At 49.4% G+C, this 128,390-nt stretch overlaps 5 protein-coding genes and 1 non-coding gene across 11 annotated transcripts; all 6 read left to right on the top strand.

The window, feature by feature from the left end:
- The first annotated feature begins 14,979 nt into the window (after positions 1-14,979).
- SLAMF9 (SLAM family member 9) lies at positions 14,980-17,624 on the top strand. Its single transcript, NM_001302660.1, has 4 exons — positions 14,980-15,025; positions 15,463-15,804; positions 16,574-16,846; positions 17,245-17,624. The coding sequence occupies exons 1-4, from the start codon at positions 14,980-14,982 to the stop codon at positions 17,448-17,450; spliced, it is 867 nt and encodes a 288-aa protein (NP_001289589.1). The 3' UTR covers positions 17,451-17,624.
- Positions 17,625-24,150: 6,526 nt separating this feature from the next.
- On the top strand, positions 24,151-42,984 carry IGSF9 (immunoglobulin superfamily member 9). Its single transcript, XM_007976546.3, has 21 exons — positions 24,151-24,486; positions 26,439-26,670; positions 26,916-27,104; positions 32,171-32,323; positions 33,082-33,254; positions 33,492-33,609; positions 35,178-35,319; positions 35,426-35,571; positions 35,666-35,808; positions 37,354-37,494; positions 38,083-38,199; positions 38,408-38,558; positions 38,750-38,873; positions 39,143-39,318; positions 39,570-39,820; positions 40,029-40,113; positions 40,206-40,382; positions 40,646-40,688; positions 41,022-41,882; positions 42,145-42,272; positions 42,507-42,984. The coding sequence occupies exons 2-21, from the start codon at positions 26,613-26,615 to the stop codon at positions 42,686-42,688; spliced, it is 3,558 nt and encodes a 1,185-aa protein (XP_007974737.3). The 5' UTR covers positions 24,151-24,486; positions 26,439-26,612; the 3' UTR covers positions 42,689-42,984.
- Positions 42,985-44,471: 1,487 nt separating this feature from the next.
- TAGLN2 (transgelin 2) lies at positions 44,472-51,894 on the top strand. 3 transcript variants are annotated; one of them, XM_073008232.1, is made up of 6 exons: positions 45,445-45,565; positions 48,683-48,788; positions 49,480-49,688; positions 50,185-50,359; positions 50,644-50,746; positions 51,079-51,894. In XM_073008232.1, exons 3-6 carry the CDS (start codon positions 49,509-49,511, stop codon positions 51,218-51,220), a joined length of 600 nt encoding a protein of 199 aa, XP_072864333.1. In that variant the 5' UTR covers positions 45,445-45,565; positions 48,683-48,788; positions 49,480-49,508; the 3' UTR covers positions 51,221-51,894. The 3 variants fall into 3 exon arrangements, with proteins under 3 accessions (XP_007974741.3, XP_072864333.1, XP_007974742.3); XM_007976550.3 differs by lacking the exons at positions 45,445-45,565; positions 48,683-48,788 and adding an exon at positions 44,472-44,587; XM_007976551.3 differs by lacking the exons at positions 45,445-45,565; positions 48,683-48,788 and adding an exon at positions 46,795-46,879.
- Positions 51,895-69,111: 17,217 nt separating this feature from the next.
- On the top strand, positions 69,112-98,331 carry CFAP45 (cilia and flagella associated protein 45). Of its 4 annotated transcripts, none has more exons than XM_007976552.3 (12): positions 69,112-69,330; positions 76,753-76,878; positions 79,440-79,582; positions 81,538-81,682; positions 82,019-82,189; positions 83,343-83,521; positions 85,478-85,607; positions 89,663-89,809; positions 92,879-92,992; positions 93,593-93,786; positions 97,525-97,749; positions 98,129-98,331. In XM_007976552.3, exons 3-12 carry the CDS (start codon positions 79,566-79,568, stop codon positions 98,205-98,207), a joined length of 1,401 nt encoding a protein of 466 aa, XP_007974743.3. In that variant the 5' UTR covers positions 69,112-69,330; positions 76,753-76,878; positions 79,440-79,565; the 3' UTR covers positions 98,208-98,331. The 4 variants fall into 4 exon arrangements, with proteins under 4 accessions (XP_007974743.3, XP_007974745.3, XP_072864334.1 ...); XM_007976554.3 differs by lacking the exon at positions 69,112-69,330 and adding an exon at positions 70,059-70,130; XM_037997705.2 differs by lacking the exons at positions 69,112-69,330; positions 76,753-76,878; positions 79,440-79,582 and adding an exon at positions 79,953-80,025.
- A 12,716-nt stretch (positions 98,332-111,047) lies between these two features.
- VSIG8 (V-set and immunoglobulin domain containing 8) lies at positions 111,048-116,934 on the top strand. Its single transcript, XM_007981120.3, has 7 exons — positions 111,048-111,084; positions 111,791-111,969; positions 112,415-112,616; positions 112,740-112,961; positions 114,046-114,165; positions 114,607-114,805; positions 115,700-116,934. The coding sequence occupies exons 1-7, from the start codon at positions 111,048-111,050 to the stop codon at positions 115,971-115,973; spliced, it is 1,233 nt and encodes a 410-aa protein (XP_007979311.2). The 3' UTR covers positions 115,974-116,934.
- Positions 116,935-119,285: 2,351 nt separating this feature from the next.
- On the top strand, positions 119,286-119,352 carry LOC119624632 (small nucleolar RNA SNORD64). The gene has a single exon (XR_005240785.1). It is a non-coding gene; the product is annotated as a small nucleolar RNA SNORD64 (small nucleolar RNA).
- The last annotated feature ends 9,038 nt before the right edge of the window (positions 119,353-128,390 follow it).

Genomic DNA, 128,390 nt, shown 5'->3' on the forward strand with positions numbered 1-128,390 from the left:
TTTCCTCTTCTAGTAGTTTGAGGGGGAATCCCCAAGCCCTTCCCTACCTCTTCTTCTTCTTTCTCTTTTTTTTTTTTTTTTTTTTTTTTTTTTTTTGAGATGGAGTCTCACTTTGTCACTCAGGCTGGAGTCCAGTGGTGCGATCTCAGCTCACTGCAACCTCTACCTCCTGGGTTCAAGCGATTCTCCTGCCTCAGCCTCCCGAGTACAGGTGCCTACCACCACATCCGGCTGATTTTTGTTTTTTTTAGTAGAAATGAGGTTTCACCATGTTGGCCAGGCTGGTCTCAAACTCCTGGCCTCGGCCTCCCAAAGTATTGAGATTACAGACGTGAGCCACCGTGCCCGGCCCTTCCTTACTTCTTAACCATTTCCATAGACTAGAAGAAAATGTCTCCATTGTTGGTGTGCTGCTACCAGGCTTCTTTCCTCTCAGACATAGGAAATCCTGCCTCATAATCCAATGACTCAAACTCTGAGCCACCTTCAATGTTCCAAGGTCAGAATCCCAGACAGTCCGTCTCTGCCCTACAAAGAAGGATTTGACCAAGAGAGAAGAGTACCATGGGTGCCACAAAACCATTGTAAGTGGCAAGGTATTTGGGGAACTTGACAGGGAAGAGAGAAGATTTTGCATGTGATAATGGAAAATATTTAATGGGAAGGAGAGGAGTGAGTAACCCTGAGAAAAGAGAAAATGAGATTGCCTTCTGAGTCTCAAAGTGCTAAGTAAACACTTAGTACATCAGAGATGAGGCATACATATTATCCCTAAAGAATTACAAAAATGAGATGGGGTGGTGTGAACAGCTCTCAAAAGAGTAAGTATAAGAGAATGTACCTCAACACAATAAAATCCATCTATGAGAAGCCCACAGCTAATATTATACTCAATGGAGAAAAGCTGAAAGCTTTTCTTCAAATATCAGAAACACAACAAGGATGCCCACTTTCACTACTCCTTTTCAATGTAGTTCTCGAAGTCCTAGCCAGAGCAATTATTCAAGAGAAAGAAATAAAAGCCACCTTAATAGGAAAGGAAGAAGTGAAATTGTCTTCATATGCTGATGAAATGATCATATATATATATATATTATATATATAACCCTAAAAAATTAAAAACCCTTAGAACTGATTTAAAAAATTCCATAAAGTTGCAGGATACAAAATCAACATACACAAATTAGTAGCATTTCTGTATGCTAATAACAAGCTATCAAAAAAGAAAATTAAGAATGATCCCATTTACAATAGCAACACAAGATAAAATAGTGAGATGTAAATTTAACTAAGGAGGTGAAAGACTTGTATACTGAAAACTATAAAACACTAATGCAAGAAATGGATGAAAACACACATAAATGGCAAAATATTCCATGTTCATGGATTGGAAAAGTTAATACTGTTATAATGTCCATATTAACCCCAAACAATCTACAGATTCAATGCAAGCTCTCTCAAAATTCCAATGTCACTCTAAACAGAAATAGAAAAAAAAAAATCCTTAAATTCGTAGGGAATGACAAAAACCACAAATGGCCAAAAGAATTTTGAACAAAAATAATAAAGCTGGAGACATCACACGACCTGACTGTAAAGTATATTGTAAGGCAGTTGTAATCAAAACAACATAGTAGTGGCATAAAAACAGATCCACCAACCAATGGAACAGAAATAAACCAATGCATTTATAGTTGATTGATTTTTGACAAAGGTTCCAAAAGCCTACAATGAGGAAAGGACAATCTAGTCAATAAATGGTGCAGGGAAACTGGTTATCCACATGCAGAAGAATGAAATCAGATCTTTATCTTACAGCATGCATAAAAATCAACTCAAGGGAGGGATAGCATTAGGAGAAATAACTAATGTAAATGACGAGTTGGTGGGTGCAGCACACCAACATGGCACATGTCTACCTATGTAACCAACCTGCACATTGTGCACATGTACCCTAGAACTTAAAGTATAATAATAATAAAAAAAAAAACCCTCAAAATGGGAAAGACTTTAATGTAAGACTTGGCACTGTAAAACTACTAGAAGAAAGCATAAGGGGAAACCCTCGTTACATTGGTCTGGACAAGAATTTTTTGGATTTGACTCTGACAGCTCAGGTAACAAAAGCAAAAATAAACAAATGAGATTGCATAAAACTAAACAGTTTATGCATAGCAAAACAAAAACAACAAAATGAAGAGACCCACAGAATGGGAAAAAATATTTTCAAACTGTACATCTAATAAGGAGTTAAAATCCAAAATATATAAGGAATCCAAACAACTCATTAGCAAGAAAACAAGTAACTTGATTAAAAAATGGGCAAATGACTTGAACAGATATTTCTCAAAGGAAGACATACAAATGGCTAACAGGTTCATTAAAAAATGCTCAGCATCACTAATCACTAAGTAAATGCAAATTAAAACCACAATGAGGTATCACCTCACACCTGTTAGACTGGCTTTTATCACAATGATAAAAGATAACATGTGTTGTTAAAGACACAGAAAAAAGGGAACACTTGTACACTGTTAGTAAGAATGTAAATTAGTACGGCTGTTATGGAAAACAGTATGGAGGTTCCTCAAAAAACTAAAAATGTAACTTCCATATGATCCAACTATCCCACTTCTGAGAATATATCCAAAGGAATTGAAATGACTGTGTTGAGGGGTATCCCTTTAACATGAACTCCCATGTTTATTGTAGCATTATGTACAATAGCTAAGATGTGGACTCAATCTAAATGTCCATCAGTGGATAAACAGATAAAGAAAATGAGGTGTATACACAGAATGGAATACTAATCAGCCTTTAAAAAGAATGAAATTCTGTCATTTTGGACAACACAAATGACTCTAGAGGATACTATGCTAAGTGAAATAAGCCAGGCACAGAAAGATAAATACTACATGATCTCATTTAGATGTGGAATATAAAAAAAGTTGAATTCCTAGAAGAATAATGGTTCCCAGAGGCAGTGGGCAGAGGAGGTGTGAAGGAATGGGGAATTGCTGGTCTGAGGGTACAAAGTTTCAGCTAAATAAGAAGAATAAGTTTTGAGATCTACTGCACAGCACGATGACTGTAATCAATAATAATATGTTGTATATTTCAAAATAACTAAGAGAGTAATTTCAAATATATCACCACAAAAATGTCAAGGAAGTGAAGTGATGGATATGTTAATTAGCTTGATTTAATCACTGAATTGTAGACATACATCAAAACATCACATTGTACTACATAAATGTAATATAACTATGATTTGTTAATTAAGCATAATTTATATCTTTTTAAAAAGAAACAGTGTAATGTGGGGGCAAGGAAAGTGAATAGCTCTGGAAAAGGAGGAAATGAGATTGCCTTCTGAGTTCCAAAATATTAGGACAATACTTAGTGGATCAAAGATGAGGTATGCAAATTATCCTGAATGAAATAAATAATCAAACGAAGGTATGTACCTTATTAGAAAAATGAGATGGGTGGTGTGGACACATTGCAAAAGGAGAGTCATAGAAGTACACACCCTGACAGTGCCTATTCAAGTTCTGTCTAGGGACCCTGTCAGCCAGACGCAGTATCCAGGCAACCTCACAGAAGGAGCCTCACTGGAGATGGACACCAAATATGGTCATCAGAGTGTTGAATCTTAGCTCATCTCCTTTCCTCTAGCACCATGTTCCCTAGGCAGCCTTCTGTTGACAACTCCCCATACTGACTGTACGGGGAGGGAATGTCAGGGTGATGGAACAACAACTGGCCTATTTGATCAGAACACTCTGACCAAAGAAGGCTGCTTGTCCCCATCCCTTGGTGTTCCTTTATCCTCCCTTGTTTTTCCTCACAGTACTTTATTGCCTGATGTTACAGATCTGTTTGTTGCGTATTGCTTACCCTCCCCCAACCTTGACTCTGACGATAATGTAAGCTTCAAGTTTTCCTGTTCACTGCTGTGTCCCACACCTAGAACACTGCCTGGCATTTAATTGAAGCTTGATAAATAATTGTAGGATGAATGGCTAATTTTATATGTCAGTTTGATGACATCTCTGACAAAATGAGGCAGCATTCCAGATTCTGATCAACTCTGGGACATCGATGAGTTAGAGTTTGAGCCTGTATTGTGAAAAGTGCTGAACTGACTAAGAAAAATGGCATCATGGGCAGACTTGTCTGGGTGGCCCATGGCTTCCCTCAAGCCACTCCCCTCTGTTCCCTTTGTGCTTTCTTCGTGTGCCTCCAGTCTCAAATACAAATTAATAACAGCAAAGGAATACAAATACAAATCACTGACGACATCAGCAATAATAATAACACTGAGGGCTTTCTATATGCCAGGCATAGTTTTGTTACTTCTCAAATTAGTTTAATCAAGTAAAATCCTGCCAACAAGACACCAGGAGACCAACAAGACGCCAGGAGTTTTGGCCCCAGGTTTGCCGTTAAACTGTGACCTTGAGGAAGTCTCTCCACCACTCCGAACCTCTGGTTTTTGTTTGTTGTTTGTTTGCTTTTTAGTTTTTAATTTGTGAAATAAAGGGTTGGACAAGATCCATAGATTCTAAACTTTTTTCTTTTAGCAACAGCACCCTGTTTTCAAACAGGTTCTTCATCAGAACTCCCTATGTGAAAAGATAAAAGCACACTGTCTGTGGTTGAAGCTCCCTGGCTTTGCACCTGCTTCCCTGCGGCAATCCTTGAGACAGCTCCTCAGAAAGCCCAGGAGAACAGATTAAAAGCTCCCGGAGCCCCTCTCATGTTCTCCAAAGGCCAGACCAAGAATGAAGCAGAGTGTTATTTCATAGCTCTACTCAGGGGGAAAGAAACCCTTTGTGATTGGAAACAAAAGATATCACTGGCTGGGGAACTTCCTCTCTGCTCCAACAGAACAGAAGAGTAGGTGAAGTGTAAGGATTCCCAAACTTTAACTTAGAGTAGCATCACCCGGGGACCTTGATAAGCAGGTGGATTCACAGGCCACACTCTGCTTTCCCCCATCGTGACTCAGTGTGTCCGAATCAGCGTTTTTGTTTGTTTTTTGAGACAGAATCTTGCACCGTCACCCAGGCTGGAGTGCAGTGGTGCGATCTCTGCTCACTGCAACCTCTGCCTCCTGGGTTTGAGTGATTCTCCTGCCTCTCCTGCCTCGTGAGTAGCTGGGATTACGGGCACTTGCCACCATGCCCGGCTAATTTTTTGTATATTTAGTAGAGACGGGGTTTCACTATGTTGGCCAGGTTGGTCTTGAACTCCTGACCTCGTGATCTGCCCTCCTTGGCCTCCCAAAGTGCTGGGATTACAGGCGTGAGCCACCACGCCTGGCCTGAGTAAGCGTTTTAACTAGCTCTCAGCTTGATTGTGATGCAGGTGGTATGAAACCTACATTTTGAGAGCAATAAGCATCAGGGAGTCGCAGGACATGCAATTGAGAAGAACATGAGCCTAGTCCATTTTAGGAAAGAAGGGCAGACATATTGTACTTAAGAGGTAAGTTGAGGGAAGGGTATGTGTGTGCATGAACCAATCTGAGATATGTGAAGCCTGAGAGACAAGGAATGGGTCGCCCTTGCAGTGTGGTTAAGGGGATCAGCCTGGCGTGTTCCATTTCTGCATATGTAACAGGCTGATCTGGGGAAAGGGCAGCTGGCATGGAAAACACCAAGCTGGGTTGTACCTCCCAACAGCAATGCTTGCAGTCTCTTTAGACTATGGGCTGATTGGTGCTGCCAGCTAACATTCTTGAATAAAACCTATTCACGTGTCTTATGTTAGAGACTTCCTGTGTATTCTCTTCAATAATCACAGACCCTGGCCAATTACCAAGGGGCCCCAGGTCTTCCTAATGCCAAAGCCCACTGTCTTTATGCTTAACCAACCTTCAGTAATAACCATGACTCACATTCATTGAGCCCTTACCATGAGCCAACTCCACACCGAATGCTTTCTGCCATTAGTTCATCTGATTTTCACAACCACCCTATAAAGCGGGTATTGTGAATATCCCATCCTGCAGACAAAGGAACCCAAGTAGTTTGGTTCCAGAGGCATGCTCTTCCACACTGCCCACCCACCATCTCCTTCTAAATCTTTAGGGCAATTTGTTGACTGAAAAAGGTAAGGGCAACCTTGAACTCTTAAAGTTTAGCTGTTTCGGTATGATTCCTTTAGTAAGATTTTGCTTCTGCTCTAGGGTAACCATAACTTATCCTCCAAACTAGAGCACTTTCTGAGAGTGAAAGGGGGCACTATTAATAATTAGGGCAGGATAACAGGCTTACATGAGGACCTTCTTAAGAAACCTTAACACACAGTTACGTCACCTGCTTCAAACTGTGTCCATTCTCTTGAAATGCCTGCCTTTCACGTAAACCTTCAGTTTTAGCAGATAACTTTGACTCCATTTCAGAGAAAATCAAAACGATTGTGCAGGCCTTCCCTTAACTGCTTGTCACATACGAACCTATCTGCATCTCTGCCCATTTTCTTCTCATTATAGCCGAGGCCCATCTTGTAATCCAAGGTCAGTTCCTTTCCCTTGGCTCTGAATCTCAGCTCCCTCCTGTCTTCTGGGTGTGTGTGGGGTGGTGTGGGGTCAGGGAGAGGCCTTGCTCCATTATCATCACCTTTTCCCCAAATCTTCAACCCCTCCCCCTACTGGTTCTGCTCGTCAGCATTTAAATATGTTCAAATCTCCACCGCCTGCCTCGGCCTTCCAAAGTACTGGGATTATAGGCGTGAGTCACTGCGCCCAGCCAAAGGTAAACTTCTTGAGTGCATAACTTATAAACTCAGCAGGTCTATACACCCCCGGTGAGCTGCCTGCAGTCCATCTTTGTAGCCTCATCTCCATGCTTAAAACGAAATCATTGGCAATAAAACTATCCCTGTACCCCATGTTTTCCCTTTGCCTCCCATCCTCTATTTCCCCTTGCCGTCAAAGGTAAATTTTCTTTTTTTTTGAGATGGAGACTTGCTCTGTCACCCAGTCTGGGGTACAGTGACGCTATCTTGGCTCACTGCAACCTCTACCTCCTGGGTTCAAGCAATTCTCCTGCCTCAGCCTCCCAAGTACCTGGGATTACAGGCATGCGCCACCACGCTGGGCTAATTTTTGTATTCTTAGTAGAGACAGGGGTTTCACCATGTTGGCTGGGCTGGTCTTGAACTCTTGACCTCGTGATCTGTCCACCTCGGCCTCCCAAAGTGCTGGGATTATAGGCGTGAGCCACCGCGCCCGGCCAAAGTAAACTTCTTGAGTGCATAACTTATAAACTGAGCAGGTCTATACACCCCCAGTGAGCTGCCTGCAGTCCATCTTTGTAGCCTCATCTCCACTCTTCTCTGCTTCTCTTCTCCGCTCCACCTGTGTGGGCTTCTCTCTGTGCTTCAGTGTGCCCAGCTGTCTCCCCCACCCCAAGGATCCTGCACAGGCTGCTCCCTCCGCGAGGAACACTCTTTTCTCCTCTGTTTCACAATGACTCCTTTGGGTGCACTTCAACAATTTGCAGACTCTTACAATTCTCTCCATCCACCTTCATGGTTCAATTGAATAATCACCTTTTTAACACTGACACTTAAAAAAGAAAAAGAAAAGAAAGGAAAAAGAAACCATATATCAAGTGCACAGGCCAGCCTCAGAATAGAAGGATAGAAGACACATGCAGATCTCAACACGTGTTGCCTCGGGCGGGAGGTGATTTATTTGGAACTTACTTGTTCATGGCTCCTCCAGTACCATGGCTCTGCCCTGTGGGTCCCCAGCTTTCCAGATCCAAAGAGAAGCTGAGGAGAAAGTTTGAGCAAAGGTTTGGCCTTTTATTATGTTTTCTCCATTCTCTCCACCACAGCAGGACCAGCTTTTCACTGCAACCTCTTTCCCAAGGCTGTCACATCAGAATTGGGGTGAGTGTCTGATTTTTCATGGGCTTAATTGCTCCCAAAGATCCAGGAAGAAGAGAGAGTCTAAACATTGCTGGTGCAACTACTTTATTATATGTAATAATGTCATAGTTTGGTCTCTCTCCAAAGCACACCCTTAGATAAAAACTTGGGTGGAGGAAGTCTTTCTGGGAGATAATCCAAGAAGAAAGAATGAGGAAAATGCGACAAGGAAGGGAGGAAAGCCAAAAAAAAAAAAAAAAAAAAAAAGGTGTGTTAATAGTTGATTACTGTTGTGGACAACTGGGACCCAATCCCTCTGAGGAACCAGGGAGAACATGCCTCAGAATTGCTCGTGGAATAGGGCAGGGAGGCTGGAACATTTATCCACATTTACCCACCAACGTGGCACTCCCTTAGCTGGACCCACCAAACCTGCATACTTCCCAGTTGCTGGGTTGGGTGGCCTTCTACTGTCATATGGAAAGCCTGGAAGCAGCCAGGGGCGGTGACTCATGTCTGTAATCCCAGCACTTTGGGAGGCTGAGGCGAGTGGATCACGAGGTCAGGAGTTCAAGACCAGCCTGGCCAACATGGTGAAACTCCATCTCTACAAAAATATAAAAATTGGCCAGGTGTAGTGGCACGCGCCTGTAATCCCAGCTACTCAGGAGGCTGAGGTGGAAGAATCGCTTGAACCCGGCAGGTGGAGGTTGCAGTGAACCCAGATGGTGCCACCGCACTGAAGCCTTGGCAATAGATCGAGACTCTGTCTCAAAAAAAAAAAAAAAAAAAAAAAAAAAAGATAATCAGAGAAAGCCTGGAAGCAGAAAAACGGACTGCCCAGATGCAAACTTCATGGGGCACTCCATCATGAAACTGTCCACACAGCAGTGTAGAAGTTAGGTGGGTAAACAGGTTGTGCTACAGGGAACCCTAAGTGTCTGCTACAAGCAAGATGTTAGAATGGATCTCTTCCTGCCTTAGTTATGCTGACAGTGTGATGGGTATCAGGAGATCAAAGGCAATGTGAGGGAGATCTGCCCTTGAGGAATATACAATGGGAGTCGAGAATTGGTGTCGGCCTTTGGAACTCCCTCATGTATGGATGGAGGGCTGAGAAAGGGAGATAGAGAAAGAGACTTCTTTGGAAAGAACTTTACTGTGAGTCCACACCTCTGCCCCAAGGTATACTGTGATGTTACCTCTGACCACAAGCCAAGTAAAGGAGACTTCAAGGGGAGGGCTTAGGGAGCTTTGGAATGCGGCCCTGCAGGTGAGAGTCAGAGGCCACAGGCACCTATGACAGGTCTGGGAGAGTTAAAACTGGTAATGCGCTCCCACGAGGGAGCCAGGAGTATGGTGCCATGCTGTAGATCCTAGGATCTGTCGGGCCAAGGAATGTTTGTGATGGGCAGCTAAGGGCCACCCATGAGACACAGCCTAATTGATTGTCCTGGGTGCTATACGATACGGGCATTTGGACAGGCCTCTGGGGAGGAGGAGATGAGATGTGTGGCCAGATGTCCAGGGGCTGAGGAAGGAGTTGCAAAGGACCACCCAGAATAGAGAGGCATTCACCCTGGTCAGGGGTAAGAGAGAGGGGACCAGCAAAAGTTAACCAGCAAAACTGCCCTTAACAGAAAATAGTTCATCTTTGAGGCCCACAGAGTGCAAAGCCACTCAACGAGGTAAGAAGAGTTTTAACACCTCCTCACCCTCCCCATCCTCTTGGAGTGGGGAAACTTGAGTGGGAGGAGGATAGTTGAGGGAGAGCACTGGTGAGGAGAACAGACTGGGAGAGGCAAGCTGAGCATAGTAGAGAGCAGAGACTGCTCCCTCCCCAGCTGCTGGCCTCTAGCCTGGAAGACCTAAGCCAGGATAAGGGAGATTATTTGATAATAAGGTAAGTTTGGAATTTTGCATATTACATGGGACAGGAAGTACTCATTTCTAAACCGAGACCAGTACTCATTTCTGGACTGAGACCTCAGCCAGCGTTCTCATCTGAGGCAGAGAAGACTACCCCACCGAATAAGATTAAAAGAGCAATGAGAGAAAAAAAATTGAAGTTCTATTTGAATCACAATCCATGAGCAAGAATGAAAATTACACTTGGCCAGGCACTGTGGCTCACACCTATAATCGCAGCACTTTGGGTAGCTGAGGGATCCATCTCTTGAGGCCAGGAGACCAGCCCGGGCAACATAGCCACATCCCATCTCTAAAAAAAATATATATATATATAAAAAAAATTAAAAAACTTAGCTGGGTATGGTGGTTACCTGTAGTCCCAGCTAGCTGGGAGGCTGAGATGGGAAGATCACTTGAGCCCAGGAGGTTGAGGCTGCAGTGAGCCATGATTGCACCACTGCACTCCAGCCTGCGTGACAGAGTAAGACCCTGTCACTTAAAAAAAAAAAAGGTAAAGAAATGAAAATTAGACTTGACAATCATGCTCTCAGAAGTGACTTTCTCTGCACTGGACTTGGAGAGCTCAGTGGGGTGGAAATTATTTTCCTCTCCTCAGTAGGCATCATGGACTGTTTATGCCTACTTATGATGACAGGTTTAATAAATCTGAACAGTTACCTTCTGGCTATCAGCACACTCACTGTAGCAGCCTCGGCTCCCCCTTCAAGAGTAAATACAGTTTTGGCTGCAAGAAGTGCAGTTAACTGACAGGCTCTAGCTGCAGCACCTCTGGGATCTATGCTCTTCCTGGCAGCCCCAACCCTTGGCTGTGTACAGCAAGGGTCCTGGCACCAGGACATTCTTGCACAGCTAGAGTCCCAGTGCCTGGACATGCCTGCCCACCATGAGCCTTCTCTAACGGGCAGTCGGTGCCAGAGCTCCCTGCTAAGTCAGCTGAGGCTGTGAGACATGCATCAACGTCTGAAGCCCTTCTGGCTCCACTCTGCTTACTTCTCCATTTATCTTTTCCAGGCCTTTCCCCACATTAAAACTCTTTTGCTCCAACGGGCGCGGTGGCTCACGCCTGTAATCCCAGCACTTTGGGAGGCTGAGGCGGGTGGACCATGAGGTCAGGAGATAGAGACCCTCCTGGCTAACACAGTGAAGCCCCGTCTCTACTAAAAATGCAAATAATTAGCCGGGCGTGGTGCTGGGCGCCTGTGGTCCCAGCTACTTGGGAGGCTGAGGCAGGAGAATGGCCTGAACCTGGGAAGCAGAGCTTGCAGTGAGCTGAGATGGTGCCACTGCACTCTAGCCTGGGCGACAGAGCGAGACATGAGATCACTTGGACTCGGGAAGGGGAACATCACACACCGGGGCCTATCATGGGGAGGGGGGAGGGGGGAGGGATTGCATTGGGAGTTATACCTGATGTAAATGACGAGTTGATGGGTGCAGCACACCAACATGGCACAAGTATACATATGTAACAAACCTGCATGTTGTGCACATGTACCCTACAACTTAAAGTATAATAATAATAAATAAATTAAAAAAAAAAACAGAACTACAAAAAAAAAGTAATCACTGATTTTAAGAAATTAAAAAACAAACAAACAAACAAACAAAACAAACAAACAAAAACCTCTTTTGCTCCGAACTCCAGCTTCTGCTTCGCAGAGAATCTAACTGATATTCTCATCCTTTAAGCTTTGAGCATTATACTCATGACCCTGTTTTCTTTTATTTCCTTGCTTTTATCTTTGTTTCTATTTTTTAATTCACAAAAATTTATACCTATTTATGGTGTACAACATGTTGTTTTAAAATATGAATACATTGTGAAATGGCTAAATCGAGCTAATTAACGTAAGTGTTGTCTTACACCACTATCTTTTTTTGTGGTGAGAACACTGAAAATCTACTGTCTTAGCAATTTTTTTTTTAGACGGAGTCTCTCTCTGTCACCAGGCTGGAGTGCAGTGGTGCGATCTCGGCTCATTGCACCCTCCACCTCCCGGGTTCAAGTAATTATCCTGCCTCAGCTTCCCCAGTAGCTGGGACTACAGGTGCATGCCACCACACCCAGCTAATTTTGGTATTTTTAGTAGGAGCAGGGTTTCATCATGTTGGCCAGGATGGTCTCGATCTCTTGACCTCGTGATCTGCCTGCCCTGGCCTCCCAAAGTGCTGGGATTACAGGTGTGAGCCACCGCACCTGGCCTGTCTTAGCAGTTTTTAAGAATACGATACATTGCTATTAACTATAGTCACCATATGGTATAATAGATCTCTTGAACTTATTCCTCTTATCTGACTGACTTTTGAAATCTTTCGACCAACATTTCTCCAATCCCCGCCCCACCACAGCTTCTAATGGTAACCACCATTCTACTTTCTACTTGTAGTCCAACTTTTTTATAGATTCCACATGTAAGTGAACTTATGTGGTATTTGTCTTTCTGTGTCTGGCTTATTTCACTGAACATAATGTCCTCCAGTTTCATCCATGCTGTTGTAAATGGTAGCATTTCCTTCTTTTGGTTGTTGTTTTGTTTGTTTGGGTTTTGTTTTGCTCCCTCTCAACTCACCACCCCCTACTCAGGTTTCCTCACTCCAGGAGGATGGGGAGGTGTCAAAACTCTTCTTACCTAGCTGAGTGGCTTTGCATTCTGTGGGCCTGGAGGATGGCTAGGATGCACTAAGGGCAGTTTTGCTGGTCAAGTTTTGCTGGTTCCCTCTCTCTTATCCCTGGCTGGGAATGGATGCATCTCTATTCTGGGTGGTCTCTGCTGGAGTACAGTGGCATGATCATAACTCACTGCACCCTCAAACTCCCGGGCTCAACAATCCTCCCACCTCAGCCTCAAAAATAGCAAGGACTGCAGGCATGCATCACTATGCCCTGATAATGTTTAAAAAAATTTTTGTAGACATGGAATCTTTCTGTGTTGCCTAGGCTGGTCTAAAATTCCTGGCCTCAAGGGACCTTCCTGCCCTCGCCTCCCAAAACACTAGGATTATAGGCATGAGCCCCCTTGCCCAGCCTCCTCCTTTGTTTAAGGATGGATAGTATTCCATTGTGTATATATCTACAATTTCTTTACACATTCATCCATTGATAGACACTTAGGTTGATTCCATATGTTGGCTGTAGTGAACAGTGCTGCAATAAGTGTGGAGTGCAGATACCTCATTAACATACTGATTTCATTTCTTTTGAATATAAACCCAATAGTGGGATTGCTGGATCTAATTTTATTTGTTAAACAGATGTGTTACATAAAAAGTTTTGTACTCAGACTGAAATCTGGTTCACCTTTAAGAAAAAATTATAATCCTTCAGATTTTATACTCATAAATTGAACTTTATGAACTACTCACTTCATTATCTTCTTCACTAAGCAGATTCTACCAATCTTTGAAAAACTGAGGTCTCATCTTAAATATCTCTCCTCGATAGCTTTTCCCCAGCCCTCCTGACTCCAACTTTGCCAAATCTCCTTGTTATAGACTCCTTCAATTATTCATTTGATAAGACTCATCAAACTTGTAGTTACTTGTCCAATGTCAATTGTTAGCATATGAGCTCCACGAAGTCACAATCTGAAATTGTTGGTCACTGTTAATTTCCCAGCACTTAAGACAGTGTATGGACCATAGAAGCTACTCAATAGACATTTAACAGACTTCTGACTTTGCTAACCTAAAATTATGAAATGTTGGCACAAGACCAAAACTGAATACATCTTCCTCTATTGATCCCTTGGTCTTGAGACACCACTCTTACTTCCTCATCACAGCACGGACTCATAAAATTGATTATTAGAAGAAACTTAAAGATTATCCAGCCTGAGATGCCAGAGATGTTGCAGATAATCCAAGCAGGTGATTGTCCTCTTAGCTTGAATACTAGGGTAGAAGCTGCTTTCTAAGGCAACCCATTGCATTCAGAACAGCTTTGACTGTCAGGAAGCTGTTTAGTAACCTGATCCTCTGCAGTCTCTTCCTGAATCTGATTTCATGTAGGTTTGATCAACATCGTATTCTCACAAAATAATTTAAAGTCTTTTCATAATATAAACAACATAGATGAACTCTCTGTCCAAACTACTTGTTTTTTTCTTTTCCTTTTTTTTTGTTTTTGAGACAGAGTCTTGCTCTGTCGCCCAGGCTGGAGTGCAGTGGCACAATCTCAGCTCACTGCAACCTCTGCCTCCTGGGTTCAAATGATTCTTTTGCTTCAGCCTCCAGAGTAGCTGGAATACAGGTGCACACCACCATGCCCAGCTAATTTTTGTATTTTTAGTAGAGATGGGGTTTCATCAAGTTGGCCAGGCTGGTCTCAAACTCCTGACCTCAGGCGATCTGCCTGCCTCAGCCTCCCAAAGTGCTAGGATTACAAATGTGAGCCACTGTGCCCAGCCAAACTGCTTTCTTAAAGAGGATCGAATCAAATGTTTTTCCACTGCTAATAGCCTCTCGGGTGGGAACATAACGAGCTTTAAATAAAAAGGCTTCATCAGTCATCCATTGTAAAGCTATCAATTGAGTGTAGACACATATCTAATATGGGGCCAGCAATAGTGGAAATATTATGTGGAAATATTGTAGTGGAAATATTCCATTACAAATAGTGGAAGTATCTAATATGGGGCCAGCAATAGTGGAAATAGAGGAAATGAAAGATGAAATCTGTCTGGGGAGATATAGATGTTTATAAGACCAAATGATCACAGCAACATAGGAACTACCCAGAGAGAGCTAGGGCAGAGTATTCTGGGAGCCAAATAACAGGATAGGGAATGTTCTAAGAGTTCGGGGCATGCAGTGAGTTCAGGGTATGCAGTGTGTGTGGAGACCCGCGGCGTGTAGGAAGTCTTGAAAGACTTCATTTAGGAAGTGGGAGTTGGGCTGAGTTTGGTGGATGGCATCATGAGTCAGTGAGTAAACTGTCTTGACAATCAGGATCTGAGAGAGAACTAAGAGAGCCACGATAGGTAGGGAGGGGCTTAGTGAGGACAGAGGAAGTCAGAGGGCTGTAGTCAGGGGAAAAATCATTTCCCTTTTCTCAGGACCATCAGTCAGGCTCTCTGTCTCTAGGAGCCTCCTAATGAGTCTTCTGCACAGTCCTGGGGACTGACCGACTGAGTCACACCTCTGGGGCTGGGGGCTGCTGACATGTGTGCCTTTACTTGGCTGCTCCTTCTCTTGCTGCTCCAGGAGGGTGAGTGAGGCTGCCAGCTCCTGCCCAGGAATGTCCCCTTCCACCTCTGTTCTCCTGCCCCTCTGGGTCTAGGCCAGCAAGACCCTTCCTTAGGGGTTGAATGTGTCGGCTCTTCCTTAGTTATAAGGAACAGGGTGTGTGGCTTCAGGGCAGGACCGAGAGACACCTGGGGATATGGAAGAAAGAGCAATCTCAAGATGGCAAAGGAGAAGGTAAAACTTGGAGGGTGAAGGGACAGATGGAAGCAAACTCCTGTTAGGTGCTTAACTCAGGGACAAAGCGAATCTAGAGCCAGAAGCAGCAGCTGGAGAACAGGATTTCGTGTGAGAGTCATAGAAGCTGCCCAGCTGAGATTACGCTACAGCTCCACTGCCAGGTTCAGCAGCCCAGAGACACCAGCTGGGCCATTTGCTTCTCTTTTCTTCCTGTATATGCAGCCAAAGGAGACTCTGGAGATGGTGTGGATCCCGAGGAAGTGGTTGCGGTCCTTCACGAGTCCATCAGCCTCCCCCTGGAAATACCGCCGAAGGAAGAGGTTGAGAATATCATCTGGTCCTCCCACAAAAGTCTTGCCACTGTGGTGCCAGGGAAAGAGGGACATCCAGCTACCATCATGGTGATCAATCCACACTACCAGGGCCGAGTGAGCTTCCTGGACCCCAGCTATTCCCTGCATATCAGCAATCTGAGCTGGGAGGATTCAGGGCTTTACCAAGCTCAAGTCAACCTGAGAACATCCCAGACCTCTACCATGCAGCAGTACAATCTACGTGTCTACCGTGAGTTTAGGCTGGGAACCATAAAGCTGCTTTTTAGGGGGCTCTTCTGAGCTTCTCACACCATGGAGTCTCAGGACTCGGGGTTATAGTTTGAGGCTAGAACTAGAGGCAGACTTTCCTCAATCTAGATACTGGGTTTGAGTGTGCCCAATCCACCTGTTGTATCTGAACCGCAGCAACAGGTGGAGTGACCTGAAGCAAGGAGGCTGTCCGATGCAGTGGCAGGGATCAGGGGCTTCATGTACAGACCCTGTAGAGGGCTTTTCTCTTCCAGTGAAATTGTATCCTGGGGATGAACACCACCTACATTCTTGAGCCTTTTATTTCCCTGTGTGATGAGGGCTACTAATGAGTATCTTCTCTCTGCTTGAACCCAAATTTCTTCTTAGTGCCTGTCACACTGCATCTACCTTGAAGCTTGAAGAGACACTGATTAAAATGTAAATACCCCTGAGAGGGGTGATAATATTTTATGTGATCAAGGAGACAGAATGGGGTTTGGAGGAAGATAGAGTACAAAAGTAAGAGAGAGAAGACATAAAGGGGAGGTGGAAGATGCCAAAGGCAGCTCTGTCTACCTTGACAGTTGCCTTGGGGACCTTGGAACCACAGGTTTTTACAGTGGTTGGGTTTGTTTGTTGTTGCCTATTTGTTGTTTAGGTGAAGGGGCTGTCAAGGGGTCGTATTAGTACCCCTGGTTTGAGGAGCTTAGGAAAACACACCCAACCCCTGATTGTTTAGAGGGTCTTTGTGTTTCCCCTTCATCTAGGACGGCTGTCAGAGCCCCAAATCACTGTGAACTTTGAGATCTCTGGGGAAGGTGCCTGCAATATGTCCCTGGTGTGCTCTGTGGAGAAGGCAGGCATGGACGTGACCTACAGCTGGCTCTCCTCGGGGGATAGCGCTTATACATCCCATGAAGGCCCTGTCCTCAGCAGATCCTGGAGGCCAGGGGACAATGCCCTTTCCTACACCTGCAGAGCCAGCAACCCCGTCAGCAATGTCAGTTCTCACCCCATCCCTGCTGGGTCCTTCTGTGCAGGTACCAGAACCCCTGAGACACCCACCGAGCTCATGAAAGACAGTGTCTAGAGGCTCCATCTCCCTCCCCGAGCTCTTCCCAAGAGACCCCAGCGAACCCAGAAGCTAACCCCCTCCCATGGAGGCTTGAGAGTTGGATTGGAGAGGAGACCCTCCCTTTTTCTAGTGCCCCTAACTTCCAAAGGTCTTTTCTTTTCTCTTGCTTGGCTTCAGAATGATTCCTAGATCTCAGTTCCTGAGCTTCTGTGCATAGAATATATTTCCAGAGACACTTGCAAGGGGACATCAACTGACTGTGAACTTGAGACCCCTGCATGAAATTTGGGTAGGAGTCTGCCCCCTAATGTTAACCCCAGCCCTACCTCTGATGGGCCCCTTTCCTTCCTTCTTCCATCCCAGATCCTAACTATGCTTCTGAGAAGCCTTCAACAGCCTTCTGCCTCCTGGCCAAGGGATTGCTCGTCCTCTTGCTCTTGGTAATTCTGGCCACGGTACTCTGGGTCATCCGAGTCCAGAAAAGACGCAAAATGCCAAGGATGAAGAAACTCATGAGAAACAGAATGAAATTGAGGAAGAAGGCAAAGCCTGTCTCCAGCCCTGCCTGACTGCTCCTTGGGAACCCCAGTCCTGAGCTTGGTTTCTTCCCAGCACCCAGAGAATCCTTCCTCAGCTCTCTTCTTTCCAGGGGAAGGAGGTGCTCAGGGGTGGGTATCTAGAGAGCCATACTTCTGAGGGAAGACTGGCTGGCAATAAAGTCAAATTAAGTGACCACAACTCTGCAGGAGCTGTGTTGGGTCCTTCTGTCCTCACTGGGTGGCTCTGGCAAAACCCACTCTGCTGTCTTTCCCCCAACTCCCAGTGCCTTCCCCCAAGTCCACGTGCTTTTTCAGGCCCTCCTTTGTGGAGAGAAGTGGGTCTAAAAGGCCCCTCACAGGGAAGTTTTGGTATGCTGTCACTCACCACCTATCCCATTTTCCACCAACATGCTTGTCATTTATGCATTAAATAAGAAAAGTAAGAGATTTCTTTGAACCTAACTGAACCTGTGACTTGAGAATTTCAGGCATTTTGAATCCTGCATAAAAGCGGCTTTATTCCTGTTAAGATTCTTCTGCTCCCTTACCCCACTCTCATCCTGGCAGACACATTTGCTTAACAACTCCATCTATCCCAGATTGGTCTAGAAGCTGTCCTAAACAGGGAGGTAGGAAGGACCTTGTTCAGACCTACCCAGGGTGTGAGTTGAGCCTGCAACCTCTCCATCATTTCCCTGATGCCAGTTGCTCTGGGCCTCTGGTGCCTACCCCATAGGGATGCTGGAGTATTGGTGAGATCGTGGAACCTTGACTTCTGCTTGTGATTAGTATTACTGTCCTTCCTGTGTCCCTGCCTATAGATCTCCATGTCTTAGGCCTTCTCTTTGGAGTCTTGTCCTGGGTTAATGCCCACCCCCCACTCCCTGGCAAAGGCCCTTAAGTTTATGTTCTTGCTGTTTCCCTAGACCAATGATCAGTCTCCCAGGCCTAATGCGTCCCTGCCCAAGTCTCCATTATTCCCTCCAAATCAGATCTTGTGGATATTACTTATGCAGCTGCCATGGGGCAGGGGGTTAGGGGGGAGCGGGGACTGGGGAGAGAATTAGAAAACACCCAATTGACAGGACAGGTGTACTCAGTGGGTGAATTGCAGGAAGTGGTGAAGGCTGTGATGTATGGCGGGGAGCCTAGGTGACATTTTGGAGCTCTGAGCTTTGATCTGCCACTTGCCTCTGGCCTGTGACCCTGTGTTCAGCAAACTTCCATTGAGCCACAGCCCCTTTCTCCAAGAAGTGCACACTGGAAGAGAGAAGCAGGCAGAGAGGCAGCTTGGAGCTCCCACAGAGACAGAGTTAGGCAAGTGCCTTGGTGCCACAGAGACAGGGTGGGTTGGGGGCCCTGGGGAGTTTCAGAAGAGGCCTCTGAAGGGTGGGGAGAGGACTGCGTGGCAGGAGGCATGCCTGACATTGCTGTGGGTCTCTTCCTCTTTGTTTTTGAGGGGGAGGATGCTGATCTCCAAAGTGTCTTCCAAAAAAGGAACAAGAAGTCTGTGCAGGGGTCAGTGGAATACATTCAACTGGGCAACCAATGAGACCAAGGATACCTTCCTTTTAGGAAAGTAGGACACATGGGCTGGCACAAGACCACCCAGGGGGAGGGCCTTGAGAGCGGCATGGGGCAGGGCCGGAAGCCAAGAGTAGGGGTCTCCCTAGGTATTTGTGCAGGAGATGGAGCCCCTTGGGGCTTGGGAAGGAGGTAGTAAGGTTGGGAAACCAGCCCCAAGAGCTTTTAGTGCTGGTAAACTTGTCCCGTCTACTTTCTGAGGGCCTGAGCCCTTGTCCCTCTGGAAGGCAGTCCCTGCTTGAGGCTGGTTCTCTGGGCATCCCTTAGGCCCTGAGCAGTCTTGCTTCCAAAAAAGGCCGGCAGCCCCCAATCCCTTCGATTCCTTTTATATCTTCCCTAGGAGGCACCGCTGCAGGGCCAGGGACTGACTGGAAAGGCTACCTTGAGTCCATCTTGCACACAAAGGGGCAGCTCATTTCTCATGTTATTGCAGGGTTGAATTAATAGAAAGTAAACAAAAGGATGAATAAATAACGGAATGAATGTATGACAGGCCCAGGGATTTCCCTGGAAGTTGGCAAAGTTCCTTCTTCTCACAGCCAATCTCTGAGCAGAGAAGGGTTGAGGCCTCAAAAGAGGCCGAGCTTCTGGAAGAGGAAGGATGTGATCTTAAAGAAAGTTGAATATAAACTCAGAGAGGCACAGGCTTCTACCTCTGCAATATGCCAGGAACTTGGCAAGAACTGGGGAGGCAGAAGATATACCTCTGCCTTCAAGGACTGTTTTGTGGAGTGTGTATAATAACAAGGTGGGAAAAGGGCTGGGGTGAAGGTGAGGGCATGGTGGGAAGAGTCAGGGAAGGTGTCCTGGAGGGAACAGATCAACAGAAATTTGACCTGTGATCAGCAGTAAGTCTGGGGAAAGGCGAAAAGGGCATTCTAGCCAGACAGAAGCTAAGTGTTAAGACACTGATATGTGAAAGAGCACAGTAGTTCTAAGGCCTGCAAAGCCATGCACACCGCGATAAAGGGATAGGTGAGAAACCAGGCTGGAAAGGTAAGCAGGGCCTTTCTGAAGGGGGTATTCAAAGACAAACAGGACAATAGCCACACCCTTGTGGGGCTTAGTGTTTCACTGGGGCAGAAGACAGGCACACAAAAAGTTAAATGACAATACATGAGAAACCACACTTCTTTATTGATCTGGTAATAAGACTGCTGCTTACAGGCATGTGGTCAACAGAGTCCCTGGAATTGACAACGTTTTCTTTCTTTTTTTTTTTTTTTTTTGGAGACGGAGTCTCGCTCTGTCGCCCAGGCTGGAGTGCAGTGGCGCGATCTCGGCTCACTGCAAGCTCCGCCCCCCGGGTTCACGCCATTCTCCTGCCTCAGCCTCCCGAGTAGCTGGGACTACAGGCGCCGCCACCTTGCCCGGCTAGTTTTTTGTATTTTTTAGTAGAGACGGGGTTTCACCGTGTTAGCCAGGATGGTCTCGATCTCCTGACCTCGTGATCTGCCCATCTCGGCCTCCCAAAGTGCTGGGATTACAGGCTTGCGCCACCGCGCCCGGCCTCTTTTTTAACTCAGACATAATTTAATATATACCTGATTAACAACATCCATATTATTGATTACTCAAGATACCCTTTCTATTCTAGAATATGGGATAGTTACGTGGTGCTTAATTGGTACAAGCAATGTTAACACATCAAATGTGGTTACTACTAAAAGTCCACGTGTTCCACCTTTCAGGGTCCATTTGATATCAAGTAATTCTCTGCTTATCTAAAGTTTCTCTGAGAAACTTGCTGATTGGGAACACCTGTGCTTAATGGTGCCAAGCAGACATCTCTGAGGTCACACCATACCCTTTGCGCAGGGCTGTGGAGCAGCTCAGGTCCTTTCTTCCCAAGGCCTGCTGAAATATCAGGTATACACCAGGAAGACAGAAGCAATAGGAGAGATAGATACAGATATAGAAATATGAGATGGGATTTATTAGGGGAATTGGCTTACATGATGGTGGAGGCCAAGTCCTAGGACATGCACACTGAAGGCCCTGGGATGGCAAAAGTGTGACTCTCAGTCCAAGTCCAAAAGCCTCACAGCCAGGGAGGCCGGTGGTATAAACTCACAGTCCCAAGTCTGGAGAGCCTGGAGTTTTGATGTTCAAAAGCAAGAGGAGGAGAATACTCCAGCTCTGAGAGAGAGAGAGAGAGAGAGACAGAGAGAGCGAGAGAGAGAGAGACGAAGAAGAAAGAAGAACAAGAAGGAGAAGGAGGAGGAGGAGGAGAGAAGAAGAAGAAGGAGGAGGAGGAGGAGAGAAGAAGAAGGAGGAGGAGGAGGAGGAAGAAGGAAGAAGGAGAAGGAGAAGAGGAAGAGGAAGAGGAGGAGGAGGAGGAAGAAGAAGAAGAGTAGGAGGAAGAAGGAGGAGGAGGAGAAGAAGAAGAAGAAGAAGAAGAAGAAGAAGAAGAAGAAGAAGAAGAAGAAGAAGAAGAAGAAGAAGAAGAAGAAGAAGAAGAAGAAGAAGAAGAAGAGGCAGCAGCAGAAGCAGCAGCAGCAGCAGCAGCAGCAGCAGAAGCAGCAGCAGCAGCAGCAGCAGCAGCAGCGGCGGCGGCGGTGGCCGCGGTGGCGTCTGCAGCAGCGGAGGAGGAGGAAGAGGAGGAGGGAAAGAGGAAAGAAGAAAGAAGGAGAAGGAGAAGAAGGAGGAAGAGGAAGAGGAGGAGGAGGAGGAGAGGGAGAGAGATAATATTTTCTGATGTCCTTGTCAGCAATTTGAAAACATGGGGGCTGGCTGGGCACGGTGGCTCACGCCTGTGATCCCAGCACTTTGGGAGGCTGAGGCAGGTGGATCACGAGGTCAGGAGATCGAGACCATCCTGGCTAACACGGTGAAACCCCGTCTCTACTAAAAACACAAAAAAATGCCGGGCGAGGTGGCGGGTGCCTGTAGTCCCAGCTACTCAGGAGGCTGAGGCAGGAGAATGGCATGAACCTGGGAGGCGGAGCTTGCAGTGAGCCAAGATGTGCCACTGCACTCCAGCCTGGGCAATAGAGCAGACTCCGTCTCAAAAAAAAAAAAAAAGAAAAAGAAAATTTGGGGGCTGCCTGACACTTAGGTTAGGTGGAATCCTCGTTGGTTGAATATGCTTTCCCAGAGAGTAATGACTATGAATCAAGGACAACCTAGAGGAGAATCTTTTGTTTTGAACCTTAGGGACTACTTTTTAAATCAGTTTTCACTCCTGGCACAGTGAGGGAACAAGTTATAGGACTAGGTTCCTTTTCTTACCAAAAAATCTCCAATATATATAAAAATCAGAAAAAAAATGGCAATAACAATAAAACTCACAAAATAAGTTTCCAGGAAAGAAAAGGCCATATCATAAACTTTTAAAACTTGAAAACCATTTTAAATGTCATTTAACAAAAAGTTATTTTAAAGTCCAAAGGAGATTAGTTTATCCTCAAGAAACCACTGGAGACAGCAGTTCAGATCAGAGGTGTGGCCAATTCTAATACGGGGGAGGGAGATCCTTCCCAATGATTGGTAAGGATCCAAAGACTAAAAAACACTTGACTTGGCCAGGTGCAGTGGCTCACACCTGTAATCCCAGCACTCTGGGAGGGCTGAGGAGGGTGGATCACGAGGTCAGGTGTTCAATATCAGCCTGGCCAAGATGGTGAAACCCCATCTCTACTAAAAATACAGAAATTAGCCAGGCATGGTGGTGGGTGCCTGTAATCACATCTACTTGGGAGGCTGAAGCAGGAGAATCGCTTGAACCCGGGAGGTGGAGGTTGCAGTGAGCTGAGATCACGCCACTGCACTCCTGAGGTGTGAGTTTTTGAGGCAGAGCGAGACTCTGCCTCAAAAACAAACAAATAAACAAAACCACTTCGCTCTTTGACCATTTCTTCTAGCCTTGCTTCCATGCTGCATTCGTTAACATGTTTCCATTATAGTTTTATGAATAGATCAGTGTATTACATTGAAAAGCATTGTTGAAAAGCTGCTACTTTGGGAGTATTTGTGGGAGGGATGGTGGAAGAGACTGGCCCACTGCTCCTGCCTCTTCCATCTCAGTCACCCAAAAGCACTAAAACCTTTACACCTGGAAGAACTGTCCAGCAGGCAGAGCTTACTAAGGATAGAATGGGTACCACAGTAGTGCTGAGCTTCCTGGACTAGGATATAATCAGATAGGGGCTTAGATGACTACATGGAGAAATGATGTGCCAGGGATTCTGGGGCCAAGCAGTGCTTAGGCCCATCCCGGAGGGTCTCTCATGATGTTACAGCAATGATTCTGTGAGTCTGATGCATGGTGCACCCAGTTTGAGTCTCAGTACTTCAGATTGGGATGAGATCAGCATGTTACTTTCAAGGAAGGCTTCCAAGGGAGCCAATTGAATGGCAAGGACCTGGACAGGCAATGATTGCTTAAACCAACCCTGCATCCCTACAGCATCACCAAGCTGAGGAGGTGGAATCTCTGAGGGGTAAGATATGCAAGATATCTTTGTGTCTGAGGGTGATGTCTCCTAGGGAGTGGGTTTGATGAAGTTTGGGTTGGGTCTCAATCCAGCTCTGCCATGTCTTAGATGGGAAAGCCTGGGCCAAGTTACTTCAGCTCCCTGAGCCTCAGTTTTCTCATTAGTCAACGGGAGCTCTACTTACTTCGCAGGGTTTCTGTGAAGGTTACACAGGAGTTATAAAGCATCTAGTCCAGGATCCGGCACCCTGCAGTGGTCCAGTAAGTGATCTTTTATTTCATTCCTCCCTTTCAATCTCCTGTGTCAGGATATCTGTCGTTTCTCCCCTCTGGGCCTGTTTCTCTGGGTCGTTGGTCCCGGAGCTGCCTCGGGAGCTGACTTGGCAACCCCACGCTCAGAGCAGACTTCCCCAGCTGCACACGGTGGGAGGCGCCTGGGCAAGATTTGGGAGCTCGCCAATGCAGACAGGTATTTCCAGTCCTGCTAGAGAAGCAATGGGTGGAGGTGGAAATGGGGATGCGGGAGGAGATCGGATGAGCCCGGAACCTGGGTGGATCCCCTGGGAGGAGGGCGGGGAGTCATGCTCCCCGCCTGGTGCTCCTGCCCCCAGGCTCAGATTTCAACCCTAGCTGCCGCCTCTGTGGCGCGCCCGTTCAGGGAGCAGAGAGGGTCGCCCGTAGGTTCCGAAAGAAGGACGGCAAGGGGCCAGCTTCCGCAGCCCTGGAGCGCTGGCCGGAGCCGGCGGCCCCTGTTGCTGGCGGCGGGAAGCGACCCACCGGCCTTTCCACGCTTGGCTGTGCAGAGGTCCACGAGGGGGCGACCTGAGCCCACGTGCCGCCGAACACTTCCCTCCTGAAACTACAACTCCCAGGCCGCTCAGGGGTCCCGCCCGCCTCAACGCGCCTCTGGCGGCTCCAATTGGCCGCCGCGGGAGGGGGATTGGCGGTCTCCAGGGCGACGGGAGGCGCTCGGGGCATCCGAGGCGGGGAGGCGGGTCCGCCCCCTATTGTGTAGCGGCGAGAGTGGAGCAGAGCGGTGCGGAGCAGGTGAGGGAGGGGGCGTACTGGGGGTATAGAAGTGGGGGTGCTGGCGGGGGCATGGAGAGTAGTGCGGAGTTATGGGGGACAGGAGAAAGCGGGGAGTTCTAGAGAGAAGTGGAATTCGTTGGGGGAGCAGAACTAGGGGAGTTCTGGGGAGTGAAGTGGAATTCTTGGCGGGTGGGTGGGGGTTCCCGGAGAACTGCAGGAGTTCTGGAGGCAATGTGGGGGAGTTCTTGGTGGGTTCTAAGAGAAAGGAGGAGTTCCAGGGGACCGTAGAATGCGAGGGAGAAAGGAATTGTTGGGGGTGGGGTATCAGAATTGTATTGTGAGCTGAGGCAGGAGAATCCCAGGGAGGAGAATTCTCGGCAGGAGAGGATGGGGAGAAGTGGCTGGGGGGCGGGGAGACTAGAAGGGAGTTCCTTGTAGCGCAGGGGGCCTGCTGCAGTTGGCGATCTGGTGCGAGAAGCTGGAATTGTGGGGGGACTGTGCATAGTAGCGATAACTGGAAAGGGAATAATGGGAGGATGAGGGAGTGGTGTGTGAGGAGACTGGAAGGGTGAGGAAATAGTGGAGGCCGGGGAAGTTGGAAAGATATTAGGAGACTCGGAGGAATTCTAGGGATACCTAGTTACTCGGGGTCTTGGAAAACAGCCAGGAGAGAACTAGGGGGTTCCTATATACTTGGAAAAAGGTTTTTCAGGGAAGTATGGGAGAGCTGCCTGGAGGCAGTGGGAAACAAGGGGCTTTGTTGCTAGTGAATTGCCAGAAGTTAAACGGTACAGGATCATTATGTAGAGGAAAGGATCAGACTCTGTGGAGGATGTCTTATAGTCTATCCTGAACTTTGTGGCCAAGAGTGGGTTGGAGGCCTCAGAGCAGAGTCCACTTGGCTGCGCCGGGCCCTGGCATGGACCCTCTGGCTCTCTGAGACTGCCCTAGGATCTGTGGGGCTGTCAGGAGCTCCTACCCTCCATGCCCCAGGGCTCATTTTGTACACTTCAGGGACTCACAGGCTTTTTTTGGACCATGCCTGGGGTTGGGGAAGAGAGAGCCTGACAAACCCCGCCACCCCGAAGATATTGGAGGGGAGTTAGTGGGAGGGATTTGGGTGAGGTCCTTCAGTGGTGCTGCCTGGCAGTGGGAGGGCTGCTTGGCAGTATCATGAGGAAGCTGTGCCAGCTGCCAGCCCCAGGACCTGTCCAGACCTGGAGGATGCTGCCTGGGCCCCCCATACCGGCAGGTGGGGGAGGCAGCTCCTCCTCTCCCAAGTGCCTCACTCATTGCCAAAGCAGTGTAGGGAGACTGAATGGAGAAAGGCCTTGGGTCCCCAGCTTCCAGAGTTTTTCATAGAAGCCAGGGAAATAGGACAAGGGATTGTATGGGGGTGTCCTGGGGACCACTTTCTGAGGGTTAACGGCCCTGGATTTGCCCTTGACTGGCTCTCTGCCTCTGAACAGAGATCCTCAGGGCCCTTATTTGTCACAGTGAGGTGAAGGTGACAGTACTGGTTCCATCTTGCTGCTATACCTTGTAAGCATCAAGAGTAAGGAAGAAGCAAGAGAAGGCTGGGCCATGAAAGTCTTGATCTACCATACTTCCTTCAAAAATCTTTTTCCAAGTATATAAGGAACCCCAGTTCTCTTCTGGCTTAGTTTTTCAAGACTCTCAGAAAGCAGGCGTCCCCAGAATCCTTCCGCATTTCCTAAGACCTTCCCAGCTCTCCCAGCCTCCCCTATTTCCTCACCTTTCTGGTGTCTGCATTCAGCACTCACCATTCTCCCAGTACTCCTACTCCTGCTCTTACTCCTCAGGGCTTCAAGATTCTCCCGTTCCCCCTACCCTCCACTTACTTATGCTCCTCCCTCCTTTCTCTTCCCAGTGCCTTTCTCTAATGGTGGGGTTTCTTCTGGGCTCCAGTATTGGCCAACTCTGCATGTTGCCTTGCACTTTGCATTTAGATCTGGTGGTTCTCCGGAGAGCAGCTTCCTCGGGTGTTACATGAGCCAAGCCCTCACTGTACAGATGAGTGAGAGCTGAAACCTGTTCCCTGAGCTGATCAGAAGGACATCCCTTGGCCCCTCCATCTGGGCCCCTGTGGATAGGAGGGGCTGGGCGAGCAGGCCAGCTGGGCTATGGTGTGGTGCCTCGGCCTGGCCGTCCTCAGCCTGGTTATCAGCCAGGGGGCTGACGGTAAGCTGGACTCCTGGGCTCAAGAACACCCTGTTAGCCTTGGGGTGGGTATGGGGGTACTCCTCAAGGGTTCCTCTTTGAGCATGTGAGGGCAGGGGAGGAATAGGGCTGGTTCTGGAGAAGCTGAACTGGGGGTTTCTCCAGTCACCCAAAGTCCTAAGGTGCCTACAGAGATACTGATGGCACCTCCCCTCCCAGCACTGACCCTGGCCCCCCGTTGTGCCCTCATGCCACCCATCATGCAGGTCGAGGGAAGCCTGAGGTGGTATCGGTGGTGGGCCGGGCTGGGGAGAGTGTGGTGCTGGGCTGTGACCTGCTGCCCCCGGCCGGCCGGCCCCCCCTGCATGTCATCGAGTGGCTGCGCTTTGGATTCCTGCTTCCCATCTTCATCCAGTTCGGCCTCTACTCTCCCCGAATTGACCCTGATTACGTGGGTAAGAGTTCTCCTCAGGTGGGAGGTAGGCAGGTATCAGCAAGAAAGGTGGACTGGGTAGAGTTGGGCAAGGCCTCTGGTGAACTGCTCTGTCCCTGCCCTGATCTCATTGCCAGCCCTGCTGCCTTAACTCTGCTTAACAAGCATGGTTGTGCTCCCAAGCAGTGTTAATTCATTGAAAGATTCATTCATTTGCACACATACACACACTCACTATTATAGCTGTGCTATTTAGGACTCCACGTGGTCTGTTCCAAAGGAGATCCTGCAGCCCTATTCCAAGTATCCATTCTAATTTTGTAACTGCTTTTTCTAGATCTCATCATGAAACCTCCCAGACTTCATCCTGACCTGTAGTCTCCCCATTTGGCCCTACCTTGGTCCTGGCTCTACTACCTGCTCACTCCTCTGCCCGCTCCCCCTTCCCCATCACCTTAAATGCTAGCTCAGGGATTCAAGTCTTCTAGGGAATGGGCTGATGGGGCAGCAGGATGGGTGCGGCTGTGACCTCTCTGCTTTTCCAGGGGCACGCAGCCTGCTTCTGAGTAGAGAAGCACAGGTGTACGGAGAGGGTGGCTGGGGAGGGCCCCGGTTCCCCACAGGTCAGTGACTGAATGGGGCTGGCCTGGGTTGCTGCTTTAGGTGGCACCTGTTGGGACTTAAAATCGTGTGTAGCCTCCCTGGGCGCCTTCTGCTGCACCCCAGCTGGCTCCCTAGAATGGCTACAATGGCTCTGCTTCCTCCTAATCCCGGATGGAGCCTTAATCTAAGCGGTTTAGTGCCAGGTCTCAGAGGGCAGTGTGCAGGAGGCCCTGAGGACGGGTCTGGGCTAGGGCTGAGAGAGAGTCTTGTTGCCTCCTCTTCAGAGAGGGGAGACCCAGGAAAGGCCACCTGGGAGGATTTTGATGGGGATACCCCCACCTTTTCCCTCTTTAGTTTGAATCTTGAGGGAAACCCTGGGATTGGCTGAGCCTTGCCACCGGGCGGGCTGAGCGGAGAGGGGAGGAGGTGCAGGCAGGTGATGCAGAAGGGAAGTTTATTTTCCAACTGGGGGCAGTTATTGGCAAACAGCCTGGTGGGAGTGTATGTGTCTGCACAAGCCCTGTGGGAATGGATGAAAGCGGGCCCCAATTAGCACCAGTGGAGAAAAAAACGGCTGTACCCACCAGCCCTCCCTCCCTGCCTCCGCCTGCCCGGGCCTGGGAGGGGTCTTGGGCTGCCGGGCTGAGGCTGGACAGATTCAAAATGTTGCCTGACTGAGGGCAAGGCAAGGGGAGGCGGAAGAGAGAGGGGCTTTTCCTGGGACTCCACCAGGGAGACTTGAAGCTCTTCCTTCTCTCCAGCTTGTGTCCTGCCTTGAGGTCCCTCAGGCCTGAAGCCACTGGATGGTTAGCAACTTTGTCTACCTGTGGGTCTTCCTTCTGTCTGTGCTGTTGCTTGAGTTGCAGGGGCTGTGAGCAGTAGCCTCTGGGACTTACTCTCTACTCCTATCCTTTGTTCACACCCCTACCTCAGTCTGGAGCTCTTGGTCGGGCCCTCTGGCCGAGGGAGTTGAGACCTGAGGGAGACCCCTGAGCCCATTAACCCTTTTACTGCCTCACAGTGTGGAAGGGGCCTCTCAGCCTTTGTGTAGGGGACTCGGAACTGCAGTTGCTAAGCAACAGGAGGTAGAGGTTGCTAAGGACAATGCTCTTCTGTCATAAACCCTCTGGGCAGTGAAGGGGAGATGGGCCAGGGACTGTTGTGGGGCGGGTGGTCTAGAATGTGTGCGGAACCCTGACAGAGACTGTTGGAGGATTAGGGACCACACAGAAGGGAAGGCTTCCCATCTTTGAGGACTCTAGAAGCATCTAGCAGAGGGGACTGGATTTATCAACGAGTGCCATGGAGTGAAAGCAATACAAAACAAGCTAGGACTAAAGAGTAGGGTTCAGTTAGCTGCCGTGTGTAAAGTGTCCCAGCCTGTGCCCGCACAGTGCCTATGTGGTGTGAACCCATGACCAGGCCTCCGGAAGGAAGGTTAGGCTTAGTCGACACCAGCTTTCCTAAGGTGGATCTTAGACCAACGCATCAAAATGGCGGGATGGACTTTTGTGCTGTATTTCTTGGGATTTTCAAGATGCCCCACATAGCAGAAGGGACATGCATTTTTTTCTCTGCCCTGAGTTGCCCCTGCTTGCTCTAGTCACCTCCCCTCACCACCTTTTATTCTTAACCCTCTGCCCAGTCACAGCTTCCCAGAAGCCTTCCTTACTCCTCTTGCTTCATAGTGCAATGTCTGGGCGCAGTTAGCACCATTTTTTGAACTTCTTTGTGGATGTGTGGACATGAACTTGCCCATTTAGGTGACTGTGGGTTCCCTGCCTTCCGAGAGCTCAAGAGAGCAGAGACTGTGTCTCCTGTTTTCTTCACACACCCCTGCATACGGGAAGATCTGAAGTCAACAGGCTTTAGCCCTGCAGGTGGAGGGAGGCCTCCAGGAGGTGGGCCCAGGACTCAAGAGGACTCAGGGCTGCCCTGCCGGAGATCTTCCTGTTCTTCTATAACACTACAGGTCTAGCAGTCCAACTGTCAGAAAAGCTAGGACACGCAGTATGCTTCTTTAGATATTCTCAGTAACATTTGCACTGTTACCCATTGGCTACCAGCATCTCCCAAGTGAGAATATACCGATTACGCCCAGTGCCCTGAACAGCACTTTGTCCTAACACCCGTGTCCATGGAAAGCATGCTGCGTCTGGAGAAAGAAGCCTGGCTTTGTCACTTACTAGCCATGTGATTTTGGAAAGAAACTTAACATTTTAATTCCTTAAGCTACAATAGAATTCTTGGGAGGATTAAATACGGTGACAACGCCTAATATGACATGGCCCGTATTCCACACTCAATCTTCCTTCCCTCTTCTTCCTTCTTTGTGGAGCTAGAAGATCACAATAATGAAAAGTGTCATGTGGGACATAGAAGAGGTTGCAGTCTGGGGTCTGCAGGGTTCAGCAGCCAGGCAGATTAGCCTTCTTGAGGAATCCTGACAGTAGGTAGAAGGGTATGATTATGTTAAATATTTACCCAGTAGGCCTAGTCTTATCTCCCGGGTGGGGATTTCAACACCTAGCCCTTTAAGCAGGTCCACCCATCCTAGAGAATCCACACCCTGGAACTCATTCTAAGTACAAAAAGACTCTTGCCTAAGATCACAAAGCCTGCCTCAACTTGATCCTTCTTTTCTCTTCTTTCTGAAATAGATCACTCTAGAGGTAGAATGGAAGCAAATTAGAGGGGCTGAGCACATTCACAGCTTCGGAATTTCTAGTATTAGGAAAAGCTGCGGTGGACACTACGCAAAGGGACTTGGAGCAACATTTGCACACAACATAAGATTAAGAAAATGCAGCCAGGCACAGTGACTCACAGCTTAATCCCAGCACTTTGGGAGGCTGAGGCAGGAGGATCCCTTAAGGCCAAGAGTTTGAAACTAGCCTGGGCAACATAGCAAGACCCCTGTCTTCAAAAGTTAAACAATTAGCCAGGCATGGTGACACTTGCCTGTAAACAAGCTACTTGAGAGGCTGAGGCAAAAGGATCACTTGAGCCCAGGAGTTCGAGGCTGCAGTGAGCTACAATCAAACCACTGCCCTCCAGCCTGGGCAACAGAGTGAGACCCTGTCTCAAAAAAAAAAAAGAAAGTTCCATTTGTTCATAGCGGAGGTCAAGGTGGGGATGAGCAATGTGATGTAGAGGGGAGGAGGCTGGAGGCAGGGAGACCTGCAAGTAGGCTGTTGGAGAAACCCAGGTGAGACATGCCACACGTGTAAAGGTGAGGACAGCAGAGAAGGGGAAATGTTTAGGAGGTAGGATTTGAAAAACCTAATGAGCAAGTAGATATGGGAGGTAATTGAGGAATCTAGGAGATGCCAGGTTCCTGATAAGGTAACTGGGTGTGTGGTGGTGCTGTTCACTGATGCAGGGAGAGAAAAGGAAGATGATGTGTGATCAGTTTAGGGCCACGGCCAGGACTTGAGTGCAGCTTTCTGATTTCAAATCTAGACCTCATTTATTTGTTCAACAACTTTTATTTGAGCATCCAGTGATGCCAGGCACCATGCTACATGCCTTCCCTACATTATTTCTCTCCTCCACCCCACCTCAATTTTGTTTCTCTTCTTTTTACAGATGAGGTAAGAGAGGTTAAGTAACTTGCCCAAAAGAGTACACAGTCGAGCTGGACTCATGCCTAGGTCTATCTGGCTCCCAAGTGTGTGCCTGTATCACGAAGCTACACTGCCAGGGACCCATGAAGCCGTTTGGGGTGCACAATTGCATCCAGGGAGGGTGCTGAGGGCTTGGGTAGGCACCCTCGGTCTGAGCCTGGCAGTGTGGTGTGGATGCTGACTAAGAGCGGGATTGAGGTGTCTGGTTGTGCTGTGGTTGTGTGGCTTTGTGGAACTCTATGTGGTCAGCCAGCTGGGGCCTGAGTGCCCCGGGGCATGGAAAGGATGGGGCGAGGAGGCTGCTGACTTTGCTGCTTGCTGGGCTGGACTCTGGCCACCCTAAGGCGCTTAGGCTGCTGATAATAGCCCTGAGGGATTAGGGGCTTTGGCAGGCGGGGTCTGGGTTCCCCTGCTAGGGCCTCAAACACTGCTGAGGTTTTCAGGGAAACAATCCTCTATCAGCAGTACTCCCAGGAGCTCACACCTTCCCCTACAAATAAAGCCCAGATCCTGTAAGAGTCCAGAGGAGCCTACGTGCTGGCTCTTCACCTCCTTCCCCAACAGTCCTGGACACCAAGTGCAGTTCAGGGGGAAGGTTTTGTCCACCTGCTGTCCCCTTGGTTTCTCTTTGTGTAGACAGGGTCCCAGCTGTTGAACGGCAAGAGCGGTCAGAGGGGCTGAATGGAGGGACCTGTCCTGAATGACCCCAACCCCATCTGCATCTCTGTGGACCTCACACTCTCAGAGTAATTGGGAGAGACTGAGCCTGTTCTTACCTCTAAGAATTACCAGTGTGACCAGGGAACTGGGGCTTCCATGGGGTTCCTTCAGCACCCTTGATTCAGGGCTCCTCCCCCAGGACGAGTCCGGCTGCAGAAGGGGGCCTCTCTCCAGATTGAGGGTCTCCGGGTGGAAGACCAGGGCTGGTACGAGTGCCGCGTGTTCTTCCTGGACCAGCACATCCCTGAAGACGATTTTGCTAACGGCTCCTGGGTGCATCTGACAGTCAATTGTATGAGGCTGCGGGGCAGGTGGTGGAGAAGGACAGGGAGGAGGAGGATGGGGACCTCTGGTTGGTGGGAGAAAGGGGAAGAGGGAGTTCTATTTCTATCCCACAAACAACTCCGATGCCCCACCCTTCCTGAGAGTCCTTGTTTGCTCACTTAGTGGTTGCATCTCACCCCTCCCCCATACGCCTGCCCTTTTCAGTTCTTCAAATATAAATCCAATCAGTCTTCTAGGCTCTGTGTCAGGAACTCCCTCTTTCTCTTCCCTCCTGCTTCCCTGGCCAGGGAAGTGGGTGGGAGAGAGGGGGCTCTTGGGCCCTGAGTGAAACACAGCTTACATACACATAGCACTTTGTGTTTTCAGAATACCTTTTCACCCAGGCCCTTATTATTTCTGTCTCACTCCTAAGTAGGAAGGAGGTCATAATCATTCCCACTGCATAGGTGAGGCTGGGTCATGCCACTGATTAGTGGCAGAGCAGAGTCTAGGACCCAGCCCTCCTCACTCCCAGAACAGTGCTCCTCCGGAGGGGACTTGGCTCTCCCCGCCGGCTCTGGACATCCAGCCTGGGTTCAGCCCCAGGCCAGTGTGGGGGGGTGGGTTGATAGAATCCTCACTTGGCCCGGACTGAGCATTCCTATGAGGCGGGGCTGGTGGGTGGGCAGGGCAGCAGACTGGAGCCCTGAGTCGTCTCCCTGGCCCTCGGACACTGCTCTTTGCACTGACAGCCCCTCTGGGGCCCGATGCCTGTCTCCCTTGCAGCGCCCCCTCAATTCCAGGAGACACCTCCTGCTGTGTTGGAAGTGCAGGAACTGGAGCCTGTGACCCTGCGTTGTGTGGCCCGTGGCAGCCCCCTGCCTCGTGTGACGTGGAAGCTCCGAGGAAAGGACCTTGGCCAGGACCAGGGCCAGGGCCAGGGCCAGGGCCAGGTGCAAGTGAGTCCTGGGGGTGGATAGAATGAGCCATATAGAGTGTGAAGGGAAGGTGGGGGCCTGGCAGTGGGGCCAGAGGACAGAGGAGGCAAAGGCCAGGCTGGAAGATGGGCCAGGAGAGGGGGTTGGCATTGTTTGCCCCGAGCCTGGGGTGCTGCCTCCCTCTGCTGGCCAGCCTCGGAAGTGCAGGATCTGAGGCTGGCAGGGGAAAGGACTCTTCCTCACCCACTCCTTCCCTAGGTGCAGAACGGGACACTGCGGATCCGCCGGGTAGAGCGAGGCAGCTCTGGGGTCTACACCTGCCAAGCCTCCAGCACTGAGGGCAGCGCCACCCACGCCACCCAGCTGCTAGTGCTAGGTGCTCTCTGGCGGGAGGGCTGGGCTCCAGGGTTACCTATGCAAGGGGGCTGTGACCTATGGCTGAATTGGTTCACAGCAAGATAGGAAGATCTGTGCCTGAGCGCAGGGCCCGTGGAAGCTGAGGGGGCCCCCAATGCAGGCTGTCGCTCTGAAACCAGCACCTTAATTTTAAAAGGCTCAGTAAGCAGACAAAGCGATCTTAGTGCCTAGTAGTGTGTTATAGTGGAAAGGACATGGGTGCTTGTGTTAGGCTGTGAACCGGCTAACTCCTTGAGTCCCAGTTTCTTCATCTTTATAAAGAGACTCATGTCTACCTCTCAGGTCTGTTACAAGAATTTACTTAGGTCCAGCTGAGCCCAGTCACAGGCACATGGAATTCCTGGCCAAGATCCTTCCTTTAGAAGGGAAACTGAGAAGTAGAAGGCCTGGACTGTGCCTTCATAGAGCCTATTATCTTTGTGGGGAAGTGGGACTAATTGGGGAAACAGGGAAGTGTTGCTGTCCGTGGTACTGTAAGAAAGGCAGTGCCGGGTAATGGTTAAAGTGTCGTCTGTGGCATAAGGAAGCCTAATGGGAATGTTGCCTCTCCTGCTGTCCTTGGGCAATCACCTCACAATCTGTCTGCCTCTGAGCCTTCATTTCTTCATCCATAAAATGGAGACAATTCCCACCGCCAAGCTTTTGGTCAGGATTAAATGAGGTCGTGCAGGTAAAGTGCTTAGCACTCAGTGTCCCGCATGCAGTCAGTGCTCTGTTGTGTCAGCTAGCATCATGACCTCTTCTTACTGACTGCTCATGCGGTACCGGCCCAGAGAGGGGAAGAAGTAGTGGAACTGTAGTAGCAGAGGTGCTTTTGCAGGAGGTATGTGGTGTGGCCAGGCCCTTGGGAGGGACATTCCAGACCGGGGGTGCAGGGAGCAAAGGCATGGAGATGGGGGACAGTCAGCTGCCCACACTGACCTGAAAGAGTTCATGAGGGCTGACATGGAAAGATGGCTGGCCAGGTAGGGAGGGTTTGGATCGCAGAGGTCCACACGGCTGGGTTTGAGCTTAGTGTAGTAGGAGCCAGGTGCTGTTGCACGTTCCTGAGCAGAAGTGTTCTGTGGCTCAAGGGGCTGTTTCTGTATGAATGGCGATTAGAGTGGCAGCCACAGGGGAGCCTGGAGTCAGGGGCTGCTGCAGCATCTTGAGGTGAGGTATTGGGCACCTGGGTTAGGGTCAGAGACAAAGAAGTAATTCAAGAGGTGACAAGCAGGGATACAAATGGTAAATGAGCAGAGTTAAACTGACTCCCCCAAACACACACACCACTCCTAGGCAGTGGAACCGCACGAATGGGGTTGCTCTTGATGGAACAGAGAGAATTTGGAAAGAGGAATGGGTCTCAGGGAGAGGATGAATTCTTGTTACATACAGGGGGAAGCTTCTGTTTCCGTTCCCCAAAGCCTGGTAACAACAAGCCCTAGGATTCCAGAGGGCAGAGCTGGGAAGGATTGCAGAGGTGACCTCAGGGTTCTGGGAAGACTGTGGGCTGAGGCTACCTTCCTCCCCTTGTGCACCCCACAGGACCCCCAGTCATCGTGGTGCCCCCCAAGAACTGCACAGTCAATGCTTCCCAGGATGTTTCCTTGGCCTGCCACGCTGAGGCATACCCTGCTAATCTCACCTACAGCTGGTTCCAGGACAACACCAATGTCTTCCACATTAGGTGGGGTCACCCTCATTAGGAGGGTGGAGGTGGGGAATTCACAGTCTCTGAAGAGCCACTTGGCTGGGCAAGGCCTGGACCCCTCCTCACACATGCCACATTGCAGCCGCCTGCAGTCCCGGGTGCGGATTCTGGTGGACGGGAGCCTGCGGCTGCAGGCCACCCAGCCTGATGATGCCGGCTGCTACACCTGTGTGCCCAGCAATGGCCTCCTGCATCCACCCTCAGCCTCTGCCTACCTCACTGTGCTCTGTAAGCTCCTGACCCCAGCTTCTCCCACAGCCTGCTCCCTTCCCCTGGGCCAGGCCAAGCCCCTCTCCCCCAACTTGCCACTACTTTCCCCCAGACCCAGCCCAGGTGACAGCTATGCCTCCTGAGACGCCCCTGCCCATAGGCATGCCGGGGGTGATCCGCTGCCCGGTTCGTGCCAACCCCCCACTGCTCTTTGTCAGCTGGACCAAGGATGGAAAGGCCCTGCAGCTGGACAAGGTACAGGCTTGGGGCAGTACAGCTTGGTGTTATCCTGCTCAGGACAGCAGGGTGGAGTTAGCTCAGTTTAATTCAATTCTGTGACTGGGGACACACATCTTTTGTGAATCTAATTTGTGTTATGGGACATGTTGCATAGGAGACTACTTAAAACCCCTGAGGAAAAATTTCCATGGTTTAAGGTGGTGGTTTTGTGTCTTCTTTGGGGAAAGAAGAGAGATGATCTCTGGGGAAAATGATGGCAAAGAGTCAAGAAGCAGAACTGAAGGTTCTTTCGTGTGATGATTGGGGAATTGTGTGTCCCGGGGAACACACACGTCTTACCAGGTGCTGTGTGGGATACTGGGTTGGGGGCAGGGGCAAGGAGGCATCTATCCTTCAAGTGGGCACTGCCTGGGCAGAGGACAGCAACACTGTTTGGAAGGCCACGGATGGAGCTCATGCCTTTCTTTTAGGGTGGTTGAGGATAGACCAGCAACAGATTCTGGGACTCAGGTGATGGGCCTCAAAGAGGAGACAGTCATTCCCTTGCAGAAACCAGGGTCAAGAGGCAGGAAGTAGTATAGTGTGTTTGTGGAATCATGTGTTATGGAATCATGGATCATCCAATTGGGTGGAAGCTGGAGTGCCTGTAGGGACATGAATGGTGCAGAGAAAGCTGGAAAGACAGGTTGGCATCAAAAGGCAGAACTGTGAATGCCAGGTTACCATTGCCTAATTCCAAGGCAATTGGGATCTTTTGTCTGCAGAGACTATAAATTTTTTGAGGCCTATTATTGCCATCTTTTCATCGTAGTGTACCTGGGCCTTCTACAACAATAGTACTCAGTATATCTTTGTTGACTGTTTAAGAAAAAAGTCTGCAGGCAGTTGGAGCTGCTGGAGTTTGTTGAGCATTGGTGTGATAGCATTAGAGCTGTGATCAGGGATTGAGCTTATCCAGTGGAATGTAGCAGGAGATGCTGGACATAGGAAGAGGGGTTCTGAAGCTGCTGAAATGGCCAGGTGAGAGTCGTGGAGTCTGATTTAGAGAGGATGACATGAAGATGAATGGGCTCCTGCCCCGACAAAAGGGACCTCTCAGGATGACTGGCTTAGGATTTCGCTAGGGGGAGTGAGGGAACGTGCGGAGGCAGACTTCAGCAAGGAGGACGGTGGACCCTTTAATAGAGGAATAGGAGCTGGTGTGGGGTGGAAGACGTTGAACTTCGTTGTGGAGTGCTGGGAAGGGAGCCAGGTGAAGTCCCAGCAGGCAGAAAGCCCCATGTAGCCCAACTCCAGGGGTGGCCATTCACAGTGTATTTTCTGTGAGTGGCACCCCCTGGAGTTGTGCAGTCACAGCCTCACACCATTGGGAGGGGTCCCTCTGTAGGCAGGAGAGAAAGGAAGCGCTGGAAGTCGGAGAGGGGTCAGGCCTAGACAAGGAGCTGCTGGAGTCCTCTGCATAGCTGTGGGTTTCTCGTCCTGCCCCCTCTCTTGTACTGCCATCCCGGGCTTGTCTCTGCTGAGCTCCTCTCTCTAGCTGTCATCTCCTCTTCCTTCCAGTTCCCTGGCTGGTCCCAGGGCACAGAAGGCTCATTGATCATTGCCCTGGGGAACGAGGATGCCCTGGGAGAATACTCCTGCACCCCCTACAACAGTCTTGGTACCGCCGGGCCCTCCCCTGTGACCCGCGTGCTACTCAAGGTTAGGCCGGAGGTGGGCGGGGGCCTGTGGTGACAGTGAGTCAGATGGCTGGAGATGGCGCTAAGGCCAGGCTGATGGGGGTGGAGCGGGGCAGACACATGGGGAGGGGTTTCCAAGTCTGTTTCCCATGGTGGCCACGGCAGCAGCTGCCTGATGCCATCCCAGAGGTTTCTGCAGAGGTGGTGCTTGGGAGGTGGGACATCAGTCACACACATCCAAAAGTAAGATATCCTGTCCACCCCAACTCTCACTAACCTTGACTGTGCTGCCTCCCTCTCTGGGGCTCTGGGAGGAAGAATGTTCTGTAGAAGTTCGTACATCACTGAGAGTCCTGCCTAAGCCTGCCAGCCCTTACTATGCCACCATTTCCCTCCAGCCCCTACCCACTGGGGAACAGACACAGAGCCACAGAAGAATTGAGAGATGGAGAGAGAATGAGGTGGAGACAGGCTTGGTGAGTGTTTAGCTAGGGGGAGTGAGAGAGAGTGAGGTGAGACATGGCATGACAGGAACACAGAGAGGGGGAGTAGCCAACCTTAGATGGTGATGTAAGAGAGGGCCCCTCCCAATGCCAGGCCTGGCTTGTAGGCTCCCCCGGCTTTTATAGAGCGGCCCAAGGAAGAATATTTCCAAGAAGTAGGGCGGGAGCTGCTCATCCCCTGCTCCGCCCAAGGGGACCCTCCTCCTGTTGTCTCTTGGGCCAAGGTAAGGCTCCTGAGCCCGCTCTGCCTGTACCCGTGCCCACTTCACCCCTGCCTCTTGTGCCCCAGCCATTTTGTGGGAGGGAGGGTATGGGAAGGAGAGGGCTGTCAGAGGCAGGGTGGGGAGGAACTGGAGGTGCCTGGAGAGATGAGGGGCGCCCTTGGTGAGGGGTGGCTGCGTGTGTCCTCAGGGCTCACCAGTGGTTCTGTAGGTGGGCCGGGGGCTGCAAGGCCAGGCCCAGGTGGACAGCAACAGCAGTCTCATCCTGCGACCATTGACCAAGGAGGCCCACGGGCACTGGGAATGCAGTGCCAGCAATGCTGTGGCCCGAGTGGCTGCCTCCACCAACGTCTACGTGCTGGGTTAGTGGCTGGAGAGATGGCCAGGGGCTGGGAGAAATTACAATGGAATCGTTTTTGGAGGCCGAGAAAGGGGATTATGGGTGTGGGACCCCTGGGATGATGATGGGTGAAGGGCACTGGCCTTGGGGCCCCTGCTACTCTTTACACTCCCTCAGGCCCTGACCACCATTCCTCCATTCCCCCCTGCCCAGGCACTAGCCCTCATGTTGTCACCAATGTATCCGTGGTGCCTTTGCCTAAGGGTGCCAATGTCTCCTGGGAGCCTGGCTTTGATGGTGGCTATCTGCAGAGATTCAGTGTCTGGTACACGCCACTGTGAGTGACCTGCTCCTGCCATTTCTCTGCACCAATCTTGCCTCCTTTCCTCTCCTCTTTGAATCTATCTGGCCTTCTGCCCTGTCTTCTGTCCCTCTATCCTTCACCAGTCCTGGCTCTGCTTCCCTGTTTCCAGATTCTGAGTTCAGGGCCAAGGTCCTGAGACCTTGGATGGTTGAGCAGAGAGGAGTTGGTTAGATGTCTGGACCCCAGATCTTCTGGTCTACCTAGCTAACGAGGTACCCCCCCCATGTCCTCATGTCTCCCAGGGCCAAGCGTCCTGACCGAATGCACCATGACTGGGTGTCCTTGGCAGTGCCTGTGGGGGCTGCTCACCTCCTAGTGCCAGGGCTGCAGCCCCACACCCAGTACCAGTTCAGCGTGCTGGCTCAGAACAAGCTGGGGAGTGGTCCCTTCAGCGAAATCGTCTTGTCTGCTCCTGAAGGTGAGAGGCTTGTAGTCCCAGAACAGCAGAGACAAGGATGGGGAAGGGCTGCTAGGAAAGTTAGGATATGGGAGGTTCTGGATGGGAAGGGGCAGAGGTGCTGGCCAGCTTAGGGTCCAGAGGGGTGTGTGGAAGATGATTTGAGCTTGTCTTCAGGGGCTCTGGGAGAAGAGTTGGGCACTGGGGTCGTGGAAGGCCAGGGGAGCGGCGCTGGGAATCCTTGCTCTGACCTGCCTTTCTGTCCCATGCAGGGCTTCCTACCACGCCAGCGGCACCCAGGCTTCCTCCAACAGAGATGTCCCCTCCCTTGTCCCCTCCACGGGGTCTGGTGGCAGTGAGGACACCCCGGGGGGTACTCCTGCATTGGGATCCCCCAGAGCTGGTCCCTAAGAGACTGGATGGCTACGTCTTGGAAGGACGGCAAGGCTCCCAGGGCTGGGAGGTGCTGGACCCGGCTGTGGCAGGCACAGAAACAGAGCTGCTGGTACCAGGCCTCATCAAGGTATGTGCGAGAGGCAATACAGGGAGCAGCCTCCTAGGGGCTCTCCTGCATCCTTCTCCATTCCCCAAACCCTATCTTCTCGATTTGAGCTCTTCATCTCCGCATCCTACCTCACCCTTCCGTCCCACCTGCACAGTCTTTCCGCGCACCGCTGGGATGGGCGGTGCTGGGCCCTGACCTCCCTCCTGGCACTCCATCCCCATCGCAGGATGTTCTCTATGAGTTCCGCCTCGTGGCCTTCGCAGGCAGCTACGTCAGCGACCCCAGCAACACGGCCAACGTCTCCACTTCTGGTGAGCACCTGACGTGAGGGAGGAGCCCCAGGGCTTGCGGGTGGGGAGGGGGCTCCGAGTCCACTGACCCTCCCTCGTGGCCCCCTGCCTAGGTCTGGAGGTCTACCCTTCGCGCACGCAGCTGCCGGGTCTCCTACCCCAGCCCGTGCTGGCCGGTGTGGTGGGCGGGGTCTGCTTCCTAGGCGTGGCCGTCCTCGTGAGCATCCTGGCCGCCTGCCTCATGAACCGGCGCAGGGCTGCCCGCCGCCGCCGCAAGCGCCTCCGCCAAGGTAAGCCCCTCCACCCTCAGCCCTCCTCCTGCGCACTTGGGCCTAGCGCACCGAAAGGCCCCACCCCTCCTTAAGCCCCTCCTACCTGGGGGAAAATCCTCGCTCCTGTGTGATCCAGGTGCATTCTCTTAGTCCTGCATCTGGTCCTGCCTACGCTTTTCCCACCCGGATGGGGTTGGGTGTCTGGTGTTGGGTGAGAGAGTCTGCGCCTGGAGGGCCTGTTTTTTTTGCCTGTGTCACCTATTATTCTCGTGCCCTTCCAGATCCACCTCTTATCTTCTCTCCGACCGGGACATCAGCTGCACCGTAAGTGCCTCCACCTCCTTGGCTTTCTTCTGCTTTTCCATTGTACATGCCAGTATCCTCTACTTCCTTTTTTGCATCTTTACTAGGGGGATGTTAGGGGTGGGAGAGGAACAAAAGTGGGAGAGGGTAAGAAGGGGTGTGCAGTGGCCCCAGCCTGAGGCCGGTCCAGTATGGCCTGTGCCTTCCCTCCACCCCTTCCACCTTGTTGGTCCTTTCCTCGCTTGTTCTCCCTAGCTCTGCTCTGTTGTTCACCAAACCTCTCAAGGCCTGACGCTGGCTCCTGGGAGGGGGACCTGCCCCTACCACAGACCCTGATCTCCTATCCTTCCCCAGCTCTGCTCTGGGCTCAGGCAGTCCTGACAGCGTGGCGAAGCTGAAGCTCCAGGGTTCCCCAGTTCCTAGCCTGCGCCAGAGTCTGCTCTGGGGGGATCCTGCCGGAACTCCCAGCCCCCACCCAGATCCTCCGCCTAGCCGGGGACCCTTACCCCTGGAGCCCATTTGCCGGGGCCCAGATGGGCGCTTTGTGATGGGGCCCACTGTGGCGGCCCCCCAGGAAAGGTCAGGCCCAGAGCAGGCAGAACCTCGGACTCCAGCCCAGTGTCTCGCCCGGTCCTTTGACTGTAGCAGCAGCAGCCCCAGTGGGGCACCCCAGCCCCTCTGCATTGAAGACATCAGCCCTGTGGCGCCCCCTCCAGCAGCTCCACCCAGTCCCTTGCCAGGTCCTGGACCCCTACTCCAGTACCTGAGCCTGCCCTTCTTCCGAGAGATGAATGTGGATGGGGACTGGCCCCCTCTTGAGGAGCCCAGCCCTGCTGCACCCCCAGATTACATGGATACCCGGCGCTGCCCCACCTCATCTTTCCTTCGTCCTCCAGACACCCCTCCTGTGTCCCCCAGGGAATCACTTCCTGGGGCTGTGGTAGGGGCTGGGGCCACTGCAGAACCCCCTTACACAGCCCTGGCTGACTGGACACTGAGGGAGCGGCTGCTGCCAGGCCTTCTCCCTGCTGCCCCTCGAGGCAGCCTCACCAGCCAGAGCAGCGGGCGAGGCAGCGCTTCGTTCCTGCGGCCCCCCTCCACAGCCCCCTCTGCTGGAGGCAGCTACCTCAGCCCTGCTCCAGGAGACACCAGCAGCTGGGCCAGTGGCCCTGAGAGATGGCCCCGAAGGGAGCATGTGGTGACAGTCAGCAAGAGGTGAGAGCAGTCCCTGCCCATCCCTACCTCTGCCTCAGTCCTGCCACAGACCTCACCCCTCTCCCAATACCCTGCGCCTTCTCTGCTCCACTCCCACCCTGGGAATGGGAAACCTTGTCTCCTTTTAGAAACTTTTGCTGAGGTCCAGGGATTTTTCAGGGGAAACCCATGGCCTAATGTGAGTTTGCGGTCCTTGAATTCAGACTTTTCTGAACAGATTCTATTCCTCCACCCACACCATATGTTTGTCTTTTTTTTACAGGAGGAACACATCTGTGGACGAGAACTATGAGTGGGACTCAGAATTCCCTGGGGACATGGAATTGCTGGAGACGTTGCACCTGGGCTTGGCCAGCTCCCGGCTCAGACCTGAAGCTGAGCCAGAGCTAGGTGTGTGAGCCCCGGGGAAAGGCAGGCATCTCGGCCATGCTGTCCCACATCCCCCCTGCCACCTTAGGACCCACCTATTCCCAGTCAGACCCTGCCTCCCAGGCTCCTCTGCTCTAGACTGTGCCTTGCCCCCTTGGGCCATCTGTACTGGAAGGGCCTAACGAGCTTCACATCTGAACTCTTCACTTAGTGAACCTCAGGGCTTCTTCTCATTGTCCTGCCTGCCTCTTGCAGGTGTGAAGACTCCAGAGGAGGGCTGCCTCCTGAACACTGCCCATGTTACTGGCCCTGAGGCCCGCTGTGCTGCCCTGCGGGAGGAATTCCTGGCCTTCCGCCGCCGCCGAGATGCTACTAGGGCTCGGCTACCAGCCTATCGACAGCCAGTCCCTCACCCCGAACAGGCCACTCTGCTGTGAACACCCCTAATGTGAGGCTGGGAAAAGGCATATGGACCTGCAAAGGAGGCCCCCAACCAGACAGACCTAGCTTCAACCTAGGACACTGCCCCTGCCTGCCCCTTTGGTGCCCAGACCCTGATAGTGGATAGTGGGCCTGGGTCACCTTGGTATGGAATGTATGTGCTGACCCCCTAGGTGAGTCTGGGGATTGGAACAGGGATCTTAGGTCTGCCCCCCCCTACCTTGTGTGTGTGTGTGTGTGTGTGTGTGTGTGTGAGGTTTTTTACAGGTGAATAAACAAAGTTTGAAAGATGTTTCTGTGTGTTATCAGTCTTTGAGAGAGTGCCAGGAGAATCACTGAACCCTTAAAGAAGAGGAGAATCTTATTGAATGAATGGAGGTGCATTCAGCATTCATTCAAGAAGCATTTATTGAGTGCTTACTGAGGCCAGCTACTAAAGGCCAGCCATTGAAGTAGATACTGAGAAAATAAGGTTCTTGAAGACATGCCTTTGCCCTTGAGTTCTTTCTAGTCAGTGAGGCAGACAAGTAAATAAATAGTTGCCATATGATGTGATAAGTTCTGTGATAAAGCTGTGTGTTGGTTATCGTGGTAGCACAAAGGAAGATGTTGCATTCAAGGCCACAAACATTTAGTGAACGCTAATATCGTGTTCCAGGGCAAATGCCACATATTGGGGGGGAGTCCTCAGGACCCTCACAGATGGTGGTAATAATAATAGTAGTATTCACTATGTGCCAGGCACTGCTCTAAGCCCTATCGGTGGACTGTTTAGTTCTCTACAATTCTATCAATTAGGTAGTACTATTAGCTCTGTTTTATAGACCAGGGAACTGAAGCATAGAATGCTTTAGTAATGTGCACAACAGTCACACAGCAGGTAAAGGTGGGGAGCCAGTCAAGGAAGGGAAACTATCCTAGGCAGAGGAATAGCCTTTGTAAAGGCACAGAAGAGTGAGAACGCTTGACAATCAGTGGGACTGGAATATAGGGCTGTGTAGGACTTGGGGAGGGAACAGAGAATAGAAAGGTTGGACGGGACTGAATATTGACATCCTGGAATCTCAGGTTCAAGGGAGGACTCTAACGTGTGAAGAACTCCACCCAGGGTGACTCTGTTCAACTGAAGCCTGAAAGGGTGGGGGGCTTTCTCTCTATCCCTGAACTGTGCCATCCTCCACCCTCAGAGACAAAAGAACCCTGGCCAGCCTCCTCCCGCTGAGGGCTCCCTCTGTGATCCCTCCAGGATTTAGGAAGAGATACCAGGTCATAGAAAAGGAGATGAAAGGCAGGGAGAAGTCAGATCTGAACCCTGGGTCCCAACACCGAACACGCCCCTAGGGCCCTGGGCAAAGAGTGACCTCACTGTTAGTCCCTGCCCAGGCTTGAAGTAAGAGATGAGCAAGATCACGTGGGGGTGCTGTCCCGGCCTGCAAGTCCCAGTCCTGTCACACACTAGTCAGCTGGGGTCGGGGAAAGGCCTTCTTGTGCCTCCATTTACCTTGCCAGCCTCTAAACTAGGAGGCTTCTTCCCACATAAACACGCCCACAGTCTTCAGCTAACTTTCTAGGCAGAAAGTTTCCTACTGCGGCACAAGTCTACGGGCTCCCGGTGGAGGCTGAGGTTCTCAAGGTGGAGACCACTGCAGCTGCCTTCGTAGGTCTAGACTCCCCGAACCTTTAACCCTTGCTCTGGTCAACAGTCCCTCTGTCTCAAGCAGTCCTCCAGCCTTCTACGCTGCGGTGCCTTTAAACCTTCTTGGCCCTTGCCCCGCCCCGGGTCCGCCCCGTCTGAGGCGGGACCCTCCTGAAAACCCCCGGCTGGGCAGGGCGCACCACTTGCAGCTGCAGCCCTTGCCTTGAGTGAGTGCGCCGCTCCCCAGCCCGCTTGAACGGTGAGCAGGTCGCAGGGACGGGGGTCGGGGGGATGTGCGTGGTCTGTAGAAACCAAGAAGCCAGCGCTTTTGACTTGTTCCAGCGGGGATCAAGGGCTGGCACCAGGCAAGGGTCCGGTGATTACTTCACCCCGCCCCGTGCTGTCAGATCCTGTCCCCAAGCCCTGACCCAACATTGTTGGACGATGAGGTCAGGCGAGGTTAGTCCATGCATAGACAGGGCGTCCGTCCGTCCGGAGCACGGACTCAGGGACTGAGCTCCACCCGCGGGCTCCATCGCCGAGTCCTCACTGGGGCGAGGGGAAAAAAGGGCGTCGGACATTAGCTGGCTGGCCCCGAGTGACCCCGGGTCGTGGCGCCGGCCCTGGGCCAGCTCGTGCTCCTGGGCTTTCCCGCGCGACCCTTCACTTCCTGGTTCCAGGAGCACGTGTGGGCACTGCGTGCCCTCTGAGTCCCCGAGGCCGCCCTTTTCATTCCTGTTCCTGCTAGCTTGCTATTCTGGGGACTCGAGGTCACGAGCTGGGGCTAGAGGACTCCGCATGGGTCGCACAGTGACCTTCTGTGAAGCTCCAGTCATCTCTATGACGGTCCCCCGACCTCGGGGGTCTGGGTGCTGCAGCCCTGACTGCGCCCCGGGGTGCCCTGTCTGTGTGAGGTTGTGGGGGTGGTGGTAGCTGCTTTTACCCCAGCCCGAGCGCCGCTGCCCCCACCGGGTGCCCCCTGCTGCTGGGAAACCCGGTGGTGGCCGCGGGCGGGCGGGCGGGCTGCCCAGACCACTGCGTCACCCCAACGGCGGGAGGGCGGTGGGTGACTCATCTGCTCTAACGGCCCAGGGTGTGGTCGTGGGGGTGGGGGGGCGGCGGCTGGGAGGCCGGACCTGCAGGACCGGAAGTGGACTGCCGCCTCCCCCCCACCCCCGCGCCCTGGGCCTCTTGGGGCTACCTGGAGCCGGTATCTTGGGAGTTCTGTGAGCAGTTGGTATCTGTGGGGCAGAGAGAAACGGGGTGGGAGTGGGGATGGAGTGTGGGATCCGATGTAGAAGACCTGCGGCTGGGACGGGGGTCCCCCAGTGTTCTCTTTGACTCCAAAGCACCAGACAGCGATAGCTCTCTATCTCCAGCCCCCTCCCAGTTTCTCCTCCCTACTGCAAGGGGCAGACCTAAAACTGCAGAGAAGGCCAAGGCAGGGCGGGTCCAGTAGGACCCTACCATTCCAGAACCAACAAATAGGTTTTGTCCAACCGCAACTCCCTCCCTCACCCCAAGGCCTCTGCCCCTGCCCCCCACCCCGGGATTGGCCCCAATCCTTTCTTCATTCCATCCCTTCTCCCTCAGAATTTTCAGCTGTGGGTTCTCTAGCTCAGAACACTTTCCCTTCCCAGGGAATTTCCTCTCCTGAACGACTACTTCCTGAGTCCGCTTCTTCACCCCAACACGGGTGATTTCCTATCTTCCCCCCACATGCTGTTCATCTCCACTATAGCTGCCTCCTGGAGGAATCCCTTGCACCTGGTTACACCCGAGCACTGCTGGGACGATCCCACTTCTCCCGTGCTCACAGCCTCCTCACCTCAAAGTCTGTGTTGAGAGGGTGTTTCTGCCGGGAGCCCCCACCCAGCCTCCAACACTGTTTGGTATACAGAAGCCATGGCAACGGCCCCCACCTCATCCCCTCCTCCCACGCAAGCTTTGGAGCTTCCTGTTTGTGTAGCCTCAGCTTTCTCTTCTGCTCCCGACTCTCGGTGGTGAGGGGCTGCCCTACGGTGGTTCCCTTAATTGTGGGCCGCCCCCCATCCTTGCTGCTGCTTGTGGCACCTCGCTCTGTCAGCTGGTGCCCTCATTGTGCTGCTCTTTGAGAACAGCCCCTGCCCCAAATCTGAGTTGGGAAGTTCTCCTGTGTCCCATCTGCACGGTGGATGGAGAGTCCCTTTGTCTTCCTAGTTAAACACCCTAGCCAAGAACCCTGAAGTCCTCCCCGCCCCCACCCATGTCCGCCTTTTCTTTGGCTCTGGCTTTGGCTTTGGCTTTGGCTTTGGCTTTGGTGAGGTAAGCTTCCAGCCTAGGGTCTGGGTGGGGCCGAGTGCCTGGCGTGGCCCCTCCCGTTTCCCGCCTATTGTATGTAACTCCAGGGTGAGGGTGAGCGTTGTTCTCACAGCTGGAGTAGCGCTAGGGTTTAGGTTGCTCGCTGCCAGCCTATCTCCCAGGTTGTTCAGCTATCACCTTCCTTTGGGGTCCCCAGCTCTGGGGGTCCCCCACACCTGTCTTCCAGCTGGGCATATCTCTTCTCACCCTGGTAGGCAACTTGCTTACTGTTTTCTTTATGGGAGGGCAGGGGCAGGTCCCCTGGGTGTCCCTAGGGTGGGCCTTCCCAGCTCCAGCAGCCGCAGCCCATCAGCTCCTGCCTGCGTGTGGGGTTGGGGAGGAGAAACAGCTGCTGGCCAGGCCTGGCCTGGTTGGAACTGCCCCTTCTCAGGACTCCACCCTATGGCTCTGGCACCTTAGAGCTTGAGGGCAATGGCCCCAGAGTGGAGCAGATACACTGCAGCTGCAGGCTGCTACCCTGTCAGCTGTGTCCAGGCCCCAGAGTTGGGCGGTGGAGGGGGTTCCTCAGCATCCACTTTCCACCCAGTGGTGGGTCTGGGAGGCCAAGTTTGTCCTGCCTTGGGGGTTGGGGGGCACTGGAAGGGTCTGGCTTCAGGCCATTCTCTCTGCTCTTAACCCCAGCGTCTAGGTTAATCATTCTCCTGCCCTTTCTTTACCTGTGCCATGGTGATCCCCGAGCCTCAGGGAGAGGTTCCAGGGGAGGGGTCTGGAACTGGGCTGCGGAGAAGGGGCTTACTGGTGGTAGTAGCTCTTAGCCCCTTCCTCCTCCTACCTGTCTTCCAGCCATTCCCCTGTGCATCAGAGGTTAGAGGTTTCTGTGGCGGAGTGGCCGCTGGGGAGGGCGGGAATGCTTGTCTTGCTTTCTCCTCAGAACTCAGCCACTCCACCCCTCCTGCCTTCCCCCAGCTGATAGTGTGTGTGCCTGGTGCTGTGGGTCCAGGCCCAGACTGACATTTATCTGGCCCAGCTTTCGGGCTGGGGGAAGTGGAGGGGGCGGGTTGCTCTTAATGAGGTTTAAAAATAACTGATTTAGGGGAGGATCTGCCGGAAATGGGCAGCTTGATAAGCAGCCATGTTGGAGTCGGGACGGGAGGGACTGGCCTGAGACACAGCCTCTGCAGCTGAGAGGGGTTGAAGGTTTGAGGCAGGCTGGTCCCCTTGTATTTCGCAGAGTCCTGAGGCCCACTGAGCAGGAGTGGTGGGATTGTTTAACCTGGATGTGTGGGAGAGGGGGAGCCAGAGTGACTTCATCCCTGAAGGCCAACCTGGCCTGGAGCCATATGTGGTTAGAAGGGATGGCTCTCTTTCCTTCCCTTGAACACAGATGCCTGCCCTGGGGGTCCCCTTTCCTGAGCAGCCTGACAGCTAGCTCTGTTTTGGAGAAGAGAGAAAAGCCAAACCAGGGTGGGGGTGGGACAGAAAATGGGGACCATTTTCGGTTCTTGGCTCCCCTTGGCATCCGTAGCATGCCCGGGTCTTGCTCAGCCTCTGAGTGTCAGACCCAGGTGGTGAGTGTTGGTTGGGAACACACTGCCACAGTGAGGTTGGCCAACTCAGGCCATTGGTCGGGAAACCACCCAGTTCTTGCTAATCAAGGTCCTCCAACGAAGTTAAAGAAACCCTCCTGTGTATTTCCCCGTCTTGCCTTCTCTTCCCAGGTTTCCCCAAAAATATCACCCAGAGCTCCTGTATTCGTTTCCTATTTCTGCTGTAACAAATTGCTACAAGCTTAGTGATTTAAAGCAACACAAATACAGCATCTTACAGTCCTACAGACTTCAACAGGGGTCTCACTGGCTAAAATGCAGGTGTTGGCAGGGCTGTGTTCCTTCTGGGGGTCTTGGGGCGAATCCATTTCCTTCCCTTTTCTGGCTTCTGGATGCCACCTGCATCGCTTGGTTCATGGCCCTGTGTGACTCCAACTTCTGCTTCCATTTTTTGTTGTTGTTGTTGTTACTTCTCCCACTCTGACTCACCTGTCTCCCACTTTCAGTTAGTAAGGACCCTTGTGATTATACTGGGCTCATTTGGATGATCAGGAGAATCTCTCCATCTCGAGATCTTAATCACATCCACGAAGTCCCTTTATGTCATACAAGGTAACATATCCACAGGTTCTGGGAATTACGACATGGACAACTTTTGGGGGGCTATGATTCTGCCTATCATAGCTCCTAGAAGGGAAAGTAGAATTTGTTTTTATTGTCTGGTTTCTCGTAGGAAATTCATTTTGCTTGCTGAAATCCCTAAGGACCTATTCAGGCCTATCTCTTCCAGAAAGCCTTCCCAGGCTGCTTCTGCCCATCTGCTTCTTTTAGCTGCTACAACATGTGATCTGAACTGTGCACTTCAGTATTTGTGTACAATCTTTACCTGTTCATATGTACTCACTGTGTCTCCCTGATGGCACTGTGGGCACTTGAGGACCAAGGGCTTCTATCTCTTTCACAATCCCTAGCACAAATAGTAGGTGCTCAGTTAAAATCCAGTGGTTTGCACCAACCTAGATGGTTTAAAAAAAAAAAAAAAAAGGCAAAGAAAACCCAGAGGTTGAGGGAGGGTAGATCCAGCCAGTTTCCCAAGCTGTTCCACATTCCTCCTCCTCTCCCCAAATCATTCTCTTTCCCAGGGCTATAAAGAGCAGGGTTGCGTTTGTTAACAGTTCTGGGCCTCATCCTTGGGGCTCACCCTGGGGGAAATGGTGTGTATCCCTGCAGGCAGAATTCCTGAATTCCCCACTCTCCAGGCTGCAAGGTGTTGACCAAAGGCCTGGGTGTGTCCTCTCTCTAGCTCCCCCGCAGCCACCACCACGCACTGGAATGGCTAACAGGGGACCTGCATATGGCCTGAGCCGGGAGGTGCAGCAGAAGATTGAGAAACAGTATGATGCAGATCTGGAGCAGATCCTGATCCAGTGGATCACCACCCAGTGCCGAAAGGATGTGGGCCGGCCCCAGCCTGGACGTGAGAACTTCCAGAACTGGCTCAAGGATGGCACGGTGAGAGCCGGGCCCCACTGGCTTGGAAGTACAGGGAGAGCAGGACTGGGTCCAGTGGACTGGGGATTGTTTAACCTGAAGAGGGGAAGACTGAGGGCACACGTGTCCCAGCCTCTTCCTCAGCCTGAAGATCTTTGTCAAGGATGTGAGAGGGCCCATGCTTTCCTCCCTTCCCGTGGAGTGGAGGGTAAGGGTGAATGTGTCTCTCAGGCAGTGGAAGGCTGAGGTGACACTGAGGAAGAAAATATCTCTAAGGAAAGAACTGTGGGAGGGTGTATTAGCAAGCAAAGACTAAACACTGGCTTTTCACGCTGGGCTCAGAGGCAGGAGGCTGGCAAGAAGGACTGTGAGGCTTACTCTAGTGAAAGAGTCCAAGCTGTCTTCAGGCAAGACACGAGACTCTCTGGTTCATTGTCTGTGGTTCTGAGGGTGGTGCACGCTAAGCTGCCGTAGGTAGGCATATTCTCACCTTTCCACCTCTGCTGTCCTCATCCAGGTGCTATGTGAGCTCATTAATGCACTGTACCCCGAGGGGCAGGCCCCAGTAAAGAAGATCCAGGCCTCCACCATGGCCTTCAAGCAGATGGAGCAGATCTCTCAGTTCCTGCAAGCAGCTGAGCGCTATGGCATTAACACCACCGACATCTTCCAAACTGTGGACCTCTGGGAAGGTGGGACAGGGCCAGGGGCTGGGTCCTGTCATCCAGGAGGCCAGAGATTGGGCTGGGCCCTCTTGACCGGGGAGAAGGGACTGTTTTCTGGCTCCCTGAAGAGAAAGAGGGGTGTGTTTGTGTTCCATGGAACACTTGGTCATATTGGGGGCTGGATTGGAGAAGGGTATGGAAATGAAGAGTAAAAGTAATTAGGAAGCCAGGCCTGCTGACTTAGCAATAGAGGTGGAATCCTGGCATCTGGAACACTGTGGAGGCTGACATATTCCCATTCTCCTTCCCAGGAAAGAACATGGCCTGTGTGCAGCGGACGCTGATGAATCTGGGTGGGCTGGCAGTAGCGCGGGATGATGGACTCTTCTCTGGGGATCCCAATTGGTTCCCTAAGTAAGTATTGCTGGGACAGCCGCAGGGTCCAGCAGGTGCATCGTTTCTGCCCAGTCCTGTCCCTGGGAAATAACTAATCTCAGTAGCAGCTGGCCCTTTACAAAGCACTTTCAGAAAATTCCTCATCTCACTTAATCCTCACAACACCCTCTGGGATGGCAAGTGACTGTCCCTTTGGAAACATGAGGAAGTGGCTTCAGAGAGCTTATGGCTCTCGAGGGCAGAGCTGGCACCAGCCGTTGAGCCAACAGCAAAGCCTGTGTTCTGTCCAGGGAAGGGATTTACTAGGGCAGCCTGTGATCTCCTCTAACCACCACTCCCTTACCACCCAGGAAATCCAAGGAGAATCCTCGGAACTTTTCGGACAACCAGCTGCAAGAGGGCAAGAACGTGATCGGGTTACAGATGGGCACCAACCGCGGGGCATCTCAGGCAGGCATGACTGGCTACGGGATGCCACGCCAGATCCTCTGATCCCACCCCAGGCCTTGCCCCTGCCCTCCCACGAATGGTTAATATATATGTAGATATATATTTTAGCAGTGACATTCCTAGAGAGCCCCAGAGCTCTCAAGCTCCCTTCTGTCGGGGTGGGGGGTTCAGCCTGTCCTGTCACCTCTGAGGTGCCTGTTGGCAGCCTCTCCCCTGTGCTTACTAATACATTCCCTTCCCCGTACCCATCAAAACTGGACCAACTGGCCTCCTCTTTTCCCCTGGGACCAAAATTTAGGGCCCTTAGTCCCTGACTGCCAGGCCTCTCCTCTTTCCCCCTGGCCTGTTCTGTCTCTGAACTCTGTGCCCTCCATTCATTCCATGGCTGGGAGTCAGTGATGCTGCCTCTGCCATCTGATGCTGGACTGGCCTTGCTTCTACAAGTATGCTTCTCCCAAAGCTGTGGCTGCAGGAACTTAATTTATAGGGAGGAGTCTGTGGCAGCTGCTGCCCCGGCCACAGCTGCACTGACTGTGCTCACCACACATCTGGGGCAGCCTTCCCTGGCAGGGGCCCTCGTGGCTTCTCATTTTCCATTCCCTTCACTGTGGCTAAGGGGTGGGGTGAGGGGACGGAGAGGGAGGGCTGCCTCCCATGGTCTGGGGCTTGAGGAAGATGAGTTTGTTGATTTAAATAAAGAATGTGTCATTTTTGAATGGACTCTGGCTGTGTCTGGGGCCGCTGCGCCACTGTGGGGAAGGGAGGAATACGGGGCAAAAGGCAGTGAGTGATGCAGGAAGGAGGGCAGAGATGGGGTTGCAGTGCTGACCCCTGTCTTCAGTTTCCTCCCCATCCTCATTCTCACTTGGTTTAGGGGAGGGGAGGTTGGAATTGAGAGGGGACAGGACCTCACAGCTGAATGCAGACTGCGTAGGCAGTGTCCACAAGGAGGTAAGGCCCTTTCTAGTCAATGGAATTGGGTAATCCTGCCTGCTGCCTTTGGCTGGGTCTCCCTCTACAGCCGGAACAGCTTCTCAGTCACTAGGAGGGTGGGGCTGGCTGCTGGCACAGCCATGAGTCCTGGCAAGTGAAGCTGTCTCCAGGTGAGAGGCCCCTCAGACAGGCTTGGGGCGAGGTGGTCTGTGTTGGAGTGCCAGACCCATGTAGGGGCTGAGGGTGGGGGTTGCAGTGGTGAGGAAAGGTGGAAAGCTGGGGAATGAGCAGGAGTGAGTTGGTGGTGGTGGCTGGAGGGAAGAAGCCTTGTTGATTGATCCTAAGCACCTGTGAACTAAGTGCCCGGGAGAGACTAGCAGCAGAACTTCCTTTCTAGGTGGGTGGCCTTGGGCCATGATAATCAATTTTGGGTCAGGTTGTCTCCAGCACCTATCCTTGACTGAGACATGAGTGTTCTACCCATAGTTTCTTTTTTTCTTTTCTTTTCGTTCTTTTTTTTTTTTTTTTTTTTTGAGACAGAGTCTGGTTTTGTCACCCAGGCTGGAGTGCAGTGGCATGATCGCTCTTGTTGCCCAGGCTGGAGTGCAATGGCGCAATCTCAGTTCACTGCAACCTCTGCCTCCTGGGTTCAAGCGATTCTCCTGCCTCAGCCTCCTGAGTAACTGGGATTACAGACATGTGCCACCACGCCTGGCTAATTTTTTATATTTTTAGTAGAGACGGGGTTTCTCCATGTTGGTCAGTCTGGTCTTGAACTCGCAACCTCAGGTGATCCACCTGCCTCGGCCTCCCAAAGTGCTGGGCTTACAGGTGTGAGCCACCGTGCCTGGCTATCTTTTGTATTTTTAATAGAGATGGGGTTTCACCATGTTGGCCAGGCTGGTCTTGAACCCCTGACCTCAAGCCATCTGCCTGACCTCATGGCTCTGCCTTGCCAACACCGCAGCCTCCCAAAGTGCTGGGAGCCCCACCCATAGTTTCTAACCACTAGGTGTTACCTTTACCCCACGGCTTCCCAATCAGACCCTGTGTCTCCCCAGGGGGAATTTGAGGGACCCTAGGCCAGTCTGACATTAGGTTCCAGCGCCATCAGCCTCACCCAGGGGCCTGACCTTCCTTGCCCCCTCCCCTTTTCTACTTGAGGGTATCTGTCTCCCTAGGAGGAGAAAGCCACAGCCCTGTACCTGAGGGAAACAGGTTTGTAACCAGAGCTTTTGTTCTCTCCCCTTTTGTTACCCTGCTTCTCTGAGGCTCCCTCTTCCAAGAAGCGCCCACTAGAGGACAGGCCCCATGCCAATGCTTCCTAGCCATGGCCATCAGCCTTATCCCCACACTGGAGGACAGGCCCCATGCCAATGCTTCATAGCCATGGCCATCAGCCTTATCCCCACACTGGAGGACAGGCCCCATGCCAATGCTTCATAGCCATGGCCATCAGCCTTATCCCCACACTGGAGGACAGGCCCCATGCCAATGCTTCATAGCCATGGCCATCAGCCTTATCCCCACACTGGAGGACAGGCCCCATGCCAATGCTTCATAGCCATGGCTATCAGCCTTATCCCCACACCACACTTAGCCTTGCCACCTAGAGAGGCCTTGCCAGCCTCTCCTACCTCGGGAGAGACTATTTGCTTGCTTGCTGCATTCCCACAGGCTATGGCACAGATAAGATAGGCTGCGGCCTATGGGCAAAATTCCCAGGGGATTAGATCCTTTCTCTCCCATTCAGGAAGGCTTTGTGGAATGTTAGTGAGGGAGAGTGATGTCATTGCAGAGAAAACATTGAATTCGCTATTTATACTAAAACAACAAGCCGTTTGCCACCTTCCCTGGTTTAACTATTTATAGCTATAAATTATTGGCCACACGCCTCACAACTCTGAGAAATGTCTTTTGTTTGTCACAGTGCCAGCACTGAGAACCACTGCCTTCTTTTAGAAGATTCTCACAAACGCCCAGGAGGTGGATATGACTGTAATGTGTTCCCCATTTTGTCCTTAGATGAGGATACTGGTCTCAGAAGGGCCAAGGAACACAAAGCAATTAAGGGAGAAGCAGGGATTTGCATCCAATCAACCCGGCTCCGAATCTGGCTGAGCCTGTGCACTTGTAGGCTCAGCAAGAAGCGAAGCTGTCAAGGGACTAGGGGACAGAGGTGGTGGTGGGTGGCAGGGTGGTGCTCCTCATCTGTAAGCTGAAGATGATAATTCCTCCCTCATGAAGTTGCCCTGAGGTTTAGATGAGCACCGGAAAGCAACTTGCATGGGGAATGCTAGCACACAGTGCCAGGAAATGGAAGTGTGGGGAATAAAAGGTAGAACATTTGTGTATGGACCCTGGGCTGAGAGGGAGCTGATGTCCAGCAGTTTCACGCCCTTCACCACTGTCTTGTTGAACACGGGCAAAGATGCTTTTGAGTAACCCTATCCCCACTACCTGGAACAGCTTATTTTCAAGGGTGACACCAACTGTATTTGAGAGGTGCTCAGTCATTGGGCTCACCTTTCTTCTGGCTGCACCCACCACCACCCAAGCCTTGTGAGGAATCTTAGTGTCCCCTTAATCCATCTAACTGTAGAGTCAGTTGCTTCCTTGTGGAGCTGGCCTCCACTGGCATCTCAACATTTTCCAGCTTGTTCGTCTGTCTGCTTTTTAGCATTTTGTCTCACCTGAGGTTACAATTTCATCCCTAACTTGGCTTCTCTCATCTCTGACCCCACTTCGGGCCCTGGAGCCCAGACCAGGCACCAGCCTGTGTATGATTCTGTCTTTTCTTGCCATCTCCTAACACCTTATTCTGTGGGGCTCTCTACAGTGGTGTCTCTCTCTCTTTTTTTTTTCTTACATTTTTCTTTCTTTTATTATTATTATTATTATTATTATACTTTAAGTTCTAGGGTACCTGTGCACAACGTGCAGGTTTGTTACATAGGTATACATGTGCCATGTTGGTTTGCTGCACCCACCAACTCGTCATTTACATGAGGTGTTTCTCCTAACGCTATCCCTCCCCCAGCCTCCAACCCCCTCAACAGGCCTCGGTATGTGATCTTTCCCTCCCTGTGTCCATGTGTTCTCATTGTTCAACTCTTTCTTTCTCTCTTTCTTTTTTTTTTTTTATTTTAAGTTCTGGGATACATGTACTGAACATGCAGGTTTGTTACACAGGTACACGTGTGCCATGGTGGTTTGCTGCACCCATCAACCCATTACCTAGGTTTTAAGCCCCGCATACATTAACTATTCGTCCTGATGCTCTCCCTCCCCTCACTGCAGCCCTTCCCTGACCACAGGCCCTGGTGTGTGTTGTTCCCTTCTCTGTGTCTATGTGTTTTCATTGTTCAACTCCCTACAGAGGTGTCTCCTAACACTCTGCACTTGCAGGGCTGCTCCTGCCGCCTGGAACAATCTCCTTCCAGGTCCCACCCTCACTTGCTCCTTTATCTCCTTCAGGTTTTTGTTCAGACATAATCTTCCCTGATCACCTCATTTACAACTGCACACTTCACTCTCGGCCTGGACCCCATGCTCCATTCCTGCTTTCTTTTATCACCACCTGACACCCAATATATTTTACTCATTTATTTTCTGTCCCCACCCATAGAATGTACACTACACAAAGGCAGGCTTTTGTTGGTTTTGCTCATGTAGAATAGTGGTTGGCATGTTGTAGGTGCTGGATAAATATTTGTTGAATGAATGAGTGAGCATGACACCACCCTCATGCTCCTCAGCCCCCTGGCTTGGCAACACAGCGCCCAGCCAGCCCAAGGGCCTAGCAACCCAGCCTGTCGTCAGATCTGAGATACAGCCCAGCTCATCTGTCCACTTCCAATGCTTCCGGATTATTCACTTCCAAAAAATAAACACCCAAGAAGCTGCATTTCCTACAGACAGAGGAGAGGAGGTTGGAGGGCAGATTGCATGCTCTGGATGAATGAAAGGTGATTTGAGGATTTGGGGGAAAAAGAATGAATGGGAGGAGGGCAGGAGAAGAGGCAGGAGCCAGCTTCAATTCATTTGCTCCTTGCCTTCAGACTGGAAGTGGAAAATCACCGTGGAAGTGGAGGGAAAGTCGGCTTGGCCCATGGTGGCCAATGGAAAGGAGAGCTGGGAAGGGAGGCAGAGAAGAGGAGGAAGAGGGGGAGAAGGAAGAAGGTTTCAGATGCTCCACCCAGTTTGGCTCACCTGTGGGTAACAAGCATAGCTCTCTGCAGCCTATTCATATGCGTGTGAGTGTGCATTCAGGTGTGTGAGAATTGGCAGGGCTAGGGCTGGGGACCGGAGGGTGGGGTGCGGTGCAGGTGGGAGGAGATGAATCTGTGACTGTGTGGAGGCTGCCTGTGAGTATGTGTTTACCAAGGATTGGGGATAATGGGTGCAGAGAGGTGTTTGTCCTGCGTGCGTAGGCATCTGTGTGTTTGTACATGGCTCTGTGAAGAACAATATGTCCCATTCCTGCCTCAACAGCTGAAGGAGGCCTTTGAGAGTTTGGCAGAAGGCCCAAGGAGCAGTGGAACGAGCAAAGAGCTGGATGATAGGACCCCAGGGAGAGAACAATAAAGGGCCTGGGATTAAATTTGTTGAAGAAAAGGCTAAAAGGGTGAATTAATAACTGTCTTCTTGCAAAGAAATGGGTTTTAGTCCCAGTGGCCAGGGAGGTAGATTAGACGAAAACGCACCAAAGGTGCTTCTAGAGAAATTTAGATGAGACGAGGAAAAATGATTCTCTTGACTCTGAAGGTTACTAGCCTTTGGAATCTCTTAAGGGTCGGGAGGAATGTCTTCAATAATAGGACAAATCGCATCTTCTTGCAGAGAAAAATGGGCAGTTCTGCCTGGGAATGGTCATATACACACTCATTTTTTTCATTCATATATTCATTCATTTAACAATTATTGAGGTCCTACTTTATGTCAGACTTTATGGAGGATGTGGATTATTAATACGTGATCTCTTTGCTCAAAGAGTGCATAGTTCTGTAGGGGAGATACAATACAGATAGAAGCCATAATGTTTATTTATTTTTTGAGACAGAGTCTCGCTCTGTTGGCCAGGCTGGAGTACAGTGGTGTGATCTCGGCTCACTGCAACCTCCGTCTCCTGGGCTCAAGCAATTCTTCTGCTTCAGCCTCCCCAGTGGCTGGGATTACAGGCGTGAGCCACCACGCCCAGCTAATTTTTGTATTTTTAGTTGAGACGGGGTTTCACCGTGTTGGTCAGGCTGGTCTCAGACTCCTGACCTCAAGTGATCCACCCACCTCGGCCTCTCAAAGTGCTGGGATTACAGGTGTGAGCCACAGCACTGGCCAGAAGCCACAATAATTCAGAAAACCTGTGACATGTGCCTTTGGAGAAATGCAAATAGGGCTTTGTGGGAGGACTACTGCCTACCTCTCAATGCTCTGGATGAATTCCTGGTACTGGTAGTGATGTCATGGAGTGCTGAGGCTGCATACCTCAGGGATCATCTCCCCGATCAACCCAGGGGAGTGGGAGAGCCGGTTGGCGGGACTGCTCTGGAAAAAGGAGCAGTCCCTGGCTTTGTGGTCACAAGTCAAGTTTCAGTGTGGGATGAGGGGCTATTTCTTTCCTGCCTGGGGTGGGGAAGGGCAAAAAGGCCTGAGTCAGGGTGAGAACCAGGGATTGGGTAAGGACAGATCAACATCACTGGAACTGGGGGTAGGTCTGAAGGGGTCATATAAACACCTCCTCAGACACTGGGACTGTCAACTCTCAACTGTTTCACATCACTGTTGGCAGGACCTGAACTTTTTCTTTTTCTCTTTATCTTGAGACGGAGTCTTGCTCCATCACCCAGGTTGGAGTTCAGTGGTGCGATCTCGGCTCAATGCAACCTCTGCCTCCCGGGTTCAAGCAATTCTCCCTGCCTCAGCCTCCCGAGTAGCTGGGAGTACAGGTGCCTGCCACCATGCCTGGCTGATTTTTGTATTTTTAGTAGAGAAGGGGTTTCACCATGTTGGCCAGGCTGGTGTCGAACTCCTGACCTCAAGTGATCCACCTGCCTCAGCGTCCCAAAGTGCTGGGATTACAGGCACGGGCCACTGCCCCTGGCCTCTCTCCCATTTTATAGGTGAGGAAACTGAAGCTAAGAGAATAAAAGTAACTTGTTGAACCCAGCTAGTAGAAAAACAGATTTAAACTTCTGACCACTGAAGCCCAAGCCATTGCTCACCCAGTCATGGGGCTCCCCTGTGAGGTAGCTGACCCTGGGGAAGGGTTCAGCCTGCAACAGGCTTGAGCTGCGGTTTCTCTGTGAGTGGAGGCCCAGGGTCACAGTGGAGGAAGGAAGAGGTCAGGTTTAGGAAGAGGTGCAGGAAGTTCAGTTCTGCAGCCGCCACTCCTCTGAGGCAAGCGAGGATCTGGCAGCTTTAGATGAGAACTAATGGAGAGTACCTGAGATCCAGCCCCTGGATCCTACAACTTGAGGTTTGTGTCCCCAAGTCTCCCTGATCTTTCTGGACCCTCCTCAGACAGCCAACTTTTATCTCCAGCAATAAAAGCTACCACAATGGTCAGGACAATACTGAGAGTTGCACTTTCAAGGCATTAGCATATCTGTTAATTCCAGAGAGGCTTGTCTCCTCTTGGTAGGGCTTTAGCAGTTTTACACTGTTTAGAGAGAAGAGAAGAACTAAGCCTAGAGACTAAGTGATTTGCCCAGGGTCCCAATGTTCTCAGGAGTAGAAAGCATGTCTTATGTATCTTTGTGTGGCTCACAGGCCTCAGAACAGATAGTGTTAGGCCCAGGAGGAGCTCCGTCCAAGTTCATTGTATTGAATTGGTTCTGTACGCACTAGAATCCGGGTCTCTGGACTCCTGGTCACTCACTTGTTGAAAATACCCAAAGTCAAGTGTACCCCTGGAGATGAGTTTGGCTGTAGACTACAGTGGACACAGGGTGGTGGGATACCCCAGTTCCTATCCTGTATTTTCTCCTAACCCTGCTACAAGGAATCTGAACTTCTTAAAACTTGTTCTGTTCTCTAAGTGACGTCCTCAGACTGCCAGCATTGGACTCTCCTGGCGTGTTGATTAGAAATGCAGGTTCCATGACGTGGTCTGGTCATAGAGACACAGGCCCAGTGGTCACTGAGGGATGTGGTCTCTGCATGGGCAAGGCTGTGACTATCTTAATACCCTGCTGGGCCTCCACACGCTGCCTGGTAGAGTAGGCTTTCCACAAATAAATGTGTTAAATGAATGGAAAAAGAAAAAAAAAAAGAAATGCAGATTCCAGTTAGACTTATGAGACCTATGGACTGAGAATCTGTGGCAGAGGTAGCAGAGGTGGTATCTTGAATTTGCATTTAAACAGGCTTCCCCCATAATCCTTAGGCAGCAGTGACCTAGGAGATTCGGGTGAGAAGTTTCTCCAGCAAGAAAGTTGGTCCTGGCCTTGAGGCCCTGAACAAGAGTTGGCCCTACCCCCCACCCTGCACTGTTTGGTGACTGTGGCTAGGTTGCCAGGGGAACCAGGCAGTGTAACTTCCTGGCTTTGGCGGTTTTCCCCTCCTTGGCCTTATCTCAGCATCCGCCACCCAGTCCAGGGCCTGTGCTGGTCACGTAGGAGGGGAAGCTTGTGCCAGGCGTGCAGAGGCGTGTCTAGGATACCAGGACAAGGCTGGCCCAAGGACCTGGGGCGGGCAAGAGGGTGGAGATGTGGTTTTCAAGAAGGCAGGGAGGTTGCAGATTTGTTCATGTCTTTCTCTTTGGTCTGGGAGATATCCACACTGTGGGAATGTGGGGAAGGGGGTTGGTCAGAGCCTGGGGCTCTGTCTGTCATTACTCTGGCATTTCTACTCCTCATTCATGGACTAATTCCCCCTCCCTGGGAGTAGGGGCACCAGTAATACTGCGGCGTGGCCTGTGTCCCCTTTTCTCCTCCTTCCTCCTTCTGCTCTCTAGACTTAGGGCCTCTAGCAGCAAGCTCCCCTCAGTACTCCTCACTACCACCCTCACCCTAACATCTCTGCCACAGCTTTATTCACCCCTACTCATTCTCCTTGGTTCCAAACTTCTTCCTGTTCTTCAGACTCTCTCCCCTCTCCATGCCCTGTGCTGGGTCTCTCAGAAGGTAGCAGGAAGCCCTGACAGTCTTTAAGAATGGAAAAGAGAAAAAGTTTTGAAGAACGAGGGAAGGCAGGAAATAGTTGAATAAAATAATTCATGCATTTAAGTATTTGCTTATGTTTTAAGCCATACTTTGAAGCAGTTTTGAGAATTCAAGTGTTCCAGGAAGAAGGAGAATAATGGAAATAGTGAAATAGCCTCTCAGGCCTCTGTGCAACTTGGAGGATTTATGATCTGATTCCTGATGGTGTTTATATTACATTAAGAACAAATACCCCCCAACCCCGCCACCCCACCATATTCCCATGCTCTGGGGGAAAGAAGTGCAAAGAAAACAGCCAGACACTGTGCAGATTGATTTATCCAGAATGGTCTTATCTTCATGGTATCTCTCTTTGGGGCTATTACCCTATCTCACAGATAAGGAAACAAGGCCCAGGTGGTTCAGCAAGTTACCCAAGGTCTCTCAGCTTTAAGTGGCTGAGCTAGGGTTGAAAACCTGCTAATCTGTTTCCAAAATTAGTCACCACTTCTCTTCTTCACTTTGCTCCCCTGGGGAATACAAATCAGGGAGACTTCTTCTAGGATATCCTAGACGGCATTATTGACTAGGAACCAGGCCAGAAGAAATGATGCTGTACTGAGGACCGAATGGACATTGCAGAATTTCTTTATGGGGAGGTGGGCACCTCTAAAATGGGAGCAGAGGCTATACAGGGCAATGCGGACAGTTCCAAAGGAAGGGGGGACCCCTATCCTGGAGAATTCCCAGTAGTTAGCAAAGGAGTTCAAAGGAAATGAGAAATAGACCATCATTAACACAAGCTGTGTGCACTTACAAAGACTCTTCTACAGGAATGTGGAAACTCCATGTCTCATTCCAAATCTATGGTCCTGCTATCCACATCCCAGTTTCTTCGCCTTCTTCTTTCACATCCAGCTTCAGCATCTCTGATCCCTGCACTGGGAGGTGCAGTTTCCTAAATGCGGTTCAGAGAAAGGGGACATGGAAGAGAGGAGGAGAAGGCAGGGGACGAGGGGGAAAGGAAGGACAGAGCAAGAATCACAGAACTAGTCTCCTTTCTCATTGTTCTTAGACAGGAGGCATGCTAGAGTAAGAGGCTAGTCTTTTCATTGTAACCAAACGGCCATGCTGGACCTTGTCTCCCAGACTCCTCTCATTTAAATATGCTTATTCATCAGAGGGCCAAAATTCCTATCTCTCCTACCTCCGCAGTGCGGGGAGCACCTCAGGGCCAGCGGGTGACCAGCACCCAGTTCCAGTGGCCATAAGATAGAGGTGCCAGGACCAAGTCCAGCCCAAGATTGCTGGGCTCTGCTCCTGGCTCCTCCGCACCCAGTTCCTCTCTTGGCTCCGAGATCCTGGCCCCTGGCTGAAAATCAAGCTTTATTCTGAGACTTCTCTGGGAGTAGGAAGGGTCAGGGAGCCTGATGTGGGGTTAGGGTTGGGCAGAGAATCTGGACCTGCCCTCTTTCTCAGGCATCTTTAGCCTCTAAACTTTCCCCATTGTTCTCAGTCCTTGGCTTTCTGGGCAGCGAGAACGGGTTGAAATGGGATTGAGAACTAGAAGGAGAGTGAAATGAGAGCCCGGGGGAAGGAAAGGGACTCTAAAGATGCACAAGTAGAAATGGGAGAAAGAAAAGCTGGAAAACAACGAGGAGAAGAGTGAGTGGAGCTTGGACTAGGTTGGGAGGTGAGAGTAAGGACACCCCTGCTCCCCACCCTCAGCAGCACCAGATATGGCTGCAGTTTTGAGCCAAGTTTTCCTGAGAAGGGGAAGGTTGCCTCCCCGCTTATCAGGGTGGACCTTGGTTTTGTCAGGTATGAAGCTTATACAATTTCGAAAGCTCCATTTGTGAAAAACAACACAAAATTATTAAGATTAATTACAGAAGTAAACATTTGTTTTGAATAATAAATTCGCAACAAATTACAAATTTTAAAAAACCTGGCAAATACTATAAACATCATAAGATTTAGAAAAGTAACACAGGATTTGTATGAATTAACTGCTTGAAGCAACTCTAAAATACAGTAGTTTTATCCTTACATTTTTGCCTGCATATACTTTGTCTCTTCATATGACAACAATGTTATATTATTCCCTACAGAGAGAAGAGAAGACAGTTCAGTCTTTTCTCTGGCATTGTGAGTGTGGGAAAAACACTCAAAGTGCTTTTCCTTATTTTCTCACTCAACAACAACAATCAAGGCAGACAGAAGACTTCTGTGATCAAATGTGGGGATTTTCTCCCCACCAACAAACAAGCAGTTGATTCTGCAGCAGATACCAGCTCGAATGCAATTCATGCTATCTACCTGGAGAAAGTGTCAGATCCTAAAGGTTGGGGCCTCAGCCTCCAAAATTGCTCCTTGCTTCAGACAGCAGTCACAAATCTGGGTATCCGGAACTTCTGACTGACCAGCTTCAAGTTGGGGTTCCCACAACCCCCTCTTTGGGTTCAATTCATTTGCTGGAGCAGCTCAGAGAACTCAGGGCGACATTTATGTTCACTGGTTTAATATAAAGGATATTGTGAAGGATATAGATAAAGAGATGTGTAGGGTGAGATATGGAGGAAGGAGTGTGGAGTTTTCATGCCCTCTCCAGCCCCCTCCAACCAGGTGTTCAGCCATCTGGAAGCTCCTGAACCCTATCCTCTTGGGCCTTTTATGGAGACTTCATTGGATAGGCATGACTGAAGCATGGACATTGTGTAGAAATGCGATTGGAACAAAGGAATTACTCTAATACTAACAGACTGACTGGGGAAAACCTGGCAGGACCTGTCTGTTCAGATTTCTCCTGGCCTTTCTGTGTAGCATTCCTTCATTTAGGCATGGGCAGGACTCTCTGGAATGAGGGTCTTGTGGCCCACAACCAGATTAGAGTGGTACCTTGGGCAGATGAAAGGAGAGCAGAAGAAGATCAAAGAGAGAGAGAGAGATTCTGTTTCCTGAGGCCTGTTTCTGAGGCCTAGAGCACCCCAACATTATAACAAAAGACTATCTATGGGAGTTATGAGCCAGGAATGGTGGATAAAAAAATATATTTAGATGATTGATAGATAAATGATAAATATCACAGGCATGGATTGAGCAACACTTCTATTACAGATTAGAATGTTTCACTTCACAGTTTTTTAAAAATCATGTCAATTTTTATGATAGCTGTCAATTTGGGAAAATTTGTATTAAATTTTTTATATGAGTTGTGTGATTTCAGGCCATTGTTCAGTAATTAATCCTAAGTGTTCTCTTTTTTTTTGAGATAGGGTCACACTTTGTCACCCAAGCTTGAGTGCAGTGGCATGATCTCGGCTCACTGAAGCCTCGACCTCCTGGGTTCAAGGGATCCTTCTGCCTCAGTCCACAAGTAGCTGGGACTATAGTCATGCGCCACCATGCCCGGCTCCTAAATGTTCTTTGAAATTGGTGGCACTCATTAACCAGTTTGTGATAGGTCCTCATTTTAGTGTACTAATGTGAATTTTACACAATCTCCACCAATGTCAATGTTTTATGTCAAATCAACAAGACATTTAGTGTTTTCCCAATGTATTCATGGAATTTCCTTTTTCTTATTGGATTACAAATAATCCAAATGCCTATTTATTCTATTAAAAATTTGTCTACCTTTTTTTTTTTTTTTTTTTTTTTTTTTTGAGATGGAGTCTCGCTCTCTCGCCCAGGCTGGAGTGCAGTGGTGCGATTGCCACTCACTGCAAGCTTTGCCTCCCGGGTTCATGCAATTCTCCTGCCTCAGCCTCCCGTCCTCAATTTTTTTTTTTTTTAATAGGGGTGGATAGGCTTCAATTTCACCTAATAATATAAAGAAACAAAAAGTAAAAGAAAAAATAGAGATGGAGTCTCGCTATGTTGCCCAGGCTGTTCTTGCGCTTCTGTGCTCAAGCCGTCCCCTTACCTCAGCTTCTCAAAGTGCTGGGATTACAGGCGTGAGCCACTGTGCCTGGCCTGCGTATTCCTGTTATTGAATGATAGGCAGATCTCATTTTATAGCACTGTGCTTTATTGCGCTCCACAGATATTGTGGTTTTTACGAAATAAAAGTTTGTGACAACACTGTTTGAGGAAGTCTATTGGCACCATTTTTCCAACAGCATGTGCTCACTTCATGTCTCTGTGTCACATTTTGATAATTCTTGCAATATTCCAAACTTTTTCATTATTATTATATCTATTATGGTGATCTCTGGTCAGTGATTTTTGATACTACTATTGTAATTGTCCTGGGGTACCACCAAACAGCGCCTGTATAAAACGCCAAGTTGAATCAATAAATGTGTGTATTCGACACAACAATATTGAAATTAGGCTAGTTAATAACCCTACAACGGCCTCTAAGCATTTAAATGAAAGGAAGAGTTGTTGTCTCTTACTTTAAATCCAAGGCTGATCCAGGTGAGGAGGCACGCCTATAGTACCAGGTCCTCAAGAGCTGAGGCAGGAGGATGGCTTGAGCCCAGGAGTTGGAGTCCAGCCTGGGCTATGTAGCAAGATCCCGTCTCTCTCTGAAAAAAAAAAAAAAAAAAAAAATCAAAAGCTGGAAATGATTAAGCTCAGCAAGGAAGGCATATCAAAAGCCAAGATAATCTGAAAGCTAGGCCTCTCGTGCCACTTAGCCAAGTTGCAAATACAAAAGAAATGTTCTTGAAGGAAATTAAAAGTGCTATTCCAGTGAACACACGAATGATAAGCAAAAGAAACAGCCTTATTCCTGATACGGAGAAAGTTTTAGTGCTCTGGATAGAAGACCAAACCAGCCACAACACTCCCTTAAGTCCACCTAGTTGGGCCAGGCACGGTGGCTCACGCCTGTAATCCCAGCACTTTGGGAGGCTGAGGCAGGTGGATCACGAGGTCAGGAGATTGAGACCATCCTGGCTAACACAGTGAAACCCTGTCTCTACTAAAAATACAAAAAAATTAGCCAGGCGCGGTGGCGGGTGCCTGTAGTCCCACTATTCGGGAGGCTGAGGCAGGAGAATGGTGTGAACCTGGGAGGCGGAGCTTATAGTGAGCTGAGATCGCACCACTGCATTCCAACCTGGGCAACACAGCAAGGTTCTGTCTCAAAAAAAAAAAAAAAAGAAAAAAAAAGAAAGAAAAAGAAAAAAGAAGTTCACCTACTCAAGAGCAAGGCCCTAACTCTCTTCAGTTCTATGAAGGGTGAGAGAGGTGAGGAAGAAAAAAAATTTGAAGTTAGCCGAGGTTGGTTCATGAGGTTTAAGAAAAGAGGTTATCTCCATAACATACAAGTGCAAGGTGAAGCAGCAAGTGCTGATGCAGAACCTGAAGCAAGTTATCCAGAAGATCTAGCTAAGACAATTGATGAAGGTGGCTACACTTATAGATTTTGAATGTAGATGAAACAGCCTTCTACGGACGAAGATACCATCTAAGACTTTCATGACTAGAGAGAAGTTAATGCTTCAAAACTTCAAAGGGATGGCTGACTTTCTTGTTAGGGGTTAACACAGTTGGTTCCTTTATTTTTTTATTTTTGTTTTTTTTTTTTGAGAAAAGGTCTCACTCTGTCACACAGGCTGGAGTGCAGCGGCACAATCTCAGCTCACTGCAACTTCCACCTCCTGGGTTCAAGTGATTCTCGTGCCTCGAGTAGCTGGGATTACAGGCACATGTCACCATGCCCAGATCTTTTTTTTTTTTTGCATTTTTAGTAGAGATAGGTTTTACCATGTTGGCCAGGCTGGTCTCAAAGTCCTGACTTCAAATAATCTGCCCACCTCAGCCTCCCAAAGTGTTGGGATTACAGGCATGAGCCACCACACCCTGCCAGCTGGTTTCTTTAAGTTGAGAGCAATGCTTACTTATCATTCCAAAAATCCTAAGGCCCTTCAGAATTATACTAAATTGGCTCTGCCTGTGCTCTATCAATGGACCAACAAAGCCGGGATGACAGCACATTTGTTTACAACATGGTTTACTGAATATTTTAAGCCCACTATTGAGAACTACTGCCCAGAAAAAAAGATTCCTTTCAGAATATTACTGCTCATTGACAATACATCTAGTCATCCAAGGACTCTGATGGAGATGTAGTAGAAGAGCAATATTGTTTTCATTTCTGCTAACACAATATCCATTTTGTAGCCTATGGATCAAGATGTAATTTCCAGTTTCAAGTCTTATTATTTAAGAAATACATTTTGTGAGGCTATAACTGCCATAGATGATGATTTTTTTTTCTGATGCATCTGGGCAAAGTAAAATGAAAACCTTCTGAAAAAGATTCGCTATTTTAGATGCCATTAAGAACATTTATGATTCATGAGAAAAGATCAAAACATTGAGATTAACAGGAGTTTGATGGAAGGTGATTCCAACTCTCATGGATGACTTTGAGGGGATCAGGACTTCAGTGCAAGAAGTAATACCAGACATGGTGGAAATAGCAAGAGAGCTCGAATCAGAAATGGAATCTGAAGATGTGACCAAATTGCTGCAATCTCGTGATGAAACTGGAATGGTGAGGAGTTATTTCTTAGGGGGTAGAATCTACTCCTATTCCATTGACGATGGAGCTTTAAAACAACAAACAAACAGAAAAGAGTTTACTCATGGTGAAGACACTATAATCATTATTGAAATGACAAAAAAAGAATTTAGAATATTCCATAAACTTAGATGATACAGCAGCTGCAGGGCTTGAGAGGATTGATGCCAAGTTTGAAAGAAGTTCTACTGTGGGTAAAATGCTATGAAACAGCATTACATCCTACAGAGAAATCTTTCATGCAAGAGTCAGCCGGGCGCGGTGGCTCACGCTTGTAATCCCAACACTCTGGGAAGCCCAGGCGGGTGGATCACCTGAGGTCGGGAGTTTGAGACCAGCCTGACCAACATGGAGAAACCCTGTCTCTACTAAAAATACAAAATTAGCCGGGTATGGTGCTGCATGCCTCGAATCCCAGTTACTCGGGAGGCCTAGGCAGGAAAATCGCTTGAATCCGGGAGGTGGAGGTTGTGGTGAGCAGAGATCGCGCCATTGCACTCCAGCCTGGGCAACAAGAGCAAAACTCTGTCTTAAAAACAAACAAGCAAACAAACAAACACAAAATTAACTGGGTGTGGTGGCGCATGTAATCCCAGCTACTCTGGAGGCTGAGGCAGAAGAATATCTTGAACCCGGGAGGCAGAGGTTGCAGTGAACTGAGATCACGTCATTGCACTTCAGCTTGGGCAACAAGAGTGAAACTCCATTTGAAAAAAAAAAGAAAGAAACGAGAGCCAACTGATGTGGCAAACTTCACTGTTGTCTCATTGTAAGAAATTGTTGCAGCCACCTCTGCCTTCAGCAAGTGCTACCCTCATCAGTTAGCAGCCATTAACACGAGGCAAGACCCTCCACCCACAAAAAGATGACGACTGTCGCTGAAGTCTCAGATGATTGTTAGCACTTTTTAGCAATGAAGTATATTTAAATTAAAGTCTGCACATTTTTTTTAGACATAATGCTATTGCACACCTGATAGACTACAGTATAGTGCAAATGTAACTTTCATATGCACTGGGAAACCAAATAATTTGTGTTGCTCACACTGTATTGTGATATTAGTTTTATTGCAGTGCTCTGAAGCCTGATCTGCAATATCTCCAAGGTATGCCTGTAGACACATTGCCAGGGGTTCTTCTCTGAGCCTTGACATGTGCTTACGTAAATGAGAGGCCTGAAGCTTAAGCATTGTTAGCTTTGAGATAAATTTTTATTGTATTTTATTTACTTTATTTTTCAAGACAGAGTCTCACTCTGTCACCCAGGCTGGGTGCATTGGCATGATCATGGCTCAGAGCAGCCTCAACCTCCCAGGCTGGGACCACCGGCATGTATCACTATGCCTGGCTAATTTTTGATTTTTTGTAGCGATGAGATCTCCCTATGTTGCCCAGGGTGTTCTCAAACTCCTGGATGCAAGCAATCCTTCTGCCTTAGGCTCCCAAAGTATTGGGATTATAGGCGTGTAATTGCCTGCTGGGAGGCAAGTCCCTTACACTGCACTCTGTCATTCCCTCCTTCCTGCCTTAACATTTTTTTGTTTTTCCTTGAGACAGAGTCTTGCATTGTCGCCTGGGCTGGAGTCATCTTGGCTCACTGTAATCTTCCCCTCCCGGGTTCAAACCATTCTTCTGCCTCAGCCTCCTGAGTAGCTGGGATTACAGGTGCCTGCCACCACCCCTGGCTAATTTTTTGTATTTTTAGTAGAGACGGGGTTTCACTATGTTGGCCAAGCTGGTCTCCAACTCCTACTTCGTGATCTGCCCACCTCGGCCTCCCAAAGTGCTGGGATTACGGGCATGAGCCACCGTGCCCAGCTCTTTCTGCCTCAACTTTGCACCTTTTCTTCAGAGAGTCACCCTGGGCTAAGATACAGACTTTCAGTTTGGACAATTATTTTTCTTGGCCTCAGTTTCCTCTTTGGTTACAGGGATAGTAACTACGTCATGCAGATGTGCCTGGGAGAATGGGGTGAAAAGAATACAGGAAGCACCTTGTCCACAGTGGGCCGGTTACTTGTTTTTCCTTCTTTCTTAGCTGCAGGGAAGGGGGTTCTAATGCCAAGGCGTAGTAAGGAAGATTCCCAGGAACAGAACAACTCCCTCTCTCAGTCCCAAGCCTCCCATGGACTGTGCTCCTTCTCTTCAGGCCTTCCCTTCTCCCTCTGATTAAGCCTTCAACACTTGGTGGGACTCTGCGCAGGGACACAATTTCGTACTCTTGATCCCAAAGGAGATAAAGGCTGGGAAATCTAGGAAAGGAATGTGAAGCCTGTTGGAAAAAGTCCTTTTAAAAGCAGCAAGAAGTGACCTTGTCTCCCTTCTTCCATTCCCCTGGGGCTTGTGAACAGCCTTCAGTATGCAAGTTGGAGTAAGAGCTTCAGAAAGACTGGCTGTGAGGGTTTGGAGAGACGTTTGAGAAAGCAACTCAGAGACTCACAGAGTCACACCAAGAGCTTAGCTAATCAGCACCGGAGGAAGACAAATGTCCTTGGTCTGGTGGGACAGCTTTGTGAGGCTTGGAGCACGCAGCCTACCGAGGTGAGTTCAATGCCAGCCCTGCAAGCTGGGAGGTAGAGAGGCCAAACCAAATTGGAAAAATGACAAAACCCCTATGTACTTTCTAGAACAGTACATACCAGCTAGGAAGTAGTACCCCAAGGTCAGTTCCTTAGCTTTTGACTTATTCTAATGTAGGGCCTCCATTTTTAATAAACTCTCCAGGTGATTCTTAGCCGGAGATTTGAGGCCCGCAATTTAAGAAACTGCTTCTGAGACTGCAGAGACATCCCCAGGGCTGGAAGTTCTTTCTTGACCCGACCAGACTCTCTTCTGCTGTGAAACTAGTTTGGTCTGATCCTGCTGGCTTCTCTGCAGATTACACTCATCAGGGGTTGGCTTGGCGCCTCCTGGGCAGTGGGGCAAGGGTAATCATAGTAACCTAGGTGAAGTCCCTGGGGAAAACCGTGACTGTGGGCCAGGCTCTTCGGGCCGCTGACAGAACTCCCTCGGCCCATGGTAAGCTCTTTAAGTTCGGGTTCTGACCTAAAAGTTTGGCCAAAGCCAAAGTGCAGAACAGGGCACGCCAGGGCGGGTCAATCCTTCAGAGCCGCGGTTGGGCTGGAGCGCGGGGCTGCAACGGTTGGAGCGACCGGCTCCGGTTCCTACGCCACCAGCACAAGGCAACTGCCCACTGGAGGTGGGAGGGGCGGGGCCGGGGGCGGGGCCTGAGCCGAGGAAGGCGGGCTAGTGGTTGCCACGGTAACGCGTCAACACCAAGGCCTTGGAGGCGCCCGGGCGGCGACAGAGGTCCGGAGTCAGGGCGTGTGGCTGAGGACATGGTGAGGGAGAACCTCAGATGGGGCCTCTTGTGTCCTGAATTGTGTGGGGGCTCTGACTGGGGAAAGTGGGGGCCTAGGGGAGGGCAGAGTTGGGTCTAAGGGTCGGGAAGGCCCAGGAGTAAGGAGAACACCTCTAGAAGAAGCAAGGGAGATCATGAGGTGGGGTCAGAAGGGGAATTAGGGATAGCGTCGATGGTGATTGGAAATGTGGAGCGCGCTGAGCGGAGCAGTTGGAGAGAAAGGGATGTCCCAACCCTCTCCCCGATGCCATCAGACTGGAGCCTCCGTGGACCAAAGATTGTGGATGTGGTGTGGGAAAAAACACTGGTGAGGAGGCCAGATAATGGGTAGTGGTACCTGTTTTGCCACTAACTAGCAAGGTGACTGTGGATAAGTCATCTAATGTGCCCGCGCCTCAGGTTTTTCTCCTGTTAGCAGGGCTTCGTGTCCCTCAGTAGATAGTCAATAAATATTTGGCAGTGAATGAATGAATGAATGAATGAATGAATAAATGGGTGAGTGAGTGAGGAGGGTCTCAGGTTTGCAAGGCCCGGGAGAGAGACTGGGACAGGCCTGTCAGCCTGGGTTTCACTGGAATGGGGAGGACCGTCAGGGTCCTGAAGGTTGAGAAGGCCCACAAGGCCTGGGAGGAATCACGAAGGGGATGCCTGGGCTTCAGTGTGTTGGTCCCAGAGGGGAGAAGAAGGGCAGAGGATAAGTGTTGGAGTCTTGGGTTATTGGAACTGACCTAGAGTGTCTGGGGCACAACAGGTGGCAAAGGTTGCTACTTGGGTATACTTGTGGACAAACTTCAGGCCCAGAGGCTGCATTGCTTTTCTGGGGCTCAGTGGACTTCAGAAGAGTTTTGTTAATTATTAAATAAACCTTCAACAAAGAGCAGTTCCTGACTTTCGAGGACTCCCTGCAGTGTTGTAATTGGGGTGGGGGGGATCCCTTTTCACTTATGTATTCTATTTGATTCAGTGTCCCATCTTCTCTCAGCACCTTACAAACCCAGTAGCGTATGTATGTACGTGAGCACCTACTGTCATGCCTGGTGTCTAAGGGCATATGGTAAATGTTAGTTCCCCTTTTGTCCTCTTTTAAAAATTTCCTATTTCCAAGCTCTCACAGGTCATAAGTTGCACCTGGGCAGACTTGTGGACTTCAGAGCACTCAGATCGGGGATTCCCCATCCAGGAGCCACTCAGGGCAGGGGTTTGACTCACTGACTGAGCCCCTTTGAAATTCCTGGGACAGGACTGGGCATATGGACACTTTTGAGAAGCAGTGGGTCTAAGTTAGTGATCTCTGGTAGGCCAGGTATGTGTGTTTGTGTACATATGGCGCTACTCAATAGGTCTGGAGAATATTTAAAGATGTGAGAAGAGATAGTAGGGGTGCTGAGGCTCACAATTAGGCAGACTTCCAGAACTCTTATAAAAATAATGATTAAAATCCTCCAGAAGGAGAGATGGGGACCTCAGTACTGACTAGCATGTTATCTTCTGGTGGCATCCTACAGATGGCCAACTTGGTCCCACTTGAAGAAAGAGGATAATTGCGTGGATCACTCAGAGTAAAAGGCAAGGGGTCTGGTTCATGGGAATCTCCCTTACTTGGCAACTAAAGTCTTCAGAAAGGGAAGTAGAACCAGGCCAAGAGTTTGAAGCCTGAATTTGCCAGCCTGCGGTGACTCTGTGCAAAAAAAGAACTAGATCTCAGAATGGGTAAGACATCTAGGAAAAGACATATCTTTCCTGAACATATCAACTCGTTCAGTTGATGGGTGTTGAAATTACATCAGGGAAATTCCATACTGACCTATTCTAGCCCCATTCCAGCTTTGTCTTGCTGGATTTGAGTGAAACATCCTGGATCCCGGAATATATAATGCTATTTTTTTTTTTTTTAAGGGTTGTACTCTCTTGCTTTCAGAGTTGGGGCACCAGGCCCATTGCTATGCTTTGTTTTCAAATAAAAAATAGTTTTTTTGCTTTTTTTTTCTGGTCATAAAAATAGCTGTCTACTCATTGTAGGAAATTATTCAATAAAGAAACATCTTAAGATGGTAAAGCTTACCTGACATACTGTTAAACATTTTTTTGAACATGCTTTCAGTAATACATTCTGAGCACATACCTGCCATTCAAACATCTTTACAAGAATACTTCTACATTTGTTTTTCTTTTTGAGATGGAGTCGCTTAGGCTGGAGGGCAGTGGCGCGATCTTGGCTCACTGCAACCTCTGCCTCCCGGGTTCAAGCGATTCTCCTGCCTCAGCCTCCCAAGTAGCTGGGATTTCAGCCTCCTGAGTAGCTGGGATTACAGGCACGTGCCACTATGTCTGGCTAATTTTTGTATTTTCTTGTAGAGACGGGGGCTTCACTATGTTGGACAGGCTGGTCTCGAACTCCTGACCTCAGGTGATCCACCCACCTTGGCCTCCCAAAGTACTGGGATTACAGGCATGAGCCACCATGCCTGGCCAAGAACACTTATATTTCTTTTTCTTTCTTTATTATTATTATTTTTTTGAGATAATGTCTTGCTCTGTCACCGAGGCTGGAGTGCAGTGGCTCAACCTTGGCTCACTGCAACCTCTGCCTCCCAGGATCAAGCTATCCTTCTGCCTCAGCCTCCCAAGTAGCTGGGACTATAGGTATACGCCACCACGCCTGGCTAATTTTCATACTTTTTATAGAGATGGGGTTTTGCCATGTTGCCCAGGCTGGTCTTGAACTCCTGAGTTCATTCGATCCACCCGCCTTGTCTCCCCCAAATGCTGAGATTATAGGTATGAGCCATGGCACCCAGCCTTATGTGTTTCTTACAGTCTGTTTTCTTTACAACTTAACATGTTATGGAGATCATCCTGTATCAATGTCTGCAAATCAAAATCATTATTTGTTTGATCAGCAAATCTTTCTGCATCAGAGTCTCTCATAGAGCTCCTAGCTGTGGCTGAATTCTTGTGCTCCAGGAGTTGGAAGGCTTATGAAGAGAGGGGGAGTTAGCTGAGTCACCAAGACGAAAATATCAAAGCAGGGCTGGCATCTTTATCTGTCCCCAGCCCTCATTTTCCCCAGACCCCCTGCCTTCTCAGCTGCCTTCCCTTCAAGAGCTGTCTCCCCACAAGCAGGACTGGATATGCTTCTCCTCATGCACAGTTCAGCTTCTTGGCAATATTTATTTGGTCATGCAAAGAGGAAAACCAGCCCGTCACCTCCTAAAAGAACTTCTTCACTATTGCCTCTGGCCTAGAGGGATCCAACTTTACGTTTATGCTTGGTTCTCCATTTTTTTCTAGTATGTTTACACAGTGACCTCTGTAATCCTTGTTACCCTTGGCAAAACTGTTTATTCTAACCCTGGTGTAAGGCTGTGGCTTCAAAGTCAGCATTTTCCAAATGAGGTTTTCTCAACCACCCAACCCTAGAGTTCAGAGCTTCCCTCTGTCCTGCTCAGTGGCCACTTTTCTGTGGTCATCTGTTTTTCTTCCTCTGTTCTGGCTCAGGCAGTCCTTGCTGTGACTTCCTCTTGACATGGGTACCAAGGGCATAGGAAACAGGAGATGCAGGCTCAGCCCTGGAGGAACCTGCAGTCTGGCGGACACTTCAGTACAAGGGAAAACCTGTTGGAGTCCTTGAAAAGAGACAGGAAAACAAATGGAAAACAATAATACTTTCCATCTGTATTCCAAAGCCCTTTCACATACGTTATTATCCACAGTGGAGACCACATACGTGATCTGGAAAACATGGAATGGCGGAGTGACTTGGAGTCAGGCAGGCATATTCCGGAAAAGTATCCATCTCAATCTGGTCTGCAGTCCTGTCCTTGAGAGGTCATCTTTCTTCATCAAATGCACGTTGCTATATTGTTCCTAGTATGTGCCAGGCACTGCGCCTTTTCCCTTAATTACATGCAAAACTCATGATCCAAAGCCTTCCACCTTTTCCAGTTATTCCAAATGCTTAGCCTCAATCCCACCTACTGAAGTTTCTATTCATTTCCTCTTATTCTATTTTTGGTAGAAAGGGGAGCTGTAGCTCACCACCTACCATATAATAACCCTTCAGAGGCTGTTATTAGGCATCCTTGGGGCTGCTATTTTTACCTTTTAATAAATCCAAGCTTCTCTGCTCTACTGTATTGGGGCTGGCTGAGGCTGTAGAGGGAGACTCCCTGTGTAAGCCTTTTGCTGGCTGTGCCAGGCAGTGAGGGAAATGCACATATAGCAGTGTTCAATGTACAGTACAGAGACAGTTGGAAAATAATTGTCCAATTGAGTGTGAAAACCTGATACAGGTGTAACAGGCACTGGGATGTCTGGTTGGTAATGACAGATCAGAGAGAGCTTTCAGAACACTGTCCAGGGCCTAGTGACCTGGAATGCATGGTATATTTCCCTGTCTACCCTGTTTCCTTGACAGCTGCTGATTCCCAGTCTTGGGAATGTGTCTGGCCCATTCCTTCAAGGTAACCCAGTTTAGAGAGATGTGGGGCATATGGGCTCCTCCAAAGTGAGGTTTGAGTCAGCTTTATCATAAGCCTGGAGTCATCCAGTAGTCCTTGTAGATACTACCTTTTCGAGATAGACGTCTACTCTTGGGACTGAGCTGAAGCTGCCTGTCCTTTGGGAATGGAGGTTGTGTTAATCAGATTCTTAGTTACAAGCGACAGAACGAGAATTCCAATTTAAGTAAAAGAGAATGTGTTAAGAGGGTTTTAGAGAGCTCAAAAATAGGAACAAAGGAAGGTTCTGCAGCTGGAATCAAGACCACAATCAAAACCTAGAACTGATCTGGCAAGGACCCTGATGCACTGTTGTACCCCCAAGACTTCCAACTCTGTACATAGGGTGCTGCTGCTGGCATCGTTATCAGTGTTGTCCAGACACTGGGTCTGACTGCCAGTTCTGTTTGGGTCAGAAAGGTTTTCCTTGTTCTGCCTTTTGGTTCACTAGTTCCCTAGTCATTGTCAGTCCACGGCCATCTCACTGGGTAAGCCTAGGTCCCTTGGGCAGGCTGAGAAGGTGAATATTTGATGTTTTCAGCTTCTGTAGTTGGAGATGAGCACTATCTCCCACAACTCATTAGATGGGGAATTTGCCAAAATAGGAAGTTAGTAGGGGGCTAAAAAATGACTAAGGCACACTAAAAGGGTCTTGGGAGAGAAACAGCCAAATAGTGGATATTATGAACTGGTTTGCTTGATTGTAGCTAGTAATCATTTATCATTCACCACTGCCTCAAGTTTATTGGGCATCAGCCACATGCCAAGCAGTGGGTGAGGCGCTTTTCCATCCTTTATATCCTGTGCTCCCACCATAACCTTGTAAGATTGTGGAGATACGAAGGAGGTCAAACAGTGGTATCATTTGTGAGAAAGACTTGAAGCACAAGCTGAAAAGACTGGAGGCAAAGGGGACACTGTGCATGCCTGGAGAGGCAAGTCCAAATTGCCCCACGAGAGGTTGTCCTCTTGGGAAACTGGTACTAGTCTGATAATGAGAAACTGTTGCTTCTCTCCTCCTGCCATTCCTGCTTCTTTTATCTTTACTTCCATCCTATGTGGCCGACTTGGCCTTCAGCTTCGGGGACTATAGAATTGCTTTTTAAAAAACCGCAAAAAACAAAACAGTTTTGTTTTTAATTGACACATAATGATTGTACACATTTGTGGGGTACAGTGTGATGTTTTGATACATGTATGTACATTGTATAATGATCAAATCAGGGTAATTAGCATATCCATTACCTAAAACACTTGTCATTTCTTTGCGGTGAGAACACTCAAAATTCTCTCTTCTAGATAGTTTGAAATATATAATATAAATAATATACATTATTGTATACATGTATATTAATATACATTTATATATAGTAATACATATTATATACATGTATATTAATATACATTTATATATAGTAATATATATTATATACATGTATATTAATATACATTTATATATAGTAATATATATTATATACATGTATATTAATATACATTTATATATAGTTATATATTATTATATACATGTATATTAATATACATTTATATATAGTAATATACATTATTAACTCTAGTCATTCTATTGTGCTATCAAATACTAGATCTTACCATCTCATTTAATCTTATAACATTTATATTTCTCAAAATCCTCTCCTCTAGATATTGTGTATCTCTTTTGAGATATACAGTACATTATTATCAACTATAGTGGCCTTTCTGTGCAATAGAGCACCAGAACTTATTCCTCCTATCTAACTGTAACTGTGCTCTCATTGATCACCCTCTCCCCATGCCCCTCCCCTTCCTCTCTTCAGCCTCTGGTAACCACCATTCTACTCTCTACTTCTATGAGATCAACTGTTTTACAGAAATGCTCCTTTGTGCAGAGCTCTCTTTTTGCAGAGACACCCCTGCTCTGTGGGGATGCCCTCCATCTGTTACTCTTTGTCCCCTACGGTTCAGAGTTTACACAGCCGCTTTCCCTAACTGTTTGTTTTTCACATGCCCACCCACTCCCCCAGCATGGGCTGGTGAATTGTTGACTGCTCAGGGTCTGGATGCCACTCAGTACTGATGACCCAAACTTTCTGCCTCTTCCTGCAGCCACTAAGCACAGCTGGCATCCTGAGCTCCTCTTCTGCCGCTTCCAACAGGTCGAGGAATAAGGCTCGCTATCGGACCAAAGCCGTGAGCTCTGAGGTGGATGAGAGCCTCTTTGGAGATATCAAGGTAATCTTCAACAAGTCCTTTCAAGTCAATGCCACCTGCAGGCAGAAGCCCAAAGATGTAGCTCAGGGCAAAGCTTCTGTTGAGTAACCTTGCTCTCATAGGTAGCTCTCAGACTGAAGACAAAGGGGAATTCTGAGACCTGAGTTGCAGAGCTTTGGGATCTAGTGGGGCCTATTTCAACAGGGACACCCGGCTTCTTCTACCCCAGAGTCTCATGTCTTCACAGTGTTTAAAATATGTTGTAATGTCAAAAGGGAGGCTCAGCTGCAGAGAGTGCAATAGTTGCAGTTGAGCTCCATGATGGAACCGCTGTAGGGCTGATGGGCTAAGCTTGCAGATAAGAGCAACATCTTCCCCCTCCATCCAAGGATCATAGCATCAGAGTACAACACAAAACCATCCTCCTTTCCCAGTTGCTCAACTAAAACAATTATTTAGCTTTGGGAAATGAGCAGGTCTTTATTTGCAAGTGTCGTCTAGACCAAGAGGTTGACAACTCCTTTAGTCTGGATAAAGAGAGCTAGATAATAGAGCTTTGACTGATTTTGGTACACATGGAGTTTAGTAGGTGAGAAGGAAGAGAGGGAAGGAGAAAAAGAGAATGAGACATGGAGAGAAGGGCAGGGAGAGTTTAAGAGAAGGGGAAAAGGGAAAGAGAGACACCAATAGTGACCTGAATCCCTCTGCCAGTGGGGAAGGTGGGGAGAGGAGAGTTGGTGTTGGTCTTCAACATCTTCATTGTGAATTGAAGAGGACTCTCCAGAGGGATCAAGATAGGCTTCTTAATCCATTTAGAAGACTCTCACTCTGCAGCAGTTTTCCTGTTGGTAAGGGAAAGGATCAACAGATGCATTTATTTTTTATTTTTTATTTTAAGACAGGGTTTCATTCCTGTCACCCAGGCTGGAGTGTAATGGTACAATCTTGGCTCACTGCCACCTCCACTTCCCAGGCTCAAGTGATTCTCCTGCCTCAGCCTCCCAAGTAGTTGGGACTACAGGTGCACACCACCATGCCTGGCTAATTTTTGTATTTTTTGTAAAGACAGGGTTTCATCGTGTTCCCCACACTGGTCTTGAACTCCTAAGCTCAAGCAATCTGCCTGCCTTGACCTCCCAAAGTGCTGGCATTACAGGTGTGAGTCACCCCACCTGGCCGAAATGCAATTTCACTTACAGACATTTGTGTTGCTGTTGCTGTTGTTGTGGGTACATGTGGAGTTTTCTAGTCAAAGCAAAGAGAGATTTGGAATTGGCTGAGTTCTCCAGGAGCAGTCACGCTGGCTGGCAAAAGGGGGTTATCAGAAAAATGCTTGTCCCTTGTCCAGTTTCTTTGGCCTCATTGGTGGGTAAGAGTTCAGGAAGTCTCTCAACAGGCAGTAGAGGGCAGAAGTGGCCTGTGGCATGACTGAGTTGTGCCCACATGAAAGCAGAGATGGGCACCAGGTGGCAGCAGCACACAGGGGACTGTGAGTGCAAAGTGAGGTAGGACAAGCGGGGCCATCCCCCTGCCTCTGGTCAGGATCACAGTGGCTGCATTAATGACACATCCTTTCCTGTGTTTAGACATTTTCTGAAAGAGGTGATTTCATTTTCTTGTTATCTAACTCCTTCAGGTTGGAGAATTTTGAAAAACAAAAACAAAACAAAAAAAACACAGTCTGTGTTCTTGCTGAATTCTAACTCACTGACCTCAGCACCAACTCAATGAGCTGGTAGAGAACTACCCATAGATCTTAAGGGTAGGCCTCTGCAGGTCATTTAGCGATTTCTATCTCCCTCAATATGGCCTTTTGCGGGGGTTAAAGTAATTTAATTGTAAGAAAGAATTTAAAATGACCAAGGTCAAAGACTGTAAGAGTCTGTAACAAATTATATTGCTTCAAACCCACTGTGTGGTCCTAGAGAGATAATTATTTCTTCTTTCGTAAAGGAAAATCTTTCATGGAGAGAGGAAAACCTAGAGACCAGAAATTTGCTTTCATTCCTGATGACTTTAGACTAGGTATAGACACACACTAGTGACCGCCACTCTTTACTATCCCTACTGTTCTGCAAGGAATATCTGTGCAAGAACAAGAGACTTGTTCTCTGAAAAGCTGGTCAGGACCCAGCACGGTGGCTCACGCCTGTAATCCCAGCACTTTGGGAGGCCCAGGTGGGCAGATCACCTGAGGTCAGGAGATTGAGACCAGCCTGGCCAACATGGAGAAACCCCATCTCTTCTAAAAACACAAAAATTAGCCAGGTTGGTGGTGGTTGTCTGTAATCCCAGCTACTCAGGAGACTGAGGCAGGAGAATTGCTTGAACTCGGGAGGCAGTGGTTGTGGTGAGCCAAGATTGTGCCACTATACTCTAGCCTGAGTGACAGAGCAAGACTCCATCTCAAAAGAAAAAAAGAAAAGAAAAAAGAAAAGAAAAGAAAAGAAAAGCTGGTCAGTACAGAACACATCCAGCCATGCTCAGATATAGGGCATCACGCTGGTCTATCCTTGAAGTTAGGACTGACCAGCAGGAAGTGGGGGTGACAAGCTTCTAAGCTATTCTTTCTGAACTCATAGTCCCCAGCCCAGGGCCAGAGTGACAGCCCCATTGTGCTGCTCCGAGATAAGCATACCCTTCAAAAAACTCTCACTGCTTTGGGCTTGGATCGAAAGCCAGAGACCATCCAGCTCATCACCCGGGACATGGTCCGAGAGCTCATGTGAGTACACAGTCCCCTGTCCTTCTTTGCCCAGTCCCTATCCTTTTGCTAAGGATCTTTGCAAGGAGATGGATAAACCCACCTGGTTTCATTCTGTCCGTCCAATCCCCACTTCTTTCCTATTCATTTTCCCCTTTTTGTTTGATAGTTCTTTCTTTCTTCTCCGTCCTGGCCTCTCTTGTTTCTCCCATTGTATCTATTATTGCCACTGTCCTTTATTCTCAGCTTCATTCTCCTTCCTTCCTTCTGGCTGGCTGTGTGAGCTAAGGGACTGGTAGAGGGGAGGTGCTTAGTGAGTCCTCTCTAAGTCCCCATTAATGCCCTCCCTAAAGAGAAGTGATCCAGATGAGTCACTTCCTTTCGGCTGCATTAAGAATCTGAAGCAAAGGGAAACTGACCAGATGCCTCATTAGACCCCTGGCTTCCTCCCAGACTCTAAGGCCGTAAGAGGAAATTCACAGGGGCTCCTTGGTTTCCTTTGGGATTAGCTCAGCCCCGCTTCCTGACTAGAGCTGCCCCCAGGCTTGAGCCCCTCCTGTGGGGCTTAGGCCTAGCTCAACCACGTGCCATGAGCCAACACTGCTCAGTGGTTTAGCTCTTGTGTTAGTGCATCACCCTTTACAACCGTTCTCCCTGCCCTGGCTCCACCCACTAAAAACCCTAATTCCCAGAAAATGCTACCTGTGTCACAGCTGGGGAAGCACATCTGGGACACACCCTGGGAGCTGTGTTGGACTGCGGTCCCTTACTGACCATGTCTGGTCAGCCCTGGCATCAAGTGGCCAGATGTGGCTAGAGCGCTGCAGCCACTCCTGGAGCTGGAGGAAGGACTCCTTCTTGGAGCCATCTGGTCCTGAAAACACGTCAGAGGACAAGTGGCTGGTTATTTTTCAGGGCTGCTGAAAGTAGTATGAACTGCTGTCTTAGATTCAGATCACTGCTGGTCACTCCAGATCCTAGGCTGTTTAGGGCCACACTGCTTCGTGAAACACAAGATCTTGGCTAAGCTGCAGATCCACTCACTCATTCTGTCCATCTCCTGGACCACCCTCCCCCAACACACACACACTAGTTTTATTAGATGAGGTTTCACTTCCTGTCTCAGACCATCTGTCTTATTGGCATGTACCTGCCTCACCCAGAAGCAGCTTTCTTCCCACCTCCCCGACTACTCCCTCCCCCATCTTTAATGTATGTCATTTGCTTGTAATCATTATAATTAGTGATTGGTTTGTTGAATGCGTTGGATAGCTAGAAAGGAGAGGTCTATAGACGTCTCTGGCTATTGTTGATCATAGATTTTAATTAATATTTAGGGTTCAAAGCTTCTCTCTAGGCTGGATAGGCAGGGAAGCTTAGGTTTCTAACTAGCATCTACATCAACCTTGTCTGGCGTCCTCTTGCCCTTTTTATGTCATCCTTGAGGAATAATCTGTTTTTAAAGTTTAATTCAACAGCTTTGTTTTGAATTCTCACTCTGTGCCAAGCGCTATGCCAGAGACTAGGCTACCAATGTGGTTAAGACAGAGTTTGTGTCCTGAAGGAGCTCATAAAGGAAACAGAGCCTGCATGATTGGCTATGATACAGGCAGTAAGAACAGAGTGCAGTGGGGGCTCAGAGGAGGAGGTGATCTATTGGGTCTTGGTGGGTGGGGGGGCAGAGTGGGCACATGTGGACATGATGGGGGGTGGGTCTCAGCTGCACAGAGAAGGTAACATATGAGTTGGACCTTATAGAAAAAGGACTTAAAATGTCTCTTTTTAGCCTGCAGTGCTGCCTGACCCCCACCTTGGAACCTCTACTCCCCATGGACCCATGGCACACTTGCTGTCTCTTCTGCCACTGGAGAAGTCCACTGGCATGATGGGGAGAGGGGAAGAGAGCAGAGAAGCCTCAAGTGTGGTGCCGAGAACTTTCCCGCTCACCTCCCTAAATCTGTTCATTCTTGTGTCAGTGTTCCCACAGAGGATCCCTCCGGGGAATCCCTAATCATCAGCCCTGAGGAGTTTGAGCGAATCAAATGGGCATCCCATGTCCTGACCAGAGAAGAACTTGAGGCCAGGGACCAGGCCTTCAAGAAGGAGAAGGAAGCCATCATGGTAGTTAACCTCCCTAAGCCTTTGCCTCTGCAGATGGGTGGCAGAATCAAAATGTACTGAGGAACTCTCATTAGGGGTCCCTGAAATGAGGCACAAATTACGTACTTAAGAAATATTGCAGAAAGGAGACCAAAGAGCAACACCTGAGATGAGAAGTGGGAGCAACTGGGGCCAAGGGGAGGGCTAAGAATGAAGCCAGGCTGTGGAACTTCTTGGTTCTGATGTCGTCACTGGCCGAGGCAAAATTGTACTGGGTCACCTGTGATAGCCAGGCTAGCACCCAGGGCACAGAGCGCATGAAATAATCCCCCACTGAGCCAGACTGGTCTCCCTTAGGATGCAGTGATGACACGAAAGAAGATCATGAAACAGAAGGAGATGGTGTGGAACAACAACAAGAAGCTCAGTGACCTGGAGGAGGTAGCCAAGGAACGGGCCCAGAACCTCCTGCAGAGAGCCAACAAGCTGCGGATGGAGCAGGAGGAGGAGCTCAAGGACATGAGCAAGGTGGGCTCTTCATCTCTCCCTTCCCTCTGAGCGCTCACTGCCATCCTGCCTCCCTCCTCTTATTCCCACACTGGACAAGGTCAGGGATTGGTGGGGGTGTGGGCAGAGGAGGGGCAGCAGGAGAGCTGCACCTGCTGTGGTAGTTGCAGTGATCACAGTGAGGACTGGCTCTGCCACCTGCTTGCTGTGTGATCTTGGGCAAGTCACTTGCCCTCCCTGAGCCTCACTTTCTTCATTTGTAACTTGAGGGTGGTAAAACTGCTTTGTGGAATCATTGGCAGGATGAAATAAGCTAATAGATGGGAGAGGCTTTGTGGGCTGTGGATTGGTAAATTAAATGTGAAGTGTTACTTTTATTTTCATCCTGTTAGTTCAGTTCTGGCCACGTATGGTGGTCGAGGCAATTGGATGCTTTTGGAGTACCTAAAGCTCTTCCTTTGGCTGAGAGCATAAAGACCAGAGGCTCATTTGAATTCTGTTGTAACTCATTTGCACGTGGTTCATTTCCTTACCAAACGAAAAGTGCTGATTCCCCAATCCCTGCACCTCTGATTTCTGTCTCTCAGGTAAATCTTCTCTACGTTTGCCTCCTTTAATTTTCTAAAGGTTTTACTTTTGGGTTCTTATGGATGGGCCCATGGCTTTTCATCCCTTTTGTGTCATGTTGGGCTCTTCCAGCTTAAAAATCTTGTGGCCTGGCCTCTGCAAGAGTGTCTTAGCTCCCCTGAGGAGAACAAGGGGTCCAACCTGGAGTTCATGGGTCTCTAAGTGGAACAATGGACCTCTGAAGTTTTATAGAAATTTTGTGTGTATATCTGTAAGTGAATTTGATGGAGGAGAGGGCCTACTGCTTTCATCATATTTCCAAAGGGTGACCCATTACCACCAAAACCCTACGATGTAGCTCCCTGAAAGATGCTATTCCAGGCCCCTCCTTGCACAGACCATGGCACCTAGCAGGAGGCCAGTAAATCTTTGAGCTCAACTGTATTCAGGGGAAAGGTAAATATAAGAACATTCTTATTTCCCCGGACTTGTGAGCAGTCATGCACACCTCCGGCATGCTCAGCAGTATAGCATTGTGTTCCCATTTCTTCCCCTTAAACTTACACATCCTTAGGCCTAGTGCCACAGTTTAATCCCCACTCTCCAGATTATCCTCAATGCTAAGTGCCATGCCATTCGGGATGCCCAAATCCTGGAGAAGCAGCAGATCCAAAAAGAACTGGACACAGAGGAGAAGCGGTTGGATCAGATGATGGAAGTGGAGCGGCAGAAATCCATTCAAAGGCAGGAGGAACTGGACAGGAAGAGGAGGGAGGAAAGAATTAGGTAAAGATATGGTTTTGGCATCTCCCTCTCTAAGCTATTTCCATGTATCTTTAGGTCCATGTAGCCTAGCAAAGAGGGAAAAAATGCGAAATGGTCATTATTGTCATCTACTTGTCTTAAAACTTTACTAAGTGATACACAGAATCACAGAACCTTTTTTTTTTTTTTTTTTTTTTTGAGAGGGAGTCTTACTCTGTCACCCAGGCTGGAGTGTAGTGGCATAATCTTGACTCACTGTAATCTCCACCTCCTGGGTTCAAGCGATTCTTCTACTTCAGCCTCCCAAGTAGCTGGGATTACAGGCACGTACAACAACACCCGGCTAATTTTTGTATTTAGTAGAGATGGGGTTTCACCATGTTACCCAGGCTGGTCTCAAACTTCTGACCTCAAGTGATCAGCCGGCCTCAGCCTCCCAAAGTGCTGGCATTACAGGCGTGAGCCTGGCCAGAATCACAGAACTTTTAAAGCTTATTTCCCAAATCTTGGGAGGCACTTCACGGTCTGGCTGCAATCTCATTTCTTACCCCTACCTGCCATCTACTTTCTGCTTTTTCCCAGGACCCCAACATGCCAGGCCATGTCACAAGTTCTTAATTTTTTGTTGTTTTCTCTTTTTTTGAATACCCTCCTCTCCTTTTCCTCCTGGAAAATGCTCTCTCCTTCCCTTTATACATAGCTTTGCTATCACCTCCCTCATGTCACCAGGCAGGCTTAGTGGCTCCCTTCTCTGCACCCACCACTCTGTGTTTATACTCCAGCACCCTACTCTTGTGCTGTGGCTCTCTGACCCTCCTAGATGCTACGCTCATTGGGGACAGGTCCTATCGTATCCATTTCTGTAGCTTCTGAGCCTAGTAGAGTGTTTGGCCTGTAATAGGTGCTTAATTCATGTTAGGATGAATCAATTCAGTCTCCCCTTCATTTTGTGCTGAAAAGGACAAGTCCCAGAGCAAGTAAATTATAGAATAATAGTGTCCTAGATTTAGAACGCCAACCATTCAATATATGAATTACCTCTATAAATAATCCTTGTACCACACTGAATGGCAGTTTTATCTCCCCAGCTGTATCCTATTCTCTGGAACCATTCATCTCTGTACCTGGTATACTATACCTGGTACATTCACCTCTGTACTTCTGGTAGGTACCTGGTGTATTATAGTAGGTTCCCAGTAAAAGGTTATTTAGTGGCTAAGTGGCTGTCCATCTTCTGCATAAACAGCTCCAGTAAAGGAAAAATCTGTCTCATTAGGCAACAGTAATGATTTGAGCTGGTCCTTATATTGAGGCCAAACTTGTTTTCACGTAACCCTTTTACTCTTTACTCCGGTTTACTTCACTGGAGTCATGAAGCCATTCGAGCACTCCATCTGAATGTGGCTGTCATACTCTTTTCCCTCGATCCTTATCCTAATCTGTGTCTTCTCCCATTCTTCCAGCCTTTACTCATATGTCATGGGGTCTATGCTTCCAAGTTTGTTGACACCCCATTAACACATAGGGAATCACTGGCAACAGCGCTTATAGACCCTGGGTTTTTTTTGTTGTTGTTGTTTTTTGTTTGTTTGTTTGGCTTTTTACTATTCAGCTAGCTTCCTATGATTACTCTGGGAAGATTTGGGAGGTAGTAGGATTTCAGAAACTCTTTATATACTGGAAGGTAGAAAGTGTTTTATCAAGTGGGGTGCCCCTCTTGGGCAAAGAAATAAAGAAGGAGAATCTCAGGAAAAGTGAGCCCTGGAACCAGGAGCTCAGGAGAAAGGAGGCTAACCCTTGAGGTCCTTCCTGGGTGAAGGACTTTGGTCTGGGTTCATGAAGCATATCGATGTTTAAGGGGCACTTGTGAATTGTTTCTGTGACACCACCCACCTTGGGGGTTGTTTAGATGGAGGTTGGACTCTGGGAGACGTGGACCCTGGGTTTCTAAGACACTGTGGCACTGTTCTCTCCAAGAGGAAGGCGGCAAATTGTGGAACAGATGGAAAAGAACCAGGAGGAGCGGTCACTGCTTGCTGAGCAGCGGGAGCAGGAGAAGGAGCAGATGCTGGAGTATATGGAACAGCTCCAAGAGGAAGATCTAAAGGTAACAGGCCAGACAGACAATGCCATGTTTCACCACCAGCAGCATCAAAACCCTTCGACTCTGGGGTTTCAGGGTGTTGAATGATTTTCTGCCAGGCACATGCTCATTTCACAATATCATCACCATCAACTTTTTATTGCCATGTTAAATATTTATTTCACCATGGTGTCATGCTGGGGGATGAGCAGTGATTTGGATAGATATTGTCCCTTCCTTCCAGGGACTTGGGGTCCAAGGCTGATAAATCATTGTGAATAGACACATAAAGGAAATACATGGCTGCATGTCTTGCACAAGTAAACAGGGATGTTTTATGGTCTTCCCTCAATCACCTAGGGATATTATATACTTTGTAGATGAACAGTAGCAATATCTGAGTTCCAGTCTCCCTGCTGTTACTTCACTAAAAGTACATAGCATCCCATTGTCATTAATTGTGTGGTGAAGCCAAACCTTTTCTTCCTGTTAGTCCAAATAAAATTAGTAGGCGTATTTATTGCAAAAGAAATGATGACATACCTGCCCAAACTAAGAAGACTTAAAATGTCCTCTTCTATGTGCCTTTTCTGGGATGTAACAATGTATAAAACCCTCTAGCACAGTGAGGGACATGGCAGGCACTTGGATAATTTTTTTTTCCTCAATTTTTTATTTTGAAAATTTTGTACACACAGACAGAAAAGTTGAAAAAATTGTATCACACCCATAAACTCTTCACCTAGATTTAATGATTGTTAATCATTTACCTTAGTTGCTTGTTTCTTTCTAGGTGTGTGTGTGTGTGTGTATATATATATATATATATTTTTTATTGTTAAACTATTTGAAAGTAAGTTGCAGATATCTTGACACTCTGCCACTAAACGCTTCAGCTGCAGCTCTAAAGAACACGGACACTCTCTTACATGACAACACCATTATCACCTCCTCCATAAAAAACTTGAATTCAGTGATTCCGTAATGTCATTTAATAGTTAATCCACATTCATATTCCCCAATTGTTCCAAATACGTTTTTCTGGCTTTCTTGTTTCCAAACTAGACGTTAATCAAGGTTTGCACATTGCAAACCTTGCAAATTGTTGAGTCTCTTTAGTTTGTTTTGATCTAGAAGAGTTCCCCCATTCATTCATTCATTCATTCATTCATTCATTCATTTCTTCATTCTTTTTTTTTTTTTTTGAGACGGAGTCTCGCTCTGTCACCCAGGCTGGAGTGCAGTGGCCGGATCTCAGCTCACTGCAAACTCCGCCTCCCGGGTTCACGCCATTCTCCTGCCTCAGCCTCCCGAGTACTGGGACTACAGGCGCCCGCCACCTCACCCGGCTAGTTTTTTGTATTTTTTAGTAGAGACAGGGTTTCACCGGGTTAGCCAGGATGGTCTCGATCTCCTGACCTCGTGATCTGCCCGTCTCGGCCTCCCAAAGTGCTGGGATTACAGGCTTGAGCCACCGCACCCGGCCCTCTTCATTCATTTTTATAACACTGATATTTTGAAGCAGCTAGGCCAGTTGCCTTTAAGAATATCTCACATTCTGAATTTGTTTGATTGCCTCCTTATGGTGCCATTTAACTCGTGGAACACGTATTCTTTTACGATTCTCTCCCTCCCCTGTGTTTATGAATTGTCAAGTTGTCATCAGCTAGGGCATTTGATGGTGGTGAGTGACAAGGGGACGTGAAGAGTCCTGCAGGTGGGCAGACTTGTAATTATGAAGCCTTCTCACCACATCTGCAGTGTGAGGAGCTACTAGAGAAGAGGAATGAAGATCACCTGAGTAGCTGGGGAAACCGAAGGGGCACACAGCCCTGTGAACTGCATGAGAAGGAGAATAGCAGAGTGAAGACAATGAGAGACCTGCCCAAGTTACTCCATTTCCTGGCTCAGGGGAGAGAGAATGGGAAAGGGCCAAGAAGGAAAGTTATGGGGCAAATATGCAGGGTAGTGGGCAAGAAGTGAGGGCGGGAAAATCCTACTAGATGTGGGGAGTGGGAATTGGTGGACTCACTGAGGAAGTTCTAGGAGTCCATGAGTCAGCACCATTATGTTGATATTGTGTCATTATCCTTTTAATGTCCTTCCAACAGGCACTCCTTGAGTCTCCAGGAAGTATTATTGGGCAATTTTAGCGTAGAAACCTGTGCCTTCCCAACTTTAGACCTACTGTATCATCTCATGGGGGTACTAAGGGCAACGTTTCCCACCTTGCTAGCAAACGGGAAAAGAGTGAAGGGAGTTTATCTGGGGTTGCTTTGGAAAGGCTTCAAAAGAAACAGGGAAAATCCTTTGGTGTCTTGGAAATGAAATGAACCAACAAAAACAACAATCCAAAAAGTAAATAAATAGGGAAAGAAGTAAATAAATACATAATTGCATGTATGTCATACATCAGAAATCAACAGCATCTTTAGCTTTGAGGGCCAGTGAGATTAAATGATGTCTGGGATACAAATAGCATGCGTAAAACCAGTGAGAAGCAGTTAGAAAGGAAAGGAAGAAGGGGAGAAGGGGGAAAGGGAGTGTGAGAGTTGGAGGAGCAGAAAGGGAAAAGTGGAGTGTGCAAAGAAATGAGTATGGTGAGAGAGAGGGAATGTCTGTGACTCATGCACCACATGGACCTCAGAGGCAGACAGTTGCCGTACCGCTCCGGTTCGGAAGGCTTCCTGAAGGAAGGATCCCTGAACTGGGCAGTGAGCCAAGCTGGCAGAGAGCCAACTCTAGAGGACGACACACAGGGAGAGTTACCTTGGTTGGACGAATCAGGGCAGCAGCTGGGCTGAGGAAGAGCTGGAAGGCCAGGGAGGGATTTAGTCTTTGGAGAAACGGAGGGAGCTGGAACTAGCGTGGGAGGTGGGGTGAGTTAATCAATAGAAGAACTTAAGGAGTCTGAGATTGATTGGAGGTGATTGAGGGGCCAGCTGTTCCCCTAATTCCAATGCACCTCTGCACCTGAGAATGTGCTTGGCTCAGAAGTGGTCTGATCATTGAGAGACATTGAAGGCTCAAGGCTGGGAAAGGCAGGGGGATCCTTCCTTAAAAAGGACCTTGTTCACATTAGTGCTCTGATCTCCGTCAAATGTCTCTCTGCGTCTAAGAACTTTTTTTCTTTTCTTTCTCACATGCCTCTCACTTTGGTCCTACCTTCCCTGCCTCATTTAGCAATGGGTTATCGAATATTTGCTATTTTCCTTGCATTGGGCTACATGTTTTTGGGAAAGAGAGGATGTGTGACACAAGGTCCCTTGTCCTGTAACTGGGGCAGAGCGAGCACATATGAAATGAGTGGGGACCTGCAAGGCAGTGTATGATCACCTTACAAGAGGTGTGGCGCCACCTGAAGTGCAGAGGGAATTTAGAAATGGAGAGAGAACTGAAAGTTGAGGCAATCAAGCAAGATTTCCAGAAAAGGTTGATACTTTAATTTACACAGAACAGGTTTCAAAATTTTAGCTCTGGAGATTATAAGCTGTGTGGCCTGTGGGGAAGTCACTTCAATGCTGGGCCGCACTTTCTTTATTGGAGCAAGAGAGATAATGAGGCCTACCTTTTAGGATTTTTGGACATATTTAGGTATTAGAGATAGTCTGTGTACAATGCTCAAGAAATAGAGAGTACTCAGTTAGGGCAATAGGTATTATTTCAGTCGTCACTATTGACTGGAGAGTGAAAGTTGGGTTTAAATGGGAGAGGGAAATTGAAGGCAGGAGGAAGCACCGTGAGCAAAGCCACAGGGGTGGGATTTAGCAAAACATGTGAGAGGCAAGTCCATGGAACTTTAAGAGCTTCTGCTTCCTGAAAATATAGAGATCAATAGCATCAGGGGCTGCCACAAAGTCAAGTTGGATGAAGACTGTAAAGAGGCCATTTGGTTGAAGAGGGCATTGATGCCCCTTGAAAAAACAGCTTTAACAAAGGATAGTTGTGGATGCTAGACTGCAGGCAATGCATTTGTCCCCCGCCCCCACCCCCGCCATCTGCGTCTCTCTATCTCTGGATGCCAGTGGCTTCTCGTCTTACCTCTTTGTACTCTGAGGCTTTCTTTTTTTTGTGGGCAGGACATGGAACAAAGGCAGCAGCAAAAACTGAAGATGCAAGCTGAGATTAAGCGCATCAATGATGAAAACCAGAAACAGAAAGCAGAGCTGCTGGCTCAGGAGAAGCTGGCGGACCAGATGGTGATGGAGTTCACCAAGAAGAAGATGGTAGGGACTAGGTTTCTGGGACCTTTGGCTAGGAATGGAATGTCTGTCACAGGGAGAGGAGGGCCAAGAACTGAGGGAACTTCAGTGGAAGGCAGCCGCACCTTCATTCTACAATGCACATCCTTAGTTCAAGGGCCTGGCTTCTTTGTCTCTTCATCTTAGCCAGGCCACTTGTTTATTAACAGAGACAGCCTAGAAAGAACACCCAAATTAGCTTTATCCTCATTAACACCTTTGATTAGAAGTTGGGATGAGGGCCATGTGCAGGCAGAAAAGAAAACTAAAACCATTGGTGAAAGTAGGTTTTTTTGTGGATTTGTCACGACTTGCATAATTATACCCCCGGTAATCATGAGTCAGAGGTTACATAAATTTCTTGTGCAAATGCCTATATTGGGCATCCTGTATTGGGTGCTAGACTCAGAAAATAGTCTTCCCCTGTCTCCCACCAAAGAACCTATAAGACAGAGCAAATGCACAGTGGAGGAGAGAACCATACCAACAGACAGTTGCAGATGAATGTAGCTCATGAATGTGTCAGTTCATTCTGGGGCAAAGTTGAGTAATAAAATGATTGGGATCTATGGGGTTTGGAGAGTAGAAGGCGGCTTTTAAGAGTGGTTTAGATAAAGTGAACGTGGATTTATATAAAAAGAGGAGGAAGTACTCAAAGTGGCAGGAAAGTTATTAAATTCTTCATGTGTTGGTCTTGTCTGCCCTGCTGGTTTTGAAATTCCATGACAGAAGCGCATTATACTTCTCTATGCTCCTCTATAGTAGTGATTTTTAAAGAAGGCCAAGGGGAGGGCGTGAGTATAATTTGAATGGCATATTTGGTACACCTATATGTTCTGAATACAAACCACAGAAAATGAAGCTCAGCTAAGCTCACTTATTGGCTTTAGTATTCTTATTGGATGCTGGGGACACTCTATGCAAGCAATAGAGTGAGAATGCAGGGTTGGGGACATAGATGATTCCTACATAATAACAACCACATAACTATCATTTAGTGAGCACCTAGTCTGTGCATGGGCTCTGTGCTAACATGTGTTATCTCTTTTAATCTTTACAATAATCCTGTGAAATAGTCATTGATGATTCAAAATATACTGGATCCTTCAATATGTGTCCAGTCAGACCAGGCTGAAAATACTTAGAATAATGCTATACCATTGGAACTCAACCACTATTTTCCCAAGAGGATGAAGGTGGGGATAACGAGCTAATTCTGTGTAGGAGTTAGTGCACATATTTTCTGGCTACAGCAGAGAGTTTGTAGTGGACATAATAAGAAATGAGGGTGGTGAGATGGAGAGCTAAGAGCAGTTGTTGGGGTGTCTTGGACCTTGAGTGGAACTGGAAGGGTGGAATGATAAGGAGTCGCCATGAATTTCTAAGCAAGAGAGGAGTATATCTTATCTTTATCATGGAAAGGTGTAGCTGGGAGAGGCGGGAGACTGGCCACAGGATCAGGCACTTGGGCATGTCCACAGTCCACCGTAAGTATCTACGTATATCACAAGCCCTTACCGACCTCATGGTGGTATTTATTCTTGTAGCCAGGGCTGCCCCTGCAGAGCTAAAAGCAGAGATTGGTTGTAGAAACACCCAGAGTTCCCTGTCCTGCTATCTAGGGCAGGGTGCACAGAGGAAGCAGCTTGGCAACAGCCCTGTACAACTTACAGGGACAACTCACTGGCTTCACAGAAATCTGGTCAGGTAAAATGAGGGTCAAGGAAGGTTTTTTTTTTTTTCTTTTTTTTTTTTGAGATGGAGTTTTGCTCTGTCACTAAGCTGGAGTGCAGTGGCGCCATCTCCGCTCCCTGTAACCTCTGCTTCCCACTTCAAGTGATTCTCCTGCCTCAGTCTCTGGAGTAGCTGGGACTACAGACATGCGCCACCATGCTCAGCTAATTTTTGTATTTTTAGTAGAGACGCAGTTTCACCATGTTGGCCCCAACTGGTTTGATCTCTTTACCTCGTGATCTGCCTGCCTCAGCCTCCCAAAGTGCTGGGATTACAGGTGTGAGCCACCATGCCGGGCTGGGAGGATTCTTTATTAAGGTCACATTTCCCTCCAACCTGCACCATTCATCTTATGATTGCTTAAGGATGGCAGTTGGGAAGCTGGGCTTGGGAAGCTTTTAAGGATATGTGTGTTTTTTCAGAGAGGTGGAAAGGGAGCTAATTTTGATGGTTCATTCTTTAAGTATCTGGTAACCACTGTGGGACTGCCCAAAGCATGGTTGGCTCTTTGCCCAGGCACTAATGAGATAACCTCCACCTGCTGTACTTTACAAGACAGGCAAAGAACCACAGTTGTTTCTTGGCCCAGTAGCCTTGCAACTTGAAAATTGTCTATGACATAGTGGAAGGAGTGTGAAAGCCAGGGTCAGGGTACCTGTGTTCAAATCCTGTTAGGTAGTTTACTTCCTGTGCAATCTTGGGCAAGACCCTTGATCTTTCTGAGCATCAGTTTCCTCATCTATAATATCTGTCTCATGAAATGTGAGGGCTCTCCAGGATAACACATAGGACAGTGTTTTTTAAACAATAAAGCATTTTATAAATGCTAATTGTTTTTATGTTCATGCATTGCTAAATTCATTTTACCTTATTTATTTATTTATTTATTTATTTATTTATTTATTTTGAGACAAGGTCTTGCTCTGTTGCCCAGGGGAATGCAGTAATGCAACCATGATTCACTGCATCCTCGACTTCCTAGGTTCAAGTAATCCTCCTACCTCAGCTTCCCGAGTAGCTGGGACTATAGGCACATGCCACCATGCCTGGCTAATTTTTAGATTTCTAGTACAGACAGAGTTTTTCTCTGTGGCCTAGGCTGGTCTTGAACTCCTGGGCTCAAGCAGTTCTCCTGCCTCAGCCTCCCAAAGTGCTGGGATTATAGGCATGAGTCATGGTGCCTGGCCTCATTTTGTCCTATTTTAAAAGGAGTCAGGAAGTGGTAGGGGGGGATATTGGAAAGTCTGTTGTAGGGGTTTTGTTTCACTCTGCGAGGCTGGGGCAATGGCAATTGTTCTACAAGGTCTTTCCTTCCGGCAGGCTCGAGAAGCAGAATTTGAGGCTGAGCAGGAGAGAATCCGGAGGGAGAAAGAGAAGGAGATCGCCCGCCTGAGGGCCATGCAGGAGAAGGCCCAGGACTACCAGGCAGAACAGGTACCTGCTTAGTCTCGACTTCCCTCTACTTTTCCCACTCCCTTGCCTGTCCATCCCTTTGACAGCCTGTAGAATGGCCTCGAGGGTGGAGATGTGGAGGAAAGGATGCAAGTTACTTAGACTTCAGTAGTCTGAGAAGGAAAGGGTGGGTCTGCTCCCAAGGCCTGTGTCAGTAGGGATTGGGCAGTGCAGCATGTGCTTAAGGTTCAAGAGAAAGTTTTTCACTGCTCCATAAAGAAGAACTTTCAACCTTAACCAACCAATGAAATGTGTCACCAGGGGAAACTGTGGTATCTCCATCATTAGCAGTTTGTAAAATTAGAAGTGATTTCAAGACTGCCTGGAGATGTCTGGGGTACAGGGAAAGAACTGGGATGAGTGGGTTGAAAGGACAAGATGACCCCTCAGGTTATCTTCTAACCCAAAAGTTTGATGACAGGATTCCATTTATCCTTTCCTAGAATAACTAGCTGCCAGAGAAATTCATGGTGCTTTTCAAAGCAGACTGTCAGAGTCTGTAAGTAGGTGTCTTCTTAAAGGCACTTGGTCTGTACTTCCAGCTATATTGTGCCCTCACTGGTCCCCTGCCAACTTTCCCAGGATGCCTTGCGGGCCAAGCGCAACCAGGAGGTTGCAGACAGAGAGTGGCGCAGAAAGGAAAAGGAAAATGCGCAGAAGAAGGTGGAAACAGAGGCCGAGCTGCGGAAAAGTCGGCTCGAACAGGTGGCTTTCAAGGAGCATGCTCTGGCTGTTCAGGTGCAACGGGATCGAGATGAGTTCGAGAGGATTCTTCGGTAGGAGGGGCCTGGGAACCTTGGATTCCTTTCCTTGTACTGTAGCGGGGATGGTCCATACTGGATAGAGAGAAGCTTTCTGGCATGTTAACAGATGCTCGTCCATCTTGTCTGGGTTGGTGGGATCATTATAACTAGATGGACGATTGAAACTTTAAAAAATCACTTGAGCCAAGAATTTTGTGATTAGAGAATTGGGAGATAGCACCTGGAATTGCTTAAGGAATTGGCGATGACTGGGATTATTTACCCTGGAGCAGTAAAAGTATAAATAAAGGTAAAAATCTGGTCCCTTCTGCTGCCCTCTGACTCATGTCCCCCTGCAAATTAGGGATGAAACTGCAAGAGGAGTGGTTTAGGAAAGATAGAGATAAGAACTTCAGACACTAAGGGTTGTGAGTCATTGGAGCAGGACTTTAAGGGAGCCTTTTGCCATTCATTTGACAAATATAAAGCACAGAAATGCAGGGCTCTGTGCTGGATACTATGGAGGACATTAGAAATTAACAGGACACTGCTCTTGCCCATTCCACAGGAAAGGTATTAGAGATTTGTGTTTGGATGGACTGTACCTACATCAATCCATCTTTCTTCCTTGGTAGCTCTTTATCCTTTTACTTTTGTTTTCCCTTTTGGCTCAATGATAATTTCAACACATAAGTGGAAGCTAAATGTTCACATCTCTCACTGTTCTGCTCCCTCCCCCAAAGCAGTCAATAGTCACAGCTGCCATTGGTTTCCCTCTCTGCTCCATTTTCCACCAGTCAGATCTGCCACCCCCAGACCTGGTCCCTGGGAGTGTTCTCCTGGTCTAACTGGGAATGACTGTCTTTTTGCTCTGGTTCAGACCCTACAACATCAGGATATTTCAAAAGGAAACAAGCCAAGCAAAATATTTGAATTGAGGAGATACAAAATTACAGACATTATGCTCAGATAAGTAGAGATTGAACAGTATGGCATCACTTTCTTGGTTCATATGCTCTAGGTCCTTCCTCTTGGTAATGGGTAGTTAGTTGCATGCCAGACCAGGCTACCCAGACCGCTAGCTAAAGGCAGAGCAGGTCTTCAGGAACCTCTGTCCTTACCAGAGCCAGATTTTTGGCCTTTTATTGGACTGCAGGCCCCAGCATGTCCCCCCTGCTGTGATGCCCTTTGGGTCTGTAACTTTCTCTGCCCCCAGGGTTGTGCCATGGTCACTGGACACCTAGTGAAGAAAGTAGCTTCCTAAATGCCCCCAAAGATTCTGCCCTTGGGCTACAGACTGCCTTCCAGACGTCTCCCCTCTCCTCCTTGGCCTCTATGCCCTTGGACATCTGTGTTGCTGTTAACAGGCACTAATAAATATTAATGAAAAGAAATTTAAGTCCTACTTTTGCTACCGACCCATTTGTCTTTCCTTTGCATCATTTGCCTGGAGCATATGCACTAGCCAGTTATTAAAGTTAGACCAGCCTTTTTGGAGAAGTTCAACTTTACCTGTTGTTGTAGGGTAGTATCCAGGCCTAGTGTCTCCAGGGCCATGTGACCATCGTGGTGGATGTTTTCACTCAAAAGCTTCCCTGCTGCTGCCCAAATCCAACTTTCTCTGCTTCAGAAGCACGGCCTCCTGTATGGCCTATTTGTGGAATTTTTTTTTTTTTTTTTTTTTTTGAGATGGAGTCTCGCTCTGTCACCCAGGCTGGAGTGCAGTGGCACGGTCTCGGCTCACTGCAACCTTCACCGCCCGGGTTCACACCATTCTCCTGCCTCAGCCTCCCGAGTAGCTGGGACGACAGGCCCCCACCACCACGTCCAGCTAATTTTTTGTATTTTTAGTAGAGATGGGGTTTCACCGTGTTAGCCAGGATGGTCTCGATCTCCTGGCCTCGTGATCAGCCCATCTCGGCCTCCCAAAGTGCTGGGATTACAAGCGTGAGCCACTGCGCCCAGCCTATATGTGGACTTTTGTTTCTGGACAGAGACATGTCCATACTTCTCAGCCTGTTGACTAAGCAGAGATAGCTGACTTCCCCTACCAAGTGGTTTTTAGAAATGTCTGGGAGCTTTTGAAAAATATGATAACCAGGCTCCACTTCCTGGATTGTGATTTAAATGGTCTGGGATGAGACCCATGCGTGAATATGTTTCAAAAGCTCCCAGGTGATTCAAAAACGTAGCCAGGCTCTGTGAGCACTGCCCTAACCCAATGGAACAACCAGGTTCGTCCTCACTTGGATTTTCAACTGCCTGGCACCACCGGGGCTCTCTAGTGACACATACAAGTCCCCGTTTTCCACACTTACCCCTTCACTCAGAAGAGGGTGAAACAATAGAAAACTGTTCTAAATACGGGAAAACAATGGCAAGGCAAAGAGGAGAGAGACTTCCTGCTATCAGAGATGTGTCTGGGCAGTCAGGATTTGGTGTCTAAATACAGAGGGCTGAGGAAGCCAGCAGTTCTCTTCAGGTAAACTGGGAGGTCTCTGAAGAAGGTGTAGAATTTTAGGAGATGTTTGTATGATGGAAAGAGTTGCTGGGAGTAGAGAGGATGCCGCGTGTATGGTGGATCTTGGAAGAAAGCTAGAGGGAAATGAGGAAATGAAGCAGTGTTGTAGGTACCTTTTGTTGGGGCATCAGTGACTCTAGGGGAGGAGAGCAGGTGAGAAATTCCTGCCTAAGATGATTTTACATTTCGTTTTTTAAATTATGTTGAGAACAAAATTAGATGTTAGCTTAAGAAGGCCTATAAATGCATTTTTTTTCTGAGATGCGAATGCATTTCATTTGAGTGTTTTCTAAGCCTTTCCTGTTGCCATTAGTGATTTTCTCCCTGATGTCACGGTCCATGAAATATTTTTGTGGAAGAGGTTTCTAAGGGAAATTTGGAGAGGTGGATCAGGAAGAGAACTGAGAGATATCAGGATGAGCTCCTTCCTTCTTCCATTAACCAGGGTGGAGTTAGCATGACACTTTACCGCATCTTTTACGTTTCCAAGCATCGAGGGAGGGAGGGAGGCAGGAAAGGAAGGAAGGAAGCAAGGAAGAAGGCAGGCAGGCAGGCAGGCAGGCAGGAGGGAAGGAAGGAAGGAAGGAAGGAAGGAAGGAGAGAGAAGAAATCTCAGGATATGCTGGAGAGGAGTTACGCATTGTTATCAGGGAGAAGTAGGAATAATAGCTCCCAGTGGGTGAAACCCTGGGTGTAAGACTGGCTACATAATTTTCAGGGCCCGGTGAAAATTGAGAATGTGTAGCTTGGGCAACATAATGAGACTTCATCTCTACAAATAATAAAAAACAAATTCGCTGGGTGTGGTGGCACTCTCTTGGGAGGCTGAGGTGGGAGAATCACTTGAGCCCAGGTGGTTGAGGCTGCGGTGAGCGAGCTATGATAGCACCACTGCGTTCCAGCCTGGGTGACAAAGCAAGAGAGTGTGGACTTCCTTGTTCAAAAATTTTTAAGAATTTCAAAACAGTGAAAGCAGAGCGTCAAACCAAACTGAGGGCCTTTCTAAGCATGCCCATGACATCCAGTCATGCGACCCTGGAGCTAGTTCTCGCTGGGTGGGAGAAGGGGGGGATGCATGGGCAGCAGCTTCTGGGGCTGATCTCTGAGTTACCAAATGGGGCTGGAGCACAGAGGGCTGCGGTCTCTGAGGCATGTCTACTGGAGGAGCCCACCCAGGAGGCTCCCCCACCACTTTTCCTGGCCTGGGTCAGCTCAGCTGAGTTCATTGCGTTCCTGTTTCCTTCCCCCAGGGCTCAGAGAGAACAGATTGAGAAGGAGCGGCTGGAGGAGGAGAAAAAGGCCACAGGGCGCTTACAGCATGCCAACGAGCTCCGGCGCCAGGTGCGAGAGAACCAGCAGAAGCAGGTGCAGAACCGGATTGCCACCTTTGAGGAGGGCCGGCGCCTCAAAGAGGAGGCCCAGAAACGCCGTGAGCGCATCGATGACATCAAGAGGAAAAAGCTTGAAGAGCTGAGGTGCGCTGTAATCTCCTCCTTCCCCAGATCCTCCTCCCTCCCCGAAAGAGATGGCACCACAGGCTGGAAAGCATGGGATTTGGTGGTGAAAGGCCATGGCAGAGATGCTCAGGGAGAGGCCCTTCTCCCCACCCAGGCCTCATCCCTCAGAAGGGGGCTCCAGCAGAAAGTCCTGGGATGGGGTCTTGCTGGCTCTCTGGGAACTCCTTGGCAGGATGCTAGAGCCTTGGCATGAATGTATGTTTCGGTGGTGGATTATGAGAGCAGTGTTGGGGGATGCAGTCCTCCAGGTTCTGTAAACCCCACCCAGAGCCTGCTTCCTCCCTCCTCCTGTCTGGTTCAGCACCTTTCCTTATACCTGCCTGCATTTCCCCGGCAGAGCTACTGGCCTTCCCGAGAAGTACTGCATTGAAGCTGAGCGCAAAGCTAACATCCTGCCAGCTACCTCTGTGAACTAAGGGGAGCCTTCGTGGCCTTCAGGATGCCTTCGGGGGACAGATTCTGCCCGGTTTCTGGGTGTCTGTAATTGCTGCTAACCTAGACATTTCATAGTTACAGATTAAATCTATTTGACTTCTCTAAGGAACAGCTTGGCTTTCTTGTGGGAATGTGGCTGCTACAGGGTACTGAAGTGGAGTAAAAGAGGTTGTAGGGGACCCAAGTGTGGGTGGCGTGGTGCTGAGGGTAAAGGAATGGGAAGATGCTTCTATAATGGTTTCTCCTAAGCCAGGAGGTCCCTTTGTCCTGGTGTCTCCTGGCCTTTTTGTGATTCCCTGGGATGTGAACCTTTAGCACAATCTTGTCTCTGCTCCACCCTGACGCCCAGTTCAGAAGCATTTCAGGGCATTGAGGCACAGCTACAGATGCCTCTCAGGGAGGGGCTGGGGCAAGGCTTGGCCAGGTGGAGCTGGTGAAGGAGGCACCAGGGCCGGATGAGGCAGGGCTCTTACTAGGATCACACCCATGACTCAGATCACATCTGTGGAGGGAGTGATGTTTGAACCTGGGGCTCACTGTGCCCGTCTCAGCTCTCTCCCACCAGAATCCTTTCAATTCCAGGCAATGCTGCAACACAGACACTGGCCCATCCCCCACTAGGGCACACGGAGAGCCCTGTACTCCCCACCCTGCCAGTCCAGTCCCCTCACCCGAACTCAGCCGCTCCTGTGGCTGGGCTCTCCTCAGTCGACCTCACTCCCATAGGTGGGGCTCCCAAACAATTTTCATCTATTTTTAACTTCTCTCACTTTGCCACAAACTATACTTTCATCATTCATTCACTTATTCAGATACTTACTGAGTGCCTACTCCATGCCAGGTACATTCCAGGCACTCACTGAGTACAACAGACCTCGCTGCCCCCTCAGAAGCCTCTCATTTATGTCAGTCTGCTCCTGTTTTCTCCCCTGAGCTGCCTCCACCAAATTTCTTGTACCTTTGGCATCATCTCTGCCTTTTTGGCCTCTCACCTGGTTGTCAGGTGCTCCTTTGGGGCTGGACTGCTAGCTTCTAAGGATGGAGCCATGTCCCTGTTTTTGTACGCCTAGGGGAAAGGGCTTTCCTTCAGCTGCTGTGATGATGAGGCCCCTCTCTACCCCTGGGGATGGTTTCATCTCTCAAATCCATAGCCCAGTCTTGCCTTCCTTGATGGGCCCTGCACTAGAGGGGTCAAGGAAACTGCTGGGTGCGTCCTGGATGTTTACAACTCCAGGTTACGAGGGCCTCAGGCAAGAGTCCTCTTTTCATGGGGCCCAGGGAGAGTTGGTAAGCTGTTTCCTGTGCTTCCTTTTCCTCTGGACAGCCACAGCTTCCCCAGGCGCCCTCTCCACCTTTCCCACCAGGAAAGATTGTTGCCCCGCCCCACCAACTGTTTGGGAAAGAGGTTTTCTCACCGTCCCTGCTTGGCACCCCTAACTGCAACCCTCCTTCCTAGAGAAGCTGAGGCCTTCCTCCCTAGGGGTCTTGGGAAGATGTGGTACCCAGCCTCGGATGGGAGAGAAGACATGGCAATGCCGCTGAGGATTCTGGGACTCGTCTGCAGTTGGCACACTGGCAAAGGTTCTGAGCATCACCTGTTGCTTAGCTGATGCTGCAGGGACCAGGGAACAAGGTTTGGCTTAGTTCAGGAGATACTCTTTCCCAGGAAAGCCAGAAAGATCCTGGGTGCTTAGAGTTTGCTTAGTCTCACACCTAAGTCATCTATCTCAGAGCTGGAAAAAATGGGCCACTGTGGAGAAAGGATTGAGGAGAAAGGGGATTCCACACCCACTGCTAACTTCTGAGCCCACTTAGACAAAAATGGGCCAACACCACAGGTTGAAAGTAAGGCCAGCATTTGACCAGAGCTGCTGCTGGTGAAAATATAGGTCTTTGGGTCCTGGAAGATCCCAAAGCCTTACTAAAAGTGAGTGAGACTGTCTTGACTGGGCCTGGACACAGGGGCAGTTATAGGTTATGTAAATAAAGGCTGGCTTTGGAGAAGAGAGAATATAGCTGCTTCTGAGCAAGCGAAGATGGTTTGGGAGAGAATCTCAGGGCTTTGCCCCAGGGTTGACCCTTCCACTCTCATCAGGAGTTCTCCATCTTGGAATTGGCCCATGAAGTGGAAGACAGGTTCAATTTCTTCTCTTGGGATTCCTAAGAAGTCACACCCAGGCTTTCATGGGCTCCAGAGCTAGTCTGAACCAGTAAGAAACTAGTTCTAAGATGCCTGACACTCTTGAGAGCTGGGCAGGCAGTTGGGATCTGAGGCCAGTCAACTACATCTGGGCAATCTTTTATAAACCCTCTACCAATCTCATTCAGGAATGGCAGTGGGGATAATTACAGAGAAATTTCCTGGCATCAAGTGGGGGCTGGTGGGGTTAGGCTGCATGATAGTAGTGGCAGACCCAGCAGAACACTGTGTGAGCTTAGCCTGCAGAGTAAGGCTAGGGCCTGGAGACAAAGAGAAAATGGGCATTCTTTTGAGGACTCTAGTGGGTTCCTAGGTTCAGTCTTGCTACTAGAGGTTGGACCTTCAGTGGGGTGCTTTCTACTGAGGAGGTTTCAGTTTTCTCCTTCTCATGCTCAAAGGGGTAGATGGTGAGCTCTGTGTACTCCCTAAGCCACAGAACCAACATAGGGCTGTGTGAGAGGCTGTAAGAGATAAGTAGGAAATGCAGTTTTCTGCATCGTCTTTGTTAACATAAAGCCTTTTTTCTTAATTGCCAACACTATTATTGACATTGTTATATGGGCATCTGATCTTTTCACATCTACTTTTTATATTATTTTATGTATAAAGGTACATATTAACTTCCTGTGTACTTCCCAGCCCCCTGGCTTCTGCCTTGGGGATCTTCCAGCCCTTATGATGTCAGACTGAACTAGTCCACTCTAGAGAATCCAGGGGTTGGGCTCCCTGCTGGGGCACTGAGTCAGATTTGCAGGCAGCTGCCTCCCAGGCATGTGCTTCCTGGCTCCTGGCTGGGCTCTATGTCCCACCCGCCCACATGTGCCTGTTGCCCACACCACATCCTGTTGTGGGTTGGAGGCGATCTCAGTACTTTCGTATCTGCTGCAGAAGCGGCTCTAGCTGGATGTCACTCAGCAGCTGCCCTGGTAGCTAAGCCTTGCTGTCCCTTCCTCAGTGGGGTGCTGGGATGTCCTTTACTACCCCTGAAAGACTCAAGTCACAGCTGGACATGACTTGGTCTCAGTAAAAGAATTTGGATTAGGCTCAGATGAAAGGGGCTGAGAGAGTTCAAAGACAGACAGGGCTTTCAGGGTGAGGAAGAGTGACCGTGGTTTAGGTGATGGTGGAAGGAGATGCTGGAGCCTCAGACAAGAAGTCTGGATTTGTGGGCTGTGGAGACTCGGGGACAGTGAGCTCCTCACTCTGTTTCTCACTCTCTCTCCTCCTAACTGCTGCTTCTGCAAAGAGTGGGAGCCTGGTGGAGAACTGTGGAAGAAGCAGATGGCTCACTGCAGACCATAGGTCTCTTCCCCTCCTGGGCTGCTGCCTACGGCAACCTGCCTCCCCTACCAGACTCTGAGATATGTCAGGGGAAATCATGCCAAGGTTACCTGGAAGGTCCTCATTTCTGACACTGTAGAGTTCTTCTTGATTTGTCTGGCTTACATAGCTCAGACCTTCCCTCTGTCCTGTCCCCCAAACCTGTCCCCTCCCAGTTGGGAAATTCTCCTTGAGGTGCAAGCTCCATGTTTCTTTTTGAATTCTCACCCAAGTCCTCTTAAGAAAGGGGTAGTCATCATCTCAATACTTTTTGATAACTTTGAGGCTGGACAAGAGTAGGGTTGAGATTTTAGAGGGTTTTCTCAGGAGACTCCCAGAAAGAAGAGTCAGAAGGGGGTGAATGGAAGTGGGGAGCAGAAGGGCGGGGCCTGGAAGAAAGTGTCCAGAGCCAATGAGCTTTCTTGCATGGTCCCTGGGAAAGACTGTCCCTGTGTAGTGGAGATGGGCACCAAATCTTAGAATCTCAAAGCAGAAAGGGACCCCAAAGACCCTCTGATGCTTGAATATCCTTTGCAAACTCTAGTCAAGTGGTTGGACAATCTGAGCTTGTACATCCTGAGAGACAGGGCACTCACTACCTCAAAAGGCAACCCAAACCATCTCAGATAAGCCCTGATGCCCAGAAGGTTCTTAATATTGAGTCAACGTGTCTTCCTGCGTATCCAACGCGTGGACCGAGCTCTGCTCTTTGGGACCACACAAGGCAGGGCCAGACTCCTTTTACATGATATTTCTTCAGCTATCTCCTACCCTGGCTGCTATGCATCCTGACTCTGAGGGGAAATGCCTGTCATTCTAGAAACACAGGACTCTCCTGAGCATTTCAGGGAGAGGAGGAAACTGGGAGAATGGGGAATCTTCAAGTTTATCCCTTGGGCTGGGCCTGCTGCTCTCCTGCCAGGTAATACTTCCGCTGTCCCTGCAGCCCTAGCAGAGCTCTGTTGCCTCTGAGCCCCACCCCTGTGGCACCACCTTCCCCTTGACTCCTTATATCCTAGTGTCTAGGCAACAGGAAACAAACACAGAGGGCAGAGCAAGGATTGGTCAGGATGAGCTTTGTGAGAAAGGCTCTGAACAAGACACACACCAGCTGCAGCTTCGTACTGACGCCTGCCAACTCCCACACACCTTCCTGGGCAACTGCCAGTGGAGCACAGCAGGCCTGGGGCCACCCTGCAGGTCAAGGGGTACCACAGTTCCCCTCTGTGGATATGTATTTGGGGAATCCAGATGGCAAAATCAAAGGCAAGTTTTATTTCTACAAATTAAATGTCAAAGTCCCATTGGACCTGTGGATTAATTCATCACAAAGTTTCTTTCCCCATAAACAGACAGACTCATGGTTCAGGACAATCAATTTTAGTTGCTTAATCCACCTGAGGGCCTGGCTCTGATCCCTGTGAGGTGCTCTGGTGTTCTGGGTAGAAGGTCCCAAGGGGTTCTGTTCTCAAGGATCTTCCTTCCTCAGTTAAAAAATAATCATCAGCTATCACTCCTGGCTTTGCTCTTCTCAGGCCACGTCTAGCAGGGACCTGGCTTACTTACCAAGCCCAGAAATATTCCCCTGGCCACTTCTCTCCACCCCCTACTCCTTTCTCTGGCACGCTGTTGTTAGTTATCCTTCAGATCTCGGCTCAAACATCATTGCCACTAGGTCAGGGTCCTTGCACGTATTACTGCAGCTTACCACATTGCAGGCCAGGAGCTATTTCCCTATCAGATGGGATGCTCTGTAAGGATAGAGACTGAGTCTCCTTAATTGCCATTTTCCCAGGGCCTAGCATAAAGCCCAGCTGTTTGCTGAATGAATGAAGGTTCTGCAGGATGTGGTTGATCTTGGCGAGGTGAAGATACCTTTATCTGCAAAGTCTCTTCATTCTTCCTCAGATCTGTCATCAGGAAATCACATACCCCTTACAAGCGATTTCTTCTTGCCTCCACTCATTCTCTTGCTAACAGTTCAGTTGGTGGCATCCAATTGCCTCCCTTTGCTCTTGTGCTTTGTTGATGTAGTGACAGCTCCGGCCACGCCTTTAATTGATGGGGACTATGTGTGTGCTGCTTGCTCTTCTGAGTCTGTCAGCTTCAGGACATTGCTTGATGGGAGAGATGTGGGCATATCCAGGCTCCTCCTAGAATCCTACTTCTTTTGAAGTGTACCAGTCAGAACCATTGAGGTTTGGGAAACCTGAGCAGGGGCTTGGGGCGTCCCTGTGTCACCTGTGTTCACAGCTCTTCCCTGCCAGCTTTGATCTGAGTCTTAGTCTCGAACCCAACCCACACCCTCAAACTTAACCCCACATGTCGATCTCATCCCTCTCTGTAACCAGAACCCGATGTTGTCCCATCACCACCCATGCAACCTCTGAGCCCCCTGCCCTTCTCATGCAACCATGGCCTCACCTGGCAGACCTCCACCTCCAAATGGTCCCTGAAAGCTGGGTGGACAGACAGCAGCTGCAAGGCTCCTTGGCTTCTCTGTGACTCTTTGCCTATCCATTGTCACTCACAGCTTCTGCTCCCAGAGTCTTACCTCAGAGGTTTCCTCTGCAGGACAACTCTTCCCTGGGTGCTGCAGGGTGAGCCCTGCGCTACATGGGGACTTCGGAGAGGGGGCTGAGGAGCTTGCTGACTGTGTAGGGAGGAGTTTAGAAAGAGTCAAATTGCAGTGCCAGCCAAGGCAGGGGTTGTGGGGAGCTCAATTGAGCCTGAGCCCAGGGAGTCTGGCGGCTAGTGAGAGGGGTTGGGGTGGGCAAGTCCAGGCAGGGAAGGGCAGGGCTTAAAGGGCTGGGGTGGAGTTGCTGTGAAAGGGACTTTGGAGGAAGAATAGGCTTTGGAGGAAGAGTAGGCAGCCCAAGCCCTCTCTGCCTGTCCTTCCCTGAAAGGTTCTGGGGCTGGGCTGCACTTCATACTGGAAGCAGTCTGTGGCCTTCTCTGAGACTTTGTCCAGCCTCTTCCTACCTCCTGTATCTCCCTGTTTACTCCTTTCTAGGCCCGTCTTTGATTTTCTGTTATTGTCTTAGAATAGAAGCAAATACCAGTCAAACCAGGGCCATTCTTCCCTGGAGAGTCATGGATTTCTCAGGAAAAAGCAAGGGGCCCTTTCGGAAATTTGTGTTGGTTCCCAGCTGGTGGCCTGGGCGCTCTGCCTCCTCTGTCTCCCTCTGAGTCTCTGGAGGGGCCATTTAGACCATGTGTCTTTCTGTCTGTCTCTGTCCCAGTCTCTGTCTTTGCCCCTTAACTCATCACTATCTCTCCCAATCTCTTTCTTCTCTCTCTCTGGGGTCACAGGGGGAATCCCAGTAGTCTCCTCGACCAGACCTTTATAAAACTTGAAAAGGAAGTGGGTGGGGAAATGAGAGGTTTGGGGTGGAGACTGGCTGGGGAAAAATGAGAGGGAGGAGTTGGGATAGGGATCTTCCAAGGAGTGGGGCCCTCTTCCACTGCTGAGGATACGGCCCAGAGAGAAACACGGACTGCGAGCTGGTGTTCTCACAGAGGGAGGGGACTGTGGGGCTGTGACATATGCTTTGGAAACTATGCTGACATCCCAGTGCCTTCACCCCATCCCCAGCCTCCCCACCACTGCCCTCCCCGAAAACCCTGCAGGGCTCAGGGTATAGGGCTAGAAGGCTGACAGCTTCTTTTACAGGACTCAAATTGCAAGGAGGTAGCAATTAAGCCTCAGAGAGTCAAGGGGGAACAACAATGGCACTCTGCCCTTTCAGGCTTTGAAAGATCCCCGTGTGGTGCCCCGTAAAGTGGCTGTTCTAGGAGCATGTAGACCCTCAGTTTCTCCCAAGTCCCATCTCCTGAGGACTCCAAATCCAGGCCACCCTTCCTCCCCACTCAGTAAGACTCCCTCTGATGGACCCCATCTTCTAGTTCGGTTTGGTGTCAGAGCCCCACTCATTGTCAATAGCTTCCCACGTCTCCTCCCCAAATGCTTTTCCTGGAGCTTGGCCAGGTGGTGAGCTTTAGTAGTGGAGCAGGACTTCAGAGGGTCCATTCTGTATGGGATTTAGTTGCCTTATACCCCTTAGATGCGCTTGTGTATGTTTGGCTTCCTCCTCCAAGTCTTGGGACCCTAATCAACATGTGCTACTAGTAGTCTCCCTGCACTAAGGGTTGAAAATTCTAGCCAGACCTGGGTTTAGCAGATGGAGGCTGAAGTCTTTCTATATTAGAAATAAAACCTCATCTTTGATCCCTACCAACTCCCACTGCTTACGTGTCTTTAAACCATGCTCCAATCCTAACCACAGCCTATTTCAACATGAATCTCAAACTCAGTTCTAACTCAATTATAACCCCAATCCTAAATAAATCTAAACCCAGCCTTTGATGTAGCCCTAACTGTATTCCCAGGCAGAGCTCTAAATGAAACTAAAACTCTATTCCTTATCGTAACACAACCCCAGCCATAAACCCGAGCCTCAATTCTAGCTGTATTTCTAACCTTAATCCCAACCTTAACTCTAATCCCAACCTCAAATCTGACCTCAACCTCATTCATAATTCAACTAACCCCAAACTTAACCCCAGCTCTAACATTAGCCCACATCCAGAACCCAATTAAATCCCAAGCCTGCACTGTAGTTTAGTGGAACCACAACCTTACTGCTTTCTCCTCAGTCTCTCTGTTCGTGGTCTCACCTGTTTTCCCTCCCACTCACCCTGACCTTCCACGGTTCTTGTTCGTGAGTGGGTCTAGTAATCCACAGGATCACCAAGACCATTTTTTGGACACTCTGGACTGACACCCTGGGTACCTGGGTATCCCAGCTTAGGCACCAGCCGCATTGGCTGAATCCCCGTGTTTCTCAGGCCTCTGTTTCCCTATCTGTAAAATGGGGATAATGATCCCTGCTCTTCAAAGGGAGCAGGACAATCCCATAAACCTAAAAATAAATAAGGAAATGAAGATATTCATTGCGTACATCTGGTAGGTCTCAGAGTGCCCTGTTATTGTTGGGAGTTCGGGTGCAAGGGCTTGGCAGGCAGAGACGCGTGGACTCCTGGTGTTTCCTTAATGTTCTGTCTCATTTTTCCTCAGAGGGGTGGGCCCTGGCAGCATCCCTGAGTCCCATAACTCTCCCCAACACTCTTCCTCCTCTGCCCTTTCTGTGCCCCATGGTAGGGATGGGGGCAGTCCCTGACTCCTTTGAGTGAATCAAGCTATTGAATGGGATCACTCATGTCCTGACTCCCACCATGGAGTCCAGTGAGGCACAGGCCCATTCTGTCCCCCTCAGACAAGCCAACAAGGGCGGCCCTCCCCTTGCTCCCCATGCCTACCAGGACCCTCCCCACCCCAGCGCCAACTTACCCAGAACTGTGCTGGTTTAGTCAGCCCGATGACCTGTCCAGGTTGTGAGGGTCCTTGGTCTCAAGGACCCAGTTAATACTAGGATTGCATTAACCCTCAAGACCTGGCCACTCTTTCTGGGCAGAGAAGCCAAGACACCAAGCGATCCCTCAAGAAGTTCACTCACAGGGGCTTAGCCATGCTCACAGAGACACCCTGGCACGGACATCCTGCCTCCCTCCCACAGACACATTGCTGAGGGGTGCACATGCCTACACTGGCACCCCCTTCCCCGGTCCTCTTGGCACTGTTCTCTCCAACACTCCCTCACTAGCTCATCAGTCACCTTACTCCTACCACACACCCTGAATCCCCCATAGCACCCCTGCTCCCAGGGGTCCCCTACACTTGGGGATGGCCTTGAGTCAGGTATGGGTGCGGAGGACATTTCCAGAGGGGACGGCTAGGAGGAGACTCTGTTCCTGCACATACCCCTTCTCTCCTCTTTCAGCTCAGGAGGCCTGACTCCATTTGAAAGGCCTGAAGCCTCAGGGGAAGGTGGGCTGGACATTCCTGGGGAACCCTATGCCCTGGGATCAGGATTAACTCTTCAGAGCCTGGCCACTCTTCCTCCCAAGCCTGGCTTCTCCTTCCTCTTCCCCACTTCCCCCAGGGAAGGAGGCAGCAAATGAGTGGTGAGGGGAGCCCTTGGAAGCTGTAAATGAGGTGACTGTTGTCACCCTGAGGATGTGGCCAGGAGGAAGTGAAGTTTAACAGGTGCCTAATTACAAGTCCCGCTGGCTATCCTGTGCCACTCTTAGGACAGGGAAGAGCTTGGGTGAGGACTCAGTAATGCCCAGCTAGGCCACCCTGTCACCCCGCTAATTAGGGTTCCTGGGACTCCTCCCCAAGGCGGGGACCAGGCCCCCTCCCTCCCATAGAAATAACTCCGGCTGCTCCCCAGCTGGGCACTCATTGCACCTTCCTGCCACCCCGGGCCGTGTCTGGGCCCTCACCTCCCCCCCCTCCACCCACCCCCTCACACCCACCACCACGACCCCACGGGATATCCAGCCCAGGAGGAGGAAACACCGAGTCTAGAAACATGGGAGTTGGAGGACCATTCCACCTTCTACTCGTGTGCCTGAGCCCAGGTACGGGGCTGGGCAGGGGGCAGGAATAGCCAGCATGAAGCCAGGTGGACAGGAAAGGGGCAGTGAGGGCTCACAGCAGAGCCTGGGGCTGCCTGAGATGCCTGGCAGGGTGCTGTCTACCCTTGCCCTGCTGCAGCCGGGTGTGGGTATTGCCAGGGGACCTCTCCCCAGGAGACCCTGTGCCTGAGGTTCAGGGTGGGTGTCTGTGGTGTGGAGGTCTTTGAGTGGATCTTTATGTGTCCCCTGTTGGGCTCACACATGTGTGCAGGTGCCCTGCAAGCTTGTGCTGTGAATAGGAGGAGAGGGATGGATTGCTCTGCAGGAGCTGGAGGTGGGGTAGGAGGGAGGTGAGCACAGGCATTGGGTGAGGGCTCAGGAGGAGCTTGGGAAGGATCAATTTTCATCGGACTGTGTGCTATTCCCAGTGCTACTCCTTCTCTCCCAAGGCCAGGGCCAAGGGGCAGGGGAGTCGCTTGCCTTGAAAGGGCAAGAGACTAAGGCTGGTGTAAGTCTGAGTGGTTGCTTCCATCATGGCCAGTGAGAGCTCAGGCCTGAGACTACAGCCCTGGGCACCCTGTGCTACGGGAGGGCCGTGCCCCACTCCAGGATGAGGCCTGAGGGTGGCGGGGATGGCAACTCCAGAGACTTCTCACCCCACCGGGACAGGTCCACAGGGCAGGGCTCAAGTTTGGACATTGTGGCTTCCTGCTCAGGTTGGGGCAAGTTCCACCAAGGGACATTCTATGCTGACATGGCTGGAAATGGCTGAGTCCCTCCTGCGGTCTGGATTTGGGATGAAGGGGCATGAAGGAGGAATGTGGGAAGACAGGGCGACATTTTCAGCCTTTGTGTGAGCGTGAATGTGTATGTGAATGTGTGGGTGTGTGTGCCTGTGTGGGAATGAGGACATTTCTGGCAGGATAGCAGCAGCCCCTCTCTGTCTGGTGAGAGCAGGGCTGGCAAAGTCCACTCAGAGGCTGCAGCTGTGCTGTGGGGACCTGGACTTCCCCCTGTATGGTGTGTCAGTGGGTGTGTGAGGACAACTCAACGCTGGCTGCATGAACACACCAATACCCTCAGCTGGAGCCGCCTTTTCTCCCCTCCCTTACCTCCAGAGGGAGGGTCAGGAGTTCTGGAAGCACCTTGAAGATTCAGAAAGAATTTACAAGCAGAGAGTAGGCACCACTATTGAGATGACACCCCATAAAGCATGGCCAGCTTTTGTTGGGGCAAAGAATCACCACTGTCCTCTTCCTTGGAGAGTCCATTATGATTCCTCCATTCCTGTCTCTCCACAAGTCTCCCATCCAGCTCTCTCTTCCACTTTGCCTTTCTTCCCTCTCTCCGGGCTCTCCTCTCTCATTCCCTATAGTACTTCCTTAGTGCTACAGCAAAAGGAATCAAGGTGAGACATTAGGAACAACCTCCCAAGGAGAGGGAGGGGTGAGAAAAGGCTGGAACCCTTGGGAGGAGGTTGAGAAGACTTCTAAGGAGATAGAAAAGCCGGGGGGGGGGGGGCTCCCTGGCGTGGGACAATTGAAGAAGCTCTCAGCCTGGTGCAGGGTGGAGGTGCTTTTCTTGCACTGTCGCTCCCTCCCAAGCCCCTCTCCCAGAATGCTTACCCTCCTGCCTGGCAGGCTCTTATGGCATGGAGAGAGTCTTCCCTGCGTGGGTGCTTCCAGCGGTGCTTCTCCAGGGTGGAGCCTCTGCTCTCAGCCGAGTTCTGGTTCATCCCTGGCTTGCCTTGAGCCGCCTCAGGATCTGGCAGATGGCAGCAGGATCCTTATCTCAGGAATGAGCTGTTGTTGTTTTGGCCTGGAGCTGGTAGAGGCATCACCAGGTCCCGTTACAGCCCCAGCAGTCAGCCTGCCTGCTCTGGGTCACCTTGGAGTCTAGCTGGGTTAGGACAGAGCTGATGACCCAGCCAGTGTTCCTAGCGGGGAAGTTCAAGGATCCCTGAGGTGTTGAATGTGTCGAGAGGGCCCTTGCTGGCCTCTCTGGAGCCAGGCTAAGCCTTCCTGGCAGGGTTTCCATGGATATGTCTGGTCTTGAATGAACACACACAAGGACTATATGAACACACGGTGGGTGTGTCTTTTGAATTAATATGTTCTGCGTTTGTGTGCAAATTGTGTCTGTGTCTGTATGAATCTAATAGTGTCTGTGTGTGTAGGAAGATGGGGTCACATAGGTATGTATCTGCATTTTGAAGGCTTGTAACAGTGGGCCACATATCAATTTGTTTGCCCGTGATTGTGTAATTGTGTGTGTGTCCTTGTGAGATCTCTATGTGTAAATGTGGTCCTGAGCCACAGAATGACAGAACAGAATGACTGCTGAGATCTGGGGCTGTGACTCCAGAAGACATATTGACTCAAAAAAGAACGCAGACAGAGAGTGTGTGAGGCCTGGTGAGGGGCCTGCAGAGGCAGGGTTGCTGGAGACTGGGAGGTGGAGTGCAGAGTGTCCAGGGTGGGGCCCTGGCTACGCCCCTCCCCCCCCGCCCCCCCGCCCCAGTCTTATCCCTCTCTAGGTCCAACCGGTTGGGGATAGGCCTGCCTGGGGCTTCAGGGTAGGGAGGGACAAGAGCTCAGTCCCGAGCTCCTGGGTCCTGGGATCCCAGCTCCTCACCCAGGATTGCCTGCCACTGACTCAGTGGCAGGAGGGGCCTCACTGGGAGCCAGCCTGTGGGGGCGGCTGCATGTGAACCACACAATCACATGCAGTCCACAATGCTGTGTAGTCAAGAAACACTCACAATGTCCTACAGATAGCTGTGGCCATAGTCCCAGGTGCACACCATCACTCACTATCACACATGAACACAGTCAGGCCCCTGGTCACAGCTGTCCACTGTCATGCACAAGCACACACTGTCACCTTTAAGCACTTACATAGCCTCACATGGTCACACATCACTGTACAAAACCACACAGAGGCATACAGCCACAGACACACACTGTCATACACAGATACACATAGACACACTTAGTCTTTGGCTTCTCAGGCTGAAGAGGAGTCGCAGAAGCCATTGTAACCACCCTGCTGCCTCTGGACACGAGGAGTTCACTCAGCCCAGACAGAGCCCAGATAGGTGACATTTAATCAGCCAGGCTCTTCCATCAGAGCATTTAACAACTCTGTGTGTACTCCATGCCTTCATACACACACAAACACGTCCACACTATCATATAAATATATAATCAGACACGCTAGAAGGTCATGTACATGAATATCCTCATAGTATACATAAGCAGTCACAAATACTCATAAGCATACAATGTACATATGTGTACATATTCATACATGCATATAATCATATATACATACAAGCATACATAGCAGCTACATATATAACAGCTATATGTATAGCTGTTATATGCCTATGACAATTCATGCACACACACATACACACCCACTAAGAGCAGCCCTCCTTTTTATGAAAGCACCCCTGACCTCTGGGTGCAGTGAACAGAGAATATGAAGGGAAGGACTGACATTGACTCCTCCTGAAGCCCTGGTTCTGCTCCTACCACCCCATCTTCTCTGCCCTCCCCCTAGCACTGCTGTCTGCTGTGCGGATCAACGGGGATGGACAGGAGGTCCTGTACCTGGCAGAAGGTGATAATGTGAGGCTGGGCTGCCCCTACGTCCTGGACCCTGAGGACTATGGTCCCAATGGGCTGGACATCGAGTGGATGCAGGTCAACTCAGACCCCGCCCACCACCGAGAGAACGTGGTGAGTGCTGGGCACAGGGATCTCCTTCCTCTGTGCTTCATGATGTCTACCTGTTGGACAGCCAACATCCCAAGGGGAGAAGACTGACTTTGAATCTCCCTCAAGGCCTCTGAGGGAATGAGGCAATGGGGATGAGAGCTCTGCAATTGTGAATTAAGCTAGCCAGTCAGTCTATGTCCTCCCATCCCATTCTAAAGGGAAGATAAGGTATAGTCTCTGCCTTCAAAAAGTTCCCAGTCTGACCATATATTTTTCCAAGTGCTTGATCTCACCTGATCTCACCAGTTCTGTAAGAGGTCAGTGGCTCAGGCATCATTATTCTCATTTTTTTCAGCTGAGAAAACAGAGTCTCAGAGAAGTTCAGTGAATTGCCCAAAGCAGCCAACCCACATGGCCCTCCTTGGCCCTGCCTGTTTCACCACCTGTTTTCCTCTTCTCTTCACAGTTCCTTAGTTATCAGGACAAGAGGATCAACCATGGCAACCTTCCCCATCTGCAGCAGAGGGTCCGCTTTGCAGCCTCAGACCCAAGCCAGTATGATGCTTCCATCAACCTCATGAACCTGCAGGTATCTGATACAGCCACCTATGAGTGCCGGGTGAAGAAGACCACCATGGCCACCCGGAAGGTCATTGTTACTGTCCAAGGTATGGCCAGACTCCTCTGAGCTCCTCTTTCCCTGGCTTCAGAGCCAAGGGCAGCTTGGCCACCTTGAGCCTGGCTCTGTCTCTTGGCTGGGCCCTGGCTTACCATTGTCTGCCTCCTTGCAGCACGACCTGCAGTGCCCATGTGCTGGACTGAGGGCCACATGACACATGGCAACGATGTGGTGCTGAAGTGCTATGCCAGTGGGGGCTCCCAGCCCCTCTCCTACAAGTGGGCCAAGATCAGTGGGCACCATTACCCCTATCGAGCTGGGTCTTACACCTCCCAGCACAGCTATCACTCTGAGTTGTCCTACCAGGAGTCCTTCCACAGTTCCATAAACCAAGGTGAGAGGGCACTGGGCGAGGGTAGTGTGGGGATGAATGGAAGATCGGGGACTCTGGGATCTGTTGGGGTTTCCTTGGGTTATCAGTGCCATCAAATCCCCTGTGGGCGACCCTCCCTCTGGGCCTACCCCAGCAGCTGCTACTTTTTTTTTTTTTTTTTTTTTTGGGACGGAGTTTCGCTCTTGTTGCCCAAACTGGAGTGCAATGGTGTGATCTTGGCTCACTCCAACCTCTGCCTCCCAGGTTCAAGTGATTCTTCTGCCTCAGCCTCCCGAGTAGCTGGGATTATGGGTACGTGCCACCATAACCAGCTAATTTTTTTTATTTTTAGTAGAAATTGGATTTCACCATTTTAGCCAGGCTGGTCTCAAACTCCTGACCTCAGGTGATCCGCCCACCTCAGCCTCCCAAAGTGCTAGGATTACAGGTGTGAGCCACCATGCCTGGCCCAGCAGCTGCTATTGAGAGGAGATGATAAGGCAAATGTGGAGAGTCAGTCAAAAGTACTATGGTGAATTTGGAGGGAGCATGGTCTCAGACAGAGCTGGGCTTGAATCCTGGCTGGGACACTGACTGGCTCCAAGTCTAAGGCAAGTGGCTTACCCTCCCTGTGCCTTAATTTCTTCATATATGGAAAGGGAATACTAATATATACCTTTCATGGGCATGAAAGGATTAAATGGGGGAGGTGTGTAAAGCTCCCAGTACATAGAGAAGCTGACAATATTCAGTCAAACAAAGAATAATAGAGCTAGGAGGAACCTTAGAGTTCCTCTTCCCCTGGCTTCCCCTGTCCTCACTGTACAAAGGAGACCAAGGCTCAGAGAGAGGATATATTTCCCTAAGGTCAGAGTGAATTAATGGTGTCTGTCTTGCTGCTGGGAGAGAGGTCCTTTCTTGCATCTCTTTCACAGCAGGGGGAAGGTGACTCACCTGGAGAGTGGAGTGTGTGTGTGTGTGTGTGGGCGTACACACATGCATAAGCCTTCCCTTCTTCCGGAGTGGGTGTCCCATCCCCCACCCCACAGGGACTAAGGTTGGGGTGTGAGCTCTGAGACCAGGTATTTCTGCACTTCACTTTCAGGCCTGAACAACGGGGACCTGGTGTTGAAGGATATCTCCAGAGCAGATGATGGGCTATATCAGTGCACAGTGGCCAACAACGTGGGCTACAGTGTTTGTGTGGTGGAGGTAAAGGTCTCAGGTAGGTTCAGCAGTCTAGAGGGCTGGGTGGTTGGGAGGGTTGAACGGGAGGAGGCTGGGCTCTGGTTTGGAGCCTCAGCTGCTTCTGCCTTTCCACTGCCATCCATTTGCCAATGGGGGCTCCCAGCCCCTCTCCTACAAGTGGGCCAAGGTCAGTGGGTACAATTACCCCTACCGAGTTGGGTCTTACCTCTCTCGGCACAGCTTTCAGTCTGTGCTCTAGAGCCCAGAGCGGCTGGAAGACCTGGGAGAAGCATTCTGACACAAGCGGTTAACTTGCACCTCCCCATATCTTCCCCGCTGGGTGTCCCAGGGCTAAGAGTCCCCCTGGGTCCCTCTCCCTCTTTCCCACTAACCCCTGCCCTGGCACCTCCTGGTGCTGGTCCCTCAGGCTCCTGCCAGGCTGTGAGAAAGCCTGACCGGCCTCCACTTCTCTCCACAGACTCCCGGCGTATAGGCGTGATCATCGGCGCCATCCTGGGCTCTCTGCTCGCGCTGGGCTGCCTGGCCGTAGGCATTTGGGGGCTCGTCTGCTGCTGCTGCGGGGGCTCCGGGGCTGGCGGCGCCCGCGGTGCCTTCGGCTACGGCAACGGCGGCGGGGTCGGCGGAGGGGCCTGCGGCGACTTGGCTAGTGAGATCAGGTAAAACCTGATGCATGCTGCATGCTGCTGTGCGGCAGGGAACCGGCGCCCTGCCCACCTCACTCCTGCCTGCCACCGGCCGGCTGGGCCCCCCACCCCAACCCTGCCCGCCATCGCCACGGAGTGCTGGGACTGCGGCATGTCGACCTGCCACCCAACGCATGGCTTTTCCCTCCCCTTCCCACCCCAGTCTTCACCTCTGCTCCCTGCCTTCCATTTCCCTCCTATCTACGCACCTGTCTGCCTTGTCTAGACTGTAAGCTCCTGGAGGGCAGGGCCTATGTTTTTTCACGTTTCCCCTGTACTGCGCCGGTGAGAACTCTGACATGATTATTTAAGATGAACTAATAATAAGAATAGTGCTAATAACTTATATTAGAAGCAAACTAGAAATAAAAATAGAACAAGTCTAGTAGTGCTAATGATTGCAATGCCTCGGGGATGGAGGGAAAGACGGAGAAGACTGAGGGGCAGGATGTGAGAAAGAGAGAGATTGCTCGTGCAAGGTCAGGGTTAGCTAAGGAAAGACGAAGAGGAAAAGCAGCTCCTTCTGGATCTCTATTTGAAGCGGTCGGCCGGCGAAACATCAGAAAGGGATTGGAGGGGCCTGGTGGGGGCTGCCTGCGGGGCTGTCCAGATACGCGTGGACAAGCCCTGTCTGGAGGATGGGGATGCTGGCCCCGGGACCGCTGCAGGGTCGCCGACCCAGGAAGGGGCACAAAGGAGAGTAGGTCGAGGCCGAGGGAGAGAGGAGGGCAGGTGGAGAGAGGCGAGGGCAGGTGGAGGGAGGCGCGGGAGACAAGAGGTTGCCAAGAGCCCTCGGCTCTGCCCAGGCCGTGCCCACGCCGCGCTGCGGAGCAGCCCGCTCACCCGCCCGCCTGTTGTTTTCCACAGAGAGGACGCCGTGGCGCCCGGGTGCAAGGCCAGCGGGCGCGGCAGCCGCGTCACCCACCTCCTGGGGTACCCGACGCAGAACGTCAGCCGCTCCCTGCGCCGCAAGTACGCGCCTCCGCCCTGCGGTGGCCCAGAGAACGTGGCCTTGGCGCCCTGCACAGCCGCCGCAGCCTGCGAAGCGGGCCCCTCCCCGGTCTACGTCAAGGTCAAGAGCGCGGAGCCGGCCGACTGCGCCGAGGGGCCGGTGCAGTGCAAGAACGGCCTCATGGTGTGAGCGCGCGCGCCGGGCCGGGCTGCGCCCCGGCCGGGAGGAGGGCGCGGGGCTCTCTGTCCGCAGCTGGGGACATATCGGGGCTGGGGCCGACCTCGCTCGCTCCAGGCTGCCAGGCGGCTGAGGGTGAAGGTATTTCCCTAAGGAAATGCGTAGGGAGGCAGAGCTTCCTCCCCAAAAGTGGGAGGGGGCGGGCGAGGGCGGAGGAAGGCGATCCCGAGCCTTCTCCGCACCCCCGGGACCGAAGGTTCGGGGGAGAGGGAGGGAGGAGGCTGAGTGTCCTAGAGCGGCTGAGGCCGGAAGGCCGGAGTCCCCAGCCTAAGCAGAGGGCCCCCGGGTGGGTGGGGGTCTGTCTGGACGAATTGTTCTGTGTGTGAGGTCTGAACTCGGAGGCAGCAGTCTTAGCACAATAAAGAAACATTGAGACGGGAGTCCGAAGTGGCTGTCCGCGTTCCACGGAGGTTGGGCACGGGGTGGCTAGCCCTGCCCAGGGCCCGGGAGGGTTGCTTCTGTCGCTCCACCTCGACCCCGCCCCTCTCCTCCCTCCTGCTTAGATACCTGGCAGTCAGAGCTGGAAGGGGCCATCCAATGCTACTCCTTTCAACAACATACACAGTGCAGGTAAACGGAAAACAAAGACAAAAAGAATTAGCTCAGAATCTCTGTGACCGTAAAATAAACTATTTGAGGAACTGGCAAGGTGCAATACACTTGCCATTTCTAAATATTCAAAGTTTACACTTGTCAAGATTTGCGGTGGCTCAAGCCTGTAATCCCAGCACTTTGGGAGGCCGAGACGGGCGGATCACGAGGTCAGGAGATCGAGACCATCCTGGTTAACATGGTGAAACCCCGTCTCTACTAAAAAATACAAAAAACGAGCCGGGCGAGGTGGCGGGCGCCTGTAGTCCCAGCTACTCGGGAGGCGGAGGCAGGAGAATGGCGTGAACCCGGGAGGCGGAGCTTGCAGTGAGCTGAGATCCGGCCACTGCACTCCAGCCTGGGCGGCAGAGCGAGACTCCGTCTCAAAAAAAAAAAAAAAGATTTTCTGTTGAGAATAATGTGCTCTGAAGGTCTAGGGAGTCTTTGTATGTTGTTGAAAGCTAAAAGGAAACTAGTCCTTGGATCACAGAAGGCTCAGGCACCCGGTGAAACAGAAACAAGGACATGTGAAAATAAGACTACCACCTGTTATATTAAAAAACTAAGTGCCACAGTTGTAGGGTGCTGGATGAAGTGCAGGAAGGAGGGGGAATAATATTTATATAGCGAATATTATGGAACTCGGATAGTATGGTAAGTCCCTTCACCTAGATGCTGCTGGTGTTTTAGAACAATTATTTTTTTGTGTTTTTTTTTTTTTTCCACTTGTCTACAGTTGGTCAACTTGTGCAGAGCCCATCCACAGGAAATGTTTGAGAAATACCAAGTGAATGAATGTGGCAGCATTACTTCATGCTAGCAAAAAAAGTTTTTAGATATTTTACAGTTACTACCTTATAATAGAATATTCTGTGGTTAGAATCTAGGCCTTTCTGAGATCCAGCTCCACACTCTTACACCCTGAAGTGGTCAGCCACTCCTAAATAGGGATTAATTGAGCTATTCAGTATTTACCAGCACTTGTTTTGTTAAACACCTTGTCGTGATATTTACAATGTATTTTGGGGGATGTTTTAGTCATTTTTGGTTCAAAAGTGGAAATCAATAAGCACTGTTTTTGTTAATAGGCATGAGACGTCCTCTCTTGTTTAGTGAGGTGGGGAGTGCTTAATCGAAGAGTAATGTTTGAGATAAAGTTCCAAGGATATATTTGCTAAGCAAACAGTAAGTAAAGTGGGAAATGTTATAGATGTTCCTTTGTTGATAAAGGTACCAGGTGGTCACACAGCAAGGAGGAGGATGCAGACAAGTAGACAAGCTCTACTAATCCTTCTTTGTTCGACATCATCTCTGTTGGGCATTGGAATCTACTTTCCTAATGCAATTCCCACTTGCCTATGATTTAAGAATTTCTTTCTGTTTTTTCTTTTCTTTTTTTTTTTTTTTTTTTTGAGACGGAGTCTTGCTCTGTCGCCCGGGCTGGAGTGCAGTGACCGGATCTCGGCTCACTGCAAGCTCCGCCTCCCGGGTTCACGCCATTCTCCTGCCTCAGCCTCCCGAGTAGCTGGGACTACAGGCGCCCGCCACCTCGCCCGGCTAGTTTTTTGTATTTTTTAGTAGAGACGGGGTTTCACCGTGTTAGAATTTCTAATATGGAATAGAAATGATTAATAGGAGAAGCTTGGCTGGATTAATTTCCTGCGCTGAGCAAGATTAAACTTAAAAAAACAGTTAGGTCCATCCTAAATGCCCAAGATTTAAGAAGGAACCTCATAGTTCAACTGGTATTTGATGAATGTGAATGATTTTGTATTTGATGAGCTCATGAGGACAACATAGTGATGCAGGGGAGTAGGTGTTTGTATATCTGAATTTTCTGGGCTGTCTGTTTCTCATTGTATATGTAATTTATTTGTATACCTATTTGTAGAGTTCATTTTAGTTAGATTATTTGTGCTTTGGTAGCAAACATACCTTTGGAAGGATAAGTTCTTGAAGTCAGCAGTTTCATGTCTGCTATGAGACATGTATCAGGAAAAGCAGTGTGGGTTCTATTATTTCCATGCTGAAACTTGGATGGTGTTACCTTACCACTTTGGTCCCTTGTTTCAAGGATGTTAGAACTTAGCTTAGACCTCCCTCAGAATCCTTTTGGACTTTGGGCTTCATTTGTTTGGCCTGCCTTGATTTTCTTTGGTCATCCTTCTTGATTCTTTCATACTATTTGTTTACACTTAACTCTGGAATATTTTGGTGGTTGTTTTCAATGTACTCTAGGTCTTTACATTGGTTTGTAATGAATTATTGAGGAGAATAGCAAGTTGTTGACATTATATCTGACTGTAGTAACATTAGAATATTTCCATTTCAATTTGTTGGGCAATTTGCTCGTGAAAATATAAGATGTTATATTTAGTTCTACCAAAACCAGGATCTCAATATTATTCTTCTGGCAGGTTGCTGTGTGTGTGTGTGTGTGTGTGTGTGTGTGTGTGTGTGTGTGTGTATGTCTGTCTGTCTGTCTTTGATTTTTTTCCTTCATATTTTCCCCTTAATTCGGTGTCAGTCAATACTGTCACTGTTTCACATCCATTGTCACATAAAACCAGTCATCTCATTCTCCCAGGCCCCCTGTCCTTGGGAAGGGATGTGCAGTCTGCAGGTATTAGTGATTTTACTTAGCTGCATGAGTTGCTGGGAAAGGCCTTGGCTGGATTTATAATGATCTGTGTTTACTGAGCATGATGAAGTAAAGTTCAATATGATTACTCTGAAGTCTGACCTAAAAAAAAATCCTGCTCCTTCACTATACAGATAGGGAAACTGAGGCCCCTCAGGCTGGACTTTAAATCCCCAATTCTACTTTTTCATTTTATTCTAGAAGGTCAGATGAGAGGAAACCGAGCTCTGTCATGGATGACCTCTAAATGTTCCCTGACGGTTCTTAGCATCCTTCTTTCTCTTCCCCTCATTGACCTATTCCTGACTTCTTTTATCTCTTTCAGAGGTATGCCTTCTTTCTCAATAGCCAGGAAGGGTTTCAGAGTCATACTCTCTGGTGTAGAAAGACCTTCAAGGCCAGCTAGCCCAGCTCCCCCTTTTGGTGGGAAGGGGATTGGCATTTATTGAGCACCTATTAAGTGTTAGGTGCTTTTCGATTTTTTGTCTTATTTATTTGTTACTTTAGTCCTATGAGGTTGTGTATTATCCGCATTATACAGATGAATAAACTGAGCCTCAGAGGGATTAGGTATCTTGACCAAGGCAACAAAGATAATAAAGATGATTCAGGATTTGATCTAGGCATGTTTGGTTCCAGGACAGCAGGCTGTTTCTCTGGTATTTGAATTCCTTCTATAGCATTCCTGACAAAGGGTATTCAACCTCTTCTTGACAACCTCCAGTGGCAGCTCACTACCTTCCAAGGCAGGCCACTTGGCCTCTCACTGTCAATATTCAACAAAACATTTCTCTGGAACCCGGTTTTTGTCCCCATATAGCTTTTATCCCTTGATCCAAGTTCTACTCTTAGGGACCCCAGAGCATTGTATTTCTAATTCAGCTGCCTCTAGTGGACAAAGTGGTTGCACTCCATACAGGATGGCTGCAACAGGGACACAATTGGACACTTGTCTGGTCTAGTTGGTGGGAGGTGTTCAGAAGAGCACAGTACTTCAAGGTTGCTTCGTTCTGCTTTCCTTTCCTCAGCTGCCTGCTTGTTGAGAGCCCAGCCTCTTTCTTCTCTCTTTGTCTCTTTTCTTTTGAGGAGAAGCTAGTCTTCCTCATTTTTCCTGCTCCTGTTCTAGGGCCACAGGAGGTGTGGGGTGTGCATGGGCCTCAAAGTGTCTTTAGGAAGCCCCCAAACCCTTGTTAGTAACACATAACTAGGAAACCCTCAAGATGCCTTGGGTATTTGCAAAGGGGTGATGGCATTGCCAACTCTGCTTTTATAGAGCTTGCTGGGAGATATGAGAGACAGTAATGAGGCAAAAGGAACTAGAGACAACTGTCCTGGGGGTGGGAAGGTGGGGAGTTCTTGGAAATGGGAAGGAAAGGTCGTTAAATAGGGAGAAGAGCAGGGAACTCCAGGAACCATTCATCCCTTCATTTATTTGGTCATATTTATGAGCAGCTATAAGATGACTTGTCATAGATGAAGAGATCTTCAGCAGGGCACTGTGCCTGGCATACTTTTGCCCTAAGGCAGGGGATGATATAGGACAATGTGGAGAGGGTGCTCCCAGTCTGAGGAGCTTCCAGCTCAGCTTCCTGCAAGGTGCTGAGGGACAGAGGCAGCCAGCTGGCTGTGCAGGTTGTTGAATGATATCATCTTCCCCATTCCAGGAGCAAGGAAGCCATGATCAGACTTAGCCTCCATTTAGGGGGTGGGACCAGTGAGGCTCTGGCAAGAAAGGCTCACTAAAAAGCAGCAAGAGAGATTTTAGAGAGACTCTGAGAATAACTTGCTGTTAGGGTGAGTCAACAGGGAAGGTAGAGAGTTCCTAAATCCAATGCTGAGATCACAGTACTTACTTACAGTAACTGTACTTGTGACTGTAAGTAAGTCACTGTACTTGTGACAGACAGTCACTGTACCTACCACCCCAGGAGAATAAGGGAGGGAAGTTTCTGTTTCAACAATTTTGCTTCAGGGACACCTTGGTGTTTTTTGTTCATTTCTCCTGCATGAAACCTTGTTCAGTGCTTGAAGAGAGCACTTGTGGTGACATATGTTCAACAGTGGCTTTGGGAGTAGGGTGTAGGGTGGGGTAGGGGCTGGGAAGCCCTGATTTATAGCCTTTGCTGATTTCCATGATGTCAATGCTTCCACTATGGCTGAATTCAAGCTACCAACACGATGTGACTGGCATGGAATTGGGAGAAATGTTTGGTAGCACATGATTGTATGGTATTTCCATGATACAGATACAATGGAGGAAGTAAATAACTTTAAGAGCTTAGGTAATAGTGCACTGTAGTAAAGTCATCAGGAAGTGATGAATTTTGAGTACTTATCAACTTTGTTTTAATATCATTTAGTTATAAATGTATGTAATTTACTTTTTAATAATGGCTGCATTTAACAACTGGCTTGGAAAAGTTAGGTGGACTGTGTCACCCCAGGCAAGCAGAAGGCTGGGTACACAAGTGTTGCCTCAAGAATGGAAATCTCAAGTACATCTTGATTTTTCTCTATTTTTCTAGAGAGATGCAAACAGCACAAAGTTATGCTACTTCTATTAAATACTACCTAAATTGTCCTCATCCTACTTCCTAGTTCCACCTTTTCCATCTCTCCCCCACCTTGCTGGAGCTGAATTCTGGTTCCTCAGGTCACTGAAAAATTACTGAGAGAATTTATATCCCCTTGGTTCTGGGTTTCTCTTTCAGTAGCCATCAGAAACCTGCGTTGGCATCCAAAGAATTTGCATACATTTGTCTCCCAGGGCATCCAGCCATAGGAAATCTATTCAAGAAATGCTTGTGCGTCCTCATTGTCTCAGTTCCTTCTCTGACTCTCTCCCCAGGCTCTAGGAAGTCATCCTCTAGTCATCTTCTCTTAAGCCCCTAATTCTCAAGACCATGAGTCATATGGAGTCCCAAGGAATTTTCTTCTGTGTCCTCCTCTTTAACTAATACCACGCGTGCTGCTCAATTACATTTCACCTACTCTAGGCCCAGTCAAACTGTGGTGACTCTGGGGAGGGGTTAATAATAATAATAATAATAATTATTTTGCCTCACTGGAAACAAAGGAGTTTTGGGAATTACCCAATCATAATCCTTCCAGAGTTAGAAAAACTACTTCGCTCCTATGGGTTTAGGTTGGGGCCTGCCTGGAGGCAGGGGACTGAATCTGTAGCCCTGTCCCCTAAGCTGCCCAGGGAGTCTCCTCATGGCTCGTTTCCCTGATTTGGTGGGAACCTGGGAAACCCCTGCTCTGGAGTTAACAGTTAACACTCTGTAGTTAACTCAACATTCATTCAGCCCATCTGGGGTAACAATTTTATTGATTCCTGGTGTATGGAAACAAAACCAATTCCATTCAGTTCTTTGTAGTTAGGTTGGGAAGAATGTGCAGCAGAGGGGTGCATGGGGGATGTGGGAACTTGCAGACAAGGTGGGGACAGTGGCTGCTTTAGGGAATCTGGAGGAGCTGGGTGTGATCATTGTGGTTGCTGGTGGGGAGTGGACAGGATGGCCTTCTGCCACCCGTCTGTGGCCATTGCCCTCCCCAGTCTTCTTAGATGCATTTTAGCAGGAGGGGCAGGATGGGACACTGAGCGCCAAGGAGGAGACTGAAGCCTTGACAAAGGCAGGACATTGAGCAGAGGAGGATGGGGTGAAACTGCTGATCACATTGTCACAGAGGCTGAGTTTGAGGTGATAGCGGACTCCTGTGTAGGTTTCTTGAGAAATTAAAGAAGGGAGGAGGAAGAAAACTTGTAGTACATGTTAGTAAGTTAGCCATGTTCCCATCTGCGAAGAAAAAAAGCCTCAGTTTTGGAGCTAGACAGATGTGAGTTTATAGTTATTTAATAAACTTTCAAAGCCTCAGTTTCTTTGTCTGTAAAATGGAATAGTAATAGGGCTGTTTTGTGTGACAGGCATATTACAGAGCCTGGAACATATGGCTCAGCAAATGGTTGATCCTCAACCCTCCACATCCCTAGAATGTAATTTCATCTCCCCCTAGAATGTAATTTCATCTCCTACAAGAGGACAGGCCTGGAGGTACGAATCTAACCACACAGAGGTCAAGGGCAGAGGCTGGGGGAGTGGGAGGTCCACCGGGAGGAGAATAGAGAATGAAGAATGAAGCCTTGGGATTGAACTTGGAGATAGCTCACCATCTTGGGGGAAGAGGCAAGGAGTCCAGGAAGCCACCAGTAGAGAAGGAGGAGAACCAGGACTTGCCTCTGAGTCCTGGAATCCACATGCAGGTGTGAATATTGACAGGAATCCTCATTAGTAATAATAATCCTAATGATAACAGGAAGCACCTGAACCACAAGCTCAGCAGGGTCACAGAGTCAGTCTGGGGATAAGCTGCCAGAATCCTCAGGGTGGCCCCCTGGGCCAGGGTGTACCCTCCCGTGCCCTTTCCCATCTGCCTGCCCTCAGTTCCTGGCACTCAGGTCCCCTATGGCCTCCCTCTGGGTCCAGGGCTCACTGTGGTGCCCTCTGTAGCCCTGACTTTGACAACCCCTCCCAGGTGGAGGTTCCCTCCTGAAGGATTGCCACACAACTTTCCCAGAGCTGAGGAGGGACCTTCCTGGCAGGTGGGAGTTGGGGGGCACATAGATTTTCTTCACCGTTTTTGGGAGAATTCATTCAGCCTTGGAAGTGAATTCCTTCAGCCCAATCCAGACCCTACTTCCGGCTTGCCTCTGGCCTGGGAAGCCTCCTCCTGTCAGTCCCCTCAGACGCCCCTGGTCTATGCCCCTCTTCTGCCTGGATGCCATCTGCAGCCTCGTGACTCTTCCCTGCAGTCACTCACCTGAACTGGCTCCTGTGTCTCCCCAAACATTGGGGTTGTGGCTCCAAGTCCCTGCCTCAGCCCCGTCCCCACCTCACCTCAGCCCTTTGCCAAGGCTGGTCCGTGAAACTCCCGTACCTTTCTCTCCTTGTCCTCTTTCTTCAGAAAGGCAGATTGGCCTTACCCTGTCCTCTTATCCCAGTCTCTTGCCTGCTCCCATACAGAATTTGTTATCCTCACCCTGTCTTGGGAGTGTCCTGTTATCCTCCCATCTCCATCAGACTAGAGTTCCCCTGAGAGCAGGGGCCATGTCTCTTCCCTTCTCAACATCTACTTTCTTGAGGGCTCAGAATGCCTCTCTGCGCTGACCTGTCCTAAAATTAGTGTGGTGGAGGATGTTTGTATTAGAGACTCCTCCCTCAGCTTAGGAGTCTAATGACAATAGTTAATGCCTGTGGTTGCCTCAAGGACATGATGTGGAAAATGCCACATATATCCGCCCAGATCCTTCTCAGAGGTGCATGTGAACATTGCCCTCCCCAAGCGTGTTCATCACCTGGTGAGCAGACTCAGCAAGGGCCTGGGGAATAGCCTCACTGGTGGTCTGGGCCTCCCAGGGGTAGGGCGTGGGCCATGCCAGGCTCAGCTCTATAGGACAGGTCATGGTTTAACAGACTCTGTCGGAAGCTCTTTCCTGTCCCGCACGCAGGCTTCTCACTCACAGTTTACTAAGGACTTAAAGGTAGGCCATGTTTGTGATCACTGCCATGAAAACATTGAGCAACAGATCCTTGGTCAGGAGCCTACCCTGCTATTACAATGTTGTTCCTGTGGGGAAATCTGCTTCTGTCTTTTCAATAAACATTAGCCTTCCCGAGACTGCAGCACACAGTCTGAGAAAGTGAGGAATGAGGATGGGAATAATCTCCTCCCCAGCCCCCACCACCTCTCTACCTATTCACCTAAAACCTGCATGCCAATAATACCAAAATTTATACACCCAGGCCAGCCCTCTCTCCTGCACTCCACACTCACATACCTGCTTAGATGTTTAACAGATGTCTCAAATGTAGCATGTCCCAGACACTGCCTCTACCCCACCTACTGTCTTTCCTGTCTCAGCTGATGGAGACTCCGTCCTTGTTTAATTCCTTTCTCTATTTCACCATTTCCCCGCCACATCCACTGAGTCAGGAGGCTGAGCAATATATTGGGTTGAATCATATGAAAATTGTCATTTTTGTAAGTTTAAACACAGTCAAATACAAGTAATTTTATATGATTCAATCTAATAAAGGAAATGTAAGATGACTTGAGGAAGAGAAGTCATCTCTTCTGCTGCTCTGACTCCACCTCCTATAAGGACAACTGGGACATTCCTACAACCTAGTAGATGTTGGCAGAGCTCCTTCAACATGAACCTGGGCATGGAGGGACCACAAGACAAGAGGACCTCCCACAGCACTCTCAGTCCACACTGGTCGGGGGCCATGGTGTCCTGGTCAGCTTCTCTACCACCTGGACTGAATCCTGCCTGCCCAGCTCCAGAAAGTCCTGAAACATTCAGGAACCAAGGTTCAGAATGGCAGGGAGTGATGGAACTGCCTCAGTAGCCATGGAGAACTGTCCTTGATCCCAACCCCTCTGAATCTAACCCACCTCATGCCTTGTCCTGCAGCACTCACAGCCTCATATAGATTGTGGAGGTGGAGCCCCTGATGCTGTCTGAGGAGCCTTTCCAAGCAACAGGGGCAGTGACTTGGACAGGCAGGCATGGTCAGACACAGAAGGGCAGTGCATCAGTCACTCCAAAGTTGCTGGCTTCATAGATACCATGATTGTATCTATCGGCTTTGCCTTCATTGCAAATCCAGAAGCAAACCCTTCTCTCCTGTTACCTCCCAGCTCACAGCCACCCTCATCTCTTGCCTGGGTTACAGCAGCAGCATCCTGACTGATTTCCCTGCTTCCTCCCTCCCACCTTCAGTTCATTCTCAGCAGAGAAGCCAGAGGGATAGTTAAATCATTCTTCTGCTCAAACCCCTGAAATGACTTCTTAAGATCAAATTCCTTACACTAGTGCTTTAGGCCATCCATGTCACTTCTCTGACCTAATCGATCGTTCTTCTTCCTGGCTGTCTCTCCGGAGCATCACTGTCACCTCATTGTTTCTTGAACACCTTAGGGTCCTTGTTCTGGCTGTTCTCTTTGCCCAGAATGGCTCTCCTCCGGATTTCCCAATGGCTTAATTCTCACCTCCTTCAAATCTTTGCTCAGTTTTCTCCCTCTCAGTAATGCCTACCATGGCCACCTTGTTTAAGATTGCAGTACCCTCCTGCCTGCGCTCCTCATCACACTTATCCACCTCCTACTCTGCTTTTTTTCCTTTAATCTGTAGCACTTATCCTCCTCCAACATGCTATAACATTTATTTGTTATGATGATTGCTAATTGACTTGTCCCCGCCTTTCTGTAAGCTCCACAAGGAGGGACACAAGGTAGGGATCTTTGTCTGTTTTATTCGCTAATGTACTTAAGCTCCTAAAAAGTGCCAGGCATATGGCATACACTTTAAATAAACATTGTTTCCAAGAAAGAAAAGGGATGGAGGAGACAGACCAACTGCAGCAGGAAGAGCTAACCCCCATCCCCAGGAGGTGAGACTTTAGTAAGGAGCTGCCTATCTCCTCCTGTGTGGCCAAGAGGTCCCTAAGAGGTGTAGAAGTTTGTCTGAACCCAGCCAACTGATTATACTGCCTGGAAGGGGAGATGCAGACGTGGAATCTCTTGGCCTAAGAGTTTCGCCTTCCTCAGTGGAGGGGATATCTGGAGAATGCCCATTTTGTCCACCTGCATGTTCCCCAACCTTGAGTTAACCACTTAGTTACAAAGTGTGTTTTGGCGATGTGCTTACTGAGTGTCACCGGTAGGACTGGGTGTTAAACCTGATCTGTCTAGGAACATGGAGCCTTCCAAGTGAGATGATTAATCTCATTTAGAAAAATTAAAGAACAATGCACACAACTGTTGATTCAGGCTCATGCAAAGCTGGGAGAGCTAAGAGACCACTTGAGGGAAAGGCTTCTGAGAGGAGGAGTGCCTGGGGCTGGGCCTGGAAGTGTTGGTTGGAGACCAAGATGGATAAAGAAGGATATTCTCAGCTGGGAGGCAGGGGGAAAAGCCTGGTTAAAGGCGCAGAGTGCATGAGTATGTCAGGGGCAGGGGACAGACAAGAGCCGAGTCTGTCTGGAATCGAGGATGCTGAATTGGGGCTGTCAATAGCTGAGTCGTCTCCATCTTAAGGTCTCTGAGGTCTCAGGTTGGCTGAAAGGGAAGGAAGTCTTCCAGCTGCTGTGCTCCCCAGCAGGGGTGGGCTGAGGGACAATCACAGTATCTATGAAGCCAGCAACTTTGGAGTGACTGATGCACTGCCCTTCTGTGTCTGACCATGCCTGCCTGTCCAAGTCACTGCCCCTGTTGCTTGGAAAGGCTCCTCAGACAGCATCAGGGGCTCCACCTCCACAATCTATATGAGGCTGTGAGTGCTGCAGGACAAGGCATGAGGTGGGTTAGATTCAGAGGGGTTGGGATCAAGGACAGTTCTCCATGGCTACTGAGGCAGTTCCATCACTCCCTGCCATTCTGAACCTTGGTTCCTGAATGTTTCAGGACTTTCTGGAGCTGGGCAGGCAGGATTCAGTCCAGGTGGTAGAGAAGCTGACCAGGACACCATGGCCCCCGACCAGTGTGGACTGAGAGTGCTGTGGGAGGTCCTCTTGTCTTGTAGTCCCTCCATGCCCAGGTTCATGTTGAAGGAGCTCTGCCAACATCTACTAGGTTATAGGAATGTCCCAGTTGTCCTTATAGGAGGTGGAGTCAGAGCAGCAGAAGAGATGACTTCTCTTCCTCAAGTCATCTTACATTTCCTTTATTAGATTGAATCGTATGAAATTACCTGTATTTGACTGTGTTTAAACTTACAAAAATGACAATTTTCATATGATTCAACCCAATATATTGCTCAGCCTCTAAGAATGTGTTCCTTTTAAAGCCCCTCTTCCCTGATAATTAAGGACCAATTAACTTCTGACTTGACCCTAAAACTAACTCTTCTTTTTTTTTTTTTTTTTTTGAGACAGAGTTTCACTCTTGTTGCCCAGGCTGGAGTGCAATGGCGTGACCTTGGCTCAACACAACCTCCGCCTCCTGGGTTCAAGTGATTCTCCTGCCTCAGCTTCCCAAGTAGCTGGGATTACAGGCATGTGCCACCATGCCTGGCTAATTTTGTATTTTTACTAGAGATGGGGTTTCTCCAGATTGGTGAGACTGGTCTCGAA

This window comes from Chlorocebus sabaeus, chromosome 20 (genome assembly GCF_047675955.1).
Source record: "Chlorocebus sabaeus isolate Y175 chromosome 20, mChlSab1.0.hap1, whole genome shotgun sequence".
NCBI lineage: Eukaryota > Metazoa > Chordata > Mammalia > Primates > Cercopithecidae > Chlorocebus > Chlorocebus sabaeus.

Coding starts and splice junctions, on each gene's coding strand:
- SLAMF9 (NM_001302660.1), top strand. CDS start 14,980: ATGTGTGCCTTTACTTGGCTGCTCCTTCTCTTGCTGCTCCAGGAGG. Junction 15,026..15,462: donor TCTCTTGCTGCTCCAGGAGG/GTGAGTGAGGCT, acceptor CTGTATATGCAG/CCAAAGGAGACTCTGGAGAT. Junction 16,847..17,244: donor TGCTGGGTCCTTCTGTGCAG/GTACCAGAACCC, acceptor CTTCCATCCCAG/ATCCTAACTATGCTTCTGAG.
- IGSF9 (XM_007976546.3), top strand. CDS start 26,613: ATGGTGTGGTGCCTCGGCCTGGCCGTCCTCAGCCTGGTTATCAGCCAG. Junction 26,671..26,915: donor TATCAGCCAGGGGGCTGACG/GTAAGCTGGACT, acceptor CCCATCATGCAG/GTCGAGGGAAGCCTGAGGTG. Junction 39,319..39,569: donor CGTCTTGTCTGCTCCTGAAG/GTGAGAGGCTTG, acceptor TGTCCCATGCAG/GGCTTCCTACCACGCCAGCG.
- TAGLN2 (XM_007976550.3), top strand. CDS start 49,509: ATGGCTAACAGGGGACCTGCATATGGCCTGAGCCGGGAGGTGCAGCAG. Junction 50,360..50,643: donor AACTGTGGACCTCTGGGAAG/GTGGGACAGGGC, acceptor TCTCCTTCCCAG/GAAAGAACATGGCCTGTGTG. Junction 50,747..51,078: donor GATCCCAATTGGTTCCCTAA/GTAAGTATTGCT, acceptor CTTACCACCCAG/GAAATCCAAGGAGAATCCTC.
- CFAP45 (XM_007976554.3), top strand. Junction 83,522..85,477: donor AGGAGGGAGGAAAGAATTAG/GTAAAGATATGG, acceptor GTTCTCTCCAAG/AGGAAGGCGGCAAATTGTGG. Junction 89,810..92,878: donor AGTTCACCAAGAAGAAGATG/GTAGGGACTAGG, acceptor TCCTTCCGGCAG/GCTCGAGAAGCAGAATTTGA.
- VSIG8 (XM_007981120.3), top strand. CDS start 111,048: ATGAACACAGTCAGGCCCCTGGTCACAGCTGTCCACT. Junction 111,085..111,790: donor CCTGGTCACAGCTGTCCACT/GTCATGCACAAG, acceptor CCCTCCCCCTAG/CACTGCTGTCTGCTGTGCGG. Junction 112,617..112,739: donor GGTCATTGTTACTGTCCAAG/GTATGGCCAGAC, acceptor GCCTCCTTGCAG/CACGACCTGCAGTGCCCATG.